Source organism: Solea senegalensis, linkage group LG1 (genome assembly GCF_019176455.1).
Source record: "Solea senegalensis isolate Sse05_10M linkage group LG1, IFAPA_SoseM_1, whole genome shotgun sequence".
Taxonomy (NCBI): Eukaryota; Metazoa; Chordata; class Actinopteri; order Pleuronectiformes; family Soleidae; genus Solea; species Solea senegalensis.
Window position 1 is genome coordinate 11819343 of NC_058021.1, and position 106823 is coordinate 11926165.

Here is a 106823-nt window from a genome sequence, read left to right on the forward strand (position 1 = left end):
TGAAATGTTCTGGTTAGTGTGTACTCGTGTGAGTCTGTGTGCAGAGGGAATCAGGAAAATATGGTTTTAGGATGTTAATGTCATATAGACGTTGGCTTAGTTCCTTCAGTTTTTTGGGTTAGAGTCTGGGAACGGACCCACATCTGGTTAATAAAATTTCAAATGGTTGTAAACAAGTGATGCTTTACGTCAAGATAAATGCATAATGTGACAGTTCTGGACACATTACCGAGATTTTCAGCTTCAAAGCGGTTTCATTTGATTTATGTGTACATTTAAATGTACACCATTTTTTAATTTGCCAGCACTTGACTAAAAAGTCATCAGCGGTTTGTTTTTCACAAAGACAATTTTCCAGTTACGCTGAGTAATCCTCCAATTGTCAGAGTGGCAGTACTTCGTGTTGGAACCGAGTTCTGTAGTGAAGAAGACGCCACCGTGAAAACTGTCCAAAGTAAAGTCTGTGGATCATCGAGAGAAGTGTTGGGCCTTTGATTTATGAGTTGTGAGATGTGATCTAAGAAACAACTCGCAGCAGAACACGTTCAACCGGACAGTCTGGCTGCTGTTTTCTGTTGCTTTTTTTTCCACTTATAAAACAAGCAGCCCTCAGTATGGACATGCTAGTCTCTGAGATGTTCTCTTTGAATGCACGATGCTTCGCTGCTGCTGAGCCCCCAAGGGGGAGAAAATGGAAAATAAAGACCCACATAGTCCCAGATAGATGTCCTGTGTGGCTGGTGGAGACACATGTACGAGGAGACACACAGACACACGCTGATGCTCAGAGAGGTGAGGTAGAGTCTCTGCTCTGGGTGGGGGGTGGGTTTGGGGTGGTGGTGTTGGCTGAGTAGCTGGGTGGCTTCATGGCTTCAGGGCTGATCGTGGGTGAGCGGGAGAGAGAGAGAGAGAGGAGAGAGAGAGAGAGAGAGAGAGCAGGCCACCCAAGTGGCAGTCAGAAACCTGTGTGTGTTTGCTGCTGACCCCTACACATTAGCACAACACTTCCTCAATTTGTCTTCTGTGTTCTCCAACCACAAATGAATTTCCTCCGATGCCACCCCCAAACACACACACACACACACACACACACACACACTGACACCACCCCATCACTAACTTGAACGTCTGAATACGTACACGCACACAAACACCCTTTTTTACAAGCTTGGACACAACAGTTGCTTATGTTGCTCTGCCAACAAAGAGTGGAGACACAGATCCCGTGTATGGGATAACAACCTCCTGACATGTCCTAAACACACACACACACACACACACACACACACACACACAAAGCTAGATATTCCTATCTGTCAGTGTGAAGGCCCCCCAGCTAATTATCTAAACATTGACTGGGTGGTTGATTGGGATCTAATTTGACATTGCTTTTGCACTAAAATCACAGGCAGAGTTGTTTTTACACCCTGAGGTGAACGTTTCTTTCTAATTACATCAATAATTGAGAGCTGCTCTCTGCAAACGGGTACAATAGGGTTTTATATCGAATCATGCAAGAGACAAATTATGTGTCACTAATGATCTCTTCACGTGCCGTTTCCTGCTTCTCCTCTTTCTTGGTTTGGATTTCACAAGTCTGCTTTTGTTAGATTTGTTATGGTTTAATTAAAAAAAACAAAAAAAACTAGTGAAAAACATTATTATTATTCCTATGAATGAAAATGGATTGTATTCTACTGCAGTTGCTTAGCGCTGTCTCATAGTTTTTAGAGTCTCTGATAAGCCTGTTCATTGTGTCCATTGTTACATATATATATTTGTTTGCATAATCTATACATGTATATGCACACACACACAGACTTCTTTAAAACCACCACAGGTCTGAGTTTGCATTACCACCTGCGAGCTGCGTGTGACAATACCTCTGGTACAACCCGCGCCAACAAAGACTTAAAGAAAAGTGTGTTTCTGTGTCTCTTTCTGTGTCTTGTGTGTTTTTCCCTGAGAAAGGCAACCATTCATTAAAGTGACAAAGGGCTAAAGAAATGCATTATCATAATTAATCTTGTGTGAGACTGTGGGTGGCAGCTTCCACTCTGCTCTGGGACTGACAGAGGTGCTCAATGCAGCTACCGGGCAACTTTTCACTGATATCTTGGAAACCTGTGTAATTATAGACGTGTAAAAAGCGTGCAAGCGCCTCATGGGTTTTTCCAGCTACATGTGAGACGGCTTTGTGAACTTTGAAAGTGCAAATCTTTTACGACTGAAAAGTACACAGGCTTTTTTTTTTCATAATTTACAGCATGGCGTTTATTTATTATAGCCGTCGTCACCAAGTGCAATGATTATTATTATTTAACTGCTTTATTTTTCTAAACAGTCAGCCCATGCATGGCCAAATATTCTGTTTGGTTGTTCTGAAAATAATTAGTTTCTCTGGGTAAGATTTGACCCAGAATGTGTTTGTGATTGTCTCGCTCTTTTTTTCGGTTCACGTTTTAAGTGGTTTTGTGCGATTTGTGTGACTTGAGTGAGTGGAAATTTCCCTTATTAGTGTATAATTTCAAGAAAGCCATTTTCTTCACAGCAGAGTTCAACCTTTTTGTTTTGGACTTTTGCCTCTGGGGGTAATATTATAATATCACATTGATATTTAATAACGATTGTCTTCGATCGGATAGATCACAGAGTTTCAAGTGTTTTGTCAAATGAGCTCGTGCTGCAGTTAGTTGGGGAATTTACCCGTGCAACCACAGATTATTGATGTCAGATTTCTTTTCCAAACTAAAACAAGTTTGTTTCTGAAGTTCTGGGATATTTTTTTTTGATCCTGGTGCTACAAGGAAGTGTTTTTCAGTTTTCAGATCTTGAACAAACAAAAAGAAATGACTGCAGCGTAACATAGATAGATTTGAATACCTCGTGGCTTCTTGTGGTTTCATGTAAATGCTTCACTTAACTATTTCTGCCCAAAATAGTCCCTATGTTTTTTTTTAAAAAAGACTTATAAAAGTCAACATTTTTTGTGTGCTATCTTTTCCTCTTTTTTATGTCCAGTTTCCTCCCCTGATGCACAGATAACAACTTATCCCATAACGTCTGTAATGGTTAAATGAATTCTTTACCTCACTTCAATTGTCCTACGTGTTCTAAATGATGAGGACTTTCAATGGTCGCTCCTTTAAAACATTTTAAACATACTGCATATGATCCCTCTGCGCCTTTACTTCATCCATTATTGGAAAAAGAGAAGAACGTTCAGTTGTGGCTATAGTCTCACATTATCTCTCTTTGATAAATAAACACTTTCTGCGCCTGGTCCTCGGGCGTCTCGGCTGTTTTGAGACGGCTGAGTGCCAGCGCGGTTCCATAGCTCTGCCTATAGCACATACAGAACCCTGGACAGACAGTCAGCCATGCATGCATGGATGAACAGTTGGAAGGATGAAGTCAGTGGGGAGAGATGAAAAGGAGGAATGGAGATCGGGGGGGCTGGGGAGACGGGACGTTAAAAGGAAGAGCACTCGTCAGATTAGCAGCGGAAGTAGGTGGAAAGGTGAAGGTGTTGAGAAGACGTGAACATTGGTGCAGAGGAGGTAAAATGTCGAGAAGATGGAACAAGAACGAAGAGAGAGGAGCGGATGGATGGATGGATGGAGGGAGGGAGGGAGGGAGGGAGGGAGAGAGAGGGACCATGTGGGACACAGGACGTGGAGAGAGGGGAAGGAGGGAGAGAGGGCCTGGGCAATTTGTGTTTGAAAGCCAGGGTGGTGTGATGGCAGATATCTGCACAGCGCATGGTCATCTCAGACAGTTTATTTATCCAAGGCCTCCAGACCAGGCCTCGGACCTCCCTGAGTTTGTTAGGCTTGAGGGGGGCCCCTACCACACAACCCAATTCCTAACATTCCACATAAGCTCCCATTTCCAGCTGCCTGTTTCCCTCCAACACTCAGCCCGACCCAACCCAGTCCCGGCAAACCATACGCAATTCCAACAAAGTGGTACTACTGACCGGCAGACGGTTCCACCCCAGACGGAAACATGAGCGTGTGTGTGCGGTTGCCCTCGTCAGCGTGTAGGTATATCACTGCAAATCTGCAGAGAGCGCTGGAAAGGTGCTAAATGACAAGTTAACGACAGAATCCTCTCATCCTATACAATCCTGTTATAACAAGACTCTGGAAAGATTTTGATGTATTTAAATAATTATTAGTAATACTACTGTTCTCCATAGTGCAATGTCTATTGTGATGCTGAGCTGGTGTAGCTGTGAGTATCTGGTACATGTGAGTGAGCTGCTAATAGTGTTTGACTAAAGTTTGTCAGTGACAGCAGAATTTTATGCTCCAGCGTATTGACTTATACTAACCCTCTGAATCCTCTGCTGTTCGAGTGCAAGGATGCGACACGGCGTCTTTCTGTGGCGTTTGATGAAGCAGCTGCAGATGCACAGTCACACACCGGAATAGACAGAGATGTGATGTCCTCGTCCATTATGGGGAGACACTGAATGCTATTCAACCTTCATGGATATCAGTGAAAAGTGCATCTACTAGTTGTCACGTTTACCTGTTATGTTTGGTTAAATGACAACACGCGACAAAATGAACCTAGAACATCATACACATTATTATAGATTCAATTGTTGCTGTGGTTGCGTCCCAAGTTCATCATGTCAAACCAGGGGTGTCAAATTCATTATAATTCAGACGCCACATACACAGCCAAGTGGGTCGGACCAGTAAAACAATAGCGTAATAACCTGTAAACAACAAGAAACTCCATATGTTTTTAAATGTAATGAAGTATCTTCGTAAGTTAACCATTTACACACGTGCATCACAACCTCTTACAGATCACACAGATGATCTACAAAGGCACAAAATATTCAGCCACAGGTATCTGGACCTGAAAAAAATAGTATTTTAGATTCATCCCGCGGGCCAGATTGGACCCTTGTGCCGTATGTTTGACACCCCCCGATGTAAACCAGTGACGACGGACGTCACAGCTCAACAACAGGACGAGACGCGGATTTGACCTGCACCTATCGTGGTGTCGCCACAGACACAGTGAGCCTGTAACACTGACACGTACAATCAAAGTCTCAGCGTCAGATTGTTTTACAGTCGCCCCAAAGACCCTCAAGTTACCACTGGCCACCTGACAAATGTTCCACACAGCAGCAGCGCGAGTTACTGTGCAGGCAGGGAGTGATTGTGTAATCACATAAAGTGTTTGTTCTTCACCCCCATTCTGTCACGAGTGGGGCCAATGGGGGCTTACATTAGCAAACCACCAAGACTCTCTTAACCTCGTTTTTTTTTAGTGATGAGTTAACAATCTCAGCGTAACTTTCTTTCTTTCTTTCTCTGCGTCATTCCTTCCATCATTATTGGTTGAACCTCCCTCTGATCTCATGAAATCATGCATGGCAGGAAATGGACGCTTTCCAAAAGTCTTTCTTGTCAGAGACATAAGGGTGTCACACTGAAAGCAGGCGGCTAAAAAAAAAAAAAGATGCATGTTTGAAATAACTGCTGTGATCTATTCATGGTGATTTTAACAGGGACACAAGGTTGTATTTTCCAACGTGTCAAACCTACTTTTAGAAGCTTTTGGGACACAAGAGGTGAGGCTACAGCTGTCGGTGCTAAAACACCTTCATGCACACGCAACACTTTCTGCCTCCAGTCTCTGCACATACTTGACACGGCTTAAAAAGTGTTCTTAAATCAGTTTTAACTCCAAAATACTGTATCCTTCCACAAAGAGGTAACCATACATGCATACATAAATCTTTTAGAAGTCTAGAAATGTATGAAATACCCCCCAAAAAACTCAAGATGTCATATAAAAGAGTTCTTTTATTCGATTTAATTTAATTTTTTAAAAAGTCTAATTTTTTCCCCGTCAATACCTTTGCCTCCACTCACTGCAAATACTTAACATAGCCTAAACATGTTACCAAATGATTGTGTTGAAATAAAAAAAAACAACAACTAACAAACTCATTCACATACAAGTTTAAAATGTCAGAGAATAAACATTCAAAGATGAATACTTTTCAACAAGGGGAATTTCTTTTCTTGTTTTGTTTTGTTTTTAACTCTGGCCTGAAGCTGTAGGAATTTGTTCAGCAGATAATATAATTCATATTGTTGGTGCAAAAATGAATAAAGAAGTAAATAAACCTTAATGCAGACACAACACTTTTGCCTGCAGTTACTGCAAATGTGGTTTAAAATTATTTGGAGTGTTTCTGTGACAAATGAGTTCCAAACCTCATCAAACATGAAAGATCTGTCTTTTTCACATAAAAAGGGGGGTGAAAAGTTTAGTTTCTTTCTTTCTTATTTTCTTTTTTACTTTCTTTCTTTCTTTTTTCTTTCTTTCTTTCTTTCTTTCTTTCTTTCATTCTTACATTCTTTCTTTCTTACTTACTTACTTTCTTTCTTATTTTCTGTCTTTCTTTCTTTCTTACTTACTTTCTTTCATTCTTTCTTTCGTTCTTTCTTTCGTTCTTTCTGTTGCTGATGGTGCTGCACTGATGGAACAGAAAGGCTGAAAAAAAAAGAAAATAGCGTGCGTGCATGTCGCTGTGATATCAATAGATGGCATGTGTGATCGCGAGCCTCGCAATCTGTAGAGTCAGGCCGCTGGGAATAATGTTCACAGAGCAAGTGAAGCGCGCACAAGCGGCAAGCTGGGGTGTGCGCGCGTGTGAGCGTGCGCGCGCAGCTGTGCGTGCGTGCGTGCGTGCGCGGCTGTGCAGAGTTTATTGAAAGAGTTCCTCCTCCCTCCTCCTCCTCCCTCTCCTCCTCCCTCCTCCCTCCTCCCCTGCACCTCCTCCTCCTCTTCCCTCCCTCCAGCCCAGGCAGCAGCAGCCTGGGTGGTCCCCCTCTCTCTCCACTTTGGTGAGCTGTTGCTTAGCAGCTAATAATAGGCGATGTTTGCAAAGTAATTTGCCTCTTCCTTGGCCAATGGGAGCCGGAGCACTTTTCCATCAAACCTCCCTTTTCAGGATTTGGCGAGAGGCGAACTTCTCCAAATGTGACCGCTACAGGATCGGAGTTAGACTTGACACGGACGGCTCAGACACAGGCTACTACTACTACTACTACTACTACTACTACTACTACAACTCGCTGAGACGTCGTTTCATAAACTGTCGGGACGAATGAAGACTGAAGGATCTTTACGGATTTCGGCGCATAATGTTGGGATGGAGTTTCGAGACTTGTTTGGCTCCAGGGAAGACTAGAAACCCTTCTCCTGCAGACTTGTCGCCGGCGGTGCTGGATGCGCTCATCTTCTATGTTGGATTATTACTGTCGCTTTTACTGAACTCGCACCGATTCTTTGTCGCTTCGCTCCGCGCCGCGCTCACCCTCTCTGGACTATGGCCTCGGATCACGGGGTCCCGGGGGCCGGCGTCTTTGGAGATTTACCCCCGAGTTATACGCGCTCCCAGCCGCCTGCGCACCCAGACCTCCTCCGCAGACCCAGCTACTGCCACGCTGCTTTCGCACTTAAACAGATCTCAAAGGTGATGATATGAGTTCAATAACATGGTTTTAGTCTATTTATCTATCGGTGGAGGGGCCTCAGGCTCAGTGTGGAGGGAGGCAGCGTCCATTCAGTCGGGAAATGTGAATGAAACATCTCCAGACGCAGCTTCTGATTTTGCCATTATCTAATCGCCGAGGGTTGAAGGCGCATGTGGAAAAGCAGATCAGGCTGAGGCAGCAGCTCCCGGGCTGGAGTCCGCCGGGGACCAGCACAGGTCCCACAGGGAGAGGGCAGAGTTTAGATGAGTCTCAACTGTTAATACATGAACAAAAAGTGAAGGAACTGTCTCCCAGGCTAGAGAGGAAAACTCTGTATCACCAGGACAAAACCTTACCCGATAGAGAGCTGATCTTTAATGACATTCCGTGAGCCACCTAGAAACTCGTCGGCATGTTAACACTGCTGCTCTTTAATTTGGCCTTTTAATCAGTCAATTTGCTTTGTCGTGACTGACTGGGAGAGCTTGGTTTGTTCCCGTGTCCCTCTGCGGTGTTGTGCGTGTTCTTTTGGCTCTGTGCAGGCAGCGGAGAGCCGTGCGCACTGGCCCGGGGTCTGTTTGGAAATGTGGTGGGTCCTGTGAAGGAATTCACTGATTGAGTTTGATCTGACAAAGCATCTTTGGACCGCCCGGATGCTTGGACGTGTTTCAGCTCTGCTGTGAGAAAGCACAACACCAGTGCAATGCCTTGTGCAGCAGTGACACTTGCAGCACAGTTGCAAACTAGATAGTTAGAGATTATAGAGGATTTTATGTACACATGTAGAGTATTACACAGGAAAAGGTGTCCACTAAAACTCTAGCCTTGTCTGCTTATCTGTGTTAGTTCATAATAGACAAGGCCTTACATTTAAGAAGTCACTAACAGACTAGTTTATTTTAAAGGCAGTGCAGAAGCTCACTAAAAATGAGCTTGTTTTAATATATTTAATAAATAGTGACACGTTTCCAGACTGGAACACACGTTTGACGACTAACATTAGGTTTTCTCTGGACTGACGCTAAGAGGAACTTGTTCGGCAGATATGATTAATACTTGTGCAAATCATCGCTGTAGCTGTGGAGTTCAAATCATGTAACAAGTCCTGGATCTGAACTATAAGTTCGGGTGCATGGGGAGAACACTGGCAGTCTGTGGTTAGTCAGCAACCTGAAATGTTTCACTGTAGAACACAGAAGAAGCCTGTCACTGTGCTCTTGATGTTGTCTACAATCTGTCCACTACATACAATGTTTGAAATACAAAAGTGTTATTTATATGAGGTAACATAATAATAATAATAATAATAATAATCTCATTTTATCACCCTATTCTTCCCTCAACATCCAGGGTAAGGCAGTAGGTCAGAAAGCGCCACTGTGGATCCGGGCGAGGTTCCAGGCCCTCCTGTTCACACTGGGCTGCCACATCCAGAGACACTGTGGGAAGGTCCTCTTTATTGGACTCTTAGTATTTGGGGCTCTGTCTGTGGGACTCCGGGTCGCAGCCATCGAAACGGACATCGAGAAGCTATGGGTGGAAGGTGAGTGTCAGAGATCTTTCCAATCTGCCGCGTTTTGTGCTGAGATGTTTGTGTGACGCAGTGACACAAATGCATTACATGTGCTGTCCGTTGTGTGTGTATCATATGTGTCTCATTGTGGGACAGCTTCTCCCTGAAATGAGTGCTGCATTCAGGGGCCTTTGGATCAGAGGTGGATTTTACTGACTTATACCGATACACGAGTTTGAATGACAATATAGAAAACACAGGGTGGTAGTGTTAGTGTCATGTCAGTGCCATGGGAGGCCACTGGGTGCTCAGTGACTGCTTGTCAGGCTGAGAAAAACAAACGACGTGGGTGAATGACAATTTTTACATACGAGGTCGAGGCTGATGCGAGGGGATTTTTTTAATCTTTGGCTGCTTGGAAATGGTTATCACACACATTATTTCTCACACCATCACAACTCCTTAACAAATAAAAAACAGATCCCTAACAGAAAACAGATTTATGTTGCTTTGTCGAAACAGTCGTAACACACACACACACACACGCACAGAAGCAAGTCGATGCATTAGTTCACAAAAGGATCGCTGTGTGTCCTTGAAACTTGTCATTGTTTACTCACGTCTGTCCATTTCTGAATAAGTCACAGTTCTCGCCCAGAAACCCAAACACATCCCTGACGCGGCTGCATTCCAGTGTCAAACAGACACAAACATATCTGTGTGTGTGTGTGACTCTCTTGAGTTGACATTTTCTTGCAGCACATTTTTTAGCTTTAGGTTATCTGTGCATTTTCGGGAGCAGAAGCAGCTTTATTTGGTTTTTCACACTGGCCAAATTCCTTTTAAACCCCCAGGCTTTCAGTGCTGGGGCTGATCCCCGCAGCAGATGGACTGTGTGAATGGTTAGCCATCTTTGAGGGTTCTGACCCCTCCCCCCCCTCAGCTCCCTGTGTGGTCCCTAACTATTCTTGGATTCCATTCAACAAGAGGCAAACAGGCAGGCAAGCAACCAGGCACCACCTCCCTAAACCCCCCTCCCTCCTTCCTCTTCCTCCTCCTCCTCCTCCTCCTCCTCGTCCTCACAAGAAGAAAAAATATAAGTGAATGCAGCTGAAGTTTACCCACCTGTTTTGCACGCTCTAAAAGCACCACAGCAGTTGGTGAATATAAACAGACTCTATAGGGTTTTTGAGCCCACCATGTCACTGGAGGACAGAGCACATGCGGCTCCCACAGGAGCTACGTGGAGGTGTTGGAGGAGTCACAAGTTACTGGTGTGTGTGGAGGCCGTAATTAGAAACGCACGGGACTTTAAAAAGTTCCAGTATCAGGGAGGGCGAAGTTAAAAGCAACAATTTCAAATAAATGTTGTCATTAAACTTTATTAAACTGGGGGTTGAAGGAAGATTGTGAATCAGTGTTTACATTTCCCCTTCTTCTTCTTCTTTTTTTGTTTGGTTACATTCTGGTAAGTGTAAAGGTTCGGGATTACCTCTTGAGCTAATTGGCGTAGTCGTCCCTTAAAGGAGATGTTTAGATGTTTGCGTGCCAGTTGTTTTGCTGTGGGATTGAGCGAGTTTGAACCGGGGAGGGCTGAAAAGGATCGCTGTCCCTTTAAGAGGCTGTGGCTGTGTTTCTAAAGTTTCTGCCTGCCTTGTTTCCACCAATAGCCCATTGACAAAGCTGCTTGGGCCTCAATGGAGAGTAAAGTGGTTCAGTAACAAGGAGAGGTTAGTTCTCTCGCACACACACACACACACACACACAAACACAGAAAAACACATGCACCTTTGCACATAAGCGAGGACACACTCAAGAGGGAGGAATGATTGATTTCAGATGAGGCGACGTGAAATTTAGAATGAATGAGTTTTGACTGGGTTGCTTTTGTACACGTAAACGCAACGTCAAAAGCAACATGACATAACATAAGCAGTTTCCTTGTCGACTTTTACGCTTGTATCCCACTTTCGTCATGATAAACTGGCTGTGAATTGACACCTTATGTGTTAACACTCTGTCAGCAGCATGGTGAAAGCTGTGCGTCTCTGCATGTGTTTGTGTGTGTGTCTGTGTGTGTTCGGGGGGCATATGCTTCCTATTATATATTCATACATTGCAGCCGCCCCCACAGAACTCACACCAACACATGCACTTGTCATCTTTGCCACCTTTGGTGTGTTCAGCTTTCCTGGCCGTATGTCCGACCACCTGAATTTCCTGACTGCGTGCCTGTGTGTCTGCCTTGCTATGTGTGTGTGTGTGTGTGTGTTCATATGTCTACCTGTCTGTCTGCCTGCTCTGTGAAGTCAGGCCACCAGGGCTGTTTTAATTGCTTCCTCCCTCCTACTGGACCAAAACACTGTGAAGCAGAGCACAGCAGTGCTGTCTGTGTGTGTAGAGAGAAGAGACTGAGAGAGAATGGGAGGCAATGAGAGGGAGCATTAGTTTTAATGAAAGGCATATCTGCACTCGCAAGCATTTTTTTATTTTTTTTTTTACTTCCTTTTAAATTTTTTTCTTTCTAGAATATTTCAAAGGAGGACATGGAACGGAAAAGTAAAACGGGTGAATCATGCCTTCAGTCCTCACACCTGTGTAGGTGACGATAAAAGCCACAGAATCAGGGTGTTTAGTCTGTCAGGGGGATTAAGGAACATTTTATGGCTTACTGCTCAGTCACTGAGGAGAATCTGAGACAGATATCGCCCCCTGAGATGCCTTCAATTACGTTGTGTTGTTTTAGCGCCGTCAACGAATGCACTGCGGCTACATTTTTCAATTCTTAACTTCCCTTATGCATTCAAGACAAAACACTGTTTGCATACTGTAAACATTTATGATGTCTGGTGTGGTGTCGATGCTTTGTTTATTTATCCTGCCCACCTTTGAGAATGTGAGAGGCGGCAACGTGTGACACAGTCTGTTTTTGTCCACAAGCAGAAAAGAGAGAGGTTGTAAAAAAAGAAGTGCAGGAAGGCGAGGAGGATGAGAGGAGGCATCGGGGGTTGGAGCAGGAACAGGGTTTATGGTTACCTGACGCTTGTGCTTTTGCCTGTCTCACCCAAACAAACTGTCGATGGCAGTTGTGTTAGTTTCACGATAGAGAAACGGCAAACTAATATCGGAGGAGCTAGACTGTTGTTATTGCAATCATTGTTTTAAGAAGGATATTAAAGGGTACGACGTCCTCTGGCCAGTATTCTCCCCACACAAAGGCCAACTTGAAAAGGAGAGGAAAGAAATGGCCTCCATGTAAGAGTCGTGCTGTTTACTTTTTCATTAGCTAAACTCATCCTTCTTACCAGAGTTTGGGTGAAGCGTGACAGACATGTACACAGACTCAAGCTGTTCAAATATGAGCGCAGTAAGACAGGTCCTGTCCAGATAGTCTGTGGGCCACATGTCCGATACAGAGGATAGGAAAGGGGTGCATTACGATCCACGGCTACACCGTCCACGCAAAGTGCCGTCTTTGCTCTCGATGGCCTTTGCAGCCATGACAGCTAAGCAACATAGAAATTAAAAGACACCAAATGCATCTTCATGAAGGGAAAAACACGGCGTGAGAAAGCACACGTGGGCATTCTGATGTTTGGAGCAGTTTCTCTAAACAACCCTCAGAGCGGCACAGCAGGTAAATGCTATAATTCATCGGAGCGCACACAGCGCCCCCAGTTCAGACACAGAAAGGGAGCTCTATGAGGCATTATTGAAGGTGAATAGTGCACGATGGTGCCCCAGCTAGATAAATAAACTCCCAGCGCTCAGGGCCCAGGACCTCACTGGTAGAGAGAACAAACAAGACCAGAGTCAACCTGGGTCACTTCTAAATGTTTATTTCACCCCTTCCACCTCCATCCTTCAATCCAAGTCTCCAAGCAATCCAAGCACCCCCCAACACACACACACACTCTCCAACAGTCAGACCACCCCTCAATAAATAAACACACATTGAGCAGTTATAGATACATGCGCATATGACAGACACATGGCTTTTGCTTCCAAGATACAGGATACACACAAACTGTTCACTATCTGTATTTCGGAGTGGGAATTCAGCTGCTGCAAAACAAAAATCATCATCGTACGCCATGTTTACAGTGGGAACATATACAGTTGTTTTGGTGCCAAAGCTTCAATTAAGAAAAAAAAAAAGGCCACTGGACTTGTCACACTCTTTTCAAAGCTGAATGCAATATCCTGAAAGCCGAAAGCAGGATAATGAAAACTCAATCAATATAGTGTGGCGCCCTTTCTCTCAGCGCTGAGGAGCAACCTTTGTCTTTGGTCCACGTGAAATAAAGCAACACCAGTCACCTCAGGGCTTGCACCATTAGCTCCTGTCTTTGCAACGTGAAAGTATAAAAAGTAAAGGGAGAGGGAGAAGGGGAGAAACTGAACATGTTCTTGGTACTTGGGAGGGGGAAAAAAAGAAATTGTTCTTGGGCTCAATAAATTCATTTCTTGCCTGAATGAGACCAGCAACGTGGAAAAATTTTGCCTTTCAGGCTGGGATGAATGTATGTTTCAACCACACATTAAGCAGTATTAGCAGTCAGTGGAGTGTCTAATGTGACTATTTTTCACAGTGGCTAACACTGCCCATGATTAGCATAATTAGCAGAGGCAAGCCTATACATATGGAAATAGAAGTGCCTAAATGCCAACCCTGGTGTAAATTTATGTGTGGTGGCTAACACCGCTGGCACATCTGAATAGAATGTAAGTGAGGCTGATTTTTCACATTGTTTTCCTCTTTTTGATACAGTTTTTAAGGAGTGATCTCGCGGTGGTTGCTGTTTTTTTTTTTATTCGCCTTGTAACGGCTTCATTTAAATAAGTTCACTTTATAGTTTTCTCAAATTCACACATACATTGTCTCTCTATAGGTAAAGTGCCAGCTTCTCTGCCGTGCCCCCAGCCTCACACTCCCACAGCCAACGCTGGCATTGTTTTACACGCTGAGAAACTCTTTTAGTTCGTTCCTCTGTTTGTTGGGAAACATCTGAAAGAAATTGAAGGGTTCAATGACAAAAAAAGAGTGTGCATTCAGTCTGTAGCTGCTGTAATGAAGGATTGTATGGCAGTGCGGCCCATCTGCTGGGGGTGCCCTGGCTAGGGGAATGCCACGGGGCAGGGCTGAGGACCGAGGACCCAAACTGGGGCCCAGTCCTGATTCTGGTGGGTCCGCATGTGACAAAAGGGTGGCCAGGCCAAGAGAATGAATTCCTCTAGGGAGAAAATGGGAATGATAAAGCCAGTGTTTTGATTGACTATGTTTCCTTCATCTCTGATGACATGGCATGGTCTTCATGTAGCACATTCCTTACACACAGTACATTTGATGAAGACGGCAGCACATTACATTTCTAATATTAATGGGGTATCAGGCTATGCAAACCATAAGCAGGTCATTTCCAGTGTACTATGTAGCAGGTAGCAGCATACATGTCACTTATAGCCTTCTTCTTGGGACTTCCTCCAGAACAGCGTGGGGCCTTTCAGAGGCCCCCTAATCCAGCTAATCTACCACACTGAACTATGACGGTGGCTTGGTCTGACCTTGGTCTGGCCTGGAAATGGGACTAGGCCTGTAAACCACAAATATAGAATAGAATAGAATAGAATAGAACAGAATAGAATAGAACGTAGCCTTGGTTTCATCCTAGAAGCCAGATGTGAGAAGCCGCACATATTTCAGAGAGTAAGGGAATTCTGGGTGTTCAATGTTTGTATATAAAATGGGTCAGGTGGGGAGGAAATGACTGAGGTTGATGGAGACAGGGCCCAGTGTTAGGCACCAGTACACGCACACTAGCGCACACGCACGCACACACAATGATTTTATATTTGTACACCCACAGCCATGAGACCATGTCAGGGCTTGTTATGACATTTTTTGCTTGCTTTTCACTTTCCCAACGTCGTAACTGTTGTGAAAGTGCTTTTAGTGGTGGAGCTAGTAAATGAATTCATATGTTGCGATCAAGTTGTTTGCTAAAAGAAACTGTAAGAGGGTGATTTAGTCTCACAAAAACATCCAGTGAAAGGACTGTAGCTATGATTTAGGCAGTTGTGATCATTTATTTTTTCCATTTTTGATCGTGTCGCCAGACACAGATTAATATTTTGTGTTTGAAAATTGCTCATGTAATAAAATTACCAGCCGCTGAAGTGTTAAAGCTCCACACTCAAAGGCGCTCTTTTTCCCAGGGTGGGAACATTTCCGGGAACTGTCTCTTTAAGGCTGTGTGGAGCCCAGGCAGAGGGCAGGGGGGATTGAAACAGAGTGACAAAGAGAAAGAAGTTGAAAAGGAGAAAGAAGGAGGAAAAGGAGAAGCAGAACTAGGAAATAGGAAGAACATTTGATGAGAGACGGTCCCTGAGTGTAAGTGGAGCGAGTGTTGAGCTGAGCCGAGCTTAAACGATCAGAGTGGTTGCGACGCTCAAAGTTGGGTGGTTGGGGCCGGACTGGGGGTTGAGAAGAGAAGGCGAGAAAGAGGGAGAGAAGAGAGAGGACTGGCTGCCTGGGTGGTCCAGATGGGAGGAACGAGACACAAATAGCTATAATTTACTTCAGGAGGCCTGTAATTACAGAGCCAGAGTCTCTCCGAGCCACCCAGTTCCTGTTGGGATCAAAACCCCACGCTGCAGAGGTTAACACACAAAATGTCAAAAAAGGTTTAACAGATGTCAATGAGGTCCACAAACGGAAAGAGTTCCATTTTGTAGTAGCCTTTTTTGATTAGAAACTGTTTGGCAAGGAAACAGTCACAGGGGAACCAAATGGTCCAATGGTTGTTCTCACACGAAGCCTCGTCACTTTGTACATGTACCCGTCAGATTAGGAAAAGTCAAACTCCAATAATTAGGAAAAATGTTCATTTAATTTAGTCAGCCACAAGAGTACGAAGTCAAAAGGAAATCACTTTGTGTGCATCTTTGTATTGTGGCTCCCTCGAAATAAAATACTTCAAAGTTTTAGACCAGAACACCCCAAAAAAAGCCTAATTTTGAGGTATTTTCTTTTGGGATACACAGAGCCGGACACTTCAAACAAAAAAGAGGCAAATAAACAAAGTGACTTAATATTCCCGACCTCGTGCATAGGTAATTAAAGCCTTGAAAGCAAAACCTTGGAATATTGGAGGGTATCTCCAAGGCCCAGAGTTCTAACCTGATCTCACACTTTCACGGCGTAGGCTGAATAGTTTGTTTTTTCTTCTCTCCCCATCAATTATAAGAGCCTGTTCCAGGCTGGGGGAGGTGCAGCGAGCATGACAGAAAGAGGGAGAGAAAGAGAGAGGTAGGAGCTATAGAGTGTAATAAAAGGTATAGAGAAATAGATGCTAAAAGCGGTGAAGCCAGGGTTGAGTAAGTGAGTAAAAGAGTGACGAGAGTTGCAATTAAGAAGTAGGTAGCCCCTTGTTTCCATCCCTAACCCCCTCCTTTCCTCTCTCGCTTTCTCTCCGGGGTTGTCATGTAGTGGGACAGCAAGAGGGGCAGACGGGCCCTCTGTGATCCAGCGCGGCATGTTTCATGTCCACTTGGCACAGGCACAGATCCCCCGGCTGGCAAACTCTTTTCAGGGCAACCTTCTGTAATTAGGGAGCTGGAGTGTACGGCGCAGCACAATATATGTAGCTCCCTCTCTCTGTTTATGTCATCCTTTTTCTATCCCTCTCCTGTTCAGCATCACTTCTGACGTTCACCATTCACTAGTCGTCCCTTCTAAGGTGGACACGAGTTGTGAAATGCATTTTTTCCTTCACGTCTTAGCCCATATCCGCTTCTCCTGGGCAGAACAGTAGAGGAGGTTTTTGGGGCATCAGTAGTAGACTAGTTTTCCTAACAGGGCAACATCTGGTTTACAGAACGAGCCAATGAGAAGCTGTATTACTCATTTCTCTTGGCCAGATGCTGGCTTGTGTGAAGTGCCTTCAAAACCAACACTGGTAAGGGCCAAGGGCGTTGGTTCGATATATACAGTATGTGTGTTCTTGTGTAACTGTGTGCATATGTCGGGTATGCAGGCAAGACACTCCGTCGTATGATCCCAGTGTGTGTGCTTATGTGCAGTAAAAGTATATCCCTCTGTCTGTCCGTCCGTCTGTCTATGAGTTTTGTGTCAATTCAGTCTCCATTTTCCATGTTTTTGTTTTTGCAGCTGGCAGTCGGGTAACTACGGAGCTTCGCTACACCAGGGAGAAGCAGGGAGAGGAGTCGGTATTTACCTCACAGATGCTCATCCAGACGCCCAAAGAAGAGGGCACCAATATTCTTACCCAGGAGGCTTTGCTGGTTCACATGGAAGCTGCCCTCTCTGCCAGCAAGGTTCATGTGTCACTGTTTGGAAAGTAAGTGGTTGTGTTCAGTTATGTTATGTGAGTAAGTCTTGTACCACGATCGTGAAAGGATGTAAATAAAAATGTGCTGTTTTTTGTTGTTGTAGATCATGGGATCTTAATAAAATATGCTACAAATCTGGAGTTCCTATTATAGAAAATGTCATGATTGAAAGGGTAAGTTGACAGATGTATTTTTATTACTCATATGTATTTAAATCTATTTGTTTATGCTTATATTCATATCCATTTCTTTTTCCTGATTTTTTCAGATGATTGACAAACTATTTCCCTGTATGATAATAACGCCACTGGACTGTTTTTGGGAAGGGGCCAAACTACAGGGAGGCTCCGCCTATTTACCGTAAGTCTTTTGCATATTACACATTTCATTGAAAGTCCCGGCCCCCGTTTTCTGTCATTGCTTCCATCTGACTTGCGTTGCCGTGTGGAGGTGTTGGACGAGTCCGTAACTTTTAGCACATGCTCGATGGAGACATACAGTTGGGCTTTGGTAGCGTGTCAGTGGGTGTTGTGACTGACAGCAGCGGTCAGTAATAGAGTTCTTTTAAGGCCCAGAGAGGGACTGGGGAGGGGTGTCCTGACTGTGAAATTCAAAGAGAGAAAGTGAGGGAGAGATTCAGCGAGCGAGGGAGGGATGGAGAGCGAGGAGATGACTGCAGCAGCAACTGGATGGTGGGCTGATAGAACAGAGGGTGGAGAGGCGGTGGCAGTGGTGGTGGTGGTGGTGGAAGCAGGGGAGGCCTTTGGGTCAGACAATGGTAAGCATTCTTTCAGTTTACGAGTGAGTGTCCATCAGTGCAGGGGCCCCAAAAGGAGGGAGGGGGACCGGCTTTGTCAGCTCATGGCTAACACTCAGCATTCTCATGGTAATGCCCTGGGCTCCCAGCTCCCAAGTTGTCCAACAAATAAAATGGGCAGCATTCAAGTCTCAAGTCCCCCGAGAAAGACGGAGAGAGGCTACAAGACAGTTAACAGTGGAGACTGGGCGTATTTGGGCATTTGTGGATTGTGTTTTTTTTTTTCCCCCTTCTCCCTTTTTTTGGTTACAAAGTGCTCCTGAGAAATTGAGTCACTGAAAGAGTTTTTTTTTCTCTTTTTTTCATCTTCAACAGTGATATTTCAATCGAGTCCTTGGTTTATAAAAGATAGTTTAGATCATAGCAGATGTTCCTTTGCAAACAGATTATTTGTTTATATTTCTGTCTTGAGCTGACAGCAGTGTGTTGCATGACAAGCCAGCAAGTTCAGAAACAAACAAGTTTCCCATTCTTTGCATCTCCCAGTTGGCTTTTGTGGAAGCACAGCGACAGAGCGAGAGGAGCGCTCCTTTGATGATTCACATGTCCTCCAAGTATTCCTGTAAATTATACGAAGTGCCCCGACATCTGCTGTTATTTTTTTTTTTGTTTTTTACTTGTTTTTCACACGGAGCTGAGGGGAAACTGTGGTCACTGAGATAAGTGTCTTCGGATTCACTTCAGCTCCAGTTTTAAATGCAAAAAAAAAAAAAGAAAAAAGAGTGAGATGGGGAGAGAGAAAGGGAAAGAGGGAGTTGGGCCGATTGGGAAAGAGAATGAGGAAGAGTGAGAATTTGGGAGAACAAAGAGCAGCAATCTATGAAAAAACAAAAGAGCCTAGGCCTGGTTCACTCAAGCAAAGACTTGCTGATAAAGGAGTGTGTCTTTGCAAGCAGCGGCAAAGGGGACCCTGGTATGTGGGAAAGGGAAAGCACCAATGGATGGAGACTGAGCCCAAATCTGTTGAGATGCTTTTATTTCCCTTGTCTCTGTCCTTTCTTACTTTCATCACTGCAAAAATGCCCTGACATGATCTGAGCCACCCAAACACTGATCCACAGCAGAGAAACTCTTTGTCCCTATATGTAGGACCATTTTATGAAGCGGTTGCTAAACTACACACTTGAACAGAGACAGTTGGCCAAATAGGAATGCTAGCTACAAACGGATCTAAGGACATGAGATATATGTTATACCAGACCTCAGAACAAACATCTTAAAACCCCCCCATGAAGCCTGCAGGTGGATGCTGGGAGGGTTGGTGGTGGTGGTGGGTCACCAGCACAGGGCACAAGCAGAAGGAGAGATGGCGATATTTTGAAGATTCAATAGCCTGCCAAATTGTCTTATGGACGTTGAAATGCAGCTTGAGTTGACTGCCTGATTCATTTTCAACACTATACATGATAAGTATATCCCAGGAGGTGGAAGGACAGAGCACAGGTTTGGCTCAGAAACAGCTTCTTCTTCCTTCCTGTCTCTCATCCTTCACCTATTTTCCTTCCTCTCCTCCAGCCACTCAGCCTTTTCCCTTCCTTCCCTCCTTATCAAGATGTTCGTGAGGCAGAGGTAATTGTTATGACTCAGTGCAGGACACTGAGGAATGAAAGTGAGCGGGCTGCCACACTGCCTTTTCCCTGTGCATTGTGGCAGCGTGAAACAGGATAATAAACGCTATTTTATCCTGTATCTGCAGCTATAGCCTCTTGTGCGGTGCGGCACAACGAGGCACCAAAACATAAACCCCAACTCAGAGTCTTTCTATGCAGACTCTTTTACAGATTTTTTTTAGTGGATTTTTAGTCCTAAATGTGTCTTTGCTCAACAGGGGGATGCCAGATATCCAGTGGATGAATTTAGATCCAGTGAAGCTGATGGAGGAACTGAGTCAGTTCACTTCCCTGGAAGGATTTAAGGAGATGTTGGACAAAGCCCAGGTACATCATTGAACTATAAAATGACAAAGTTACTTGAATGAAGGACTTGCTCGCTTACTGCTTACTCATCTGCAGTACATGAACTCCCTTGTTTTTCCATTCTGAGACTTACATCCTTGTTCTTAACTCGGTAGGTGGGCCATGCCTACATGAACAGGTCCTGTCTCGACCCCTCAGATCCCGACTGCCCTCTCAGTGCACCCAACAAAGACGAAGAAGAGGTAAACTCTCACAGGACAACACAATGTCAGTCATAATTTACACGATCCACCCCGTGAGGATGTTGAGAAACAGAAGCACTAATCATATTTTTTGTGTCTGTCTGTTCTGCCCTCCTACCATTCAGAGTCCTGACATTGCCAGGCATCTCCAGGGTGGTTGTCATGGTTTCAGCCGGAAGTTCATGCACTGGCAGGAGGAGCTGATCCTTGGTGGGCTGGTCAAAAACAGCCAGGATACTCTGCTGAGGTGTGTACAGAGCCTGCAGTGTCAGGATGTGTTATATGTTGTAAATTTGCTCTTGTCTTTTTGGAAACTGTAACAATAAGGGGGTTTATGATCACTGCCATGTGAGCGGGCACCCAGTCCAGCCATCAGCATGTGAGCTGCTTTGACTGTGGAATCTGAGTAACCTCCTATAACCCAACAGACACATGCTAGGAATGCCTTTTACTGAGAGGGATCAGTTTCCTGCATGACCCTGGCCCAGGATAGGCCAATTAAAGATGATTGACAGACACATTAAACCCCCCATACTTTTTGTGTAAGTGACCAATGAAGAAGAAATAGAAGAAAAGCAAAACTTACATTGACACTTTGCTTAGGCCTAAGCAACAGTCCCTTAATAAGACATTCTCCATAGTTAGTTTTTTATATATATACAGTATGTATATATGTATCAGACTTCAACTGGATATCATTTTATGGCCAGTGCAAATGGAGTGGCACTATTGGATCAGAGCCCACATCATGACCCACACAAGCCCCAGGGAAGACTGAAAAAGGATTCCAGTCACATCTGCAAGAACCACATATATTCTTGGACGTGATTTATGATCGTTTCTCTCATATTTGGAGCAGCGCTGCTGCTTGCTGTGCCAGTGCCAAGACAACCTGAGGACATCTGGGATCACAGTCTGGAGATCAGTTGACAGACAGAGTCTAGATAACACCTGCTTTTGGCTGTTTACATTGCAGACAGGCAGGCAGACAAATACGTGTAGAGATGACACCTGCTTTTAACTATTCACTGAGGGCTGGGGCGGGGGGTTCTCCATTGAGAAAGAGGCTTGGGGATACCACAAGCATTTACACCATCAAACAGGGTGGCTTTTAAATGTGCTCCTTGTGATGGATGCTGCAGTTGAGTTCTCTCTGATGTGTCCTAAGCTTACATTTGTGTACTTTGTAGTGCGGAGGCTCTCCAAACCATGTTCCTGTTGATGAGTCCAAAGCAGCTGTATGAGCACTTTAAAGATGACTACGAGATCCATGACATCAACTGGAATGAAGAGAAGGCGACTGCTATCCTGGAATCCTGGCAGAGGAAGTTTGTGGAGGTGTGAATTTAATTATTTTTCCATTTAAAGGGAAGCTTTTTTTAGGGGAACCTGGATTTGAGGAAACAGAGGGAGAATAAGAAAAATGAGGATTTGCTTGTCCCGATGCAGGCTTGTTTTGCTTTGGTACACACACACTCACACAACACTGGACTGATTCTGCAGTGTCTGAATTCCATCAGTCTTCAGTTCCCTTGTAAAGTGAATCACAGGAGGGCAGTAGGTATGCATGCATGCATGTGTGTGAGTGTGAGTCTGTGTGTGTGTGTGGTAGGTCAATCATCTCTCTCTGTCAGAGCCCTAGTTATAGGAACAAGCTGTTGCTGTGATAGCTGACACCCACCACAGTGAGGGTAGTAAGGAGGGTGGGAGGTAAGTCACTGAGGGACACGGACTGGAAGAAGGGAAACAAACCAAAAACATAAACTGAGACACCATGCCTCTTCCTGACATACTATTAAAGAACAAGAGCAGATCCATTACAGATAGCGAACGGGGATGAAATGCTAACAAGCAAATTGCTCTGGAGGACTCAGGTCCGTCCGTGGCACCGAGTGGAGATTGCGGCCTGCCGAGCCATGCTATCCCATCCCTTCAACCTTTGACCTTACAACCTCTGGCATCTGTGCTCATTACTCCTGAGTTGTCACGCACACGCACAAATGCTAGCACACGAAAAGCACACTTACTCATTCATACTCACATTCACACAGTTGTTTTTTTGTACACATTTTTAAATACAAATGTGTATTTGGTATTTTGTTTAATTTTACATTTGGTGAAGATAAAGTGCTGCCATTTGGAAACTTAGTTACTTGACATTTAACATTTAAAAAATTCTTTCTTCCCAGGTGGTCCATCTGAGTATTCCAACTAACTCCAGCCAATCCATCCACGCTTTCTCCACAACCACCCTCAATGACATCATGATATCCTTCTCTGATGTCAGCGTTCTCAGGGTGGCTGGAGGCTACCTGCTCATGGTGAGCACATTAACTGATTTACAAAGTCAGATTTACAAAGCTTTTATTGTGAAATGACTTAACGATGAATATCAATGTCTTCATTCTAGCTGGCCTATGCATGTGTCACCATGCTCAGGTGGGACTGTGCCAAGTCCCAGGGGGCCGTGGGCCTGGCTGGGGTGCTGTTGGTGGCCCTGTCAGTGGCTGCAGGACTGGGCCTCTGCTCCCTGCTCGGCCTCTCCTTCAACGCTGCCACCACACAGGTACGACACAAAGGAAATGTCAGAAATCATATTATTATTATTATTAACAGCCCAGGTTCTGATGCCTCACACTTCAAACGTCAATTCTCACCCTTTGTTATGCACTCGTGTGTTTCCCCTCTTAGGTGCTTCCCTTCCTGGCTCTAGGGATTGGTGTGGATGACATGTTTTTGTTGGCTCACTCCTTCACAGAAGCTGGAGGTAGCATCCCATTCAAGGTACCTGAGAGCTTTTCTCTCTGCTGTTCTCCTCTCCTTGTCTCTCCTTGTCTCTTGACTCCTCTCCTCTCACCTCCTGATTTGTGCCTGTGTTTGTTTTAAAGGATCGGACAGGAGACTGCTTACGTCGCACCGGCACCAGTGTGGCTCTGACTTCCATCAACAACATGATTGCGTTCTGTATGGCTGCTCTCGTACCCATCCCGGCCCTGCGAGCTTTCTCTTTGCAGGTAAACACACAGCCTTGCACGCATGTGCGCAGACATAAACACATGTACACAATCACTCACCGAGAGGCCCGAGGCTCCTTTGAAAATGAAAGAGATAACTTAAGAGAGGTGACGTTTATACAGAGCAACAAAAGCCTTTGTTCTCTGTTTTTACTGCCATTTCACCTACAGGGCCAACTTTTGTGTGTGTGTGTGTGTGTGTGTGTCTGCATGTGTCTGTATATGTGCATAATTGTATGTATGTATGTTTGTGTGTCCATGTGTGCAATGTAGAATAATCAGAGCAAAGAGTGATGAACAGACAGAATGAGGCAGACACAGAGAGAGAAAGAGAGCAAGCAGGAGAGGGAGGGAGGGAGGGAGGGAGGACTAGATCAGTATATCACTGGCCCCTTCAAGGCGGTTTGCTCTGATCTGTTACTAACTGTGGGTGGTCTGAAACACACAAGCACACACACAAATATGCACACATAGATGTACGCACTGGAAACCACATCCAGTTAGAATGTCAGCTTCAGGGGCTGGAGTGAACGTGGAGGTGGTGTTGGTGAAGGACGATGGTTATGCTTAAACTCGGAACACCCCCCCCCCATTCTCTCTACTAGTTCTTTCTTTATGGCATTCTCTCTTTCTTTTCCCTCTCCCTCTCCTTTTCACCCTCCCCCCCTCCTCCTGGCTTGCTCAGTATTCCTGGCTGGTGATTTAGAGTATGGCTTTCCTTTACTTTCTGAGCTGTGGTCTAAGAGACTGAAAAAAAAAAAAGAAAAAAAAAGAAAGCAGAAGCAGCCCTGACTCTCCTCAGTTATGGTAGAGTGTCTGTAATTTCACATTTTCTCTCTGTCTCTTCTCACGTTGTTTTTCTCTCTGTATTCCTATCCCCAGGCGGCCATTGTGGTTGTGTTTAACTTCGCCATGGTGCTGCTCATCTTCCCCGCCATCCTCAGTCTGGACCTCCACCGGCGCGAGGACAAGCGATTAGATGTCCTCTGCTGCTTGTACAGCCCCTGCTCTGACCGCGTCATCCACCTCTCGCCGCACGAACTGTCGGATGCCGGAGAGCAGCCGCACTCGCCGACGACAGCGACGACGCACCAGTATGCCGCGGGATCCACAATCACCACCAGCACCCAAATCACCACCACGGTGCAGGCATTCACTCAGTGCGACGCAGCAGGACAGCATATTGTGACGATTCTACCGCCTACCTCACAGATCTCCACCAGCCCACCTTCCATCATCCTCTGCCCAACTTCCCAAGCTCAAGGTAAACACAGTAATATCTGTAGTTTCTGTTTGTGAGCCAAATTCTGTCACAATCTCCTAGAAGACTAATTTGGTGCTTGTATTCATCTTCTTCTAGCTGCCACACCTTCCCCCACCACCTCAGTGCCTGACCCCTACGGTTCCCAGCTCTTTACCCCTACCTCCAGCTCCACACGGGACCTTCTAGCCCAGGTGGAGGAGTCCAAATCGGGAAAGGAGTGCGTCCCACTCCCTTTCCTGCACTGGAATCTGTCCAGCTTTGCCAGAGACAAATATGCCCCTCTGCTCCTCAAGCCAAAAAGCAAAGCCGCAGTGGTGGTCCTCTTTCTGGGCCTCCTGGGCCTCAGCTTGTATGGAACAACCATGGTGCATGACGGCCTCTACCTGACTGACATTGTGCCACGTGACACCAAGGAGTACGATTTCATCGACGCGCAGTTCAAATATTTCTCCTTTTACAACATGTACCTGGTTACCATGGACGGATTTGACTATGCCCGGTCACAGCGGCTGCTGATTCAGCTGCACAACGCTTTCAACTCTGTCAAATACGTGGTGAGAGACGGCGACAACAAGCTGCCCCGCATGTGGCTGCACTACTTCTACGACTGGCTCAGAGGTATGTTGTTGTTTTTTTGTCTTGAGTCATATTTAATAACTTTGTTCCCTGAGGTGTTTTGATAACGATATCACGATCTGGTGGAGGTTTTCCCAGGTGTGCTTTTTTTACCCAACACAGGAGTGAATGGGTGTGTGTGTGTGTGCAGGGGTGAGAATGTGCGAAGGGTTAGTAAAAGTTCAGAGTTCAGTCAGGCCTTTTACCCCCACACACCTGGGCTTAGGACTGGTGCAGTAGACAGGTTGGGGTTATAGGTTATCTTTACGTGTGTGTGTGTGTGTGTGTGTGTCCTCAGGCACAGTCCTGTCAGAGACCCACTCAGGAGGAAGTAATAGCTAACAGGTTGATCAGAGCCAGATGAGCAAAAAAAGAGAGAGAAGGAAAAAGAAATGTGATATGTCATATTGTCAAAACCACTTAACACATTGCCACACACATCATTTTATGATAATAGAAATCATAATATTTATAACTGACACCCATAATAGAGTTTTATTTTCAGTCTGCGTTTTACCTCACACGCAGGTCTTCAGGCTGCTTTTGATGCTGACTGGCAGGCAGGCAGGATTACAGCTGACAGCTATCGCAATGGCACAGAGGACGGAGCTCTGGCGTACAAGCTCCTCATCCAGACTGGCTCCAAGAAAGAGCCTTTTAACTACAGCCAGGTATGTCCGAGAGCTTTAAAGAAAAAAGATTATCTTGAAAACAGAATCCACATGTCCTTTCCAGAACATGGTGTGTGGCTTTGTCGAGGCAACCACATAAGTAGCAGTGTTTTGACCATTCATTTCTTTCTCTAGCTGGTGTCTCGCCGGCTGGTAGATACCGAGGGTCTGATTGCTCCAGAGGTGTTTTACATTTACCTGACCGTGTGGGTCAGTAATGACCCTCTGGGCTACGCTGCCTCCCAGGCCAACTTCTACCCCCATCCCAGAGAGTGGATTCACGACAAGTATGACACAACAGGAGAGAATCTGCGCAGTAAGTCTTCCGTCTCATACACGTGGATACGGCCCGAAAGCAAAATATAATGTGATCATAATTCAATCCCGTTCTCACTTACAGTCCCAGCTGCAGAACCTCTCGAGTTTGCCCAGTTTCCCTTCTACCTGAATGGCCTTCGCCAGGCTAGCGACTTCGTCGAGGCTATCGAGAGCGTGAGAGCCATCTGTGACGAGTTTGGCCGCAAGGGCGTGTTCAACTACCCCAATGGATATCCCTTCTTGTTCTGGGAGCAGTACATCGGCCTCAGACATTGGTTCCTGCTGGCCATCAGCGTGGTTCTGGCCTGCACCTTCCTTGTGTGTGCAATTCTCCTGCTCAACCCCTGGACTGCCGGCATCATTGTAAGTCATTTCAGTCAGATTTCTCCAAAACTCTTCATCACGTCATCCTCCTCCTCCTCATCATCTTTTTTTGCCTGTTTCTGTCTCACCTTGTCCCTCTCATCTTACCTCAACAACATCATTACCCCTTTCTCCCGCTCCTCTTCCTCTCACTTTCTTCTCACCCTTTTCAGCTCAGCTCAATAACACTGTCTAGGGGGCCCCTTTTTCTCTGTGGAGGGCTCCTGCGTACACACACTCACGCACACACATGGGGACCTTTGTCATTCTAATGGAGACTGGGCCAGCCTTAGAAAAAGGAAATGCAAAGGAGCGAGAAAGGCTTTGCCCTGCCGAAGCCTCTAGTTCCAACTCCCTCAGCTTTTGTCAGAGGGAGAGGGAGAGACTTGGGGACAGGACAGATCTGCCCAGTTGCGACCTTGGCCTGCTAAACCCATCCATCAGTGATGTGTGTGTGTGTGTGTGATTGAGAGAGAGAAAGAGACACGCACACACAGAGAAATTCAGATTTAGGGAAAGAGAGAGAGATAGGAGAGAAAGAGGTTGTGTGTGTGTGTGTGCGCAGTGTTTGTAAAGCATTTCACATACAAGCTGGTGGTACCGGTGGTCCTCCAGGGCCCCCCAGACTCACACACTTGCACAGATCCACACATCGCTGACCAGTGGGGGGGCTGCAGTGTAGCACAACAACAGTGCCAGTTTCAGTTGGAATGTGTTAAATTTAAGTAGCAATCCTCAGCAGCTCTGATAGAGACAGCAACACACCCCATTCTTCTTGAGACACAGAGCGAGGCACAGCTACAGGCGTGCATGGTTTCCAAGCGCCGGACCGCCAGTGAAGGTTTCACCCGGGCCCGTATGTGGTCGAGCAGTAAAACGGCTTTTATCATTTCCAATTTAACCATGCCCCAGCTCATAGCTCCCGCCTGGATCAAAAGCCCCATTTGGCCCGGGAACTGTTTTCTCCTCCTTGTTTTCTCAGATCTGTTGTTGATCCGTTTGTACTGTGGTTTACTGTAACACCGCACATTTACTATTCAGACGTTAAGAAAGTGAAACACTCTGATGTCGGAAACAGTAAAAATAAGAATTCTTGTAAAAAAAAAAAGTTTTGTTTTTTTTCCTTCTCTTCAAAGAGACTGATGGGCATGCATTTATTTCAACCACAATGTAAGGATTGGTGGGGGCGACATTCATTTCTTGTTTGCATGCTTTTTTTTGTTTTTAATTGTCTCTTCACCGGCCTGCCGTTTCTCATGTACAAAAAAAAAAACAACAGCTCACTGATCCCATGTCCTCTTTTCAGGTGTTTATTTTGGCCATGATGACGGTGGAGTTGTTTGGCATCATGGGCCTGATTGGCATCAAGCTGAGTGCCATCCCTGTGGTCATCCTGATCGCCTCTGTGGGCATCGGAGTGGAGTTCACTGTTCACGTTGCACTGGTGAGTCAGCACACTCTCATGGAGTGACAGAGCACCGACAGTTCAAGACCTATTTCAAAAGCTGTAGTCTCTGGTTTGATTGCCAAGTATTTACTGTACACAAAACATTTACAAATTACAACGGCACTGATTGGCAAATGCCAGAGAATAATTACATTTAACCTCGGATAACATGTTACAAATATTTGTTGCATGTAATTTGCATGTACAAGGAATTGTTAGAGTGCATTTAAAAAAAAAAAAAAAATGAATTAGGTAAAATAAGTGTGATCAAAGATTTACTAGGAAGCGTTTGGCTTCCTGGTTGATGCTGGCAGCTCTCGAGCACAGTTTAGTCTTGTAGTGCAACATAGTGATCCCCAACAAAACCAAAGGCAGGAATTCTGAAGCATGCCAAGCTTCGCCGCAAGCACAACTTTTGTGTGATCGGCAAGATTTCCAACTCATTTCTCTCCCCCCACCTCCCTCTTTGCTGCAGGGCTTCCTGACAGCAATTGGCAACAGGAACAAGCGCTCGGCAGTGGCTCTGGAGCACATGTTTGCCCCGGTGGTTGATGGAGGGATCTCCACACTGCTTGGTGTGCTCATGCTGGCCGGATCAGAGTTTGACTTCATCATGAGGTGAGATGCTGTGTGTGTATGCACATCTTTGTATGTATGCATCTGACAAGCTGTGGCCACTTTGACTCTTGGGGTCTGAATCCTCCTCAGCCCATATGTTACGTTAACAAGCCGCGTTTTGGTGTGTTATGACTCTGGTGTGTGTGTGTGTGTGTGTTTGTGTTTGTGTGCATGGAGCCAGTTGTCCATAGCCTCACTTAAAGACAAGAGGAGGACCAGTGGGGGGTCATGGGTGCATGCAGGTGGAAATGTAATACCCCTATTTCACACACACACACACACACACACATTTAGTGACAAACATGCACCTGGTTCTGTCACTCTGGGCACACACACATCCATCTTCACATTCAGCCTCAGAGCACAACAAATGGGGAAAACATCAAGGGTGTGTAGCAGCTGCTCGTAAACATGGAAGTGTTCTGCTGCCCACTGGGTGGTGTCTCTCTCTCTCTCTCTCGCCCTCCCTCTCTCTCTCACTCATTCTCACTCATTCTTTCACGCAGACACAAACACACACAACGGAATCAGTAAAAATTCCTGTCGTCCGTGTGGCATTCTCTCCGGCCATGTTAGGTGCTGTAATAAAAAGTTCAGCTAAATTTGAACTGGTCAGCCAGTCAATTGGTGTGAAGCCCACCAACAGACACCATACCGTGTGTGTGTGTGTGTGTGTGTGTGTGCGTGAGCGTGTTTGTGCGTGTGTTTTCTAGCACTGTTTCATGGTCAGAGTGGAAAAAAAGGCAAATAGCTCAATGTTTTTCAGCCGAATGTGGTCTCGGCCTAAAACCGAAACCACAACCTTGAGCTCACAGACTGCAAAAGGCCTCCATGACATAAAAAGCACAGTTTTCTGCAGAAACACAGAGAGAAGCAGAGCGAGGAGGAAATGTACTCTGAGGGTGGCTTCCATGCAAGGATATGAGGTCCTGGTGGGTGGGTAGATGGGTCCTCCACATTGGGAAGGAGAAATAAAAAGGCGTAATTATGTACAGAGAATTCAAGGGAACTAAGAGGACGCTGGATTGCGATTATGGGACGACATTTTCAGAAAGTTGTTTTCTTCTTTCCTTCCATGGTTGTGACAGAGGTCATTTTCAGCTGATGGGGGTGAGAGAAAGGGGTCTGGTATCTCTGTTGGAGGTCTTGTTTAGCTGTAGCTGTCGCTGTGGTCGGGTGAATGGGGCAAGCCAGAGCTGACTAGCTGGGGAGCAGCATAAATATACCATTGTAAACATCTCCTGGCCTTGTAATGCACTGAATAAACAACAAGTCTAATTCAGCTCTGCTCAGAGCCCCCTCTCTCACACACACACACACTTACGTAGCAACTATTCACACACACGGAAAAATGCACATATGTGCAGGCATGTAAACACTCTCTTTCTCTCACACACACACACACATACGTACACACATGACTCCCCAGGCCCTGACAACGAATGGAAAAGATTACTGTTTAAATAAACAACAGAATTCCTAACAGTGAGACGCTGTTGGAGGTCCCACCAAAGTCTCACTCACTGTCTCGCTTTTCTTATTTATTTTTTGTATTATTATTTTTTTTACCACGTAAAGAACTAAAAATGCAGTTGGAAATAAAAAAATAATCAAGAGCGCAAAAGAAAATCCTCGAAAGACGACCCGTTTGTAATTTCTTGTGGCTGAGCGCTAGTATGATGAAGTGCGCCAGTTCAATATCTGGTTGTGGTTTAAAGGCAGTCGTGGTTCGAGCAGACGACAAGATATTTAAAAATGTCTCCCTCAAGTGTTTCATCTGAAAAACTGGTGAGCATGTGTGCTGTTATTCTTATCGGAGGAGAGAAAAGAAACATGTCAGAGAGAGAGTGTGTCCTTTGTCAAGTAGTAGTAAAACTGTACCCGTAGTTTATTCAATGGAGAAAGAAGCATGTTTCCAGGACACTCTGCAGTTATTATCGCTGTCTTTTCTTTTTCGACTTCATTCCATCAATCAGGTTTTTCCTCCCTTTTCCTTTTACCTCTTTAAGTCTGGCTGGTGGTTTGCATCACAGTGTCTCTCTTTTTCTGCTTTCTGTTAGTCTTTAAGTGGACTCCTCTCTAATTTTCTTGGGAAGCTCTTTCTTGTGGTCTGCCTCCACCCGTGGCCTCCTCAGAGCTCTTCTGAGATGCACGCACACACAAAAAGACGCACATATATGCATTCAGTGTGAGTGTAAAAAATCAAGTGAGAGAGTGTCATGTAACAACAGCAGTGGAGGCATCAACGCATGTTTGACTTTGATACACAAATGTAGGGCTTTCCTTGACCTCTTCCCCTGAGGTGTGTGCTCTTATTTGTCATAATTATCAATGAAATCCTCAGAATTTAAAATAAAATGGATCTGGGTCACTGTGGGTATCTGTGCACACGTGCTTGTTTGCCTTGAATAGGTTGGAAGTGCCCGAAATTGACTTGTAACTAATCAGAAAGTCGTGTTCTCTCATACACTGTCATTCAGGTTGAAACTGACCGCCGCTCGTCTCTCTTTCTTTCAGGTATTTCTTTGCCGTGTTAGTAATCCTGACTGTGTTGGGGATGCTGAATGGCTTAGTCCTCCTGCCAGTCCTCCTCTCCATGACGGGGCCTCCAGCTGAAGTCACTCCAGTCGACAATGCCAGCCGTCTGCCAACACCTTCCCCTGAGCCCCCACTTCCCCCGCCGATGACTCACCATGGGTACTACACTGGCCACCACAACCCACGGTCATCCCGCCAACAAGCATTCTCTGAGTCATCAGACTCCGAGTATTACTCCGAGATGACCACCACGTCAGGGATTGGGGATGAGGATTATAAATACTGCGACCGCAGCGCATACATCGCACCTCACGCCAGTGTTCCACCTGCTACATCTCACATACTGCTGGAAGCCAGCAAGAACCCCAGCTTCCCCAAGCTCACGGTATGCATGACCACACAGAAAAGACAGGAGCCTCTCCTCTATGATGAAGTGATCGTCTTCACATTCATGTGTTTCTTTTTTCCCTCAAAGCTAATTGTGACAAATCTGTTTGTTGTAGGTGGTGAAGCCATTCAAAGAAAATACGACAGGCACAAGCGGCAGGATAGAACTGTCGAATGAGTCTTCGTACAATGCCCAGTCACCTCTCGGCTCCCAGGTGACGTGTTGGGATGGAAACAAGAGGGAGCAGCATCAGCAGGGTCTCCAGAGACAACATTTACCCAGTGACAAAGCTCACTTCCCTGGGAGGACTTGTCAAAGTGGCCCCAGGCTCCAGAACGGCAGAGGGCCTCAGCCAAACAGGACTAAAGGGCCAAGCTATAACAATAGCACCTCTACACTGCCGTCGCAGCAAGGTGCAACTGGCGGTCCTGTTACCATGGTGACGGCCACTGCCTCTGTGACAGTGGCCGTGCATCCGAACTTGCCGGGGTCGGCATTCCAAGGCTACATGCATGAAGGTTTTGACACTGACAGTGAGTCGGACTGTTTCGAGGCTGCTAAGAGGACTTGTGGTGACAAAACAAACTTTTCTTCATGTAAGAGAAACTCTATCGAGATCCAGGACTTGGAAGAAACACAGTGCCAGACACAGCATCAGCTCAGCAAGACACTTGGTGAGTGAATCCCAGCTTATCCCGAGTTTAAATCCTCACATCCACATGTCAAAAAATTGGTGTTTTTCTTTCAATGAGTGCTTGACTGTATCGGCGTGTGTTAAGCAATGTCTAAACTCTTTTCTCTCATTTCTGTGTTTCTGCTGCAGGTGGGTTGAGGATCCAGGTAGCCAAAGACTGCTAGACTCTCTCACACACACACACACACACACACACACACACACACACACACACACACTGTGTCTTCTCTCTTCAAACCTCTGGCTGCTTCCCTGAGCACCTTGACCGCTGCACGGTGTCTTGAACTCTTGTCTGTACATAGACTTCACACAAAATGGAGAGGATTTTATTTCAAGGACGTATTAAGAAAAAGAAATGGACTTATGAATTATATAAATCTGAGTATATATTTTATTACTAAAAAAAAAAAAAAAAAAGAAGAGGGAAGCTATTTAAAAGAGTACTGTATAACTTGGGTATACTCTTGTGTAAAACATCAGATGTAAAAAATTATTTTTCTTCGTGGGGCAGTTGATTTCCCCCTCCCACAGTGTATAGAATAAGGAATGTGCTATATGTAAAAAGTATCCACAGAAAGTGAGATGTTAATAAGATATTAGGTTATTGAACACATGGTCAGTGTTTTATTTCGATTTGTTTTGTTTGTTGGTGGGTTTTTGTTTTTTTTTTGCTGCTACACTTCAAAAAAAGTGATTTTTGCCTTAAAATGCAGTACCCCCTTCTTCTCCCTCTTGCTTAAGTCAGTATACGTAGTTATTTTGTACACATTATCGCCAGGTCAAGTCAGTTTTATTTATACAGCCCAACATCACAAACACAGTTTGCCTCAAAGGGCTTTACAGTCTCTTACTCTCTCGATCCTTAGACCCTCACACCCAATGACATAAAATGAGATATTCCGCATCTGACACACTCTCACACGCTCATTCATAGGCGTAGGTGTTTTTATTACATTGTAATAAGAACAGAGAATTGCACAGCCGATAACCATTGTGCCTTCACCACAGATCTCAGTATAATGTTCCCAAGAAGCAGCAGGAGGCTGATGTGTGTCACCTCGTCGGTCCGTCTTTGAGGGTAATTTGAATGTGATCACGCGGAATCACGTTTGTCATAGTCAACGCTGAATCTTTGCCTTAATGTTTTCTGCAGTTTTGAACTACTTGAAGGAGCTGTGATAAGATGTATTTTCCTCTTGCAGTTTTCGTAAGCTCTCCAGTGGTTGAAGTTCACCTTTGTGAGAAAGAGAAAGGGAATTCTAAAATCCAATGCAAAGGGAGTGGTTTTTATTTAATTATTGTTTTCTGCTTTCTCTTTTCACTTGGGTGCTGCGGGGCCGCAGGTTTTTTGGTAGCCCTTTGCAAACACGTTCATTCTAATGCTTTTTTTGTCATTACAAAACCTCATATATGCCACGTTATTTTTTACAATCATCTTTAATTTAAGTTTCTGTTGATGTTCAGTATTGGTCTCATCACTGCCAGGTTTAATTGCAGGGAAAAACTTTGCCAATCTTTTTTTTTTTTTGTGTGAGGCAGCTTTGTTTTCTTCTGTAAATATGGAAGAGAGAGAAGAGTTAAGCAGCTACTGTGCAGTTGTGAATAATTAAGCATAACGGACAAAGCACCATTTACCGTTCCATCAGACCATAGACAGCCAGGAGGTGTCTGTCAGACAGTGGAGTGGAGGAGTTGAGGGGGGGGGGATCCTGCATTAGTTTGTAGTTGATTTAAAAGAAATGTTAATGTCATGCCATATAAATTATTTATATTAAAATTTTATTTTTGTAGTTTGTACAGATGTTAGTATTTAGACTGAAGTTATATTTTTAAAGAGTAAATATATATTATATATAAATATATCTATTTGTTGCGGAGTTTGTTTTTATTTTGTTTGAAATATTTTGGTTGGGGGGAGAAGATGGGAGGGAGGGAGGGAGGGAGAGAGGGAGGAGGTGGAAAACACTTTAGAGCAGAGGCCATTTCTTTTTCTTCATGGAAAGAAAGGTGGGAAAGGGTTGGAGGACCGTGAAGAAGAAGGTGTGAAGGAATGTGTCACTGTTACACCTTGTTTTTAGAGTTTCCTCTGTCGGGCCCGTCCTCCTTCATTGTCATTGTTTGATGTTCTTGTCCACGTCTAAAACACTGTGACTTCTGAAAATCTATGCTCAAGAAAAACCCTTGTGTGACCGTTATGTTCCCTCACCTGCTATAGAAATTTAACTAACAAAATAAATTGAATGAAAACGTGTCTCTGTGGTTTCTGCCAGTCTTTTTTCTGTGTGTGTGTGTGTGTGCGTGATAGTGTATAAACTCATCAGCATACTTCGTTTGCCTTGACCTTTGAACTTCACAGATTTATTATGAATGATTGAAATGAAATCGTCAGTTTCCCTGTTATTCACTTGACAGCCACTCAAACACACTGAACCTTGAAGAGAACAACAACAATAAAAATACTAATAATTGATTTTATAATACTTTACAAAAGGCTAATCATGGGGAGTTGCTGTAAAAGCTCCCTGGTCGTGCTCTAACAACTCATTGTGCAATAACAACAATAACAACGTTCTTAATCCACACAATAAACAAACATGGATACACGATAGAAATGTTAGTGTTGTCACATCAGTTACTGTTTGTGAGAATGTGTTTTTACAGTGGTGTGCGGTTGACTCGGCCCTTTTCCACTTCATGAACAATGATTTAATGTCAAGAAGCACTGAACTGGAGCCGTGCAGCACCTGGAAAGTGCCTGGGATCACTGGCTCTCCGGATCATTGTTGTGACTTGTCTGTCTAAATTTCTGCCACTGTGCTCGTGTGGGTGCGCACACGCACGCGCACTCATACAATATACTGATAAGCATTGCACATTCTTCAGAGCCCAGGCGACAAGTATACAACCATGCACGCACACACACACACACACATACAAAGGCCCACCTGTGTAGATGAAAGGTAGATGCCTGTAAATTCCTACGCTTTCCACACAACGGCTCCTCGTTTGTCAGCTCAAGCAAAGCAGTCCACGTCTGAATCTGATACCTCAGCCTTTTGAAGTTACTGTCATGCTAGTCCACTTCTAAGCCAAACTTCATACACACACACACACACACACACACGCATGCACACACATGCATGCAAAGGCCAATAAACAATGCTGGCCAGATTGACTTCATTTCAAAGTTGGAGATAAATGAGAACAAATTTGCCCCAGAGTGTTTGTCATTCTAGGAGCACATGTTGTATTTAATGTTACAGCTCACTGACAAGACCATGAAAACACGCTGCCTAGCAGGAGTGGAGCCTCTCCCAGCATGCATTTAGTAGGAATCAGGTAAACAACTGCTCAGTCCAATAATTGCAGCGATGAGCAAAGAAGCACTTGAGAAGTTACCAATAAGGAACGGGAATTTTCCATTCAGGAAACACACTATAAATGACTCTGATTATTTAGATACTGAGTGAGTAAGAGAAATTTGCTGTCTACCTATTTCATAAATCTATGAAACCAGTTTCCCATTTCCCAAAACCTTTTCCCGATTTATTTTGGGTGTCATGGCATTCATAGCTCTCCTCTGCTCTTATTCTGTCTCATGCGGCGCAACGATGACTTCACTATACACTATAGCCAAGAAATAAAAATAGTGATTTGATTCAGTGTGTTTTAAGATTTTAAGAAACAGTGCTTGTTCCATGTGATTGCGTTTGACATTTCCCGATCCTTTTCGACGACAGATTCTCCACCATCTCTGTCGTTTTGAGGTTGTGAAACAATCAAACCAACAAACAAAAATCAATGATTAACACATGCATACATGGCAGAGTCAAGAACAATGATAAGGGTGTGTGTGTGTGTGTGTGTGTGTTCAGATACCAGCTGATCGTCCAGATAACATGATCCCCCAGCGCCAGCTCCTGACCTGTGTGAGAAGGTGAGATCAATGGAGGAAAAGAAAACACAACGAAGGAACAAAAGAGGGAACTCGTGATCTGGTGAAGCTGGTGGTGTGTGTGTGTGTGTGTGTGTGCGCGCGTGTGTGTTTGTGCACTGCTTGGGTGGCCCAAGGATGAGCGGCCATTGTTGCTGGAATTCAATAGGGCTGATTAGTTAAGAAACGTGTGTGTGTGTGTATTTGTATGGGTATCTTTGTGAGGACCAAAAAAAACATATAAACCATAGGGCGTGAGGACATTTTATTTTGGCTGCTCCTCGTGTTCTGTCACCCCTTAAAGGGGCTTTTTGAGGGTGAAGACTTGGTTTTAGGGTTAGGTTTAGAATTGGGTCTACATTAGGGTTAGGGTAAGGGGCCAGGGAATGCATAGGGTGAGGTTAAAGTTAGACATTAATGAATGGAATTAACAGTGTCCCAAGAAGTATAGCTGCATGGAGCTGTGTTTGTATGTGTGAAGCAGGGGGTGGTGTATGTGTTTGTACTTTTTGCGCTAAACACAGCAGAGAAGAGAAGAATGGGGGAATTACTTGTAAAGCCAGTAAGAAAGCAGACTTTCAGGGTGACATACCACCACATAAATCCGGGGCAATGGGGATTGTGCCTCTTCACTTCCACAATTATGGAATTATGTTTCAACTGTTTAACTCCCTCACAGCTACCCAAAAAAATCACAGATACTACTGATAGTTTACTATAGTTTTATTTTTTTGTAGTGGAAATTGTGGCTTTCATTCATTCATTCATTCATTCATTCATTGTCTACCACTTTATCCTCCACAATAAGGGTCACAGGGAGCTGGAGCAAATCCCAGCTGGTATAAGGCAAAAGGCGCCGTAAAAGAGGAAAGGATGAGATAGGGTAAAATGGTTCATCTAACTAGAAGGTTGGTAGTTTGAAGTACCAAAGCGTCCTTGGGCAAGACACTGAACCACGTATTGCCCCTGCATTTACATGACAATAAAGAATAATGAACTAAAGCTGCAGTAAGCAGGATACATCCATTTCTGTCATGATCTTCTCTCTCTTCTCATTTCACCCCAGCTCACCAGCCCCTCCTTCTCATCACCTTCCAGCCACTCCTTCCTCATCAGCCACTCCCTCCTCATCAGCCACTCCCTCCTCATCAGCTCAGCTCCACTCACCTGTTCACAGCAGCTGCACCAGATCACTAATAGCCCACTATATATACTCCTACTCCTACTTCCTCCTGTATTTTTTGGATTGATTCCCCGGTCCTGACACTGCCTGTCCCCGACATGCCTGCTCTGTCTCTATCCCGGTGATCTTCTCTGCCTTCCGCCCTCAACAACAGATTCTGCCTGCTCCCTGCCTGACTTCTGCCTACTTGTTCCTGCACCGGACCTGTCATCTCCCTGGTGAAAGACTTTCTGGGTTAAATAAACGTCATTACCAACTGTCTGCCTGCCTCCGTGTACTGCGTTTGGGTCCTTCCCTGACTCATTACGATTTCTCCCTTTCTGAAACTCTCTGATGCCCATTTTACACACACATGACAGCATAGGCAGTTGTTAGGAATTCATACAGCAACCAAAAAGAGCCCTTCCTTACTCTCTGAGCTGGTCTCCTGTCACGCTCTAAACTGCCCTGTAATCTGACTGGTGTAACCCTTTCAACATGTTATGAGATTTAATTGTGTGACTGTAAACAGACTTTACTTTATGGATCAATAACACCAAAGCATTGGTTTGTGTGAGTCAAAGACTGTGACTGTGTTCTGGTTGCTCACCCAGTCTTTCTGTCATTGACCTCTCACTACAGCTAATGGTTGTGACACGCCCTCACTTAATCCCAGCTTCATGACCACACTTTTTAATATTGTTGTGGCAACATTTACAAACTCTTTCCATCAACGTTTTTTTTTTTTTTGACACATTTATGAAGTGCAATAATTTGGTTTCCGTTGTGTATTCCTCATGTGTTTGTTCCTGCACCGTGATTAACCGCTGCTACAGGTTGTTACGCCGACTGATTTCGTCTAATCATCACATGCAGAAACACAGGAAGAACGAGATCAATATTTACTGCAAACATTCCTTAACGTAACAAATGTGTTTGTAATCTATGCTCTGTGTGTGTGTGTGTGTTTGATATACCTTGGCTGTGACCTGGCTTATTGAGAGGTGGCAGGAGGGGGAGGAATACGAAGTTCCAGGCAATCATGCAGACAGGCGGGAGGGCCCGTATAGTGTAAACATGTTTTAAATAAACAGGAACCAGCGTAATGCCCTTTTAATTGATTCATTCTGTGCTTCGCTGTTTACAGAAGGGTCTAAATATGAGCCTCGTAAGGCTGGGGCCTTGTGTTTATAAGTGGTTTGTTTAGTTCAAACAATAACAGTTTGAACACCAGACGTAGTTGTGGATCAGTTGTGATGCAAAGTTGCTCTCTGGTATTTCATTTTTTTTTTTTTCACTATGTATTTTCATGTTCTTTCTTTTTTTTTCCTCTCGACATCACTCTCTTTGTACATGTGCATTTCAATGGGGGGAAACTCCAATCTATCAGAGGATAAATGGGCTACAGCAGCTCGACAGTACCCCACTGTCTCCTCTGTGTAGTCAGCCAGTCTTTTGGTGTGTGTGTGTGTGTGTGTGTGTGTGTGACTGAAGTTTAAATTGCAGCCACAGTGTAATGATATGGTGGCATGGCATTGAGGGGTGCTCCAAAGAGAGGGCGGGGGTTGGCAATTAAGCATATGCAGACACAGACACTTACTGAGGGTGAGACGTGTACACACACGCACACGCACACACAGAGAGAGAGAGAGAGAGACACACACACAGAGAATGAAAGAAAGAGAGCAAAGCTAAACACATCCAAGTGCAGTAGTAAAAGCTAATGAAGGTTCAGCACCAGGCTGGCACAGACAGCCATTTCATGTGGTGAAGAGAAGGAGGAGGAAGAGGAGGGGAGGGTTGGAGCAATAAGCCAGAGCATTTCTCTATACAGCAAGTTAGGCAAACCAGAGGATAAACTATAATTGACAACATCCACGAGTGTGGCTTTTTTCTTTCTATTTTTTTTTTAATATTGTTTGTCTCAGGTTCTGCCAAATTATGTCTGTGCAATGGAAAAAGCAAACCATGGTATTGAAAACATTTGTGGCGCACTGACAATGAAGCGACAATCTCGGTAGCGAATCACAGTGTATTATGAGGGTGGGATGTCATTCATGATGTGGGAAATGTTCTCTAAAACATTCAACTTTTCATAAAGCAATGCATATACCCGCCTATACATGTAGGTCTACTGTACTGGAACGACCACGTAGCTTTGAGGTAAATGTGGGGATGTGTGCACGATACTTGCAATCACTTGTTTTTAATGACGGTGGCATTCTGTGATGAAAAGGCAAAGTGTTTGCTGTGGTGTTTCTTTACCGCACTTCAGAACTCACAGTGTGGCCACTTGTGTGGTTCCTTTTTTTCTGTGATTTTTGTTTATAAAAATTTTAATTGATAGGTAACAGGTTTTTATTTTTGGGGTTTTTTTTAACAGTCATGGTCCTATTTTTCTGGCTGTTGCTACCTCCATCAGGATAAAGGGTGGGATGGGATCCATTAATGATCATAATTATTGTGTTTAATCATCATTTTTATATGATTAGAATGAGCCCCTTCTGCATACCTTGTGTGACATTTCTACAGTAGCCCAGAATGGCTCTTTAAAGGGTACTTCATGTTTTTACGTGTACTTGAAGGCCATCATATATTTTACTGAACACTTGGAGGGTAATGTAAGAGTTATTCAATTGGTTGAAATAAGCAAGTTCTTTGCAAAACAAAACAAAAACCTACATAATAATAATAATAACAGCCAATGCTGTTTTTATTTCAAAGTTGAAAAACATATGATAGTAGATTAGTAGAGTATATTATTATCATTTCACCATTTAACCAGTCAGAAACCAGAGCTGATGGCAGTTATTGTTTGCTTCAATGAAGCATTTTACAAATGGCTCTAACAAACACATTTCCTTTAAAGGAACCAAAGGCATTTTATCAGAAAATGTGCAAAGTAAAATTACACAGTTAATTATCAGTGCAGGCTAAACTACTTCAAGCTAAATGAGTCAGTTTATGGAGAGGACTACTTTTGTTTATTTTCTTTGCATGAGAAAGTATGTTAATAATATTATTTGCTGCTCCATAATAGACTAAAAACAACTCGATAAGTAGGATTTTTTTTCCCATTGCTGTGGTTTTTTGGGGCAGGCTATAAAACTTTGAGTGTAGATATAGTTTTTCTTTGAGATCTTTGGGTCCACATGTTGTACCCTGCATTATGCAAGCAGACATATGCCTTCTCTGTTGAGTCCTGTAAAAAGGAGAAACACTTGTGGGTTTGAAGGATTAATTTCAAAAGCACACTGACACATTTCTATGCTATTAATGGTCTGTGGTTTTGATTGGTGTTGCCTTTAAGAGCCTGCATGTAGGCCTGCTGTATCTCAATCTTTATGGCCTCGTACAAAGAATCTGATTGAGTTCAAGAATAGAATTTATGGGCTAAGTTCACAGTCATGGGTTAAACTTTGTTTCAGATGGGGGTTTTTCAGATGTACTTTAGATTTAAATGAAGTTAATTTGCCGTCTACATGTTTTTGCAGATTAGTAGCCTTCGCTGCTCTCTCTATGGTGATATAATGATGCTTATAGCTATCACCTCAGGGTGAAACAGTCCTGCCAACACTGGGACCACACTGACATTCAAATGTTGTGACTTATTCAATGTGATGTGTTCATAGAGTCTGTGTTAACTTTGTTAAACAAACAGTCACATTTACATTTCCAAAGGACCACACACAGACACGTGGATATTCACAGCCACCTACACCGTATGAGAAAGTTCAATAATAACTTACCACCAATGGTGATCTAAATGGTTACACAGACACAGGGTCAGTGTGGAGGCAGAACAATGTTACACAAAATGCAGATGAGATTTCTTTTGATGTAGAATGATCCTTGATTCTGTTTTAATTGAATATTTAACTTGGACCTGATGTGAAACCAGTGTTGTAATGTCTCAAAGTACAAATACTTTGTTACTCTACTTTCGTACAACATTCACATATCTGTACTTTACTCTGTTATTTATATTTAATTTTACTCCACTACACTTCCTCTAACTATCTTTGTTACTTACACTACAGTTTTGCCATTGAGCCATTCACACACTTGTACACATTTAGACTAGCAGAGCCAGGAATTGAACTCACAACCTTCCAGTTGAAAGACAACTCGCACTACTACTCTATTACTTTTAGTTCTTAAAACCTAAGTACATTTTATATCAGAAAATTACTTTTGATACAGTAAATGTCACACACTTTCAGACTTTTACTGAAGTAATATCATAAAAAGTGACTTCAACTTCCACCAAGTTGTACTATACTTGTACTTGAACTTTAAACAAGACTGTATGACACATCAAAAACAGTGTCCTTTGTCTCTGTGAAGTGATTCCATTAATCTCAACCATTAAAATAGTCCGTCACTAATTGCTATTAGTGGAGGGATGTAGTACTGCAGATGTACTCGGCCTGTGGACAGACGAGCCTTTCCCGTAGTGTAACTGCAGCTGTGTGTACTTCTCTGACCACTCTTTACTGCAGTGGCCAAATAAATAAACAAAATTATAGCTGGAGAAACAAATACAATTTGCCAGCTGGGCAAAGGTGGCTGTTGGCACATGTGGCAGAGCGCAGAGGTGAATAAACTGCTTACTGACCCATTTCACTGCTTGAAATGCTGTTTTTGAAGAGGACAGATTGGTCTATATGGCAGCTTTTCTTAAATGATGGAGCGGGAACCAAAAATGGGTCACTGCTGGCATGTTTTAGTTGCTCCCCGCATGCCAAGAATACTAATATGCATTAATGAGGAAACGTTTCAGGCTCACTCAGCATTTGCTCAGTTTGGCTCCTTGGCTAAAGAAATTTAAATTCCCTGCTGTAACTAAGACGAACACACACTATGTTCACTTACATAACAATAAATCAAACCAGACCATCTATTGGTTGCCACTATAGAAAAGTTTGCTTCAAAGAGAAAGTTTCTTCTAATACTGACTCATGTCAAGTTGTCTTATTAGTGTCCAAGTCCTGTTTTAAGTGGTTGTTCCCTTTGTAGCTATATTGCCCTCTCCTGGTCATATAATATAGTGCAACACAGACAGTGGTAAAGAATGGAGTTTCATTAAGTATGTGTACACTAAAAAAATGTATCTTCCTAGCTCTACAACGTATATGTTGTAATCTTCCCAATCAATTGATTTATATTGACATTTATTACAGTATCACTGTGAGTAGTGGCTGTCAAGTGAATTTTGAATTTAAAATTTGCTCCTGCAGTTGAGATGATGAGCCTTTTCCCAATATTTTATGTATGATCCTCTTTTTTAAATCTGTATATAATATCACTATTGTATACCAAAAAATATAAATTAAAAAAACTTATTTACGTTTATTAACTCTAATTACTACTCAAAGAAAGTCACAGGAGAGATATGTTTGTCTCAGCTTTTCATCTTCATTGTTCCTCTCGTTGCCGCACTTCCTGGGTGGTTTGTGAGTGTGCTCAGCTCACGTACTGTATCCATGTGTGTTTATTTAGTCTGTATAGGGGAATAGAGCCATGGCCTCTGCCAATTTTCTTTACACTGACAAAATATGCTTTTGGACAGATGGAAAAAAACAGAGCAGTTAAACAGGTTCAGGGCCAACAGATACCCCTTCCTTTCTAAAAATCAACCAGCAGCATCATTACCAACTCTCCAGACAGAGAAACCAGCCCATCAAACTGCTTCTGTGTCTCTACCATGACTCAAACGTCTACACAGAGAGACCATGACGAGTGCACGTCTGGATTAAAAACAGCAAACTTCACTGACCCCCTTTTTTTGCATGAGCAAACAAATATGTTAGAGAGATGTTTGTTAATTTGCTTGCACATAATGTGGGTGAGGGAAAACCCATTCGAGAGACGCAGCAACTTTGAAGTGGTTTTCTCTCAAGCTGACATCAACTGCACAATTCCCCACTGTTGATTGCAAATTCTTAACAAATGATCTATATCGAAATAAACGAGGGGATGAAGCAGCAGTTACTGCTCTAACACATATTATATAATAGGTTGTAGTATATATAATTATGTATATATATATGTATGTATGCATATATATATATATATATATATATATATATATATATATATATATATATATATATATATATATATATATGTACACATATATACATAATTAACAGAGATTCAAAGTGTCTTGGCAGCATTAAAGGATAGATGCTTTACCCACTGCTTCCTCTTTTGCCATGTAGTCTATAATTCAAAACAGAAATGAATTGAATTGAAAATTAAAATAGATTTCATTGTGATTTTGTTAAAGGGAAGAAAATGTGTATGATAATATGTTATATCTTGTGTATCCTAACGATCAGATCAAATGTTTTCTGTCCATGTTATCGGGCAGAGATCACCGCTTCATAACAGTGTTTTACAGTCAAAGTAAGCGATGACAGCTGATGACATCCATCAGTGAGCAGACACATGTGCACAAAAACATGAAGTCAGCACATGGACATTTTTTTAATGCAGCGGGACAAAAGTTTCAAACTTGTTTTTAACTCATCCTGTCCTCTCACAGCCACAGAGAAAGGACTGAGGCTGTGGGAATGGCTGGACTGACCGACTGGAAGCGAGGTGTGCCTGGAGTAGAAAAGCAATGAAGGGGAGAGGAGTGTTTCAGGCGGAGGCAAGAAGAGTGTAGGAGTTTGGGGGAAGAGAGGAAAGGCAGGAGGAGGGGAATACCACCCACTAAGCCAGTTATGGAGAGGTTCTGGGGGTTGGGCTGCTCACAGGAAACAGTTGTGGCTCCATCCCAGGCCTCACACCGAGCAGCCTTGGGCCACCCAGTCATCGACAGACAGACCCACCAAATGGTCTGGCCGGGCCAACTGACGAGAATCTGTTTATTTTTCATCCTTTGGTGGTGGTGGGGGGTGGGGGGGATTGTCCGGCACAAGCTGTTTATTAGACCCTTGATTTGTCACGTATCAGCGTTCACTTGTGGGGAATGTGTAGACATGAGTCCAGCTTGTGTGTAGTTAGATGGCCTGGAGACAAAGAGGGTGTGGAATACGAGGGAGTGGGGAAGCTATGGGGCAAAAAAGAAAAGAGGGAAACTGAGAAGCCTCCCACACTGAGGGCAAGGCTGAACTGCATTATGGGTCATTCTCCAGCTGTCCCTGAATGTTGATGTCATGGGGGACTAAATTGTTGTGCCTGGTTTGCAGGGGGTGAAGGGGGAGAGAGAGCATGTGGACAAACACGGGATTCCTGCGGACAAAATGGATGAAATGCTGTAGGGTGAATGGATCAGCATTAAGCAGAGTTTGACGCACAGCTTTAGACTAGAAGAGGGAAACAGCGCTCCCATTGTCTGAAGTTAGAAATGTAAAGTCATGGACACAGAGGTGTGTGATCTGGCTAAATACTTCATATTGATTTTTATTATGTGCCATCATTTACAATAATACATTTATTTTGGTGCAGAGTAAAAGTAAAATCTGACGCAATTATTCGCTAAATAAATTACAGTCTAAACATGTTAAATTACCCAATATTTGACACATTTCTCTCATAAAACCGCATATCATCCATCTCCAAATCCTTAATATTAGTCAGCAGTGATTTTGTGATGAGAGTGATGTTTAAAAATGTATGGATTCACTATGGAAAACATATTTAATAGTGACTTTGATGTTCAGGCAGTACTGAAATAAATTCAAAAAAGGTTTTGTATGCAGATTCCACCTTCATCCATGGACTGTATGCACTGTTGGTGCTCAAGGCATTCTATTTACAGAGGGCAATTACACTTTTGATAGCTGCATACTGTAGCTCAGTGTAATATCACAGGTGTAGTCACCTTTTGGGAAAACCTGTCTTTCTGATTTTTCTGTTTTTCAAGGACAATCCTTCATCATCATCTTCGTTAGAAATTGACAAGCGGTGTAAGTAAACAGTGCAACAGATATTGTGCTCATAACATGTTTCATCCTCTTTTTGCAAATTAAATGAGTATGAGTATGAGTCTGGTGTTTGTAATTATTATTTTTTTTATTTTTTTTTATGCAGTCATTCCTCAATGATTCGGGCGGTGGCAGTATAACGTCAGATTGCGTTTCCTGTGACCACGCCGTAGAAGAAGACATGCGCAGAGGATGTCATGACGACGTCCAATCAGAATCTTAAACGCCCGGAAATGGTGCAGGTTTAAATATTGGGCGGCGTTTGTGTTGATTTTGGTAAGTCACAGTAACGACGTCTTTTATTTATTTGTTTTTAAATTGGAGATATTTAGATGAACGCTTAAATGATATTTGTTTAAGTTAATAAAGTAAAGGGTGGTTTTAAAAGCGAGCACACTTGTTGGGTGGAGCGCGAGTCAGCTCGCTAAGAAGACGTTAATGATACCTGGATTTTCATTACAGCAACGACAAAAGTGAAAATGGAGACCACCCTGTCCAGACTTCTTGTTGGACTCTCTGTACAAATCAGCCGGAGCGACGGTGAGCTTGTGTTTTCATGTTAACACACGGAAGCGAAGTATAGCTTTGTTGTTAAGTAGTGACGTGACATTTGTTTGCGTGTGTAAAACAGGCCGAGTGCATCTCGCGACCGTTAAAGCGGTTGACAGCGGCAAGTCCACGGTTATGGTGGAGTGGCACGAGAGGAATATCTGCCGTGGGAAGGAGGTCAGTGACTTCATTAAGAAATGAAAAACACGAAACCTAAAGAAAGGGAAATACACTCACTGCCCACTTTATTAGGTACAGATAACCCTGGCTAAAGTGTCAGGAGTTGCACCTGCCTGGTGTGGTCTTCTGCTGTTGCAGCCCTCACTGGTTATTTTATCTTTTCCAGACTTGTCTATGTATGAGATGGCTGTGTAAAAATCCCAGCCAGTTAGCAATTTCTTAAAATACTTACTATGAGATGCTTGGTTCGAAATCCTGACCATGTTTACATGCCTAAATGCATTATGTTGCTGCCATATGATTGGCTGATTTGATATCAGTGTCACCAAGCAGTTGAACAGGTGTACCTCACAATGTGGCTGGTAAGTGTATCATGTCTATTGAATGTAATGTGTGTTTAAAGCACCCTGGCGTCTAATCTAAGGGGTGTTCTTGCATTTTAGGTTGAATTGAGTGAGTTGTGTGCACTCAATACAGAGCTTGTCGATCATGTAAACACTGCCACCAACAAAGCTGCTGAGCCCCCTGTCCCTGCCCCTGCAGAAAAGGTAACTTATTTTCCCACACAGCAGGAAATATGAAATAAAATGAAAGTAACCCCTTCTCTCAATAATTCACAAAGTGACTGAATGTTATAGCTTACATTTTGCTTTGATACAGCAAGCATGCATGGAAAAAAAATGTAATTTTATTCAACATCTTGTTCCAGAAACATGGATACAACTTATGTTAGCCATTAATAGAGAAGGCTTAAAGCTGTAGAGTGGTTGCTTTTAATAATCAATACCTGCTGCATGATAACACCATGGTGCATTGTGTCATGTCTCTTCTACAGAAGTATGAAGGTCGACTGCGCTCATCCAGGATCCCTGCCCCTCCCTCCTGTATGTAAATGAATATGGCTGTTTTGTATGCAAGACTCCCATGATCAGTATTCTGATACTTAAAAGCCTGTTTTCTTTCAAAAGCCTCTGCTCCAGCTGTCACCAAGGCTGAAGAGTCAGGTTGGCAAGACATGCATGCTCCTCTCTCTGTACAAATTAGTATTTTCAAATCATTCCTTTTAATAAAGGGATTGACGAGTAAGTCCATAAATTCACAATCCTGGGAAAAGCTGAGCTTGGACCAATGGTTACACATTATGCTCTTCCCTATTTCTTCGAATAATGGCACAAGGATGGAAATCTACTGATTCTGGGCACATGATGGCACTGTCTGTTTCTGTCTGTGTTGCACTAATGTCTGTGTGGGCTGGAAAAACAATCATGCACTGGACATGGAGGAATAAAAGGAGTGCTCTGTGTCATCACTGTTAACAAGGGTACTGCATTTGTTCCAAAGTGTTTGTCCATTTATGCTGATTTTTATTAGAACCTTTCACTTTTTGTCACACCAAGCTCTCTTCAAGTGTTTGTTATATTTTTGTGCAGGGTTTTTAACCTAATGCTAAATAACACCTGCTTTTAGATTTTAGCACTGATTTTGTTGCTGCTGTTTGACGTGGAATTGTCTTGTTTTCAGTTGTCAGGTCTCAAGCCAGGCAGACGTGTATGTTTCAGGTGCCAGCACCAGTCGCGGCTTCTCAGGCTTCTCAAGAAAGCCTAGCGACCGCCCACTCTGATCCCCCCACACCATCAGTCCTCACAAACTCTGGTTGGTTCTCGAACAAACATGAATTGTGATGAAAAGTGTCCTTTTATCATTAACATTTCAAAGCAGGTCTTGCCTATGATGTATATTATGTATATCTGCAATGTAGACAGTCCAGTGTTACTGCAAGATGTAAGCAACGTGTTTTGAGTAGATTTTCAGGTATTGTCTGAAATGTGCAACTTTATGTTTAGTGCTGTCTTTTGTGATATTTATCATCTACATGAACTCCAATGCATTTTTTCTGTTTTACGTAGTGAATTCTAATCAGCAGCGTAAACGGAACGAGACCAAGGTAGCACAGTCGCTGGCTTTAGTCCGCGAGGCCATAAAGGAAAACGACGAACCTGAGCGAATGGCTCCTCCGCCTACAGTCAAAGGTCAGTCGTGCATTATACACTAATATAACATGCATAAAGCTATATACCTTCTACAGAGAGTGAGGTCCTTGATAATGTATCTGTATCTGCCCCACTCCTGTCCTGCAATTTGAGTTGTAGGGTATAATAATGGAGGCAATAAGATGATTATAAAATCAATAAAATTGGTTTTATCTTCATGCATTTCAGGCAGGAGGAAATCTGTTTCTACTCAAGAGCTAAACAAAGGCAACAAAAGGCAGTCTTGTGTGATAAAGCCTCCTGAAATGCAGACCAAGAGAGGAAAGGTAATTGAAAGATATTCATCCTATTACAGTATTTATCAAAATGGAAATTGTATTTAACTTATTTGAATTGTGTGAGTTCGTTCTGTTATGTATCACTGACATTGTTTTTGTTTAATTTTAAGTTCGGTGAGGCTCGTCCAAACCAAAAGTTCTACGAAATGATCCAAGATTTCAGAGAGACTCTGGAAATCACCCCAATATCAACTACAGAACGGGTACATTTTGACTTTGTGGCGCGTATGAGTATGTATGCTGGTGTGCTATTTAAAGCCCGTACTTACAGCACAGCCTGTGTTTTTTACAGATTGAATCTCACAGGATTTGTGTGTGTGTTCGCAAGCGGCCTCTTAACAAGCAAGGTAAGGTAAACATGGAGCATGTATTGTACACAAATTTCTTAAAATTTACTGCATATCCCATGCTTTCTCTGTAGGCATGATGTAACCTCGGCCTTGTGTAGGCTGTGTCATTAAAGATAGACAATTAATTATTAGAACAGTCTTTCCCAAAAAGGTCAAATATGCTGTGCTGTGCTGTTTTGTAGACTTTGACCTGCCTGTGTATTCCAGAAATTAATAAGAAGGAGATCGATGTGGTGTCTGTACCTGGGAAAGGCACACTGCTGGTACATGAGCCAAAACAGAAGGTGGACCTCACCAAGTACTTGGAGAACCAAGTCTTTCACTTTGACTACTCTTTCGATGAGACCACCACCAATGACCTGGTCTACAAGTAATAACCTCATTTGTCTTTTTGCATTTGGGAAATGGGACAATTTAGATCTAATAATAGGTTTTTAACTGCATTAGATGAGAAAGTGTGTCCCTAGCCAAATTTCCCTATTAGAGAGCTTGATTTAAAAGTGTTATTATAATCATGACTTAAAATGATCATTTGGATATTGTTGGCACTCATAAATCCAACTAAGATTGTATAGCATAATTTCGTCAAATATCGTCAGCTTGCTTGTTTTTTTGGTGGAATTTCTTTATTATTCTTTAATTCTGATCAATTTTCTTCTTTTTTTTTTTTTTTACCCCTTTAGGTTCACTGCCAAACCCCTTGTGCAGTCCGTTTTCGATGGATGCATGGCAACATGTTTTGCTTATGGCCAGACAGGAAGTGGTAAAACTCACGTAAGTCTCTGCTTGATTTAACCTTTGTTTAGATGAGAAAAATCTATTCATTTTGTTGCCACTGCCATTTTCCTTGTTTGGTATCTTCTCTAGACAATGGGAGGCGATTTTACAGGGAAACAGCAGAACAGTGCCAAAGGGATCTATGCATTGGCAGGTAGGTACTTACTTTTATTACTGATCTTGACACTTGTCACTTGTATTTGTCTCCCTAATTAGGAATATGTGTTATATTTTAACTTACCAAACTCTTTCCCTTTTAGCCCACGATGTTTTCACCTACCTTGACCACAGACGCTATAGTAACCTGGACCTCTCTGCTTACGTCAGCTTTTTTGAAATATACAACGGCAAAGTAAGAAAAATTTGACTTCCTCTGAGAGCAAATTTAATGTGAAAACGGCTCATTTATGTTATTTGTTTATAATTGAAATGTACTTTTTGACTTAGGTGTATGACCTGTTAAACAAGAAGTCCAAGCTGCGTGTTCTGGAGGATGACCGACAGCAGGTCCAGGTGGTGGGCCTTGAGGAGGTCTATGTGACCTCGGCAGAAGACGTCATACGGATGATACAGACGGGCAGTGCATGCAGGTACTTATGCAAAAAGAATATATGTACTCTGTCATATTCACATAGCAACCTAAAATGAAAATACTTTACTTTATACAAATGAGTTCACATCAGTATGTTCAAGGTTATTCATGTAAAATATGTACAAATGCATCCCTCTTACCCTTGTGTAACACTGTTCATGCACATATATACGTTACTGTCCCACTGAGGTTGAATGCAAAAGTGTCTCTTGTGAGAGCGACACCAGGGAATTCTCACATGGTTCTGAATTAGGGATGTCACGATTATTTGATTTCACAATTAATCACGGTATTAAACGCTACAGTATATTAATTGTAAAAAGTATATGCGTGTTACCGCTTGTGTTGTTTTGTTTTGTTCCGTGCAAGTTGCAGAATAGAGCCGTTCCCCATTGTTAAAGTACGGCAGAGGAAGAGTTATTCCCTCAAACAAAGCGCATCAAATCAGCTGTGGGAGTTTTTCAGCTTAAAAAAAAATGACCAAGGTGTTATAGTCTCTGACTTAAACAATTTTAACATTTCCCCTGTGCGATTAATAATCGGTCCTATGGTGATTTTTATTTTATTCCAGTGGGATTATTGTCATTTTTCTTGTACTTTTTGGTTACTTTACTTAGTTGCTACATTATCGTGATTAATTCTCTGACAATAAGCGTACCAAGAAAATCTATATTTGTGACATCCCTATTGTGAATATAGTGGCTCTCTGAATCATCATAGTCATTTTATGTCTTAATATAATACAGTTATTGCATATATCACCTTCAAATCTGAGTCAAGTAGTTACCATACTATAACATAAGATACATCCCCTAAAAATATAGACCACTAACACTGACTGCTTCCCTTTTCATTGTTTTTCCAGGACATCAGGTCAGACCTCAGCCAATGCCAACTCATCCCGCTCTCACGCCATCCTCCAGATCGTGCTACGACGCAATGACCGTGCCACCACTCTGTACGGGAAATTCTCATTGGTTGATTTGGCCGGCAACGAGCGTGGCACGGACGTCAGCAGCAACGACCGCAGCACTTTGGTTGAGACGGCAGAGATCAACCGCAGCCTGCTGGCGCTCAAGGTAAACTGCTGAATGATGCGAGCATGTACACACCACAAGTCTGTTCTGTGGCTGTAACATTAGTCCTTGTCCCTCTCGCACACTTCAGAAAAATGTCGAACTGTAACCAAAAATAAGGATGAAATGCCTAGCACAGTACTCAAAAAGATGCGTGTGTCCTGTAGGAGTGCATTCGGTCTCTGGGGAAAAACAGCGATCACATCCCTTTCCGGATGAGCACTTTGACCAAGGTCCTCAGGGATTCCTTCATTGGAGAAAAGTCCAGGACCTGCATGGTACATCACATTACAGTGGATGATGCAAATACTCTTTTTTATTTAAATGTGTGCATTCAAACAAAAGTCATATTGTTTTGATGTATTTTTCTTAAACTATAGATTGCCATGGTGTCTCCGGGCATGGGCTCCTGTGAATACACAATGAACACCCTACGTTATGCTGACCGGTATACATTTGACTATTCATTTCTTTTCATTACTGTTACAGAAATAACTATTCGATTTTGAGAAAGAGTCTAATATCTGGGGAAATGAAGCTCAAAATACTTTTCTCCCCTGCAGAGTGAAGGAACTGAACGGGAACTCCAAAGCCGGTGACGCAGCTAAAGTGCAAGAGCCCTTAAGTAGCTCCTCGGATGAGGTCAGCTTATTTAAGATCAAAACTGGTATTGATGTTCTGTGTTCAACTTGCTAAATGTTGATGCTCATCCTTTTGTATGTTGTAGGAGTCTGTTGTTGATGGTGGTGTTTATGAAGCCATTTCCCAAGTGTCGAATCTGGAGGAGAAAGTTTATGCAGAGCTCCAGGTAGTTTTTCTTTTATCTTGTCTTTATTGCATACAAGTTTTCATGATGGTGTTTTAGAGAAATGTCTTTTAACATTTAACAACACATTTTTATTTTTATTTTTTTAGAGGGCAAAGGATCTCATTAAGGCAATGGAGCAAACCTCATACAACATTGAGACAGGACTTCCCGACCTGGTGGATCATTCACAGAAATTATTCGGTTTGTACACATCACTGAGTTTTGGGCTGATTTTTTTTTTTTGTTGTTGTTGTTGAATATTACACGTTTACATGGCCAATAATATGTATTTTCTGATATTGAATGTATTACAATAAGAGTCTAAATGGGTAAGTGCCATGTACAGTATTGTATTTTGTGATAAGACTTAACCAGATTATATTGTCCTACTGGAGTTTTCACTTAAAAAGGTATTAAAATATATTTACTACAGCAAACCATATTCTACACTTTACTGTAGTGAACTACACGCTGACTCAGAGGAGACAAAATAGCCAGCATTTGGCCAAACTAAGCTACTTTTCATAAAGAGCCAGTGGGTGGATGCATTGCTTTACATGCATTAACTCTGTTTTATGTGTCATTCACAGACGGTGTAGTAGCTTTGCAGTCTGCTGTGGATCAGGAGAGAATGGCAAGGCTGAAACACTGAGATGTGCCCCATATAAACCCATCAAGACAAACAAAGTTTGTTTAATGCATTTTTGTTTTTGTCATCAGTTTTATTGTATTGACCACTGTATTAAATAAAATATATTCAAACACTAATTTGTTAAATACTATATGTTGTGTAGTTTGTGTGGAGCCATTGTGTGGTTGCGGTCCCATTCTAACTGATCATCTTTCTTTCTGATTGATTGTCACAGATTTGTCACTTTCACAAAGCCAACCTGAGTGTCTGTGACATATTAAAGGCCTTGCTGAAACACTTTACCATCATCTGGATAATTGTTTTTGTCTTATATGTAGTCTACAAAAACACATTAATTCTGTACTTCCAAATGTTAGTTTTAAAATGACACAAAAAATATATAATAGCTTGCACTATATTCATGTATTTCTAAACGATATACAAGTTTTTATTTTATTCTTTTGTAATTTGAATTGATTTGTTATTTATAAATCTTTCAGTTTCTCTTAATTGTCCCTCAAAGTATAAAACATTGAAATACTTTAAATGACTAAATCAATGTATTAATGTATATTATTACTGTAAAAGTAATTATTAATTAAAGATGTTACTACTTGTGACTCTTGTGGTCCTCCATACTGCATATAATAATACAACTTTTTCTTCATTATAAATGTAGCAAACACATGGACATTTTAAATATGTAACTATTATCAATGTACAATTATAATCTTGATATGTGTATACCCTGTTACCTTGTACACCCAATCTCCACTGCTCATTGTTAATTTGACACTGAATTGACCCCAGCCATGGCATCCAGTGTACTCACAGCACCCAGATAAATGGGAGGGTTGCATCTGAAAGGGCATCCAATGTAAAAAAAAATCTGCCAAATCAAAAATGCAGATCATCCACTGTGGTGATGGTGACGAGGGAGAAGCCGAAAGCAAAAAAAATAAGGGCATAAAACTGAGAAGCCCAAATTTTATTTAAAAAATTAACATACATTCATTGCCTATACTCTTTCAGTAGAAATTATTAAAAATGATGAGAAAAGCTTACAATTGGATATCATTCTGCAGATTAACTGGTAACCTGTTTTGAAACGTGACAATTAATTGAGACAATGTGTTTAAGTAGACATATTTTAATAGATTTTAACATTTATTTTAACACCCACAGAACAAATTATTTGGTAAATGGAAAAATGTTTATAGTCCAGTCTGAGGCCCACCTGCAATACCTCCTACCTCCACCAGTGGGCACCTCTCATATCAACCTAGCTTGAAAGAGCATGTAAATTAGCCGCTGGCAACAATCTGTCAAATTTACACGTTGATGTTCTTCAATGTGCAATGATCGTATTCTAAATGAATACAGTAATAAATAAATTAACTCTGTTTTGATACGCCATCAGAATTTAGTTAGTGATTAACAACCATTGCAGTTGAACAGGCGAACCAATAGGTGGCGATAAAAGTGGTGCCAGTTGTGTTCACAGTCTAAGATTAGACAAAGAGCAAAACGAAGGACCAACCACAGGCAAGTACAGATTAACCGATAAACCCACCACCGCTCTGCTTCGGAGCGAGCGACGGAGGAAACATACCCCGGAACCGATGGCGATGAAGTGGCTACGTTTTGCTCTCCTCGCCTTCGGGGTTTTCTCGCTGTGCTGCTCCACGTCTGGTGACAGCAGCGGCGTGAAGAAGATGAAGATGCAGTTTGCTACGGGGCCTCTCCTCAAGTTCCAGATCTGGTAAGTAGATAAATAGGCGTAAATCTGGCGAGTCATCGCGAGCAAGCTAAGCTCCGCCGGCTAACAACACCGAAGGCCGAAATCCCATTAGAAGCTAACTAGCAGGAAGCCAATTTATGCTAGCACGACATTCTCGGGGAAATAATTCATTTTGAGTAAAAGCTACTTTTAAATTACACGGATGGAAGTGTTAAAGTACGTTCTAAAATGATATCCTATCATTGATATTTGGTGAAACATTTCACCTCCGCTGTCAAACGGGCGAGTTTCCGACAGACCGTTCGAGTGACAGTCACCTGTCGACTAACGTGGTGATTTCATATCCCATGTCTGGGATTATTTCTTTAAACGATGGTAATATTTTGCTTTGATTTTAAGGATAATACCGAATATTGACTGCCGAACAAAGCAAATCAAATTAAATATATCAATAACATAATATATACACACTATACCATTGAGTCCCAACCTTTTTCTTAAGGCATCCATATTGAGGCCAGTGCTGCAAAGATGAACCAGTTAATCATTTTAGACCACATGCAACATGTTACTCATCCCACGTGCTTACTGTCATTCCACATAAGTGCAATATTAGTACATGTACAATATTTCATGTTCAATGTTTTATACTGTAAATAGCAAGCTCATACAACATATATATTTTTATCTTGATGCCCATAATGCATATTGTATTTTTACCTTTTTATAGTCCTGTTGGTGATATTTTCTATACTATACCTTCACAGATATGAAAATGTATGCTTATTATTATCTATCTTATCTTATCTTAATCTATTACCAAATTATTCATTTTTTTTTAATTTCTATTCTGTTGTCATGTATTACAGAGTCATTATGTTGCATTACTGTCTTTTGCTTCTTTTTGCATTGCACATCTGAGCCAGCTCCTCTTTGAACTTATTATATCTCATGTCTGCCCATGCCTTGATTCTTGAGTTTTTTTTAAATGTATATATAAATATGAACTTCAACAAAATTATCTGTTGAAATTCATGTCAGTGTTTTGTCACAATCCAGCCTTTTAGTTTGTTTCTGCAACTGTGTAATAGCCTGTCGCTAATGGGTTGTTTTTCTTCACACAGCATTTCCTGAGGGTACAAGCGGGTGTTTGAGGAGTACATGCAGGCCTTGTACCAGCGGTACCCAGACATCCGCATTGAAGGGGAGAACTATCTACCTATGCCCCTCTATCGGTACGAGACAGCAATGGAGATTGTCTTGTTAAAAGTGGATTATATGCTTCTTTGTTTAAGCAGCCTGAAAGCTGCCTGGGATTAGCTGTGATTTGACAGATGAATTGGAATTCTCATGCAGTCAGGCTAATCATGAACAGTGAGCTTAGCTGTGCTAGTTTTGTAGATATAGATGCATTCTTTTGTAATAGTTTATCAGAACAGAATTTGGTCGACTAATTGCTTGTTTTTTTAATTGTTTTTAATAATTTGTGTTCCCTAATGAATATGCATTATAAATGTTTAAACATGCAGTGAAATTGCAAATTGGAGCATTTCAACATGAGATACTGTCAAAAATATGAATTACTTATACAAGGAAATTGGCATGGAACAATACATTTTATAATTTAAATTGTTCAGGCTCTTAAGCACTACAATTTGTATAGAATGATATGGGAAATTGTTATGAATGAATGAATTGCTACCTTGGTGGTAGTTTATTCCTTCCCATGTCGTATAATTGTCCACTAATTTTTGTTTTGTGCACATACACTTCAGTGACATGCACACTGGCATTTAAGTGTAATCGTTGTTTTGATTTTGGTGATGCTTTATTCTCCAAGTCTTAATGTAATATGAAGTTAGTGGTTTGTTATGTGTCTGCAGCCTAGAAACAGACTATGATTCAGAGGTGTCGTCTGCATGAGTTTGGCTTGTGTATCAGTCCCAGGTGTAGTAGTTAAAGGTGTGGTAATTCCACTGACACCCTCAACAACTCATCACTTTGTTATTAGCATCTATTGAAGTCTAATAAACCCACCAGAGATTTGTTTTCCGTACCCTGAATATCCAAATCCCCAGCCAATACTTTTCTTGAAATGTTTCTCTTAGTTGTTCACGTTATAGATTAACCAGACAAACTGGTTACATTTTAAAGGTAGGAAAACCAGAGTGAACAGGTTGCAGGCTCCTGTTAACGTAGGTTTATTGTTTTACGAGAAAACATTTGACCTTGACCTATTTAAGAAATATTCATGCAGGAGTAATGTATTTTAAAACATCAAGGTGAAGTCTTCACACAATGCATTAACAATATAAGGCGTACTACTAGAATATACTATCTGGGATTAATGCTAGGTGTTGGCAACCACCAGCAGATGCTAGTGAAACATCTTCAGTTGTGTACTTTAGCACCTTGAGGTTTTTCAGCCATTAAATCTCTAGACACTTTCTGCTAAGCCACATGTTGACTCCACTTTCTTGCTTATTCTACACAGATATTGAAACTGTGTTTTATTCATTTACAGTACGTTGTGGCTCAGTGGTAAAACACACAAACACTTTTCACTTTAATTTACAGGCTGTAATGTTATTTCAGCCTGTAAAAAAAAGGGAAAGAATGTGCAGTAAGATTACACTGTTGGAGGGAACGTGATTTGTCTTCACGATCTTATAACAGTGTGAAATTAAGTGTAAAAATAATATATATTAGTATTATTTTATAATATTTATCTCTTGGTTTATTTCCTCAGACACTTCGCTTCCTTCCTGTCCATGTTCAAACTGCTGGTGATTGGGCTGATAATAATCGGCAGGGACCCATTTGCCCTTTTGGGAATGCAAGCCCCAGGCTTTTGGGAGTGGGGCCAGACCAATAAGGTAATGTTTCTTAGAACTACTGTATATACCAGCAGTGTAATTCTATTGTGTCACAATCTGTTTGTATGACGCTGCTGAGCTTTTGTTTTACAGGTCCTCACAGGAGTTATCACCTAGGAACATGGCTTTAATATAGAAATGTCTGGTCTGGCTGCATTCATGATGCAGTCGTAGACATACAAGTCAACTCATAGGATTTCATTAGCTTTACCTTCAAGGTCTTCATGTTGTTTGGCTGTGACCTTTAATCCCCTGGGTTTCAGACTTGCCAAAGCCTTAGTGGCAGAATGGCCAGTGACTGTCAACATCGGATTTGTTTTCCAAATAAGCAATCTTCTATCTGAAGAAAGATTTGGTAAACATGTATTTGTTGGTTTAAATCCATTTTCTTTTGCCTCTTTCAGATATATGCCTGCATGATGGTGTTCTTCTTCAGCAATATGATCGAAAATCAGCTGATGTCCACAGGAGCTTTTGAAATCACACTAAATGGTGAGTGTGACAAAGCATTGATTTGACAAAACTGGTCATTTAGGCTGTAAACAGACCCTGACATGGATCCAGATTCAGAAGACTTTTTATATTTTTTATGTGATATTGGTGGAGGTTTCTTCAGTTAGTGCTTTCTCCCTCCAGTAATGTTAATACAGTTTGTAATGTCTTTTCAATAGATGTCCCGGTATGGTCAAAACTGGAGTCGGGTCACTTGCCCTCCATGCAGCAGCTTGTGCAAATCTTGGACAATGAAATGAAAATGAACGTTCACATGAACACAAAACCCCACCACTCTTAACCCAACTTTTCAATTCCTGGCTGGAGCTAAAAGCCCCTCCATGCAAGTACAATTTCATCTTTTTTTTCCCCCCTTAATAGTGATTCATACTTTTATGTCATATGTTTATAAGATTGCCTTTGCTCTCTGCCTGTCTTAGGTTTGAGGTGGGTTTCTCACTGGACTGTGAAGTGATGTTTATGAAGGTCTGTGCTGAAGGCAGGAAGACTGTTAGCACAGACTGGATGCTCCCATCACTCTTTACTTTGTCCCTTTGAGACATCCTGCCCCTGACACCAGAGTGGGATCCATGGCAACAGCGCTGGCCATTCTGTCATTGTACTGTTCCTACAGTTGCAGATTTCATCCAAGTGATAACAGTCTTAATATTTGCATATATAATGACCCATGTCAACTAAACAAATATGTCATTTGTACCACTGAGCCATATGTAGAATTTTTAAGTTAACTGTTCTAAAAGTAGCTTAGCTGTGTAGAAAATGCAACCCTTAAAATCATCACCATTGTGAAAATAACATTAGGGAATTATGTCTTGGTATGATTTCTGAATATTTTTTATATTTGCATACCTTGGGAGAACTAAGAAGATTAATAAAACCTATTGTAACTATTTAACTGTGACATTGTGGTGTTTGATACATGTAGAAAAAAAAATAAGGTTTTACAAATGATAAACTGAGAAATTAAAGTGGTAGTGCATTTAAGTGGATGATAAGATGGCACTCGGTTGTCCCAAGGTTTCACTTATTTAGTATTACCCGAGTCTTTATCGTGATTTGATTAGATGAGAAACAGATTAAATATGAGTACACTGTAATACCATAACAGTAAGTAAGTTAAGTTACATGTATTTTGAATCCCTGGTGGCTACTAAATAGAAGGTCATATTACTCAGTACAGATATTATTATATTATATTATATAAAATATCAATATTAATGGTATTTAGAGGTGTTCTGTCTTTTCTTTGATGCAGGATAAAGGCCTGTTGTGATTATTCTGTGATCTTGCTAACACAATGAAAACATGTAAGAGCGAACATGGCCACTCTTGGCTTCCTTGGGGACAAAACACTCATCAAGAGCTGCCAGGCTGAATGATGGAGTGCAAGGCCATTTTAACTAGGGATGTCGACATTTAACTTTTTCCAGTCTGATATAATACTGCTATGGCGACCTTATATCTACCGATACCATTTTACATCACCAAGCAGTCAACCACCAAAACATATACCTCCAGCAGTGTTAAAAATATTATGCTTCCACGAAGGAGATATAAACAGCCCACAACATGATTCTGTTACATTGCTGCTTTTATTTACATTTTTATAGTCCGTACCATTTAAGTAGCACTGTGTCCCACTGTATTATCATTTTTTAAAATAACAATCTGGGAATCAAAAAAGTTCCTGAAGTTTTCCAAATTGTTTTCTCGAGTTTCTGGGCTTTCATCGCATGGCATCAAAAACATCCCTCAAGGTACTTGTGGAAAGAGGCTCTCTCACTGTCACTCATCATCACATGGGCACTGATGTTCTGAAGCCTTTGTGCAACATCATGGAGGTGAGGGGCCAGTGTGGTCCTGGCCAGCCCAGGGTGGGAGGGTGTCTGCAGGCTCTGGTGAAGACACTGAATGGCCATGTGGATCCTAATCCTGGCTGCCGACACCAACAGCTCCTCCTTTGTTATTGAGGTACGTCCATCTGCTTCAGATTCACCCTACAATTTAAATGGCATTGTTAAAATAAGCTACCAACCTTGCACATGTGATTGTTGCATAAAGACTCATTTCATGTGATGTAAATTTGTGCTCATTGGCCACTTTATTAGGTACACTTGTCCAACTGCTTGTAACTGCTAGTGAGATTATTATGCATTCAGATATGGTAAAAATTGGGTTTAGTTTATTTCATCTATTTTTTTTTTTGGGGTGACACTGACATTTTTCTTTTGTTCACTTTGTTTTGAAATAATTTGTTTTTGTGAATAAAAAACAAATTACAATTGTGTACAACTCGTGGCTTCTGTCGACTGTATGTCTCCTATTGTGCCACGTCTGAATTGTCAAACAGAGGCCGTAACAGTGATGAAAGAAAGAAAAAGAAAAGAAAAACAACTTTTACCTGGACACAGCAGGCGCCTACACTGACTTTTGCTTGCTGACCTTGTGCCAGGAAGGAGACAAACACTTGTTTCATCCCAAAGACTCGGACCCCCACACTTTTGTTAAGGGACAGGAAGACGGGGCGCAGCGGTGTGTGAGTGAGACTGTTCCAGCTCCACCTACGAACTCTGGCACCTGCCTCATCCAAACACTGACCACCTAATCTGTTTAAGGACAGCCTGCAACACACACACAGAATGCATTTACACATGACTGAATGTTAATGTTTGGTTTATATGCCTGATGATGAGCTAATTGAATGATCTATACTCCAAAACAAATGAAATGATAGATGTGGTACCATATGTTTCCATTGCTGTGATAACATGTTGCCCTGCCATCAGACTGGAACACAGCCCTGATTGTTTGCTTGGGGGCATCGCTGTCTTCATACACCATGCAGAGCCTTCCGTTTTCTTCTGTGACCACAATAATGAGAGCCAAGTGTCCTGAGGGATAACTGTTACCGTGATGATAAGGATGGGAACACCTACTGGAGAGTGCATGTTGCCTTGCGGTAGAATATGATTGCATCATTTAAATCGAACTCTTTTTCTCTTTTCTATTCGTTTTCAATCTGAATGGATACAAGACCTGAGCAGACCCGTCAGCAAACACTGTCAAACATTTCATGCCACTGGAGTAGTATTTGTGTAGAAATTCTGCCCCATGCTACAAATACAGAAAAATGAATACAAAGTTAAGCAATACTCCACTAAGTCTTTTTTTACAGGACACAGAGGTGTATAGAATAAATAATGGGCAATGCAACCGTAATCTGTGGTTTACCTGATGGTGACATATGCCAAACTGAAGTGGCTTGTGGCCACAAACATGGACAAACATCTGAGCTTCTTCTCCTTTGTCAGTGAAGCACTTCTCAGTTGTTCGACTAGGATACACTGTCCAGCGTCCTTTTTCCGGAGCACATGAGAGTCTGAAGGTGAGGAACTTTGATGTTGGGTCAACTAAATGGTGACATCGAACAATTTAGTGATCTCAAGAAATAAAAAAAAATAAAATAAATAAATCATGAACGGATTAACAGATGGTGAGCAGTTACTTACAAGTTTCTGTTGCAGGTAATTGAACTGAATGATCCTCATGGGCTGTCACTTCAGATTGTGTTCTATGATTAAGTCCAAATACATTGTTCCTGACTCAAATGTCAAGCACTTAAATTCATGATTAGTTTCACTGTATTTGTGAGTCTATATTATATTTTAAAAGGAAGATTCATACCCAAGTCCCCTTAATATGTCCTCAAATAACTTGTTATGATCCTGCATTTCTCTGCCTTGGAAGAGCAGCTCCTCTACCTCGCCCTGCAGTGACGCTGGAGTGCCAGCTTTTCACATCGCATCTCCGTCTCCCCTCAAACAAACATCTCTGCTCCTGCAGCACCTCACTCAGCTGCTGCCACTGGGCACAGCAGAAGTCTGGAGCTGTCTAGGATGGACACAGAAGAGGGATGGAGGGGGTCAGCAGTGCATCAGGTAAATTTGAGGGATTTTCTTCTGTAGGTAACACTGCATGCCTCACCTCAGGCTTCTGTAGCCATGCATCAAGTGAAGGTCTGGCTTCTCCACCACAATACTCACATTTCACGACACACTCTGTTAATGGTGGGGGCTGGAAGAAAATGTTTTTCCGTCGAATAATCACTGAGACAAATCCTCATAGCCTTGAATGTACATTTACAACAGTAGATACAAATTTGATTTCAGTACCTCTGGAAGAATGGTTGTTTTGTTTATCCTGGTGTTTTCCGACTCTCGATTGTACCTCAGAACTCCTGCAGCTCTGATACAACATGTAGCAGCAGTAGTATCTTAAGAAAAATCACAGCGGTCTCATTGAATTTAGCCCCTGAGCATTGGCATTAACCTAAATATAACAATGACTGGAAAACTGCCAGTTCGAAGATGAGTTGTGGTCACGTTTTATGTTGACAATGCCATTTCAATTAAACCTGAGGCAGACTCACTGGAAAAGCTGGGCCTCATCTTTGTTCTCCTCCTTAGTTCTGACTGTAGTGAAATTGCTCAAGTGAAGTTTCAGTGATCGCCAGCAAAATGAATCAAAACAGCAGCCATTATATAGTATAGATAGACATGTACATGCATGACATGTACTGTACCTGCTTGCATGTTAATATGGCTACTATTTACTATCATAATAATAATGCAAATTATTATTTTTATTATCATAATAATAATAATGCAAATTATTATTATCATTATCATTATCATTATCATGGTACCTTTAAAGCCACATGTTTACAAAGTGCTTTGCCAGACAATATATAAAGCAAAAAAGAAATAAAGCCATGATGATAATGTCAAGCAGGATTAGTAAGTAAATTAATTAATAAAAGCAATACAGGCAAAATGAAACACAAGATACAAACACACAATCATGACATCTTAAGGCAAGTTGGCAAATAAGTGATGGGCACATAGCTTACTCGTATACACACACACACACACACACACACACTAAATTACTGCTGTAAAACACCAAAGAAGAAGAAAACCAAAGCCTTGTATCACCTCAGGATGGTCAAGTCAAAAGGCCCTGATGATAAAAACACCAATAAATGTAAGCCTCCTGACCCATGTGAGGATCTAGCTGGCCCACATAGTGTTGCATACCCTAGTGTTGGTAGTAACCATGGAGATGAAATAGGTCGCCAGGTGACTGAACTTAATACCAACAACTACATTGTTCTGTGAAATTAATGTAACATTATACACTAGAATAAATGAATAAATAAATCCATAAATAAATAATCCTCACTGAGAACCTCATTCAGAACAGAAATTACAAATGTTCTGAAAATGTCCCCATCAAAAAAGGAATATAACGACATAATATATAATGTATGTTAAATGTCATATGTAATGATAACATTTGTGATATGTAAAATAGATCTACGTAAAGTAAATTAGATTTGCTCAGGTGGAACCAATATGTGTTAATTAGAGCACGCGGAATTAACCTGCACTCCCCAGCGTCTGATTGGTTGTCGAAACACCTGCAGCCACGTTACGATACTTAAATCTGTGACACATCATTTTAAGTGCTCCTAGCCTTTCGTGGACTCAACGGACCGATGCGTGAAGGAAAAATGACAAGCGCTACTTCTTATTTGACTGTCGGTCTTCTTCTGACATGCGCTTTGGCGCAAACGATACACGGTTTTCGGTTGAGGAGAACGGGAAGAAGGGAAGGGCGAATCGGGGCCAGAACGACAGGTGTCCAAGAGGGTAAAGTTGTGTTTGGGAGGGTTTTTGAGAAGGTGACAGGCCGTGAATCTCCATCAAACTCTTCAGTGGACGACGAATCTGCTTATCAGGCGGACTCTCCAGGTAGATATTTGAAATATGGTTATTATTATTATTATTAATACTATTATTACTATTATTATTATTATTAATAACAATAATTCAAAAAATGGTATGTGACTATATTCACGCGCCCGCATGTTGCGTGTTTCCTGTCAGTCAACGGTCAGGGACAGAGTACCAGTTCCAGGGATGCGGCGTGGAAACGCATGGCTTCCTCCCTGCAGTGTGGCGGAGATCAGATGAGGTTCAAAGCGGTGGGAGCTGGAGCTTCAAATTTTGTAGTAGACCAAGGTACCTGACGAATTTCAGGAGCCCACACCATTATGTATCTATGTAATCTATGAATGTTAATTGTTCCATTTTTAACCCATCAGGAAAAGCAGCACCTCCCATGGCTTTGTCCCAGGTCCCATCTACCTGTGGTTATACCATGCAGAGGAACCCATTTGCACTCCTCATGTTGGTTCCATATGATGGTTGCAATGTGGTTCAAGAGGTAACTTTTCCTGAAATATAACAGTTGATTTGAATACACTTTCCTTTTAGTTAAAGCAAGGAGTGCATAGATGCCTCTAAATTACAATGGCTGTTCAGTTCAAACATGTGCTGGCATGCATTCTGAAATATAGGCAGCTTAATGGAACGTTGCCATGATGTACCTTTTTTGTTAACTATTAGTTAATTTGTCAAAGACAGTTTGCATTTTCATTCAGCAAAATGAATTGTGGCAATTTAAATTAAGTTGATTTTAGACTTGTATGATATGCTCAAATTTGTTTCACATGTACTTTGCCTGCACAATGTGCTAAATAATGCTATAATCAGTATAAAGTTGAAGTAATCTGCCTAACATTTAATTTATTTTTTGTTCCCCCCCCCCCCCAAGGGTGGAAACTATGTACTGCCAATGCGTTGGCAGGGAATCCCAGTTTCTCTCTGTTGCCCCAAACCTGCAGAACCTTCTCCTGAACCACAACTGCCAACTAAGAACCCCCAAGAGCCCCAAACGACTGTGACACTCATTCCACCAAAACAAGAGCCTCTAAATCCCCAAAGTCAAATGTACTACTGGCATTATCCATACAATGTAGGACCTCTACCAGATCCTACACCGGCACCCACCACAACCACAACAACCACAACCACAACACCAACACCAACCACAACACCAGGAATGCAGAAGATTATACAGTACCCATTTTTCTATCCACAAAATGTTTACTTCCCTAACCTAGGTCAGGCACCTGCAGAGCCCACAACTAAGCCACCCCCTGAACCCCAGACTACCCTCAAGATTCCTCCCCAGTTGCCCCCTCAATATCATATGCAGTTTCCTCCTGGCTTCCCCCTTCATTTTCCTCCCCAGTTTCCCCAGCAGCTTCCAAAGCTTCCTCCCCAGTTTCCCCAGCAGCTTCCTCCCCAGCAGCTTCCTCCCCAGTTTCCCCAGCAGCTTCCTCCCCAGTTTCCCCAGCAGCTTCCAAAGCTTCCTCCCAGTTTCTCCAGCAGCTTCCTCCCAGTTTCTCCAGCAGCTTCCTCCCCAGTTTCTCCAGCAGCTTCCTCCCCAGTTTCCCCAGCAGCTTCTGCTGTTCCCTCCACAGAAGGATTTCATTCCATATCCAACAACTCCTGCGACGACGACCACCACGTTAACCGCAAAGCAAAGTCAACCTGCTCCATTACCATATAGTCTTCCACGCACGCATGCCCCCTTCCCTCTTTATGTTCCATATGGTCCATACCGCACATGAGTCAAGCTAGCCTGCTGAATGTTTAATAAAATGGTTGAATAACAAGTAGCTGCGTCAGTATTTTTTGATCATTGTCTCAGCTGCTGTATCACTACTTTCAACTTGGCAAGTTGAAATGTTGTTTGCCTGTACACATCTGTAAATATACTTGGAGGTTGTACTGCACATACAAATTAAATGAACTTAATTTTAATAAAGAAATTTCACCACTTCTAAAGTGGTACTGTCTTTTTCTCCTTTTGTATTTAAGTTATATTTGGAAATACCTGCAATTGTCTAACATTTGTTTTGGGTGCGAAGTAAACCAATGACCCAAGAATTTATTTAAAATTTCCAAGAGGATGAGCAAGTCTGATATTGAAATCATTTAAGTGTGTGTATATATCATACAGTTGTTAATATGATATCTTTGTAATTGCTTTCTTTACTATGTATTGAAACACAAGGATGATCTACTGGCTGTCTAAATTTGTAATTTACAGTCTTTCACTATATGTTACAGGTTTGAAGAGTTTTCATGAATTTACCAATTTGGTTTTATCTATTGCAAAAAGCAAAGACAAAGGTGTTTGCAGTATTGATAATAAATGATCATATTGCACACATTGTCCAATAAAGACATTGAGTAACTTACTGTGATGTATATGCAGGTAAAATACACTTCATAATCTGACATCAAATATAAGCTATACAGTATTGTGCAATAGCCTTATAGTCACCACTAAGTGTGTTGTTCCCCTTGCTGATGCTAAGACAAACATTCTGGGAGCTAAAGCATTAATCGCCAAATAATGTGATTAAAAGCTGGTTTTAGGTTAAATTCATACATGTCTATGTAATGCTCAAGTCTTGAATAAGCCTGTTGTAAATTAGGGTTCCGCTCCAGGTTTTAGAGTCCTGCTATTGTTCAATTGTAAATACTAAATACTTGACATGTAGGCCTTTAATAGCTGTTCTTTTTTTTATTTCTTCTATAAAAGGAAACAGTTCTTTTTATACTGCATACATATTTCCTGGTTGTATTTTTATAAACACATTGAGAAATAATTATGTACGGTTATTTTAGCATAGTCAGAGCAAGCCTAAGACTTCCAAGTTCTTCCTCTTCGATTCTTTTATTTATTAGTTGATCAGAGAGCCCTAACAAGGCCACCTGTTGTGATCTTAATGAACAGCACATGCAAGCTGCAGCTGATAGCTCTGATTGGTTAATTACCTGGTGCCAGTATGACCCCAGTATAAAAACCTTTCCTTCAGTCTTTGTTTTGAATAGCTATCTATCCCTGACAGCTGTACAGCTCCATTATGGCAGGTGAAGCTGGATGCTGCTGTAGACTGCCTCAAACTGTAGCAGTCATTTTGCTCATGTTCTCTTTGGCCCTGAGTATATCTTGTTTTAGCTTGCGAGGGCTGGGCAAAAATGTGCAACAGCTCAAGGTTAGTGAGGCAGCAGTGATGAAAGAACGGGCAGGAAACATCCTCGTTAATGGGAATGAGTTGAACTCTGAGCTGGGATCTTCCTCTGTTGAGACTTCAGGTAACAATGATGATGATCCACATGTGGACCTGGGTCAATCCGAGGACACGGGTGAGTTTTTGTCCCCTACTTAATTTGATATGCTTACATGCAAATATCCATGGAAAAATGAACTGGATAGTCAACAATATTATATTTGTCTGACATTTTGAAGAGCTGTTTGCACAGGAATCACAGCTGAATGAAGTCATGGCCAATAAAGCAGCATGGGAGCTCTTGAACCCTACACTGTGTTGTGGTCAAACCAAGATGAAGTTCAAAGCCATGGGACCTGGTGCTGCTGATTTACAGCTAGACATTGGTATTGTAACACATCCAAGCTTCTCAAGAAAAAGGAGTTTGTTCAAGTTGAGTAAACGTTTTATGACCCTCTCCTCTTGCAGGCAGTGGATACTCTCTCCCTCTGAACCAAGTGAATGAAAACTGTGGGTACTCGATGCAACAGAATGCACTGGGTCTTGTTTTGGTTGTCCCATATGATGGCTGCAATGTACTGCAAGAGGTATACCTGCTTCACTTTTCTCATCGTGGTCTTAACTAGTTGAAGGTTTCCATGGTAGCAAATACTTGGTGTGGTTAAAAGTTGTATCACTCGAGTGCTATATATGCAGTTTACTGATTGGATTTCAATGTCCAAACTAGAATTGTAGGGATAATCTGTTTTTTGTTTGTAAGAAATTGAAAGTAACAATGATGATGGGAGTATATTCTCAAAACAAATCACTTCATTTCAGAATGGAAACTATGTGGTCCTGATGAGATGGCTGAACACTCCAGTTAAATTTACCTGCCCCATCTTGCAAAGTATTGAAGAAACGCCTGACTCAGTGACCCCTAATCCTACCATCCGTCCCCGGAAACTTGCTTCACCTCAAAGGCCTTGGAGCATGAATCGTCGCAAGCGACAAACTCCACCTTCCGATCCTGACAGTCAATATTATCTATATTTGTATTACTTGAATTGGCTCCAAACTTATTACCCATACTACTATTATTACTACTACTACTACCCTTACTATTATTCTCCCCCTGCAACTGTGCCACCTGCCACTACTACCACTGGACCAAACGTGACGGCCAACGAGGTGACACCTGCCACTACTACCACTGGACCAAACATGACGACCAACGAGGTGACACCTGCCACTACTACCACTGGACCAAACATGACGACCACCGAGTCCCCACCTACCTATTATACGTTCTACTATCCTAATGCAGTACCCAACAACAACCCTGACTTTTTCTACTATGCAATCATTCAGCATTTCTATGGTAGAGATCCATCTGATCCAATGCAAACTACTGCTCTGCCCCCTACATCCACAGCTCAGCCAACTGACACAGCAACAACAGGTCAATCGAGCCCTGTGACGACTACAACTACAACTGCTCCCACCAAACAAACGACTAAAAGATGTTCTGAAACAACACCCACGAGTAGTAGTAGCACCACCACCAGTGGTAGTAGCACCACCACCACCAGTAGTAGCAACTATCCAGGTCCACTGAGTCCCTATGTAAATTACATGGCCCAACCCTTCAAACCATATGTTTTATTCGATGCCTTAAAAAAGGCTGGCGAGCTTCCAGATGACCAAAAATACATGCCATCTGCTGGTTACAAATCTGGATTCCAGACTCGAGCATATCCAAACCTATACTGGCAAGGTGTACCGTGGCAAAATTATCCTCCGATTGACTGGGAAAATCTGCAGCCAAAACAAGCTTGAACCCAAATGGTAAAGCTAGATTGAATTTTAATGTTTGCATCAGTATTGGTTTTTGCTGCTCATTCATTCATTCATTCATTCATTCATTCTGTCTGTCTTTCAGGAGCTGCTGTCCTGGGAACTTGGGTCTAATAAACTTGTTTTACTTTGAACTTTGGAGGTCATGCTTTCATTTTATGACGGTGTCTCTCTTGTATGTACTTTGGCATATGGTGAAATTACATTTGTGTTGGTAAATTGACCTGAAGTCAAACATCTGAGCACAAATTGTGGGTTGCACTAATGAAACCTTTGAATATGAAATTAAAGCTGTCAAATACACAAGATCCTGAGCATTGAGTTGCATGCAACTGCATTTACTTTATATGGTGACAAAATACTGCGGTTTATTGAAACGATCTCAATAGTTACCATGAAGATGGTTAATCTGTATTAAAGTAGGGTATGAGTACTAATCTAACGTGCTACAGCTCTACAAAATACTGTGCACACGCAGTCTGTTCCTGCACTTTCACTTGGCTCTTTACATGTGACAGATGCATGCGTTTCCTGCAACAATGCAATTATAAGTTTTATTTTAAGAGCGCATGTGAATTTAAGATGTAAAATTATGTTAAAACAAACACCGAAACATGTTGAAATAAGTTTGTTACATTAAATAGACCATGGATGGTCTGACACTGCCATTTTTGTAGTGGTCAACAGTAAAAACTGTGCATCTCCTCTAAATATCCTCAGTCTATCTTTGGCTATATTTCCAGCCAGAGCGCTAAGCTCCTCCCCCACAACTGGCATTTCCCCTCCAAATAATTTGTCTTCATGCAGGATTATGATGTGGACATGGAAGAGGAGGGAGAAGTGTTTATACGAAAGGCCACAGTGGGACACTGGTGGGAGGACTGTGGAGATGACAACTGTGATCCACCACACCAGAGAGGAGGGAGAGGCTGCATGGTCAACAGTCGCAGCTGGGCTGAGGAGCTCCAGGATATCTTTGCACCTCAGGATGTAGACTGTTACAGGAGAGGGCGAACCATACTCTCCAGCATCTCTGTGAGTCATTTCCCTTATCCTGTTTGAGCCGCACAAGCACTGAAATACTGTCCGTGTATCCTCATTTGTTGAGACAAATTCCACTGCATCTCTTAACCAGAGAACAGACATTTAAGGGTTTAGCACAACTCCAGGTTTCTTTGAATGACAGATTTGAGAAAGGAATAAAAAGTCATTGTTTACTGATGATGTAAAACAAGTAAACGTGAAATAATTTGCAGTATAGTTTAGCTACCGTATCTGATTTTAATGGCCTGCGAGAAATGACAGATGACAGATGATTTAAAATGATAGCGTTGTTTAAAGGAGCCTTCCTGCATGGAGTTTGCTTGTTTTGCCCATGTGTACGTGGGTTTTCTCCAGGTTCTCCAGTTTCCTCCCACAGTCCAAAAACATGCAGATTTGGGGATTAGGCAAATTGGACACTCTAAATTGACCGTAGTTGTGAGAGTGCATGGTTGTTGGTCTCCCGTCACCCCCCGCGCCCCTGTGGAGGATACAGCAGTAGAAAATAGATAGATAGATGTTGTTTAACGGGCTAGTAAAAATTATTAATGTTTTGGGTTTCCTAGCCTTAGAATATGTTATTTGTACATACTTTTGCTTTAATAAAGTCCTCCATCTTGTTTCTATAGCAGCCTGAGTGGACAGACCAGCCAAAGTGTATATGTCTCATTTTGAAGACACATACACATAAACCTGATCTATAAACTAAATGCATGCATCTATATCATTGGGGGACGAGTAAGCTGGTGGACATTACTGTTGATGATAACGTCCTTTCTTGTACACAAAGGCCACCATAGATCTCCTGGGAGCATGGGAAAGGGAGGGGGAGGGGGGTGAGTGAGTGACAGAGTCCTCCATGTGTTGCAATCTGCTGTTTCACCATTTGATGTCATTAATTCTTACACACTGGACCTTAAATCATCCCTTCGCTGTCACACGGCACCGTAGGGAACACAATGTGTGTATTTGTATTCCTGTGTACGCACATGTGGGCACGTGCACTGTGCTCCTCCTTGTTTCTCTTCCGGCTCATCACACTTGTGTGTGATCTGTGAAGTGGAAAAGGGGCGGGCGGGCGGGCGGGCGAGGAATTCCTTCAGGAGGCAAAACAAATAGACAATGTGTAATTAAAAATCCACAGCTCTGTTCCCCTGCCACGTCAGAGTGGCTGACATTTTTTAGAGGAGCATTCGTTGATCAACAGCGGCCTCCTTCATGATTTTGTGTTCCAGTTTTGCGGTCTCATTTATTTATTTTTTTAATCGATTCATCTCTTTTGGGGACACAGGAGCTGCTATTATGTGTTCCTTCCCTTCTAGTATGAAGCAGAGTCTGAGAAAGCATGTGAGGAAGATGGAGGAACAGATAACAGATCAGCAGAGCTCCCCCCTCCTCTCTCTCTCTCTCTCTCCCATCATCCTTCATTTTTCTCTCCTCCTCCACTTCCGCCTCTACCCACTCTATCCTCTCCGGTTCTCACATGAACCCCCTCCCTCTCTCTCCTGCTCTCTCCTCCCTCCCTCCCTCCCTCCCTCTCCTGCATGAAGCTGCAGTATATGAGAGGGTCTCCTGGGTCCAGCTTCACTGCAGTGTAGAGAAAGGCACAGCGTCTGTTTCAGTACGATGCAATAAAGGATGGTCCACCAAGAGAAACGCATTTACCAGGTGTGTGGGTTTATGTTATGTATGACACAGTGTGTAATGTGTATCATATGTATCATATATTATTCACAGGTATACATGATAGGTATCCATCATGGGTGTGCTGCTGTAAAGGAATCAGCCATACTGGAGCAGATGTGTGGTTGTAAAGGGAGAGGGTGTGTGTTTTTTTTTATTTGCTTATCTCTGCTTTGACACCTTTTCCGTGTCGATTCCATCTTGGCACGATTGATGTCTGCTTTGTTCTGGTTTTCCTAAATGGAATCATCATGACTGAGTGTTTTTACCATATGTGATCACATCAAAATAGGCTTTGTATGAATGTGTGTGTGTGTGTGTGTGTGTGTGTGGATAAGCATTAGGCCAAGCGTTTGTCTAAAAGCGATCAACTGTGATTTATGTTCTTACATCACAGCATCATATCATGATGAACCACAAAAAGCGATGTGTGTGTGTCTCTGATGTTTTGGGTTATTTAGGGAAGTGGCTTCTCTAATCTTGGTGGTGTTATGGCTTGCTTGGTGATGGGGGTCTGCGTGTCATCGACCCACATTTCAGAATTTGGCACAATACCATAATATAAGATACGTTAATAGAATAGAAAAATGTTGTGCAGCAGCATTTAATCGGTTATTTAATATAACAATATGAAAATACCATAAAATAGTTGAATAGATGAAGGTAATTCAGATGAAGTGAACACGACACAGTAAGAGAATCATTTTACCTGGGAATGGAGGAGTCGAAAAGGGAGCAGAGGATGAAGGGTATCAGAATCGAATCAGGACATGGAAACTTCTGGATGCTGAGAAATGAGTCACCAGATAAATATGAGCGGGATTAAGAGAATGTTAAGAGAGTGAGAAGGTGTGAAATAGTAGAATGGCACGGCATTTTTAAATCATTTTAGTTAGCCAAAAAAGACCTTCGTCGGAGCCTTGCAGCAGTTATCGTCATGTGATTGCAAGAGATTAACACTGAGCTTAAAAATTTATTTATTTATGTATTTAGTTATGAGACGAGAAGGAGAACAAGGTGCATTTAAAACAAATATTTAAAAATTGTATACATATTCTGTCTGATGTGTGGACTGGAAAAAAAAAGCAAAAAATATATTCTAACTCTTCTTCCATTTTGAAAAGGTTAGGATAAATGACACAGCAGGTCTATTTCATGCTTTGCCGTGTGACTGAATGATCTTTTCTCATTCATTTACTCATGGGAGCCGTGCTCTATCCCAGGATGCATTGGGTGTTAAGGCAGGAGACATCTCGGACAGATTGTTGACACATGCATTACATTATTATATTATATGCACTGTATGTGATATTGTCTGGACCAAGGAGAAAAGGCACCTGACCTACTTTTAAAAACATGTTTTATTTGATAATTTAATAATATTGTACAATAATAACGACAGCTGGATTATCTTGGTGTGTGACTGGCCATAAATTGGATTACAGGGCTTTGCTCATGTCTTTCCATCTACATTTTCTCTGCACAATGGATTCTTATCCCTCCCTTTTCCTTTAATCCCCCTTTCAAAGCGGCCTATTAATAGCTCAGATTTGAATATCAGTTTACACACACCCATCTGAATTATTTCCTCCAATGTGTCAAGCGGAAATACAGCCAGAGCACCTTTATTCAAACTCTTTGTATTTGTGGATTTTCTTTTTTAACATGTTGTTTCTGACAACAGGCCCAGAGGAATGAGAGAGAGTGCATCAGGCAGAAACTCGCCCTTGGCAGTTTCTATGACGACGAGCCCGTCATCTACACCAGCTGCAGCAAGAATGGTCCTTCCTCTCGGTGGGTTTGAGTCGTGTGCGGGTGTGTGTGTGTGTGTGTGTGTGTTTATGTGTGTAAACATGTGTGTTACAGTTTGGTCATGAGGATGAGAGCTTGTTTTAGCCTCCGACAGGTGACACACTCCATTCTGGGAACTGTGGCACAAAAGTGGAGACCTACTCCAACCTAATATGTTGGTGTGAAACCAAAAGTATGAGTCTAATCATCTTTGTAGCGACTAGGTATCTTCAAATTTGGCAATTAAAAAAAAAAGTTCAGTAAATGTGAAACAGCATTTTCAAATAATCTGACGTAATCTGAGATAATGGATGTCATAAAGCAGACACCACCAGGCCATTGTGGTATTTTGGAAAACGTATGGTTTTCCCAGGACATAAGTCCCCTTTTTTGTTGCATATGTGAAACTGAGCTCTGTCGACATGGCAAACGCAAGCAGGGATTTAACAACCAGGAGAGGGAGCTGTTCAATAGCTCACTACATTTAACAACTGAGAAAGAAAAAGCAAAGCAAACACCGGAATTCCCTTGACCTCTCACCAAAGTGAAAGATTTCCTGAAAAGCCACAATCATATTTACAGTCAGGCCGAGAGAAGTGACATTGGGCTGAACAATACCTTATTGACTTTGAGCAACGGAACAAAGATGTGTGAGTGTCAGAAAGAGCTGGCACCGAGGGGGCGGCGCCGTGGTTAACCTCTGATGAAACAGAGATTACCATGCCTCGGCGTCATAAATCAGACACATTTGCACGAAATTCTCTCAAAAATGATACAGAGAGGTGATTGTCTGATGCCAAAATGAAATGTCTCCAGTAAGAAAAAAAATAACTGTGTTAACCATAGTGTGATAAAACTGAAATGTTGTGCCGGGCTTCATTTTCAAATCTCGATGTTAATGCACCAGTGCTAAAGCATTATTTGTTTCACCTGGGACATGTAGTAACCATTATGCAAATGCTATTCACAAAAATTGAGGAAATAATTGCATTTTTGAAGTATTTTTTTTATTGGTGGACACACAAAACATACAGATACAAAATCCCATCTGCCTTTCATCCCATTGGGAAAAAAAAATGCAACACACACACAAACGCACAAAATGGAAGATTCCCACTGTTACAAAAGCTGCCATAGCCATTGCTAACCAAAAAAAAAGAGTAGATGACAAACATGAAATCAAACGAAAGGGAATCATAGCTCATATTTCTTATCAAAGCATATGACGTCCTCAGAGACACACACACACACACACACAAGCTCTGGAAACTTTGCATTACATCACACACATGTTGGTTAACCATGAAGCCAGTACTCTATTTTTTTTTCATTTGAGGGGGTGACTTAAATCATAGTGGCTGCCTTTTAAGGAAGTACAGATTTATCTGTGAGCCAAACGCTGAAAGAAGTGGTTCCTGTTATGAGTCCAGGGCTATGATTGGTCTTAATGTGTCTTGCCCAGATGTTAAGGAGGGCCAGGCCTTAGTTTGGGTTGGAAATTCCAAAACAACCCTGTCCACACTGTTTGTTTTTGTGTATGTTATTGTTCTTACCCAGTTGAAGTGTTACTTTTGGTTATTAGGTTCTTTCAGAGTGTCATGATCAGGAATTCAGTCAATTGCCTTTTTGAGCTCTTGTAGAAACTGAGGTCAAGGTTTTGTTGTGACTGCTGTGAGGGACCGGCTTTTATGTTTGTCAATCTAATAGTTAGGGATCACAGTTGCTTTTGTTTCTAGTGGATGAGGTCATACCGTGTGACATTTCTTATGTAATTATTGAAGGTGTCATTCCAAAATTGATCCTATTTAGTCATGAGAGCATCACTGAAGTCAGATTGAGCCGTGACATTCAAATACTGTATACAGCATTGTCTTATCTTAACTAAAACACAAAAAGAAGGTTAGGGTTAGGGTTACAAAATCTCTACAACCAATCAGTAACTGTCCTCACCTCTGAACAGGGTTCATTAAGACTGAGACATTTTGAGAGTCTCTTATTGAACTCTAACGTCTCCTCTCGTGTTCATTGTGTATTTCACCTCAGGCTGCAGCAGAGTGGAGTGAACCTGCAGGTGTGCTTCGTCAATGACAGCAATAGTGACAAAGACAGTGATGCAGAGGACAGCAGGACAGAAACCAGTCTGGACACACCGTTGTCACCTGTGGTAGGAACAGTCTCGCCCCCACCACTCTCAATACTCTGCGTCGTAAACGCCTGAGAATACCGTGTAACGTATACTTCCTCCCCAGAGCAAGCAGAGCTCCTCATTATCAGACCGTGACACAGCGGAGGAGGACTCAGACCCGTTAGATGACTGCAGCGGGTTCTGGCAGGTGCAGCGGAGACTGCAGGAGGAGGCCAAAGTGGCTCTGGCTCTGGCTCGACCCATGGCTCGCATGCAGGTCGAGGTGGAGAGGCAAATCCAAATGCACAGACGTTCACCAGTGGCTGACTTGGTTAGTCAGTGTGTGTATATGTGTGTGTGTGTGTTGTGGGGCTATACAAATGAAGTAAAAGTGAACTGAGCTGCTATCATGGGAAACACAGTACTGATGTGGTAATTGCATGCTGCGAAAGTCAGTTGGGGTTTAAAAGTGGATGTGCATGTGACCACTCTCCCAGATTTCCTGAACAAGATTTCAATTTCTAAATTTAGTCAATATTGGATCACTCAGGGAGATTTCAGTCACTAACACTGACATGAAAGAAATTCTCAGGACAAAAAAAAGTTCCATCCAAAATGAATGAAGACAATTGCCTTTAGGCCTGGCAGTGTCTTCAGTGGAGCAGCTCCTGGAGCTTCTGCCATGTTCTCAACTTCACGCTGCTCTCACGTGGGCAGATCTTGTGAGACCAACAACGTTACTCCTGATAGAAGCAAACAAAAAGGCTTTTTTAAAAGGCTTGCGCAAACAAAAAAAGAACACACACTTTAGTTTTTATCCACATTGTGAGCTGTTTTGCACACACTGTATATAATCTCCTTTCTGTGTGTGTGTGTTTCTCTGTAGCTTCCCCATTTGCCTCACATCAACGAGGGCTTGATGAAGAGGAATTTGAGGCGAGGAGACATGAGAGACATGAGTCTTGGACAGCTGCAAGTCATCACAAACGACTTACACTCACAGATTCAGAGTGAGTAACACACACACACACACACACACAAACATACAGTGTATGAAACAGACACTGTTATGTGTATACTATGTATTATTATTTAGTGGCTAAAGAGAAATATGTTTTAGAAAATACTGAATTACTGATTTAAATGCACTTTAATGGCTCTCAAAATAAAAAAAAACAATATACAAAATAAAAACTGAGACTTGAAAGTGCTCTGCTCACTCCTGCCTTTCCCAAGTGTTTCAGTGAACTACGGTGGCCCGTGCAAACCAGAAAGGATGATTCTCTTCTTTGTCTGTGTCGTGGTTTGTCCTTTCAGGCGGCTGTAGAAACATATAAAAGGTTTATTCTAAACCTTATACACTTTAGAGCTGAAACTATTCATCGATTAATAATCGATTACCAAATTAATCGACAACTGTTTTGATAAACGATTAATTAATAAACGAGCTTTTTTCCAAATGTAACGCTCCTGACCCATCAGATAAGTCCCACCAATGCTTTAGTCTTGATTATATTGCATCTATAATTTTACCCAGGTTTAAATGAAGAGCTTGTGCAGCTGCTGCTGATGAGGGATGAGCTGCATGTGGAGCAGGACGCCATGTTGGTGGACATAGAGGACCTCACCAGGTGACGCTCTCATATCGCTGTCTGTTCTTTGTCTCACAAGCTGCGTTTGGATCTTTACTGGACATCTTATCGTCATCTTCTTGTTTTCTTTTGTTTTTTTTGTTGTCATTACAGGCACGCTCACAGCCACCATCGTCACCAGGCAGAGAAATCTCTCTCGAAATAAAACACCCACACCAACCCCCCCCTCAACATGTGTCCGTCTGCACGTCATCCGCCCTGCTGCTGTCACCAGTGTTACTCATGAAACTCCATCTGTGCTGTTCCTAAAGAGCTGAATACGGCACAAATAGTTATTATCGCATACACAGTTGTGTTGCACTATACAGGATGTTGTTGAAGGGCAGAGGAGCGCGCCGCTTCCACACACAGCTGGGGTTGTGCAGGCTTTTCACTTCCACTCAGCATGATTAATCACAGCACATTCCAGAGAATGGAAACTCTTGACTTAGTTCCATCCCCAACACTGATTTACCTCTTGATTGATTTTGCACAGTACACTCATGTATGCCGTGGTGTGGACTCAAAATGAAGAAGAGAGTCCAGTCTTCTCTACATTGGCCCCCGTTCACCAGTTTCACTAGAAGCACTGTCATCACCTTTTAGCACTGGAATTTACCGTCTTGAGCTACTGCAACACAAAACAAACAAAGAAATAAATAACATTATGCAGCTTAGCTTCACCGGTCTTGAAAAGATCATACACAATTGGCTGTGACAGTTTCCACCCACCTGCTTTAAATGCTGTATGTATTTAAAAAACAAAACAAAACATTTGTATTCGTCAAATGCGGTGGTGACACTTGATACTCAACCAAATGAGGTGTGGGTTCAAAAATGATTTGGGCTCCACACACAGAGGAAGAGACTGAGGAAGCATGCAGACATGAACAGCCTCTTAATAAAAATATGCAACGATGTGATTTTTGCTATGCTCAATTTACCAATGCTCATCAAAGTTGAACATGAAGAAAAAATAAAAGTATAAGACAAATATATTAATAAACTAAAATAAGCTATATCTATTTTATGTGTTTAAAAGGTTTATGGACATACCGTATGTAAATGGTAAACTTTATTGAAAGGACAAGCCTTGTCGTCTCTCTGTGTTTAAGTGTGTTCACTAGAAGCTTTTCAAGAATGTCAGTCAATCAACACAAAGGGATCTTTCAATTCCTATTGTTTGCTCCATGAATTGCTCCGTCAACGTTCCGTATAATGATTGTATAATGATTGTAAAAAAAAAAGAATAAATAAATGTTTCACTGGTGTGAACTCCATATTTCACAAGACCTATTTTGCATTGCGTGTTCCGATTAAATCTGCCCACGTTGACTCTTACTGTAAAAGGAAAGAAAAGTGAGTGGAGTTTCTCTATGCTTTCACACTTCTGTTGACACTTATGCAACCTCTATGTTCGGCATGCCAACATGCACATTCTAAAATGCACCCTTACTCACTTACAAGTGAGTAAGGGTGCTGTCACTGTGGGGACAAAAAGGAAACGTTGTTACATGCAGTTGGTTCAAAATAAACCGCTATTGATGTATCATTAAAAGAGTTCATTTACTCTTTGGAAAAATTCAAATTTTGTCATTAAAATATACATTATTACATTCATTATTTCAGTGAATGGACTGCAACAATGAATGCAAATGTGGTGGGATGATCAGAACTGAGGGATTGGAACTTATTGAAGGCAACATAGCAGATGTTTAAGACACCTACAAATACCTTGGAATCCCACAAGCAAATGGTGACCATTGAAGGGGTCACAAGGAGATCTGCCACAGCCAAATATCTACACCGAGGAAGACAGGGCCTTGAGAGTCAGATGAATGGTCCGAAAAAGATCCAATAAGCCAAATGAAGAGATACAGGCCACTGACCACCATGATACCGTGCAGGACGGGTAGAGGACCTTAGCATGGAGAAGACACAAGACTGGGCAAGTGGTGAATTTTATATTTTCATATATATATATATATAAATATATATGTATATAATTGTGATCATTGTTCAACTAAAATGGTGATGGTGATGGAGAGTTCAGTGTTACAGATGAAAATGAGAGTACTTGCACGCGCTTTCCCCTTTGGAAATGTCAATGTCAACAATGAACAGTCATCAGATCAGTGTGAAGCTGCTGCACAGTTACTTCATCACTGATGTTTCACTTAATGTTAATTCCAGTTTCACCAGAGCACTTGGTGCTCTATATGGTTGGAAAAGGAAACTTTACTACCTTGACCTTGCTCTTTCAGGTTCAGTGTCAACACACAACTGTGATAGGGGGGTGGGGGGAACCCCCCGTGTCACTCTTCAGTATAAAACACAAGAATGTCTGAGCTCAGTTAGACTCAAGAAGAAATCTGTGTAAACACTCCTCATCCAAGATGCCGCTCATCAAACCTTGTGAGTATGCAGTAACTGAATAATGTTTATTCAATTTCTTTTCTTTTTTTATATAGTTATATATTTTTTTCCTCTTTGCGGCAGACTTCACTCCAGCGCTTGTGCTCCTGGTGTTCAGCTCCTCGCTGTGGCACGTCGCTCAGCCCCTGCCAATGAAGAGCGAAGGGTTGATAACAGAATCCTGTGTCTTATATGCAAACACTCTCCTTCAGAATATCACTTTTGCTCTCACACAGGTAAGCCTCATTCTCATTCTCTTTAATCTGTCTTTAATATTATGATTTCAAAAAGACTCAAAAAAGACTTTTTTTGGGGGGCGGCACAGAACAACCTGTTCAGTGGAATCGATTGCTCAAAGCAGAGTGTGGAGCTGAACACAGAGACGAACACGCCGTCTGTGTGTGCACCAAAGGTACATATGTAATGAAATATGTACAGTATTCCAGGAAATTATGGACACATAGCATATTATATGTATATTATATGTTGTTATATGATATTATATGTATCAGTAACTGTGTTTGTCTCACAGGGATCAACGTGTTCTGGAATCACTACAACAGTCTTTGATCAGGTAGGTTAAGTTCTGTCTCTTACGACAAAACTCTAGCTTTATTATAACTACATAATGTTGTCACTTTTCAGATTTTGACATAAATGAGAGATCATTTGCGCCAAGGTGTACACATTCAATATAATTAATGGTGTTGCTTTGTCATCCAGGAGTCCTGTCTGAAAAACATTGTGCAGGATTTGGATCACTACTACAAATTTCTGGCATCTCATCTGGACAGTAACAATTTGCTCAAAACAACAGTTCTGTTCAGCCTCAGAGAATTCATGGAGGTAACTCGTTTTACACTTATATGAACCAATAATATCAAAATATATGACTGTTCAATGAGTGGCTGGTTAGATAAAGGGTAGTCAGTGTACCTAACATTTAAAATAAGATTAATGTTAAGGGTTATACAGTAAGAGGAGGACATTGTGAACACTGGAAATCAGTGTGGTGCTTTAACGTCAAACCTTTGCTCTCAACAGAACTGCTTCACACGGTCTGCGTTCACAGATTTGACCCTAAAGCAGGTAAGTGACGCTCAGCTTAAGTGGTTTTTACACTTGTAGATACTTATTTTAGATGCTGTATTACAGTAATAAACCCTTAATCATGACTGCATCTCATGTTAAAGGATGTTGAAGACCATCCGAGCACCTACGATGAAAGACTGAGCCTCTGCAAAGTGTTAAAGGGCTTCCAAATCCGCACCATCACTATCAACAGGGTGGTTGGATATGTGCACTCTGGAGATCACACAAAACCTGTTCTCCAATAGATTCAGAAAACTACACAGAACCACTTTACATGCACATTCGATAATGTTACTATCCCATTATCTAGTATTGACAGATAACATTTACGTCTAGGGACATATTTATGTTTTATAGGATTTTATATTTAACATCAAAATGGTGTGTTTAAGTACTTTGTTTAAAAAGTGCATTTCCAGATTGTGAACTATTTATTTATTCATAAACATTTTTGTTTATGTTATGGACTATTTATTTCCACGTATTTATTATTGTAATATTCTCTACACTCATTAAATAAATACATTTCCTGCATAAATCCTGCTGATGTGTCTCTCATTTATTCAGTGTTGTTGGCTTTAATGAAAAGAATCAATGGTTGCAGTGTCACAGCACTGTGCATTTAGCCAATTAAATGTAAGGTTGTAAAGGCAAAATGCAATGCTTTGAACGTTGGACGGTGTAGTGTATACAAGTTGGACTGATATGCTGTTGTAGTGCCACCTAGTGGGAAAAGTAACTCATAGCACACGTGCCTGCACCACAGAACCTCACCACTCATGTACACACAATTAGAAAAAAGTAAGTAAATATTGTTATATAATAATAATAATAATAATAATAATAATAATATAATATTGACTATATATGTTGTATAATAACTATATGTGTTAAATAATAACACTTTAGTGTTGAAAGTTTGTGTGATTTTTGTGAGTAGTGCCAGGTGTGTGAGAGTCGTTTTAATTGCAATCAGCGTTAGGCATTTACACCTGTGGTGACGTTTTCAGCGGACTCGCCCGAGGATGGACCTGAACGCGCGGAAACCCTTTGCTTGGTGCATCATCGTCTTCATCTCACTTTACACATTCGCAGAAACCCGGTTATTACAGCACAGCCGAGGCTCGAGCTCAGCAAGCGTCCGCACGCCGACCAGCAGTCTTTATCATCCAAACATCCAGCCCCAGGTGTCTGCAGCCAAACAGCAACAGCAGCAACAACAGCAGCAGAGCGCGGGGCTCAGTGTGCGCCCTCGGCCCATCGTCGTCAAATGTCACCCGGACTCGATAGAGGTGGTGGTGCAGGCTGACATGTTCGATACAGGCCTTCAGGTAGACGGTCATCACCTGCGCCTCGGCCCTGATTCAGTATCTGAAGAGGGTTCGTGCAGGGCAGTCCCGTCAGGAGAGGCCGAATTCACCATGAGGGCTCACCTCTTGGACTGTGGAACGAAACTCTCAGTGAGCACTGAACTGTTTTGTGTTTATGGAGTACAGACGTCTATTTCTGCCAATGTGATGCCAAAATAATGGCCTAGTTAAAAATATAAGGGTTTTAGTGTTGGCTTTCTTTATTTTTATTTGTTGTATGTGGTTATCTTGCACTATTTACAAATACCATGTGAAATGACAAACAGTGGGTCTTGACTCTTGTCCTTGAAAAGATAATATTGAAACAATTGCAAAGTATAGTTACTTACAAACTCACAATATTGAGGGACATCTCAAGATAAGCATGTACCGATGCAAAAGGAGTATTTCAAAATAATGAAATTACTGACCTAAAAACCTTGTATTGAGATACTCATCTTTTCAGATAGTAAGTCATTATTTTGAGGAGAAAAAAAAATTATTTTCCATTTATCATTTTATGGTAGTGAAATGTTATTCCATAATGAACAGCTCGAGTGTACAGTAGTTGTAGAAATTCTTACCAATGTTTCATCCATATTGTGGATTTCTGTTAAAATTAACACATTATTTTGTTATAATTGCTGTTGTAAAACTTTCTGAAGAACTGGCGTTCTTTTCCAGTCAAACAAAGAGAAGATTATCTACTCTACTGTCCTGGTCTACTCACCTGAAACGTCATCCGGTAGTCTGCTTAGATTAGATGGAGCAACGATTCCAGTGGAATGCCATTATGAAAAGTAAGCATATTTTGTCATAAAAGTTGTTTACAGATGGATCTTATTGTGTTATTTAAACATTGTTGAGAATTCTTCTTAATGTTTATTTCAGCAAATATGCCGTGGATAGTTTTTCTCTGCTTCCCAAATGGATTCCTCTCGTCTCCACGACATCAGCTCAGAACCAAGTGGATTTCAATTTTCGACTCATGACTGGTATCTACAGAGTGTTCGTGGATCTTCCCCATTGTCTTATGCAACATTTGAAGTAATGCTTTATCTTTTTTTTTAGATGACTGGCAGTTTCAGAGGGGAGCTCACTCATATTTCCTTGGTGACCTCATTCATTTCGAAGTGTCTGCCATCATTGGTAATCACTTGCCCCTGCGCGTCTACATCGACCGCTGTGTTGCTACACCGGCTGCTGATGCTGAAGGAACCTTAAAATATGACTTCATCGAGCATCATGGGTGAGCATGACAACATTTTTAAAACACTTCAATTTAGCAACCTTCAAGTGATGATGCATACTTGTTCTCTGCTCTCTACAGATGTCTTACTGATGCTTACCTGACCAGCTCCAGCTCCCGTTTCTTACCAAGAGTTAAGGAGCACAATTTGAGATTTCAGATGGATGCGTTCAGGTTTTCTCAAGATGCCAGAAGCCAGGTGGGTGGCTTGCCTGAGTTTTCAATCAGATCTTCATTGTATTACAATCTTATGGCTCGTCGCTTTGTTCTGTTCAGTATAGAACACCTAACTGGTTATTTTGACTGCAGTATATATCTATTTATATTTCACATATCTCTACCATAGGTCTACATAACCTGTCACATAAAGGCTGTTCCTATCACATCAACAATCGACTCACACAACAGGGCCTGCTCTTTTATTGAGAAACGGTATAGTATTATTCAATTTTTTTTCCTCCGGTCATCTGAAAGTGGAACTCTGCAACTATTTTGCCTGAAAACAACAGCTACAGAATCATGTTGATGGTACACTAACCAGGAGACTGGTACCCTTTTTCTCTCCCATGCTGAGCTCCAATCTGTTCCTACAAACTCTGCAATCTATCTGATAGTTGGCAAAAAAGTCAAAGCTTGTCCTGTGTGTTACAGAGAGTGTTATCAATTATAGAAGTCATGAGCGTGATCATGAGGAATACATAATCCGGTTTCAGCTCAGTGAGTGGAACACGACAATCGTAGACTGTTTTCTGTTCATAAATAACTAGCTATTTTTTGATTTCCACCACACACTTCTACTTAAGCTTCATTAAATAACAGGCATGAAAAGTAGGTTGTGATTAACATTTATTGCATGAAAATGTCTGAACCTTCCCCCACATGAGGGTCATGGGGGTTGCTGGTGCCAATCCCGTCTGACAGGGTGAGAGGCAACCTAGACAGGACACCAGTCCCTCCATTTAAAAATAATATTGGATGTTACAAAAATGGCAATAACATTGTCTGAAATCTTATATTTCCATCTTTAAAAGTGTGTGTGTGCTCTAACAAAGTTTGGGAAAGTGCTTCAGTAAAAAAAACTTTCCACTCGTCATTTTCATTTAATTACAAAGAAACTTCCCTCCATGTCCAGATGGCAGTCCGTTGATGGGAACGACCAGGCATGCACAAGCTGCGATATCTCCCAACCATTTGAGGAGCCCTCCCCCACAGAACCCCCCACATCTCCAATCGGCACCAAAGCCTGGTCCATGAAGACTTCACAGGAAAGTTTAATGCAGAAAATGCCCGAACCAGCCAATTATGTCCATTTCCGTCCAGGAGGGCATCACAGCCAACGCGGCAATCTTCATCAGTCATCTTCTAGATTCATGAAGAGGGCGACAGACACAAATCTGGGTCTGTATAACAAATATTTAATTTACAGTATTTTTATAAATCTAGCGTTTTCAAAATCATGTCTCTTTCCCTAATTTATCCTTGATGGAGAACAGGCCACACAAATGCAACTGATTTGTTTTAATTGAATGATTAACTGACTGAATTATATGAATATACCATTAAGATTCACTGAACCATTAGCTGAAAGATCCTTTCAGAAATCCATTTTAATGAGCCCTAATGTGACTTTATTTTTATTTTTTTCTTCCAGAGAAAACGATGCAGCTGGGGCCTCTTATTGTCCTCCCATCCTGAAAATTTATATCTGGGGAAAACCAATTCCAAAACTGCACTTTCAACAAAGAATGAGACCCTGGAGAGAACTCTAGAGACTGATGATGGGGGGGGGGGAGGGCTTTAGTCTCATTAATGAACAATACTTAATAAGTTACAGCTGTTTTTTTTTTCCTGTAAAAAAAATAAACTTTATTTTCCAATATTTATTTTACCACATAAAATGTGTGCATGTATCTGTGTCATGCAAAAACACATGAACATAGATATCTGATCTTTACAAAAAAGCCCACATCCTGTTGTTCTTGGCCAAGAATCTGATATGATTTTAGCTAACAATTTAATTAGTATAGGATTTCAAGCACTCAGACTCATTAGGCTCAAGCTTCGAAATGATGTGTTTGTTTTTTTTTAAATGCACAATAGATACTTTTGCCATCCACCCCGATATATTAGTCAGACACAATACTGAATATTTTGAACCAAGGAGAAAAGCAGGTATGCTATTATGGAGCACTTTCCTCCATTACCACCCACGCACTACTTGTGTAATCATATAATTGATTAACCATTGTGAGCACATTTAATGGAATATAAAAAATGTCATGGCTGCCACATCCTGAATGATTAGTCATCCTGGTTGTACTTAGTAAATGTTTACTCTTGCTGTTGTGTGTTGTTTGAATGTGTATGATCATTGTTTTTGAATAGGTTCATGGAAAAACTGCTTATTGCAAACAGTTATGAGTAAAGAAAGTATAGCATCAGTGTTTTTCCATGTGTTGTTGCCATCTACCAAGCATTTCATGAGGAGAGTCAGAGAGAAATCTTTGGTGACAGACTGAAGGGAGCTCACTGCACTTAGAGCCTCACATGTAGACCGCTGATCAGCCGGAAAGGGCGTGTCCAGAGCTTTTAAGCGATGACCTGGCTTGACCTCTGAATGTACACAAAGCGGTATTAATATTGCAGATGCAAATGGAAATCCCTCTGCTACTGCCAGCGAGAAGATTTAAGATGTTTGCCTTTAGATGTGTCAGCACCACGGACAGCGGCCACAACAACTAGGTGCGCTGTCCTTGTTGCTGTCCGTGGTGCTGGAACGACAACCGTGACATGACAAAGCGACTCCCCGGGGACTTTATTCTCGGTGCTTCCGACGCGACTATTGATTTTCTTGGCGCCTGTTTACTTTCATATTAACCAACAAAGCCAGTGCGTGTAAGCCAGTGTGCTGCTGAGTGTGGAAAGAACTGAAATATACTTGGGGGTTAATAGACCTAATGGAGTTTATTTATTTAAATATTTTTGCTAAGGTAGTGGATCACAAACGCATTCATGTATGAGTGAGACAAGTTGTGTTATATTCAGTTCGGGAATACGTGGATGTTTTTCCTGGACACGCAGTGTCCTCATGATGGCTCTGCGTCAGCTTTCTAACCACAGCATCCTTCAGCGTATTATCGTCAACTGAGTGATCTCGCCCGCATCCGGTTTCCCCAAACGTCTCCATCGAGGTTCGAGGCAGAAAATCCTCACTTTTTGAACAAAATGGAGATGTTTATCTACAGATACCAAGTGATGTCGGTATTCACTGTTTGCTTTCTTACGAGCACACTTGTTTTATCCATTCGAAGATGTGGACAAGACATTTGCCGGGATGATCACGTCTGCTGCGCGCAGGGGAACGACACCATCGCAGTTACCTGCTGCAAACAGTTCGACAATACTTATTACAACATCGCCATGGTCACCCGGAAACTTTCTGGGGTGCTCATCATGCTGCTTCTCTTCGCTGTGGGATACTTTGTCCAGAGAGTGTTGTGTTCTAGGTCCAGGCAGCTCACGCCGCCACACAGCGGACACCCAACTGTTACCACATCACAAGAGCCGCTCGTGGAGAGCTGCTTACCGGACAGCTCCATGCATCCAGCCCCAGCCGCTCTGCTGCCCTCATACGATGAATCCAAACGTCTGCCCACATATGAAGAGACGATGCGGGATGGGAGCAGAGGACAGCCGGGCACTTGCTTGGGACATTCAACATGACGAGGACGTCGCCCGAATGCAGTGCAGCGAAAACACTACAGAATGGAAGTATGAGATTCCATTTTATATCTCTTTAAAATGGACATTAAAGAAAACATCTATACCAGAACGTTGATTGCACCGTAAATGTGTCAAACCATCAGGTTTGCTTCTACTTTCTTTTGGTATATGTAGTAGACTGATTGACCTGCTTAAAAACATTTAAAATTAACCTTAACTATTGAACTGCAAACTAAAAATGTCTTATCAGGATTTAAAACAGCTGAGGGCTAAGGAATGTATTGCATTAAGTCATCGAGTGACCATGATAAGTCATCAGAGATTAAGGAAACATGTGAAATTGAAATAGGCCCAACAATAGTACTAGCAGTTTATTTGCAGTTTAAAACTGAATTTACAAATTCAGCATATGTTTATAGTGGAGAAATGGAAGTGTAGCTCCTCATCGATCTTTTTTCGGGTCCTGAAAGATTCCATTGTTTCTGTGATATAAATGCTGTGTCAGTGCCCGTGAACCGAAGCGTTTAATGTATTTGTCAATGGCTGTGTGAGATAATCAAATTCTGTTTAATTATTGAAAGCAGGTTATGCATACCGTGAGTGTCCATGGTACTCATCGGTGCTTCTAATGCACCATCGTCCACGTTGTCTGGTGTCCATAAGAAATGTGTAGCCTCATATTTTTACCCAATTCTGTCGTTGATTTGTGTATAGAATACAAATAGTGAGTTAACATTGTAGTGCATAACTTTTATATATTAACAAATGCCTGTCAGAGACAAATCATTATCAAATGAGTTCATACAATTCTGGTTAAGCCGATCAGCTCCACACAACTCACAGCAGGCTGGTGGAGCTGAGCACATGGTGAATTTCCTGTGCTGCACACAGGAAGTGATTTGTTTCATGTCAAGACAACAGAAAAACAAAAAGACCGAGCTAGTTAAGTCAATCAAGCAACCCTGATTAGCACTTTGATGCACTGCAGCTTTAAATGAACTAATGGCTATGTTTATGATTGATTGTTTGTATACCAGAGTTTAAATGCGTGTTTCCACTGAGCTGCAAATCATATGTAAATAAATCAGTGTCTGCTGCTTGCTTTTAAATAGTGCACTGTGTCCTTGATGTTTTCCTTCATCGCGCCAGGTTCTGATGACAGTTTGACCATTTGGACCACTCGTTTGAAGGCATCTTCCACTCCAAACCCCGTGGATGCGGAACAAGGCTGGACGAACCAGTCCCGTCCCGAACAAACCTTCTTCAGGTTAATCTTGTCCTTCATTTCCGTTGCAGTCAGAGCGCCGTGCACGTCCTGTTTGTTGGCGATGAGAATAAGCGGAAGGCCGGACAGAGGCTCGCTCGTCAGCGTTTTCTCCAGCTCCCGTCGCGCCTCTCCCAGACGCTCCTGGTCCGCGCTGTCAACGACAAACACCACAGCTGCCGCGTCCGGATGGAAACTCCTCCAATGCTCGCGCATACTGCCCTGACCACCCACATCCCACAGTATCACGGCGATGTTCTTGCCCTTCTTCTTCGTGTCAATCGTTTCTACGTTGAAGCCGATCGTGGGGACGGTGCTCACACTCGCATTATGTTTCAGTTTATAGAGGAGAGTGGATTTCCCCGCGTTGTCCAGGCCCAGAAGAAGAACGTGGGCTTCAGGTGGCTTGGATCCTCGAAGGCCCATTGCTACGTGGGGAGGTGAGACAGTCAGCTCGAGGTGGGAAGTCACATCTTCCTCATACAGTACCTCGTTTTGACGCAGTGTTTGCTCAGTGCGTTGCCCGGTGTTTAATAAATAAACCATTTGCTCCAGGAGGCCAATAACTCACAGATAAAGAGCCACGCCAGGGAGCAAAGTTTGCCCCTGACGTTGGTGCCACGTGATTGTGCACTGTAAAATACACCGTTGTAATAAAATCAACAATGTCCATCCGTATTTTATACAGTGCATGTGCCATTTTTATGCAAGGGAAGTGTTGTCACAATGCATTTTAGGAAATTGCATATAAATATTCAATCTAATTAGGATAAACCCACTGTGATCTATCATCTGTAAGTGCACTTAAGTAGCTATACCCAATGAAACCACATAGATTTGAGGTATAATAGTTTGTGAAATGGTATGTGTTACAGTAACACTAAAATTTAACATCCATTTCATTTAGGACCAAATATACTCGTTTAACACTGGGAATGTTAAACTTGCACCTAAGATGTGTGTTTAAATAACAATAAAGGAGTTCAATTCAACACTGTTTCAGAGTAGATGGGGTCTTTGGTCGTCTTTATCACCTCAATTTGCTGTGAAACGAATGTAAATCTGAAACCTTTAGTAAAATCGTGAAATACAGTGCTTATTACTTACTTCCTCATGAATTTAATGTTCACAGTAACATGATACACAACCTGAAGTAATATGAACATTGCAGTCCTCAAGAACCAAAGAATAACAATAAAAATGTTCTCTCTGAAGAACACACTTTGGACTCTTCACATTTCAGTTCAACATTAAAAAACAGTCAATTCATTCCATCTATGAGATCGATATTCAACATCTGATGGATGTTATCATCTTCATATTCCCCACATATTTCTGTAAAACCCAGATGACTCCAGAACTCCAATAAACAACTCAGTTACTGAAAGGCATTCTAATGTTGTCTTAACTCTCCACTGACCTCCACACGTCATACTTAAAAATGTGACCAAAAACAACCAATACACCATAAGACATCCGTTAAATTAAGTGTGCAAAGGGAGTTTAAGTCAAATAAAACCAAAGGTAAATAAATAAAAGTCAGGCACTGGAGGAGGAAGGAGGCAATGGACCCTGATGTATAGCAGAATGGCGGCTTCATCCAAAAGTGGAAGGTCCAACTCTGACCAACTCTCAGTGCTAACTGACACCTGTGTTTCATCTACTCCACATTATTCTTGCACGACGAATGCTACTTCATCTTCTCATCATCTTAGTATGACAGTGTCACATTTGACTAAATCAATCAATTTCAATGATGATCCAATTCTCCTACGACGTCGCAGATACGATAGAAATCCACCTCGACTCCTGGAGGCGCAAATCACCGCCATCCTGCTGCTGCAGCAGCTGGGAATCAAGACGCCAAAGCTTCAGGGCGCGCAGAGCATCCGATCACGAGGCGCGTGGACTTCATTTCGTCGATGAATTCGTTTGAAAGTCACTCAGAGATTTGATACTATCAGGATCTGGTCCAGTTCTCCTCCGGCTTCACCCACACGCCTCCGGTTGGGTTGTCCATCACGTACACCAGCCCACTGTTGTCACAGCGGCTTTGGAGCCAAGAGCGGGATGGCGACTTCTCCGGTGCCCGAGTTGAAGACTGGAGACAGATGGACTGAGTGGTCACCTTCTTCTGAATGTGGACAAGAGACGCTGAACATACGTCTGTTCTCTGATCCATGTCCACTGTGACAACGCGATGGAAAAACACTCTCGTCTCCACGGAGGATTTGGAGCCTTGCTGTCCCATACTGCAATCAAAAATAATAGCGAGTCCAGAGACAGAGTAGATCTTTTAAATCGCTGCTTTTGTATTAGTAGTTGGTCCAGTGCCCCAAGCGCGCGCTTATAAAGCGCCAAACCCCATAAAGATCGGTTTAACAGTTCCCGTAAAACTCTTGTGTGACGCACTTGACTTCGTGGTTACGCTGCAAACACTGTGCGCGTCTTGAGCATTTGTATCAGTACGTGTCCCAGCTATTCCGAGTCTCTGCACCTGGTACAGAGTGTCACAGAGTTGGCACCGTGCAGCAGCAGCAGCGAGCGCATCCGAGCTGCAGGATCTCCAGCAGCGCGCACTGTTTCGCACAGAGAGCTATTTGTGGTCAGGCAGAGACATCAGAGACACTCAGAGGACGTCACGTGGTTTTCCCCCTCAAAGCTATTCTCAAAGCTATTCTGATCTCATCTTATTTGTTGACCTCTCTGTGATTCCGGTCATGGCAGACAAGATTGAGATAGATAGATAGATAGATAGATAGATAGATAGATAGATAGATAGACGGACAACTTTGGTTTGTATTATCATAAAGCTAGAAACACACATTGTTGACTTCTGAGACCCAAATAAGTGCTTCTGATGACCACTAATTTAACAGATTAATGATAATTAAAGTTACTTTAAAGAATAAAATAAAACAGACCTTTGTTATAATACAGATTAAATGGGGAGATACTGGTCATCTTCATATTCATTTACTACCCACATGAATCAAAAACAAAATACATCTCAAATTGACTTGATAGGTATTTATTTTATTGTAAACGTCTGCTCGTCAAGAGAAGGCCAGAAACAATGAATATGCAGAATTGTGTTTTGAAAATCTGCCAGACAAAGACTCAATAAGAAATAAAGCGTGAGACAATCTATAAGAGAAGCTAAATAAAAAATGCAAACGTCATGTTACACAGTGGAACGTGGTGGTAAATCAGTGTTGGTTTACCGTAACTTCCCTTGACACTGACTGTGCTGGTTCAGGAGCCTATCGTATGTCTTGCTCTATAGCGTTCCTGCTGCAGCTGTACAGTTCATGATGATGTGTCACTGTGTAGTCACTTTATTGTGGCAGCAGAGGCATGGACATATCATGTATGCTTCTGAGGTGAAAGGCAGCCCACAAGTATCCAGGGATGAACAAACAGTGGAATTTGTTCATTGACATAGGGATGTCAAAGCACATGCCCTGATACAGATCTAGAGTTTAAAATCACTTCAGATTAGCTCATATTCCACTGGAAAAAAGAAAACCGTTGACAAACATAAAAAAATACTTAGTATGAATCAATTAAGTTGATTCATACTAAGGTGAGCAACTTACTTTTCTTTTAACAGACAGATCCAACTGAAGTATTGTTTTTTTTTAAGCTCGTCAACTGTTTTCTTTTCCCAGTGTCGCTCCATAAAATTGTCATCAAGAGGTAAAGGTCAGGGACTAAACGTGTTTCTACATACATTAAAACCCTCTTGCATTACTGAGGATATACAGTATTTACAATTGCTGCTATATATGTAAAAAGAATTTACCATTCCAAAAAAATAAACATCTGAAAAGTGCATTATACATTTTTTTTTCTTCTCATAACTTCATTCTTCACTGCATGTGTTTGTCTGCATATGTGTGTGTTGCATGATTAGGATGGATCATTAGTGTGATGATTCAGAGGGGGAGGAGTCACACAGTTTGAATTCTTTGCATCCTCTTTTTCACAAACACACCGATGTTATTCTTAAAAGGCTAGTGTGAACAATTTGTTTGACGTTGTTTTCAGAAATCGAAGGTAGAATAATGATAATTAGATTTTTTATATTAATTGTTCTTTTTCATTAGTTTGAGCAGAGTCAGCTCTACAGAGGCCACCATTTTGGACCACCATGTTTTTGACAATCGACAAATTGTTTTCATGAGTTTTGATGCTAATCGAAGGCAACATAGGTGTTTCCAACATACTTGGGAGAGGACTGGCGAGGTGAGGGCTATTCAGCTGCAACATGCAACTTCACCCACAAATTATATTAAAATAATGAAATGGTAAAAGTATTTTGAAGTGGACTGAACATGTTTTGTTATTTTGTTGAATAAATTCATCTCCAGCTCAAAGATAAGTCATCTTTGATTTACAGGGTCGTGAGAGCGCAGTGTGACATCTCAAAATGACAGGAAATCAAACCCCAGCGCAGATTAAGTCTAATCATCTCTGACAGCTTCTATTTATTTTTACACACCGTGGTGGCCGCCAGATTTTAGGAACCAGGGTGACGTGAGGCTGAATGCAGCTGGGCGACGCAACGACATGTGACTGACAGCCACCTCTCGAGTCTTCATGGGATGAGTAAAGAGATCATTGTCTGGAGCTTTTGTTTTTACTGTATTGCTTAAAATCCTCTTCACAACCCGATTGTAACCAATTAACGACTGCATTGTCACAGAAATTTAAACTGCCAGTCACCCGTGGAGCGGACAGGCCTGTAAAAACACCATCCAATGACACTGAACGGCCGAATAAATGATCGTGACTCATCAATCAAACTGCCGCCTGCCCGTGCGCGTACACCTCATCATGCACTAATCACGCATGCTCAGAAGACAGCACCAGAGCGTTTGCTAGCTTGCTAAATCCAACGAGGCGGTTGCAGCAACGTTATGGCGCGAAAACGAAACGAAAGACGCTTTTTTTGGGAACGTTACTGCCAAGAAAAAGGCTGATGCAGAGCGATCCAAGACCAGAGTGAACATGCTGCGTTTAAACGGTGGCTGCAAAGTGACGACACGGTGGCCATGTTTCTACTGGACCGGTGAGTTAACTTTACGTCTTACGTGAACTTTTGAGAGTATTTGTTGTTGTTGTCAATTGAACAAGTATCCAAAAAAACTTAAGCGCCACCGCAAAGTACCGAAAGTTACCGATGCTGCGCAGTGCTCGTGAATCTGTGTTCGTTGTGCTCTGGAGACGTTGCTTCGGAGGGAAGTCTGAAGAAAGCGGCTTCAATTCAACTGTTTTTCCAGGATCTCCAACTCTACCTTTTTAAATAAAGCATTCAACTGGAGTCACTTTTCTAGGGTCAACATTGGGAGTCAGGGCGTAAATTATGAGAGAGCGTCATCAAAATGCAGCAAGCAGTGTGGTCCTGGCAAAAAGCATTTTACAGTGGCTTCCTGTAGTTGCACAAGTGACTCTTAATAGGCACTAGTCGAAGCCTCCACTAAAGAAGCTTCCAGTGGAGCTGTACCGTTCATGTGCATGTACAGTAAACAGCAATAAATCAGCCCGTCTTAAGTGTGCTGGTAAAGAGAAATCCTTGTTTGGTGTCCAGCATTTTATGCATCTCTACTTTACTGATGAAGAACTTCTATATTAGAATCAGTCCATAATTAAGTCAACAGATGGTTACTCAATCTATATTGTAAATGTACATGCCCTTATCTCAGTCATAAACCTACAAACAAAAAAAAAATATTCTACACATGTTTGTGTGTGCGTTTGTCTGTATGTGTCAGTACTTCATATCCGCTCTTGCGGCTCCATCCATAAGATGGGGAAACTCATAGACAACATTGATCACAGCGTGAGCTCTAAACTTGACCTACTGCCCTCCCTTGCTGCTCCCTCCAGCTCCGCTCTTGAATTTCACCACCATTACAGTAATGTTGTCGGGGCAGCCGCGGTAGAAGGACTGGAGAACAATGCTCTTAGCACCGAAGTGAGGCTCATCCAGACGCTCCCGGACAAATCGCACGGCCTCTTCGTTACTGAAGGCGTCCCACAGGCCGTCTGAAGCCAGGATCATGAACTCTGGCTGCAGTTTGTCCAAGTCAAAGGTCATGATGTCGGGGTCAGGGATGACTACGTTGAGGTTTTTAAGTGGGTAGTCCCCGAGAGAGCGGGACATTGCCAGGATCCCCTGCACCCTCCAGGAGCCATTAAAACTAATGAAACCTCCTGGGGGGGAAAAACCGTGATGTACAGTTAGGTCACAATTTACTAACACTCACAAATGTGTGCTCCAAAAAATGCAGCAAAACTGTATTCAAACTCCTCTCATTTGATTTGAGATAATGAGATGAATGTTAACTGCAGGAAAATCCTTTAATCACACAGATTAGATGTCTATTTGTGACACTGTGTAATGTTTACCACAATGTAGTTCCTAAATTGGCCAACAGATGGCAACCAAGGGCCCCAAATGTAACCACAGTGAAGTGCAGGTACCACTCGAGAGTTGTTGCAGCCTCACGTACCTGCCCTCTTGATCCGCTTGCGTTCTTTGAGCTGATATGGTTTGTGATCGTGTGACAGTGCGACAGCGTTCCCATCTTTGTCGCACAGCACCCCGCGAGAGTCTCCAACATTTGCCACTGTGAGCTCTCTGTCTGAGAGCAGCGCTACCAGACATGTTGTCCCTGCAGGAGAGACAAAGACAGACAGACAGACAGACAGTAATCAGCAAAAACAGCTGAGGATTCAATGAAATGTCAGATATATGTGTTTCAATCAATTCAATTTTAAACAGCTGGGAGTGATGAGAGCTTATTGTTTACAACATTATGACATTCTATAGTGCCCTGTGAGGATGTACATAACATTATACTACAGCTGCAGTGCATAACGTTTGATATTTGTTTTGCTGTTGACTTTTTGAGAGAAACTTTTTTTTTTCGGTCACACTCCAACCCGTTTACAGCCATCTCACTTTACAAGCACACAGTTGTTGTTGTTGTTGCCTCCTGATCTGCCCTGACGTGAAACAAATCACTCCCTGTGTGCAGTGCAGCAATGTCAACAGGCTTCACAAGATCTAAAGACCACTACACTGACAAACAGAGAGAGAGAGACAAGTTAAGCTGACAGGCTTAATCAGCATTGTGTGAGGTTCATTAGTTACACACTATGGTTTTAAATGGTTTTCCCGTACAACAATTCTCAGGACTCAAAGTATCATGACAGTAGAGCTGCAGCTAACGATTATTTTCATAATCGATTAATCTGTCGATTATCTTCTCGATTAATCGTTTGATCTATAAAATATCAGAAAACCTTAAAAAATTTTGATCCGTGTTTGTCAAACCTGAAAATGATGATGTTCTCAAATGTCTTGTTTTGTCCACAAACCAAAATGATGAACGTTTAATGATTTCTTAGTTATCCAGAGCAAAGAAATGAAGAAAATATTCCCATTTCAGAAGCTTAAACAATCAGAAATCATGTTTTAATCATAAAAAATGCTTCAAACCGATTAATCGATTATCAAAATAGTTGTCGATTTAAATTAGTAATCAATTAATCAATTAATTGTTTCAGCTCTAGCTGTGTCATACAGGAAACTGACTTAATTTGATTCATGGCATTAATGTCCTTTAAGAGGAAGGCAAACAAGTAAGCACTTGAAGGCATAATTTTTACATCTGTTTTTACTAAGTATTTCAACGTGACAAAGAAAGTCAGATGCAGATGTTGAACCTTCCAAATAAAAAATACCCCCAAAAGAACCTGTGACAAATTGGAGCCAGGTCTTGGGCTCAATTTTGTTTCTGATTATGACACATTCTGTCTCAGTTCCGATCATAGAGGACTCTTGACATTAAATTCAGACCAAAGCCAACTGATGTATTTGCATTATATTATAGTTCACAACACCACCAATAACACAAATCTTAAGAATGTTAAACTGTCACCAAAAACCACTGCTAGCCCCTCCCTGCTGCCCTTTTTACACATGCAGGATAGTAAGATTTGAGGTTTTCCTCAGGCTCAGCTTGGCGGTGGCAGGTGCAATAAAAACATTTCTTGTGAATGTATAGTAAATATTCAAAGTAATGCAGTGAGAGCAAATGGGAGCAAGAAATAAATCACAATTCTACTATGTTTTGTTTCTTTATAAATACATTTTTGTGTAGGCATGTGACATTGTTGATCACGTCCCCTGTCGTCCTCTCTACTCTCCCAACACAATAGCCAAAGTAAAATCCACACAGTCGGTTTAATATATACTGTGTATACTGTGTGACACATGCAGAGGCTTCCCACCACCATTGTCCTTCACCCTCACCTGCTTCATCGTGGCTGGCCGACAGTTTGTCAATCATCTCTCGGTCCACAGCCAGGATGCGCTGCTCGAGGATGCTGTTGTAAGAGAGGGCGCTCTCTCTCTTCTCTCTCTCGAAGGCCTGCAGCTGCTGCTTCAGCGACTCTGGCAGATGGGCCTTCACGTAATCGGCTGCAGCCTGAGAGAGAAAAGTAATGTTCTCAAATTAATATTTTCTATTAAATATACAGTAGGTTATATGACCTTATATGGCATGAAGGGGGACACATGTATCACCAGGTGGTGAGAATGGGGCCATCGATGTGTAGATAGCACTAAGTATGACTGACCACCTATGATCGTATCTGGTCTCATGTTTAAAATGCACACTGACGTCATGTCTGTCTGTGAGGACACAGTTCTGTTTTTAATGCCTCTGACTCCACAGATGTGGCCAAGAGCTGTACTATTGTGACAATCAGTGTTATTGTGGCCGTGACTACACATAACATTTAAAAGCCAATTAGAGTTAAAAAAAAAAAAATACTTTGACTCGACAGCTGATCAGAGGACTCGCTGCAGACGTTTTTATGTAAAGCTGTTTCCTGTGGGAAATGTTTGAGTGACTGCTGGTGAACATAGCGGGGCATTTAAGTAAAAGGGTCAGTTGATTATTATTGGATGTACACATTTGTGATGTGTAAATGTGCATCTCAAATGATTGTGCGTTTATAGCCGTCTCCTGTTTCCAAAAAAAGGGGCTTTTATTTTTGTAAAATCTGAACCTTTTCACATTTGTGTTATTACACTACATACATTTAATCCGTTCATTTTTAGATGAATTGTCCTCAGATTGACAAGTCAATATAAGGTTGTGCGAATGTGTTACTTATTAATCCTTTGCCTGGTAATATGGTATGCCGCTCTAATTTAAAGGAGTGTTTTATTCAAGCTCACTGGCCTTTCTCCTCCTGCGCTTACTTGTCTGTTTCTTCCCTCAGTTTCTCTGCCAAGATTTCCATTACGCTAATGCTGTTAAATGAAATGCAAAATGGGAAAGTGCAAATGCAAAAAAAGGACGCCTTAATATCCTTGTAGAATTCCCATTGTATATTACTGTGCGTTAGGACACAGTTCAATCTACATGCTTCTTTGAATCTCTGTAGCAATGTGCTTTAGCAGTCCTGGAGCACAGATGTGTGATAGCTTATGTAAATTCTGTTTTCAAGTTTTATTATCTTCCCCCTTTGGAACCACTCTCCCTCTTTATGCGCACGTTCAAGCGCCATGGATAATGTTAAAGCAAGGAGAAAGAAAATCAATGTATTGCTTAACCTGCAGATAAACATTTTATTTATACACGACAGAAACTGCCTGTCTAAATTAAGTACAAGGGAACTAAAAGATGTATCATTAAGTAAAGTGAATATTATGAATGGCTGAGACGTCCCTAATGAGCTCTTAAACCTTGTTTTCCTGCGATCCATTAATTTAATAAATTTGAGAGAGAGACAGAACTGACTTGACAAATTATTCAAATAATATTCAATCAAAGGATTGGGCCAATATTGATTTATTGGTCCACATTCAAACTGAGTGATTGATATTGCGGGTCTCTCATTGGATTTGCTGTATAATTAGATCTTCTGTTCCAGTCAGTGTGTGTGTGTGAATACATTTCATCTTTTAGTTCCTACAGAAAACAGCAGTGAAAACTTTTCAGATTCACAACAGACTTCTTTGCTTATTGTGTGAAGTGTTGACGTGACTTAAGACATTGTGTTTTATTTGGTGCCGTACAAAGAAATTAATTTGAGTTGATGTGAAACTTTGATATCAGAAATGTACGAAAAGCTGTCCTAATGACGCAGAAGCTCATTTCTGAGGAACTGGTTAAGTTAAGGGCTACGATTTGAATTGTGCGGTTGTTAAGTCAAGGTGAGGGATAATGCTTTGATTAGGCTGTTCAAATTAATGGAAGTTAATGTGAGTCTATAAATGGATAGCTACACGACATGCATGCGTGTGTGTGTGTGCATATAAACATTCTTACATGTCACACCTTGCATCACCATGGACCTACCCAGAAGATAAATATGCTGTTCTATTGACTCGCAACATTATCTGTAATTAAATGTAATTACTGATAACTGGTTTTTTTTGTTTTGTTTTTTTAAATATGTCAATTATGTTTGTAGCTGTGTGTGTTTCCATATACAGTATTAGGGTAATGTCAGTGCACTGAGGCTGACGCAGTTATCGTAGCTGAGACATATACTAAAAAAGGACCTGAGCAAACGGGGGGAAACATTAAACTATAGACAATGCAAACGGATACAGATTTAAAAACAGACGAGGACAAAATGAAGAAAAACAGACTGAACGAGTGGTCACTAAAGGCAGGAAGGACCTGTTTGTGGTTTCTGTCTCTCTGACACAATCCAGTATTTCTGTGTTCATTCATATCCTGCCTGACACTGTGGTGAATGCTTTGATTTAACTCATTAGACCAGAATCACACTTGTCCACAACACCAAAACTGATTCCAAGTTTTATTTAACTTAGTTAGTCGCAGCTAGATGGGAGGGAAAGCTGGTTTTTATGCCACTTTTAAAAAGCACATTGAAATCTCAGACTTGTAAAACTTTGATGTGGGCTGGTGTTTCTGTGAACACTTTGAAACCACAAAACCCCATGAAAGCAATCTGAATATGAAACTTAATAAGGATTATTGAGCAAAAGAAAAGCGTCCTATTCATGGAAACCTCCTGGGACAGTGATGATGCTGTGACAGACGGTGTCCAGGACATATGGTCTGAAAGTCAGCCATGAGAGACAAAGACAGAACACACACACACACTCTTTGTGATGAATCCAAGTCAACTCCCTTGCAGTAGAATGGAGGAGGTTTCCACACAAAAGAATACAATGCAGGGGAGTGGGGAGGGTACGGCTGCTTCTGAAATCGGGTGAGTGTATGTGAAGTGTTGTATGACTGTGACCCAGTTCACACATGCTGTCATAGTCAGCTGAATCGCTGGAGTTTGCTGTTTGTGTTATAGTCAAGTTTATAATCTGTTTTGCCATAATGCAGCATAAGTGATGCAAAGAGTGACCCCACACACACACACACACACACACCAGCCTACCTCTCCACCATGACCGTCGAATATCCCGAAAATGGACGGGTGGGTCTTGTTGGTAATGTCGGTGAGCACCTCGAAGCGGTCCTCCATGTGATCTCTCCTGCCCTGTATGGAGTAGACGGCTACGTTGTTGCTCTTGAAATCCCAGGTCTTGGAGAACTCCGCGTCCAGGACGCTGAGGCCTCCGAGCCGGTCATTCTGCATCATCTCCGCCACCTTCCCTTTCACCATCTTCACGGCATCTCGGCTGGACTTGACGATGGTTTTCACCTCGTCGGTGTGAAAGAAGTAGCTCCACAGCGCCAGACTGATGCACAACAGAAACAACGTCTCCGGCCTGAGGAGGAAATATCGCATGATCCGACCCAAAAGAGACAAGAGCGTCATTGTGTCTCCTATCATCACACGCAGCCAAACGGTGCGCTCTCTCCCTCCCCTTTTGCACAATTCACTCCATCCGCTCAGCGGGTAGATGAAGAAATCGAGTCACCACAACGACGTCTGTCAAGAACCGAGGCTCAACATTTAGAGCGCTGATCAGAAGCCGAGCGCATTTACACACTGTGCGCTGCTGGTTGTCTGAAGTGCAGGACAAGAAACATTCATTGATTTGTCCCGATGTCCCTCTTCTATACTCGGCTCCCCCCGGACAGTTGCAGGATGGTTCTACGAGTTGAGTCTCCACCAGTCCATTGTTGTATGATGGGTGTTTAGAGTATGGACCCACCTCAGAAAGAGAGAGACACGGGGGAGAGACGTGAGTCACCGGGAGGCGACAGTCGACGCTGTGACTTGAAGGTGCCCTCCTTTTCCGCCGCTGACCCCGTTTCCTCTCTCGCACATATGTGTCTGCTCAGTCTGCGCATAAACACAAGACGAATTCGCACACCTCCATTCTTTAGATGTGTCAATCCACCAAAGTAATATCGGGCTAAAACAGGAAGTCATGTGTGTTTATGGTTGTGGAACACAAAACCATGCGTGTGTGTGGTTTTTGATATTTTATTTTGAAAGTTACTAACGGAAGTGAACGGCGTGCCTCGGCTCTGTTTTTTTTAAAATGAGGCCAGACAAGAATGCGCAGCTGCAAACACAAGAGAAACATTCGAGCCAATGGCGGTGACTGCGGAATCAAATGATGATGTCATCTATCTGTCTATCTATAGAAAGGACATTAAAGTATAAAATGCGAGAATAATCAACAACATAAGAAAGAAACATATAGAAACTAAGCAGAAAAACAACAATTCAATTGTTCTCTGTATGCAAGGATTAGGAGCATAGAATAAACTTAACTTATTTCTGATTTGTGTTATAGAAACAAGATTCAAAGTGTTTATTGTCATATGCACAGTAAAGAAACACGTTTCCCTGTACAATGAAATTCTTACTTTGCTGTCCACTCAAAAAACACCAGCATAAACAAACAAACCAGGATAAATAGAAAATATTAGGATTGAGATGATCTATACATTACTTCAGGGCATATATATACCTATTTATTGACCTACATGTTTTCAGTTCACTACATTGTACGTCCAGCGCACACACACTTTTAATTATAAGCAGTTGTACTAATTCTCATTGAGCTGTTGTATGTTGGTGAGAAGACATTGCATTTAACAAACACTGCCCCCTAGTGGTCTTCGGGTGGTCAACGTCAATCCACATTTACCGTCAAATTAGTAAAATAAGTACAACACTAATCAATCTGCTTGTTTTCAGAACCAGGAGTGAGGTCAGTAGTACAGAAAAAACAGCCCAGATCAGAGAAGATAATCTTAATTAAAATATTCATATTACAACAAATAAAAACAGTCAATTCCAATTAAATATTATTATTACTATTATTATTATTATTATTATTATTATTATTATTATTATTATTATTATTATTATTATTATTATTATTATTATTACTACTACTAATAATAATAATAATAATAACAATAATAGTAGTAATAAACAATACAATTTTGCTTTTGCTTTTTATTTTAAACCTATATTAAAATAAATAGGCAGAGACTTATAATACCAGAATGTTAAGAGTGAATGACGTGTGTGTGCTGCATCCAGGAAATTGTGCAAATTGGAGTCAGTTGGTCAAATGGCATTTAAGATTTTGGAATATATGTTGTTTTACAGATATTTGCATAAAATAAGTACTTGAATAATATAACATATCAGAGGCATTGCATCATTACAATTGTGTGTGTGTGCCCTGTTCAGATAGGATAGTAATAAACTCACATCAGGATCACATAAGTTGGAAGCTATGGGTGAAAAAAATATGTATTTATATGGATTTATGTTCATAAAAATATAAGAGGCACTAAAAACCCAAAGAGGTATTTCCTCCACATATACTGCCTACTAATACTTCTTGACATTGGTTTGAAATGGAAACAATTGACAAAAATGTGTATATCAGTATCAATAAAAACAAGCTCTAAATTCTAAACTATTGAAGAAACACTAAACCCCAACACAAGGATGTTTGCCTTGGGCCTGTAGGGCTTGGAGTCACATGACATGATTTGGACACATTTTGAAAAATAGGTATATTTTAATCAGAATTTTCCACAAAATCACAACCAATATAATGAGGTTTCTTCTTGGCACACATGTCCTTATTCTACAGTAATAACAGAGTTAATGTCAGAGGTTGAAAGTACTTCAACAAACGTCCTGAGCCGTGTGAAGCAGGGCCAGGGTTGCATGAGGTTTCCACAGCGTGGTTAGATCAAGCGAGCGACTGGTTGGATCAATGTTGCCATGCCGCCTGTTTGGAGACATTGATCCTTCTCCCACTGGATATGTGGTGATCTCTTTTCTGCTTTTGAGGTCCTGCCAAACGGCGTGATCACTTTGTGGGTTTGCATTTGATAACTCTTTCATTCACGACTGTGTTAGTTTGTGTGTGTGTGTAACCAGGGTGTGTATATACACATGTTCTCTGAGCGTGTGTGTTTGTAATTTAATATTTTCTCCTGTTTGTGTACAAAGCATCCAAGTGTGTTGTGAATGCCACGGCAGCAGTGTCTATACACTCTTGGGCCCTGGAATCATATCCCTTATCGCAAAGAAGAAAGTCTTGCCTTGTGTACAACCTGCTTTATTTCATATCCCTCAGGAGTCACGTAATCTGTTCTTGCCAGCCCAGCTACCTCCCAATAACCCCTGGTGTTTTCTGTCCCTTGTTCTCTCATTGGTTTGATGATGCAGGAGTTGGGGGTACTGAGTACAATATAAGGAAGGAGGGAAGCTGCATGAATCACTAGAAGAGGATGGAGTGAAACTGCAACACTACTGACATCAGCAGGTAAGATGCACTTGTTGTGCATAAGAGCCGTAATATCCCAGGTAATGCTGAATTTAGGTTATAATAAGTTTGGTGTGAGCTGGAAAATTGTGGCATGGTAAAGACAGTTGTCAGGAGTTAAGTGAAACTTTCCACAAATCCACAACTAAATGAGAATGTTGCAGTGTTAAAGTAACACTCAAAGAGTCAATTTACTTCAAATTAGGACCAAATACACCCTGGATAGGTGATCAATGCAAACCTTTCACTGGTATTTTAACACTAAAGCAATCAAGCACACTCTGGATTTGTGTTCAGTTTTACCAAGTTTTATTTTGCCCATGGTATTTTAATACTAAAAGAATTAAATACACTCTTAACTGGTGTTAAAATGTATCAATATTCCAGTGTATGTGGTTCTAATTCCCTTAACCCTGGTGTTAAATTGACTCACTGTGTCACTGTGTAACTTTGCAATACTGCAAAATGTACTGTGTGTATGCTGAGTATCAAAAATGCTCTTGACATAAAGAATGATCTGCCACATCCTTTGCACTCTGTGCTCTGCAGGAGGGTATTTTAGAAAGAATAAATGTGTTTTGCACCAATTTCAGTTAAATTGTGAAATTCTTAACCTAACCTCATGTAATTGTGTTGCCAGACCTTTTCCAATCTGCTGCATAAGTTTTCTCTTTCCTCTTCTAACTTCCACTCACCTTTTTTCACAGATCATTGTACCAAGCCCTCACTATGTTATCCATCCACCTTGTTTTCCTCACCACGCTCCTTGTGGTCCTGATGGCTGTGCTGACCTCCAGTGCCAGAACCACACGCTGGCCCAAGCCTCAAACCAAGAAGCCCCCTCGAGCTGGAAGTAGCAGCGGAGGGGGAGGTGGAGGTGGTGGAGGACTTGGGAGAACCACCACGACAGCGTCCTCTTCCAGCAGCCAGTACACAGAGGAGACAACTGACATGATGATGGACACATACTCGTCACTGCCAACAGACAGCACCACCTATTCTAATGATGCTTACTCCACTGAGTTCCATACAGATGCCATAGCACTTCCTGGGAATACCCTTGGCAACTTTACGCTCGACTACAACGAATGCTTCTTCAACTTCTGTGAGTGCTGTCCACCAGAAAGAGGTCCTGTTGGACCCATGGGAGAAAAAGGGCCACCAGGACCACCAGGTGAAACGGGCCCTCCAGGTAAGAATGATTTTTTATGTTTGTGTAAATCACACTAGATGTCAAAATTTGCCCTTCTTCTCAGTCGTCTCACTTTTCCAGGGTTGCCAGGGGTGAACGGAGACACAGGGCCAAGAGGTCTTCCAGGACCAGCAGGACAACCTGGAGCCAATGGACGCAATGGTACCACAGGTATTACAAGACTTATCAGCAACTTATCAGTTTCTTTCTCAAGCTTTCCTTTTTGAAAAAAAAGAAAAATGTACCAGTAGTTTGGTGATGTTATTTTCTTTGTTTTATTTAGGTGAGAAAGGTGATCAAGGACATGGGGGTCTTCCTGGTATCCCAGGGATCGCAGGAAGAGCAGGAGACAAAGGTGTGTAAGCTATAAAGAAAACTTGAGTTGGTTGTAAAAATCTGTTAAAAAACATTTTAAAATATGTATGAATACACTTTTGGTAGAGGATCATTACTAATAGAACATTTGATATTTTCAATTAATACTATAGGAGATCCTGGTCCTAGAGGAGAGAAAGGTGAACGTGGCATCAGTGGTCTGAAAGGGGACCCGGGAGAAAGAGGAGAGCCTGGCCTGAATGGGACTAAAGGCAGTACTGGGCAAGTGGGGCCTATGGGTCCCCCAGGGATAGGAGGTACGAAGGGTCAGAAAGGTGAACAAGGACCTACAGGTGAGCGTTTACTTGGCCAGAAAGGGGATGTGGGTGAACCTGGGCCCCGCGGTCCGAAAGGTGATGTGGGCCCCCCAGGAATGAATGGAACCAACGGTGCAAAGGGAGAGGGAGGGGAGCCAGGGCCTCCAGGACAGAGGGGGGATGTTGGTGCGAGGGGGCCTCCAGGACTTCCAGGTGGGAGGGGTTTGATAGGGCGGAAAGGGGACAAAGGGCCAAAAGGTGGGCGGGGGCTTCGGGGCCCTAAAGGACAACCAGGTGAGAGCGTGGAGCTTGTTCGCTCTGCTTTCAGTGTGGGCTTGTTCCCCAGCCGGTCCTTTCCTCCCCCTGGTGTCCCTGTGAAGTTTGATAAGGTGTTTTACAATGGAGAAGGCCACTGGGACCCAGCGCTCTACAAGTTCAATGTCTCCCATCCAGGTCTTTACTTGTTCACTTATCACATCACTGTGCGTAATCGGCCCCTGCGTGCTGCCCTGGTGGTTAACGGGATGCGGAAGCTGCGGACTCGGGATTCTCTGTATGGCCAGGACATTGACCAGGCGTCCAACCTCGCCCTGCTGCAGCTGAATGAAGGCGACCAGGTGTGGCTGGAGACGCTGAGAGACTGGAATGGAATTTATTCCAGCACGGAGGATGACAGCACTTTCTCTGGTTTCTTGCTTTACCCTGAACCAAAACCCACACCATCACCGCCTCCTGTGGAAAACCAGTAAAACCAGTAATCAGCTCTCATTCTAACTTCTTGTAGGCCCTGCACAACTGTCAACCTTCTGCACTGCTCTGTCAAAGGAAAGTGATTCAGCTAAACAGTACTGCTTCATTATCTACTCTCGCCTGTCATTCTAATCAAATCAAATTGCTTTGCTGGCCTTGCTGTATTTACAGATGGATGGGCATTAATTACAGTGTTGCATGCAACACTTGACACTGCATTAAAAATGTCTCTGCTTAAAATGAATGACCCTTGATTTATTTACGTAGAAACAGAAACCGAAGCTTATTTATAAGCCATTAGTCACTGGAATGAGGACAGATAAGCTCTGTCGGTGAGGCCATTACAATTTTGGAAATAATTGAAGTTAATGAAAACTGTACAATTGCACTACTTCCCCACTAGAGGGTGTAAGGTGTCTAGGTTTTGTAAAGAAGCTGTGAGCATATAGGGTGAGGTGTTATATCCAAGCATCAGACTGAATATTGCAATTAAATGTTGCAAAAACAAGAATATGATGCTTGGTATATGGGATTCTGTACTTAGTGGGTACTCACAGCTAATTATTGTGGTGTCTCATATCGCACTTCTCACTCCAATATCTATTACTAAGGCTCCATAACTGCTGAAGCACTGAATGAATATGCTCTGTAAGGCAACACTGTACAGAAACTGTAGTAACAAAGAGTGACATCTTTGTAATTTTATAGTATCGGCACAGTGAACACACCAAACTCTTTTCTTGGAAATAAATGACTGATATAGGTGTGTTACATGACAAATAATACATTTACAATAATCATTTTTGTGATGATCCAGAAAAAAAAATACTTCCCACATCACATGTTTGATGTTGTGTATTTTACCGTCAGATATATGTATCAATATATATCTTCAGCACTTTAAGAAAAATGTTTATATCAGAAAGTTTTATTAACCTCTATAAATGAGAATTTCACACACATTTGTTAAAACATCATATATATATATATATATATATATATATATATGTGTATATATATATGTATATATATATGTGTGTATATATCATCTGCAGTTTTTTTAAATGAATTCTATTAAACATGTATAATTTCTCTCTTTTAATTATATAATAGCATAATGTAATCCAAAAAACATCAGAGAACTATATTGTCAACATCATCAAAACAGTCTTCCTCATCTTATTTTTTTATTCATCTTTTCCTCCAAGTCCTCCAAACATCAGGAATTGAAAGCGAAATTGAAAGAAATGTTCAATTCAATTGAAAATGAATATATACTGACACAAGGAGATTGATTTAAATGTTTTAATAAATTTGACTTTTTTTGGACAGAATATTTGCTCACCAGTATTTGTCTGGTCATTGCAATTGCAGGTAAATTGACCGTTCACTTTAATTAAGGGCATTTATAATGTAAAACTAAGAATAATCAAAGAGAATGGAGAAAGAGGGAAGCCTAGAAAGTCATCTCCATCCACTGGATGAGCCACATGAGTTTAGCTCAGGTTTCCACCTTATTTATGCTGCTGCAGCTTTAGGTGTGTGT

The 106823-nt window shown here is 41.9% G+C and overlaps 12 protein-coding genes across 20 annotated transcripts; 9 read left to right on the top strand and 3 right to left on the bottom strand.

The window, feature by feature from the left end:
* Positions 1–6958: 6958 nt before the first annotated feature.
* Positions 6959–32725, top strand: ptch2 (patched 2). The gene is made up of 23 exons (XM_044033911.1): positions 6959–7516; positions 8868–9060; positions 17201–17390; positions 17486–17555; positions 17651–17742; positions 20028–20136; positions 20271–20357; positions 20483–20604; positions 21548–21695; positions 22547–22678; positions 22768–22923; positions 23049–23141; positions 23246–23371; positions 24254–24635; positions 24732–25253; positions 25779–25921; positions 26057–26237; positions 26322–26602; positions 27909–28046; positions 28525–28667; positions 31185–31590; positions 31709–32267; positions 32417–32725. Exons 1-23 carry the CDS (start codon positions 7370–7372, stop codon positions 32449–32451), a joined length of 4455 nt encoding a protein of 1484 aa, XP_043889846.1. The 5' UTR covers positions 6959–7369; the 3' UTR covers positions 32452–32725.
* A 12798-nt stretch (positions 32726–45523) lies between these two features.
* Positions 45524–52914, top strand: kif2c (kinesin family member 2C). Of its 5 annotated transcripts, XM_044046307.1 has the most exons (24): positions 45524–45596; positions 45783–45860; positions 45952–46046; positions 46493–46597; positions 46885–46933; positions 47018–47053; positions 47571–47702; positions 47957–48079; positions 48269–48366; positions 48489–48581; positions 48671–48725; positions 48936–49098; positions 49412–49502; positions 49596–49659; positions 49766–49857; positions 49953–50095; positions 50963–51176; positions 51341–51451; positions 51554–51621; positions 51737–51815; positions 51901–51981; positions 52089–52182; positions 52572–52668; positions 52848–52914. In XM_044046307.1, exons 2-23 carry the CDS (start codon positions 45800–45802, stop codon positions 52631–52633), a joined length of 2109 nt encoding a protein of 702 aa, XP_043902242.1. In that variant the 5' UTR covers positions 45524–45596; positions 45783–45799; the 3' UTR covers positions 52634–52668; positions 52848–52914. The 5 variants fall into 5 exon arrangements, with proteins under 5 accessions (XP_043902242.1, XP_043902233.1, XP_043902247.1 ...); XM_044046298.1 differs by having other exon boundaries at positions 52572–52914; XM_044046312.1 differs by lacking the exon at positions 47018–47053 and having other exon boundaries at positions 52572–52914.
* Positions 52915–54169: 1255 nt separating this feature from the next.
* Positions 54170–58632, top strand: selenot1a (selenoprotein T, 1a). 2 transcript variants are annotated; one of them, XM_044044580.1, is made up of 6 exons: positions 54170–54374; positions 55478–55588; positions 57103–57229; positions 57634–57721; positions 57901–58068; positions 58162–58632. In XM_044044580.1, exons 1-5 carry the CDS (start codon positions 54235–54237, stop codon positions 58020–58022), a joined length of 588 nt encoding a protein of 195 aa, XP_043900515.1. In that variant the 5' UTR covers positions 54170–54234; the 3' UTR covers positions 58023–58068; positions 58162–58632. The 2 variants fall into 2 exon arrangements, with proteins under 2 accessions (XP_043900515.1, XP_043900506.1); XM_044044571.1 differs by having other exon boundaries at positions 54171–54374; positions 57901–58064.
* Positions 58633–59315: 683 nt separating this feature from the next.
* On the bottom strand, positions 59316–62901 carry LOC122781042 (glutamate-rich protein 6). Of its 4 annotated transcripts, none has more exons than XM_044044555.1 (10): positions 62737–62901; positions 61915–62015; positions 61727–61816; positions 61427–61633; positions 61252–61313; positions 60974–61152; positions 60774–60856; positions 60486–60644; positions 60144–60363; positions 59316–59739 (listed from the first exon to the last, which is right to left on the bottom strand). In XM_044044555.1, the coding sequence occupies exons 4-10, from the start codon at positions 61471–61473 to the stop codon at positions 59482–59484; spliced, it is 1008 nt and encodes a 335-aa protein (XP_043900490.1). In that variant the 5' UTR covers positions 61474–61633; positions 61727–61816; positions 61915–62015; positions 62737–62901; the 3' UTR covers positions 59316–59481. The 4 variants fall into 4 exon arrangements, with proteins under 4 accessions (XP_043900490.1, XP_043900482.1, XP_043900474.1 ...); XM_044044547.1 differs by having other exon boundaries at positions 61915–62214; XM_044044539.1 differs by lacking the exon at positions 62737–62901 and adding an exon at positions 62172–62394.
* A 330-nt stretch (positions 62902–63231) lies between these two features.
* On the top strand, positions 63232–65327 carry LOC122778683 (leucine-rich repeat extensin-like protein 5). The gene is made up of 5 exons (XM_044040765.1): positions 63232–63555; positions 63691–63825; positions 63909–64030; positions 64421–64933; positions 65052–65327. Exons 1-5 carry the CDS (start codon positions 63300–63302, stop codon positions 65280–65282), a joined length of 1257 nt encoding a protein of 418 aa, XP_043896700.1. The 5' UTR covers positions 63232–63299; the 3' UTR covers positions 65283–65327.
* Positions 65328–66546: 1219 nt separating this feature from the next.
* LOC122779224 lies at positions 66547–68704 on the top strand. Its single transcript, XM_044041379.1, has 5 exons — positions 66547–66870; positions 66974–67120; positions 67203–67321; positions 67554–68561; positions 68656–68704. The coding sequence occupies exons 1-4, from the start codon at positions 66588–66590 to the stop codon at positions 68550–68552; spliced, it is 1548 nt and encodes a 515-aa protein (XP_043897314.1). The 5' UTR covers positions 66547–66587; the 3' UTR covers positions 68553–68561; positions 68656–68704.
* A 2442-nt stretch (positions 68705–71146) lies between these two features.
* zgc:153615 (uncharacterized protein LOC777747 homolog) lies at positions 71147–78133 on the top strand. The gene is made up of 7 exons (XM_044018183.1): positions 71147–71279; positions 72979–73088; positions 75129–75249; positions 75335–75541; positions 76097–76220; positions 76748–76841; positions 76956–78133. Exons 1-7 carry the CDS (start codon positions 71250–71252, stop codon positions 77005–77007), a joined length of 738 nt encoding a protein of 245 aa, XP_043874118.1. The 5' UTR covers positions 71147–71249; the 3' UTR covers positions 77008–78133.
* Positions 78134–78214: 81 nt separating this feature from the next.
* On the top strand, positions 78215–80768 carry zmp:0000001127. The gene is made up of 7 exons (XM_044018555.1): positions 78215–79256; positions 79341–79492; positions 79582–79668; positions 79789–79830; positions 79980–80102; positions 80301–80345; positions 80450–80768. The coding sequence occupies exons 1-7, from the start codon at positions 79238–79240 to the stop codon at positions 80591–80593; spliced, it is 612 nt and encodes a 203-aa protein (XP_043874490.1). The 5' UTR covers positions 78215–79237; the 3' UTR covers positions 80594–80768.
* A 570-nt stretch (positions 80769–81338) lies between these two features.
* Positions 81339–84781, top strand: zp3b (zona pellucida glycoprotein 3b). The gene is made up of 8 exons (XM_044040626.1): positions 81339–81808; positions 82382–82497; positions 82589–82692; positions 82769–82946; positions 83028–83145; positions 83293–83378; positions 84079–84344; positions 84598–84781. Exons 1-8 carry the CDS (start codon positions 81374–81376, stop codon positions 84639–84641), a joined length of 1347 nt encoding a protein of 448 aa, XP_043896561.1. The 5' UTR covers positions 81339–81373; the 3' UTR covers positions 84642–84781.
* A 2244-nt stretch (positions 84782–87025) lies between these two features.
* On the bottom strand, positions 87026–90521 carry LOC122780248 (ADP-ribosylation factor-like protein 14). The gene has a single exon (XM_044043123.1). The coding sequence runs from the start codon at positions 88477–88479 to the stop codon at positions 87754–87756; it is 726 nt and encodes a 241-aa protein (XP_043899058.1). The 5' UTR covers positions 88480–90521; the 3' UTR covers positions 87026–87753.
* A 427-nt stretch (positions 90522–90948) lies between these two features.
* ppm1la (protein phosphatase, Mg2+/Mn2+ dependent, 1La) lies at positions 90949–100286 on the bottom strand. Its single transcript, XM_044043042.1, has 4 exons — positions 99385–100286; positions 96260–96434; positions 94452–94613; positions 90949–94152 (listed from the first exon to the last, which is right to left on the bottom strand). Exons 1-4 carry the CDS (start codon positions 99781–99783, stop codon positions 93797–93799), a joined length of 1092 nt encoding a protein of 363 aa, XP_043898977.1. The 5' UTR covers positions 99784–100286; the 3' UTR covers positions 90949–93796.
* otol1a (otolin 1a) lies at positions 92872–105517 on the top strand. The gene is made up of 6 exons (XM_044043020.1): positions 92872–93007; positions 102607–102703; positions 103411–103895; positions 103977–104066; positions 104179–104250; positions 104384–105517. Exons 3-6 carry the CDS (start codon positions 103433–103435, stop codon positions 105274–105276), a joined length of 1518 nt encoding a protein of 505 aa, XP_043898955.1. The 5' UTR covers positions 92872–93007; positions 102607–102703; positions 103411–103432; the 3' UTR covers positions 105277–105517.
* Positions 105518–106823: the final 1306 nt, after the last annotated feature.

Coding starts and splice junctions, on each gene's coding strand:
- ptch2 (XM_044033911.1), top strand. CDS start 7,370: ATGGCCTCGGATCACGGGGTCCCGGGGGCCGGCGTCTTTGGAGATTTA. Junction 21,696..22,546: donor GGCAGAGGAAGTTTGTGGAG/GTGTGAATTTAA, acceptor CTTTCTTCCCAG/GTGGTCCATCTGAGTATTCC. Junction 23,142..23,245: donor GAGGTAGCATCCCATTCAAG/GTACCTGAGAGC, acceptor TTTGTTTTAAAG/GATCGGACAGGAGACTGCTT.
- kif2c (XM_044046298.1), top strand. CDS start 45,800: ATGGAGACCACCCTGTCCAGACTTCTTGTTGGACTCTCTGTACAAATC. Junction 46,934..47,017: donor GATCCCTGCCCCTCCCTCCT/GTATGTAAATGA, acceptor TTCTTTCAAAAG/CCTCTGCTCCAGCTGTCACC. Junction 51,982..52,088: donor AAGTTTATGCAGAGCTCCAG/GTAGTTTTTCTT, acceptor TTATTTTTTTAG/AGGGCAAAGGATCTCATTAA.
- LOC122781042 (XM_044044555.1), bottom strand. CDS start 61,473: ATGCAGGATCATAACAAGTTATTTGAGGACATATTAAGGGGACTTGG. Junction 61,314..61,426: donor GACATATTAAGGGGACTTGG/GTATGAATCTTC, acceptor ACTTAATCATAG/AACACAATCTGAAGTGACAG. Junction 60,857..60,973: donor TTGGCATATGTCACCATCAG/GTAAACCACAGA, acceptor CTGTATTTGTAG/CATGGGGCAGAATTTCTACA.
- LOC122778683 (XM_044040765.1), top strand. CDS start 63,300: ATGCGTGAAGGAAAAATGACAAGCGCTACTTCTTATTTGACTGTCGGT. Junction 63,826..63,908: donor AAATTTTGTAGTAGACCAAG/GTACCTGACGAA, acceptor TTAACCCATCAG/GAAAAGCAGCACCTCCCATG. Junction 64,934..65,051: donor TTCCAAAGCTTCCTCCCCAG/TTTCCCCAGCAG, acceptor GCTTCCTCCCAG/TTTCTCCAGCAGCTTCCTCC.
- LOC122779224 (XM_044041379.1), top strand. CDS start 66,588: ATGGCAGGTGAAGCTGGATGCTGCTGTAGACTGCCTCAAACTGTAGCA. Junction 67,121..67,202: donor TGATTTACAGCTAGACATTG/GTATTGTAACAC, acceptor CTCCTCTTGCAG/GCAGTGGATACTCTCTCCCT. Junction 67,322..67,553: donor GCTGCAATGTACTGCAAGAG/GTATACCTGCTT, acceptor ACTTCATTTCAG/AATGGAAACTATGTGGTCCT.
- zgc:153615 (XM_044018183.1), top strand. CDS start 71,250: ATGGTCCACCAAGAGAAACGCATTTACCAG. Junction 73,089..75,128: donor AAGAATGGTCCTTCCTCTCG/GTGGGTTTGAGT, acceptor ATTTCACCTCAG/GCTGCAGCAGAGTGGAGTGA. Junction 75,250..75,334: donor ACACACCGTTGTCACCTGTG/GTAGGAACAGTC, acceptor CTTCCTCCCCAG/AGCAAGCAGAGCTCCTCATT.
- zmp:0000001127 (XM_044018555.1), top strand. Junction 79,669..79,788: donor CGTCTGTGTGTGCACCAAAG/GTACATATGTAA, acceptor TTTGTCTCACAG/GGATCAACGTGTTCTGGAAT. Junction 80,346..80,449: donor CAGATTTGACCCTAAAGCAG/GTAAGTGACGCT, acceptor CTCATGTTAAAG/GATGTTGAAGACCATCCGAG.
- zp3b (XM_044040626.1), top strand. CDS start 81,374: ATGGACCTGAACGCGCGGAAACCCTTTGCTTGGTGCATCATCGTCTTC. Junction 81,809..82,381: donor ACTGTGGAACGAAACTCTCA/GTGAGCACTGAA, acceptor GTTCTTTTCCAG/TCAAACAAAGAGAAGATTAT. Junction 83,146..83,292: donor CTCAAGATGCCAGAAGCCAG/GTGGGTGGCTTG, acceptor TCTCTACCATAG/GTCTACATAACCTGTCACAT.
- LOC122780248 (XM_044043123.1), bottom strand. CDS start 88,479: ATGGTTTATTTATTAAACACCGGGCAACGCACTGAGCAAACACTGCGT.
- ppm1la (XM_044043042.1), bottom strand. CDS start 99,783: ATGATAGGAGACACAATGACGCTCTTGTCTCTTTTGGGTCGGATCATG. Junction 94,614..96,259: donor GGCCAGCCACGATGAAGCAG/GTGAGGGTGAAG, acceptor TCTCTCCTGCAG/GGACAACATGTCTGGTAGCG. Junction 94,153..94,451: donor CAAGCGGATCAAGAGGGCAG/GTACGTGAGGCT, acceptor TTTCCCCCCCAG/GAGGTTTCATTAGTTTTAAT.
- otol1a (XM_044043020.1), top strand. CDS start 103,433: ATGTTATCCATCCACCTTGTTTTCCTCACCACGCTCCTTGTGGTCCTG. Junction 103,896..103,976: donor AGGTGAAACGGGCCCTCCAG/GTAAGAATGATT, acceptor TCACTTTTCCAG/GGTTGCCAGGGGTGAACGGA. Junction 104,251..104,383: donor AGGAAGAGCAGGAGACAAAG/GTGTGTAAGCTA, acceptor TTAATACTATAG/GAGATCCTGGTCCTAGAGGA.